The sequence below is a fragment of the Muntiacus reevesi genome, chromosome 4, assembly GCF_963930625.1.
Source record: "Muntiacus reevesi chromosome 4, mMunRee1.1, whole genome shotgun sequence".
NCBI lineage: Eukaryota > Metazoa > Chordata > Mammalia > Artiodactyla > Cervidae > Muntiacus > Muntiacus reevesi.
This window is the reverse complement of record NC_089252.1, coordinates 59,829,288-59,973,466: the sequence shown is the minus strand read 5'-3', so window position 1 is coordinate 59,973,466 and position 144,179 is coordinate 59,829,288. Positions and strand designations below refer to the sequence as shown.

Genomic DNA, 144,179 nt, shown 5'->3' with positions numbered 1-144,179 from the left:
CATACTGTTAATAACAATAATAATCAAATTACACATACAGCTGAATCAATAGGTAAGAAATCATAAAATTCACCTCCCAATATCTCTGCAGGATAAAAATTACCATGACAACTATCATGCAAAAAAATTACATTTTTTTCAATAGCTCAGACCCAGGTGTATCAATGTTATACTGGCTCTTATTAATAAATACAGTATTAAAAGATGGTCACTGGTCACATTGTAAGGCACATGGTAAATTAACCACTCCTGCTTTCTTGCACACTTGCATTAGCTCATTCTGCTTTTAAGAATTTTAGACATACTGAGTAGGGTAGTAAAGGGCAAGACAAGCCATGTAAATCAATGAAATCATAATTATTTAAGTTCATAAAATTATAGCAAGTGTCATAATAAAGAAACCATTATTTTGGTTCTGGGATTGTATCTAGTGCCTCTATTTATGGCCATTCATCAAAAACCAAAATAATATATCCAATCTTTTTTATTTTTTTGTGGAAATGAGACAGTGCAAGAAATGAACATTCCAGATAGTTTAACCGATACTGATACTTTATGGCAATAATCTTCTTTTACAAAAATAGAACACAACATCCTACATGGTTGAGCTGGGAAACTCAGAGAGAAGTATTTGCAAGTGGACAGAAGTAACTCTGGGACAAGTAAATTTTGTACTCTTGACACTCAACCTCACCACTGAGGCTGTCTCATTGTGGCCTCTGATATAGTTTTTTTCCATTATTATGTTACTCTACTCTACATTTATAAATAGTTATATCCCTGGGTTGGGAAGATCCCCTGGGATCTGGAAATACCACCTACTCCAGTATTTTGGCCTGGAGAATTCCATGGACTGTATGATCCATAGTGACTTTCACATACTCTTAAAAGAAGAGCAGATTTAAATCACGACATTTGTTAATTCATCAGAGTATGTTTCGGTCATAATTTTATTTTAGTTATTAAAATGTTTGTTTGTAAATTACAAAATATATTTTAACAATACCTAATCTTACCTGTGAAAGAAGGGTGATCTTTCAGAGACATGAGCATGGATGTGAGGAACCTTGGGACTTCATAACAGGATTGTGCTAGCGGGATCAACTCCCTAGAGTTCAATTATTTCTAGCTCTAGTCATTCAGACTATTAACAACCACAACAACTCTCTTCTTTTTAAAGAATAAACTGACAAGGCGGCTGGCAAATACCTTTCTTTTTTTTTTTAAATTGGTTAAAATTTAAAAATTCAATTGATTCCTCAAAAAAAAAAAAAAAAAAAAACAAACCCTAAAATCTAAGTAGAGACCTATTCTTGAACTTACCGCTAAAGAGATAGAGGCTCCTCTCACCCTGTACCACATAGTACTAACTGACCCTGTGCCACATGGCTAGTGTGTGACAGTAGGATTTCAATTCCTGATGTCACTTACCCAGCTGACTACATTTTCAATGGCAGGTAGCCGCCATGTTGAAAACTGAAGTCACACTTTGCCCTCTTTCTTTCATCACTCAGTCAATTTTTGTCTTACTCTCTTTCCAGTCAGTGCTTTCATTGCTCTCATCTGGTTCAAGTTGATTCTGACTCTATGAAAAGGTTTAAATTGAGTTCTTCTCAAGTGCTGTTTTTTGCTTCCACAGAACTGAATGTAACCTCCACCAGTTCAGTCCAGTTGAGTTCAGCCACTCAGTCGTGTTTGACTCTTTGTGACCCCATTGACTGCAGCACACCAGGCTTCCCTGTCCATCACCAACTCCTGGAGCTTGTTCAAACTCATGTTCATCGAGGTGGTGATGCCATCCAACCATCTTATCCTCTGTCGCCCCCTTTTCCTCCTTCCTTCAGTCTTTCCCAGCATCAACATCTTTTACAATGAGTCAGTTCTTCATATCACATGGTCAAAGTATTAGAGCTTCAGCTTCAGTATCAGTCCTTCCAATGAATATTCAGGACTGATTTTCATTAGGATTGACTGATTGATCTCCTTGCTGTCCAGGGGACTCTCAAGAGTTTTCTTCAACATCTCAGTTCAAAAACATCAATTCTTTGGTGTTCACCTTTCCTTATGGTCCAACTCTCACATCCATACATGACTTCTGGAAAAACCAGAGCTTTGACTAGACAGACCTTTGTTTTCAAAGTAATGTTTCTGCTTTTTAATATGCTGTCTAGGTTGGTCATGGGCTTCCTTTGTGGCTCAGCTGGTAAAGAATCTGCCTGCAGTGTGGGAGACCTGAGTTTGATACCTGGTTGGGAAGATCCCCTGGAGAAGGGAAGGGCTACCCACTCCAGTATTCTGGCCTGGAGAATTCCATGAACTGTATAACCCATGGGGTAGAAAAGAGTTGGACACAACTGAGTGACTTTCACTTTCACTTTTCTTTCAGGTTGGTCATAGCTTCTCTTCCTAGTAGCAAGTATCTTTTAATTTCATGGCTGCAATCACCATCTGCAGTGAAGAATCAGAACATGACTGAGCAACTGAACTGAACTGAGTGGGATTAGATGCCATGATCTTAGGTTTTTGAATGTTGAGTTTTAAGCCAGGTTTTTCACACTCCTCTTTCACTTTCATCAAGTGGCTCTTTGGTTCTTCTTCACTTTCTGCCATAAGGGTGGTGTCATCTGCATATCTGAGGTTATTGATATTTCCCCCTGAATTCTTGATTCCAGCTTGTGTTTCACCCAATCCAGGATTTCACATGATGTACTCTGCATATAAATTAAATATACATCATATAGCCTTGATGTACTCCTTTCCCAATTTGGAACCAGTTCATTGTTCCATGTCTGGTCCTAACTGTTGCTTCTTGACCTGCATACAGGTTTCTCAGGAGGCAGGTAAGGTGATCTGGTATTCTCATCTCCTAAGACTTTCCCACAATTTGTTGTGATCCACACAATCAAAGGATTTAGCATCATCAATGAAGCAGAAGTATATGTTTTTCTGGAATTGCCTTGCTTTTTTATGATCCGATAGATGTTGCAATTTGATATCTGGTTCCTCTGCCTTTTCTAAATCCAGCTTGAACATCTGGAAGTTCTTACTTCACATACTGTTGAAGCCTAGGTTGGAGAATTTTGAACATTTCTTTGCTATCATGTGAGATGAGTGCAATTGTGCAGTAGTTTGAACATTCTTGGCATTGCATTTATTTGGGAATAGAATGAAAACTGACATTTTCCAGTCCTGTGGGCACTGTTGAATTTTCCAAATTTGGTGGCATATTGAATGCAGCACTTCAAGAGAATCATCTTTTAGGATTTAAAATAGCTCAGCTGGGATTCCATTACGTCCACTAGCTTTGTTCATAGTGATGATAGTGATACTTCCTGAGGTCTACTTGACTTCACATTCCAGGATATCTGGCTCTAAGTGAGTGACCATACCATCATGGTTATCTGGGTCATGAGGATCCTTTTTGTATAGGTCTTTTGTGTATTCTTGCCACCTCTTCTTAATATCTTCTGCTTTTGTTAGGTGCATGCAATTTTTGTCCTTTATTGTGGCATGATATGTTCCCTTGGAATCTCTAATTTTCTTGAAGAGATTTCTAACCTTTCCCATTCTATTGTTTTCCTCTATCTCTTTGCACTGATCACTTAGGGATGCTTTATTATCTCTCCTTGTTATTCTTCAGAACTCTGTATTCAGATGGATATATCTTTCCTTTTCTATTTTGCCTTTCACTTCTCTTCTTTCCTCAGCTATTTGTAAGGCCTCTTCAGACAATCATTTTGCCTTTTTGCTTTTCTCCTTGGGTATGGTTTTGATCACCACCTCCAGTACAATGTTGTGAACCCTGGACCATACTTCTCCAGGCACTCTATCAGATCTAATCTCTTGAATCTGTTAACCTCCATACTGCACGTGATATTACCACTCTGCCTTATCCTTATCTTATATACTGCTTCCATTACCTACTAATATTTCTGTTGCCACCACTAGCCTGGAAATACATTTAACAAGGATGTGATACCCACAACTAGTAAGGTCCCTGAAGATAATAATTTAAGAGCAAATATAAGCTGAATAATTTAAGGAGAGTGCAGTGTGCATTTAATTCAGTGACTGTACAACAAATCATGGCTTTTTTCTCTCAGGTAATTTTGAATTCGTTGAAGACATCCTTATCCCTTGAAACTGAAACTCTGTAGGAAGATGATATAAGTGATTCTCTTCTGTAAATATTATAGGAAAGAAAATGGAATTGGAGTAATTACTTATATAGATCATAGACACTGAATACTTAGTATGTGCCACCTTTAGGCTTATAACTTTACATGTATTAGCGTAATTAATCCTCACAAATCCATGGGCCATTAGTACTATTGTCTTCATTTTTTTAGACTAGAAACTGAGGTTAGTAGAGTTTAATTAACTTTCTCTGGGAGAGATAACTAATGAATTGTGAGACTGGGATTCAAACAGGCTAATAGATAGCTTTTTTATATCAAGTGATTTAGGAAAGAAATGTGAAAAGTTTACATAATATTACACATCCTCTGGGTATTGTGGCATTCATTTATCCATCAATTCATTCATTCCTTCATCCACATAACTAACAAATATCCAGGGAGAGCATCCTATTTGTCACCATATGCTTAATGAAGTGTCTAAGAGAAAGTCAAAAGATATGCTTGTCCTTAAAGCATGTCTTCTTTATGGTGGGAGGGATGAAGCATTACAGTTGTACAATAGATAGTTTTAAATTATTAAGAATTAGAGGACTTCCTTTGTGACTCATTTGGTAAAGAATCTGCCCGTAGTGCAGGAAACTGGGTTCAATTCATGGGTCACGAAGATTCCCTAGAGAAGGAAATGACAACCCACTCCAGTACTCTTTCTTGGAGAATTCCATGAAAAGAGGAGCCCAGCAGGATACACTCCATGGGATCACAAAAAAATAGGACACGACTGTGTAACTAACTTTCACTTTCAGTGAAAATCATGTTTGGAAGTTGAAGAGAGTAAAACTTGAATTACTCAATTATAATGCAAAAGGCATAGTGACAGTTTATTAAATCAAGTGATATTTACTGAGTCACCTGTATTCTAGGTTTTGGGATATATACCGACTTTAAATTAGTGAGCAAAGCCAAACATGGACCTAGTCAGCTTGAAGGTGATGATCCTGGGGGTAAAATATATGAAATCAATCAAAAAATATCATTAAAATTGCAATTGTGAAAAGTTCTATCATCTAAAGTTATATGATATTTTAAGAGCAGATACTAAGAGGATATGACTTGGAAAGATCAGCCAAGGAGGCAATGAAAATATTAGAAAAATATAACTAAATCCCAACAAAAATAAATGCTAAAACTGAAAATTAGCAAATTATAAAAATACAATATTTAAATACAGAGAAATACAAATTATCTGATAGTGCAACCATCTGTATTACTAAAACTAATGGAACACAGATAATGGAATATTTTTAAGTACTAAAAAAGTATTTGTGTATCTACATTTATATCCAAATAAATTCTTTGAGAAGTAAAATTAAAACAAGAAATTTTCAGAAAAATAACAAAGGAGAATTAGTGTCACACAAATTCTCACTGAAATAACTGAATATAAAGGTATATATTACACAGAAGAAAACTAAACCTAAAGTGTGGGGGGAAAGAGAACAGTGAAAGATTCACTGATAAAGTTCACTAAAGTTAAAGGAATATTGATATTAAATAAACATTCAATATAACCATAATTACATTCATATATAATAATAATATTTAAAGTTCATTTTAAAATAAAAGCTATTGTCAATAATTAAATATATACTTCCAAATGATGCCACATAAGTTAGAAGCAGAATGTAACTAGAGTTAAAATATTCTAAGATCCTTGTGTTTTTTCATTACAAACTAGACTTACTGATTAATGGAGATTTCTGCCAAACGTTTTATGAATGAGGATTTCACTGTGTGGTTAGTCACTTAGTCATGTCCAACTCTTTGTGACCCTGTAGCCCACCAGGTTCCTCTGTCCAAGGGGATTCTCCAGGCAAGAATTCTAGAGTGGGTTGCCATGACCCCCTCCAGGGGAACTTCCCAACTCAAAGACTGAACCCAGGTCCCCTGCTTTGCAGACAGATTCTTTACCATCTGTGCCACCGGGAGGCCTAAATAGACCAATATGTGTGTGTTTTAGTCACTCATCCATGCCCGACTTTTTGTGACCCCATGGACCAGGGCTCACCAGGCTCTTTGGCTATGGGATACTCCAGGCAAGAATACTGGAGTGGGTTGCCATTTCCTTCTCCAGAAATAGGTCAGTACTAATGCCTAAATATAGTTTTTAGAGAAACAACTTAAGATACTCAAATATTTTGACTGATATATAATGTACATAAAGGAAAAATCAAACAAACAAACAAAAAACTTTTCCTCCTGATATGGTTGACAAGTTTTGAAAAATAGTTTGGAAATTATTAAGCCTCCCATATCTAACAAATTGTCATTGCCTTAGCAACATTTGGAAATGCTGACTTTTATAACTTTTTACTGTTTTGAGTATTGTGGTTAGAATTATCTGGCCTTTATTAATTTTAGAGAGCAACAACAATGCTGTCTGGTTTTGTCATTGAATTTCTATGTGATATTCATTTTAAATACAGTGAAATATCACAAGGTAATGACCTGACACATTCTTTCAAGTCTCATAAGTGAATTACAAAAGGGAAAAAAATGACAAAAAAGGGACTTATTAATTTAATATTCTCTCTAATTTGTCAGAGAATACAAAATATTACATACCACTGACCAAATGTGTACCCTATTTGACAAAAAATTTCTCTTGAATCACTTTTTTCATTACTCTTTTAACATCTTTGTTCCGAAGGCTGTAGATCAAAGGGTTTAGCATAGGACTCAGAAAAATATAAAAAACAGCTACAATTTTGCCCTGTTCCACAGATGTCTCGGAAGGGGGCCTCAGAAACATGCAGAAGCGTGTCCCATAAAATACAGTGACAGCTGTCAAGTGAGACCCACAGGTGGAAAAGGCTTTGCTCCTCCCTTCTGCAGAGTGGATATGTAGAATGACTCTAAAGATGAAAATGTAGGAGATGAGGATGATGGTGAGAGAACACGTGAGGTTGAAACCAGCTCCCACGAACATGGCAGTCTCTTTGACATAAGTATCAGAGCAGGCCAGGACTAAGAGTGGTGGGTCCACACAGTAAAAGTGGTTGATTTCGTTGGGTCCACAGAAGGAGAGATGGAGCATGAGGATGGTCTGGGTAAGACCATTTGCAAAGCCATAAATATAAAATGTAGCAATGAAAGAGAGGCAGACACCTCGGGACATTTTGATGCCATATAACAAGGGTTTGCAGATGGCCATGTAGCGGTCATAGGCCATCACTGTGAGCATATAGCATAGGCCATCACTGTGACCCCAAGAAAATGGAAAAGTCAAACTGTATAAAGCAACCAAGGAAGGAAATAGTTTTTCTCTCAGACGAGAGACTGACCAGCATCTGAGGAGTGACAGTGGTGGCATAACAGAGATCTACAAAAGAGAGGTGGCTGAGGAAGAAGTACATTGGAGTCTGAAGCTTTGAGTCACTTCTGATTAACAAAATCATGTTCATATTGCCGATGACTGTGATCAGGTAGATGACTAAGAAGACCACAAAAAGGACAGGCTGCAAGTCAGCTCTATCTGTCAGTCCCAGGAGGATAAACTCAGTCACCTCTGTGTAGTTTTTCTTTAACATCGTGTTTGCTCAGCTTCCAATGATGTCTAAAGTAAAGGAAATTAAAATGAATTGGTCCCTTGTCATTTTTCCATTACTCACATCATGTCACCTGAGCCCAATTCCTTTCAAACTCGTAAATACATGTGGTATAAAGACATAATATAGCGGACTTCCCTGGCACTCCAGTAGTTAAAACATCACCTTCTAGTGCAATGCATGAGTGTTTAATTCCCAGTTATACAGCTAAGATCCACGATGCCTCAAGGCCAAAAAACCAAAACATAAAACTATACTAATAATGTAACAAATTCAGTAAAGATTTTATAAATGGGCCACATCAGAAAGTACTTTAAAGACCAAAATAAGCTAGTAAGCATGAGCTACATATTTTCGATATCTAACTTAACACAGTTTCTTTGCATAAAGGCAATCATATTTTCAAATGCTTCTCTGCTATTCTTTTCATAGTTGAAAAGTTTTTATCTTTTCTAGAAAACATTAGCATGAATTGACCACTGATATTGACCAACTTTAAATATTGTTTCTCTTTGAAATTATGTTCCTTTGTTTTTACTATAATTTTGATGTGGTATCTAAATCATCAGTAATTGAAACTCACTTTTTCACAGGTGATTGGGCTTAAGTAAGAGGAATAGATACATCTTTATAGAAGCAGTGTCTGTCTACCTCCTACTCTAACCTCAAGGTCATTTTAAAGATAGCCCATCACCTTGTGATGTGTGTTCCTTTTATCCACTCTTGCCTATCTCTGGTGGCTCTCACCAAGTCTTACTTAACTTTTAAGACATTTCAAGATATCCTTGTCTTTCTATATTACAGTCAATTATTGAGGGAAAAAGTTGATTCCTGGGGTACAAAATAAACCAAATTTTTTTTTTCAAAAACAGGTAAGCAATTAGTACATAAGTAATATGTGTATATTTTTATACATACACATGTTAACTATTAAATGAAGGAGCAATAATGTATTAAACATATTGTTTAGGGAGCAAAAATTTATTAAATATATTTAACACATTGTTGGAGAAGTAACTGAGATACAGGAAGAATAACAGAAAAGCAGGACTTGGCAAGGGCCACAAAATAAATTTATAATTATTGATAAACTGGATGCTATAAGGCATGAGACTCTTGGAAAAAATCCAGAGGAAACAATTCATAATCTTGAAAATAAGATATGATCCTGGGGTGGGAAAACTGACCCCAGACTGTTTCTCAACTGGCATCTCAGAGTCACATGTTTTATGTATCTGGTAGAAAATCTATAGATAAGAATATTAGCCTATTAGTCTTAGTTACTGATTTGTTATTGATTACTGTTTCCTGATTACTCAGTGGTTAATGATCATTTTGATCTTTGGCCCTGAAGTCCACATGAGTTATAGTTTAACTCCCTGCATATTCTTTCATTCACGGCTGAAAGTATAATAAAGCTGGCTTGGATTCTGTTTTGGCACCTTCACTTTGGAGCAGTGTTGGTCCCCTGATCCTCGCTTTTCTCTGAATTCTTGTGTCTCGTTTTTCATTCTCTTGCCGCATTGCGCTTTTGGAAACCCTGCTTGTTGAGCTGGTCTCCACAAGTGGCGCCCGAACAGGGACCCGAAAGTGAATCCAGCCTTCAAGGCTAGCTCCTAAATGGCAGAGAAGGCAGGGAAATCCGGCCAACTCGGTGGACAAGAAAAGTACTTGGTAAGTACACCCCTGTGGATTTGTCAGTCAGGGTAACAATGGGGAAAAATCCTTCTGAGCATAGTGACTATATGCAAGTATTAAGAACTTTGTTTAAAAGTTCGGGGGTTGAGATTTCTCACTCCTCTTTTAAAAATTGTTTTGTGCCATTGAAAAATATTATCACTGGCTAGATCCAGATAAAGGGACTCTGAGACATGAATAATGACAAGAAATTATGCATTGCCTGAGCCGTGCCTACCAACGCGGTGAAAAGAGTCCTTTGTCTGTATGGTCAGTAGGGAGTCTTATTAACACAGCTTTAAGACCACTATAATCCGAAACCTCGGATTCAGGAGATTCTGTAAAACAAATACAAGAACAAATGGAGAAAATGAATTTATATGATAATGTAGGTGATGAGAAAGAAAAACAATCAATATAAATGAAAAATAAGAGACAAAAAAAAAAAAAATGATAGAAGTCAAGAACAGCTCTTTCTCGCTCGACCAACTGCACTTTTGGTCGAGCCCCCTCCATTCAATCCTGAAACCCCTGAGATAATAGATTTGCTTTTAAACCACAGATAACTGCCTAATAAAATGACACCTTTACAAAAGGGAGTTCGTATGACACAGTTGCAGGGAGATGAAGTTGCTTTAGTTCTCCCTGTTGCTATAACTCAAATCCCACCAGATCCTCAATTTCTACAAGGAAAAATGCATTATGATTATAATGCCATACCATTTAAAATCGTAAAGGAGATAAAACAGACATGTACCCAATATGAAACTAATTCTCCTTATACCATGGGACTAATTCAGGGACTTTCACAAGCTAAATGGTTAATTCCTTATGATTGAAAAATGATAGCTAGAACTTGCCTTTCCACCTCAAAATTTTTACAATTTAGGACCTGGTGTCAAGATGAGACAAATCAACAAACTCGCAATAATGAGACAGCCAATCCTCCAGTTAATATAACACTTGCTCAATTAATGGGTAGTGGGACACATTTTGACATTCAAGCTTAGTTACAATTTGATGATCAATAAACTTGCTCAAGTGAAAATGATATGTTTAAAAGCCTGGGGGAAAATAAATCCACCTGGACAAGCCTTGATTTCATTTACCCAAATTAAACAATCAAATGGGGAACTTTATGTAGATTTTATTGCCAGGCTATGTCAAAATTTAAATAAAACAGTCTCACAACCTGGTTTGAGAGATATGCTGATGCAAGTTCTTGCTTATGACAATGCTAACTCAAACTTTAAGAAGGTGATGCAGCCTCTCAAAGCACAGGGTGCCCCTCTGAAAAATATCTTGAAGTTTGCCAGGATATTGGATCAGAACCACATAAAACTTCTGGCTCAAACATTGTCTAAGGCTACTAAAAGACAGATATAAAATGTCATCAATATGGAAAATTAAGACACATTAAAAAGGTTTGTAAAGGAGAAAATTCAAAACAGACAAAAAAATGATGTCAAAATTCCAGGATTATGCCCAAAATGTCAAAAAAAAAAAAAAAATCACTCGACAAATCAATGTTAAGTCAAAATGTCATAAAGATGGAACTCCCTTGTCAGGAAACAGGGATTGGGGCCTAACCTGGGGCTCCAGAAACAATGTGGACATTTGGAATGCAGTTCCCTATACCTACTCAGCTGAACCAGGAGAAAGCAATCAGTTCATGACTTACTCCCAACAACATCAGAGAGTGCAGGAGGAGCCAAGATGGCGGAGGAGTAGGACGGGGAGACCACTTTCTCTCCTAGAAATTCATCAAAAGAATAACTGAACGCAGAGCAAACTTCACAAAACAACTTCTGATCGCTAGCTGAGGTCACCAGGCGCCCAGAAAAGCAGTCCATTGTCTTTGAAAGGAGGTAGGACAAAATATAAAAGATAAAAAGTGAGACAAAAGAGCTAAGGACGGAGATCCATCCCGGGAAGGGTCTTAATAGAGGACGTTTCCAGACACCGGGAAACCCTCGCACTGGCGGGCCTGGGGGAAGTGTTTGAGTCTCGGATTTGAATCTGGCTGGGAGGGATAGAATAAATAAAACCCACAGATTACGAGCCTAAAAGCAACTCCCAGCAGAAAAGTACCCCAGACGCCCGCATCTGCCACCAGCAAGTGGGGGCGGAACGGAGAGGAGCGGGCGGCATTGCTTGGGGCAGGGTCCGGGCCTGAGTGCCCTGAGGACAATCGGAGGGAGCTTTTGTGAGTTCCCAGCTTGAACTGTGGAAGAACAAGAGAGAGAGAAAATTAACTGGCCGGAACACACTGCCGGCCGTTCACAGAACAAAGGGACCGAGAAAGTCCTGAGAAGAGCTCGCAGGCTGCGGACCGGCCCAGCCCCGCCGGAGGCAGGAGGCAGGGGGGAGGGGAAGGGGGCAGGCTCGGCCCCAAGGACCGCATCCCCTGCCACACTGCAAACGGGCCTCCGCCCTCTAATCAAAGACCTCCGGAGATTCTGGATGGTCGACATCCGCCGGGAGGGTCGTGGCCAGACACAGTACACGCACCCGGCCAGTGCGGGCGGGATTGGGGCTGGGGACGCAGGGCAGAAGGCGCACGCACCCGACTGGCACGGCAGAAACTGAGGCTGGGATCGCGTAGGACAGAAGACGCGCCGCACCCCGGGAGAGAGCGCCCGTCAAGCGCCTGGCTACCTGAGCCATTCGGATGGCGTAGGCACAAAACGCAGGCGCAGCTTTGTGTTTCGCGCTTTTGTGAATCACCCGAGGGCTGGAACCGCCTGGAGCCTGAGCAGCCCAGACAGAGAAAATAGCGCCAGCCCCTCCCTGCAGCGCCAGCTCCACCCCGGAGCGCGACGGAACTAGCTACCTGAATAAGAATCCACCTCCGCCCACCTGTGTCAGGGCGGAAATTAGGCGTGGAAGAAACCGGCAACAGAAGCCAAATAAACAAAGGGAACCGCTTCAGAAGGGACCGGTGCAACAGATTAAAATCCCTGAAGAAAACACCGATTTCACCGGAAGGACCTATAGATATCGAGAAGTATAAGCTGGAACGAGGAGATATCTGAAACTGAGCCGATCCCACACTGACTGAAACAGCTCCAGAGAAATTCCTAGATATATTTTTTTCTTTTTTCTTTTCTTTTTTTTTTTAAGTAAGAAAAAAAAAATTTTTTTTCTTTTTTCTCTTTTATTTTCCTTTAAAATTCCCTATTACTCCCCCATTACTCCTTAACTTTCATTTTCATAAGATTTTTATGATTTTTTTTATTAGGTAAAACAATTTTTTTCTCTCTTTTTTTTTTCTTTTTCTTCTTTTTTTTTCCTTTTCTTTTTTCTTCTTCTCTTCTATTTTCTATTTTTCTTTTTCTCATTTCTTTTAAAGTCATCTAGTACTCCTCTTACTACTCCTTAATTTTCATTTTCAATACACTGTAACCTTACAGGGAAAAAAAAAAAGAAGAAGAAGACAAGCCCTATTTTTAAACCAAACTTCATATATATTTCTAAATTTTTTTTTTTTAATGTTTTGGTTTTTGTTTTTAATATAGTATTTTTAAGAGTCTAACCTCTACTCTAGATTTTTAATTTTTGTTTTTCAGTATATGATATAAATTGTGAACATTTAAGAATCCAATATTCAGCTCCCATTTTTATTCAGGAGTGTGTTGATTATTCTCTCCCAATCTTGACTCTCTGTTTTCTACCTCAGAACACCTCTATTTCCTCCTTTCCCCTTCTCTTCCCAATCCAATTCTGTGAATCTTTGTGGGTGTCTGGGCTACGGAGAACACTCTGGGATCAGACAACTTCGTAGATCTGTCTCTCTCCTCTTGAGTCCCCCTTTTTCTCCTTCTGCTCATCTCTACCTCCCTCTTCCCTCTCCCCTTCCTCATGTAACTCTGTGAACCTCTCTGGGTGTCCCTAACAGAGGAGAAACTTTTCACCATTAACCTAGAAGTTTTATTATCAGTGCTGTATGGTTGGAGAAGTCCTGAGACTACAGGAAGAATAAAACTGAAATCCAGAGGCAGGAGACTTAAGCCCAAAACCTGAGAACACCAGAAAACTCCTGACTACAAGGATCTTTAAGTAATAAGTGACCGTCCAAAAGCCTCCAAACCTACACTGAAACCAACCACCACCCAAGAGCCAATAAATTTTAGAGCAAGACATACCATGCAAATTCTCCAGCAACGCAGGAACATAGCCCTGAACGTCAACATACAGACTACCCAAGGTCACACCTAACACATAAACCCATCTCAAAACTCATTACTGGGCACTCCATTGCTATCCAAAGAGAAGAAATCAAGATTCACGCACCAGAACACTGACTCAAGCTTCGCTAATCAGGAAACCTTGACAAGTCAATCGTCTAACCCCATCCACTGGGTAAAACCTCCACAATAAAAAGGAACCACAGACCTTCAGAATACAGAAAGCCCACTCCAGACACAGCAATCTAAACAAGATGAAAAGGCAAAGAAATACCCAACAGGTAAAGGAACATGAAAAAAGTCCACCAAGTCAAACAAAAGAGGAGGAGATAGGGAATCTACCTGAAAAAGAATTTAGAATAATGATAATAAAAATGATCCAAAATCTTGAAAGCAAAATGGAGTTACAGATAAATAGCCTGGAGACAAAGATTGAAAAGATGCAAGAAATGTTTAATAAAGACCTAGAAGAAATAAAAAAGAGTCAATTAAAAATGAATAATGCAATGAATGAGATCAAAAACACTCTGGAGGGAACCAAGAGTAGAATAACGGAGACAGAAGATAGGATAAGTGAGGTAGAAGATAGAATGGTGGAAATAAATGAAGCAGAGAGGAAAAAAGAAAAAAGGATCAAAAGAAATGAGGACAACCTTAGGGACCTCTGGGACAATGTGAAACGCCCCAATATTCGAATCATAGGAGTCCCAGAAGAAGAAGACAAAAAGAAAGGCCATGAGAAAATACTCGAGGAGATAATAGCTGAAAACTTCCCTAAAATGGGGAAGGAAATAGCCACCCAAGTCCAAGAAACCCAGAGAGTCCCAAATAGGATAAACCCAAGGCGAAACACCCCAAGACACATATTAATCAAATTAACAAAATCAAACACAAAGAACAAATACTAAAAGCAGCAAGGGAGAAGCAACAAATAACACACAAAGGGATTCCCATAAAGATTACAGCTGATCTATCAATAGAAACCCTCCAGGCCAGAAGGGAATGGCAGGACATACTGAAAGTAATGAAAGAGAATAACCTACAACCTAGATTACTGTACCCAGCAAGGATCTCATTCAGATACGAAGGAGAATTCAAAAGCTTTACAGACAAGCAAAAGCTGAGAGAATTCAGCACCACCAAACCAGCTCTTCAACAAATGCTAAAGGATCTTCTCTAGACAGGAAATGCAGAAAGGTTGAATAAACGTGAACCCAAAACAACAAAGTAAATGGCAACGGGACCACACCTATCAATAATTACCTTAAATGTAAATGGGTTGAATGCCCCAACCAAAAGACAAAGATTGGCTGAATGGATACAAAAACAAGACCCCTATATATGCTGTCTACAAGAGACCCACCTCAAAACCAGAGACACATACAGACTAAAAGTGAATGGCTGGAAAAAAATATTTCACGCAAACGGAGACCAAAAGAAAGCAGGAGTTGCAATACTCATATCAGATAAAATAGACTTTCAAATAAAGGATGTGAAAAGAGACAAAGAAGGACACTACATAATGATCAAAGGATCAATCCAAGAAGAAGATATAACAATTATAAATATATATGCACCCAACATAGGAGCACCGCAATATGTACGGCAAACATTAACGAGTATGAAAGAGGAAATTAATAGTAACACAATAATAGTGGGATACTTTAATACCCCACTCACAACTATGGATAGATCAACTAAACAGAAAATCAATAAGGAAACACAAACCTTAAATGATACAATGGACCAGCTAGACCTAGTTGATATCTATAGGACATTTCACCCCAAAACAATCAACTTCACCTTTTTCTCAAGCGCACACGGAACCTTCTCCAGAATAGATCACATCCTGGGCCATAAATCTGGTCTTGGAAAATTCAAAAAAATTGAAATCATTCCAGTCATCTTTTCTGACCACAGTGCAGTAAGATTAGATCTCAATTACAGGAAAAAATTGTTAAAAATTCAAACATATGGAGGCTAAATAACACGCTCCTGAATAACCAACAAATCATAGAAGAAATCAAAAAAGAAATCAAAATATGTATAGAAACGAATAAAAATGAAAGCACAACAACCCAAAACCTATGGGACACTGTAAAAGCAGTGCTAAGGGGAAGGTTCATAGCATTACAGGCCCAAATCAAGAAACAAGAAAAAAGCCAAATAAATAACCTAACTCTGCACCTAAAGCAATTAGAGAAGGAAGAAATGAAGAACCCCAGGGTTAGCAGAAGGAAAGAAATCTTAAAAATTAGGGCAGAAATAAATGCAAAAAAACTAAAGAGATCATAGCAAAAATCAACAAAGCTAAAAGCTGGTTTTTTGAAAAAATAAACAAAATTGACAAACCATTAGCAAGACTCATTAAGAAACAAAGAGAGAAGAACCAAATTAACAAAATAAGAAATGAAAAGGGTAAGATCACAACAGACAACACTGAAATCCAAAGGATCATAAGAGACTACTACCAGCAGCTCTATGCCAATAAAATGGACAACTTGGATGAAATGGACAAATTCTTAGAAAAGTATAACTTTCCAAAACTGAACCAGGAAGAAATAGAAGATCTTAACAGAACCATCACAAGCAACGAAATCGAAACTGTAATCAAAAATCTTCCAGCAAACAAAAGCCCAGGACCAGATGGCTTCACAGCTGAATTCTACCAAAAATTTAGAGAAGAGCTAACACCTATCTTACTCAAACTCCTCCAGAAATTTGCAGATGAAGGTAAACTTCCAAACTCATTCTATGAGGCCACCATCACCCTAATTCCAAAACCAGACAAAGATGCCACAAAAAAAGAAAACTACAGGCCAATATCACTGATGAAGATAGATGCAAAAATCCTTAACAAAATTCTAGCAAACAGAATTCAACAACATATTAAAAAAATCATACACCATGACCAAGTGGGCTTTATCCCAGGAATGCAAGGATTCTTTAATATCCGCAAATCGATCAACGTAATACACCACATTAACAAATTGGAAGATAAAAACCATATGATTATCTCAATAGATGCAGAGAAAGTCTTTGACAAAATTCAACACTCATTTATGATTAAAACTCTCCAGAAAGCAGGAATAGAGGGAACATACCTCAACATAATAAAAGCTATATATGACAAACCCACAGGAAGCATCACCCTCAATGGTGAAAAATTGAAGGCATTTCCTCTGAAATCAGGAACAAGACAAGGATGCCCACTCTCATCATTACTATTCAACATAGTGTTGGAAGTTGTGGCCACAGCAATCAGAGCAGAAAAAGACGTAAAAGGAATCCAGATAGGAAAAGAAGAAGTGAAACTCTCGCTGTTTGCAGATGACATGATCCTCTACATAGAAAACCCTAAAGACTCTTCCAGAAAATTACTAGAGCTAATCAATGAATATAGTAAAATTGCAGGATATAAAATTAACACACAGAAATCCCTTGCATTCCTATATACTAACAATGAAAAAACAGAAAGAGAAATTAAGGAAACAATACCATTCACCATTGCAACAAAAAGAATAAAATACTTAGGAGTATATCTACCTAAAGAAACAAAAGACCTATACACAGAAAACTATAAAACACTGATGAAAGAAACCAAAGAGGACACAAACAGATGGAGAAACATACCGTGTTCATGGATTGGAAGAATCAATATTGTCAAAATGGCTATTCTACCCAAAGCAATCTATAGATTCAATGCAATCCCTATCAAGCTACCAACGGTATTTTTCACAGAACTAGAACAAATAATTTCACAATTTGTATGGAAATACAAAAAACCTCGAATAGCCAAAGTAATCTTGAGAAAGAAGAATGGAACTGGAGGAATCAACCTGCCTGACTTCAGACTCTACTACAAAGCCACAGTCATCAAGACAGTATGGTCCTGGCACAAAGACAGAAATATAGATCAATGGAACAGAATAGAAAGCCCAGAGATAAATCCACGAACCTATGGACACCTTATCTTTGACAAAGGAGGCAAGGATATACAATGGAAAAAAGACAATCTCTTTAACAAGTGGTGCTGGGAAAACTGGTCAACCACTTGTAAAAGAATGAAACTAGAACACTTTCTAACACCATACACAAAAATAAACTCAAAATGGATTAAAGATCTAAATGTAAGACCAGAAACTATAAAACTCCTAGAGGAGAACATAGGCAAAACACTCTCTGACATAAATCACAGCAAGATCTTCTATGACCCACCTCCCAGAATATTGGAAATAAAAGCAAAGATAAACAAATGGGACCTAATGAAACTTAAAAGCTTTTGCACAACAAAGGAAACTATAAGTAAGGTGAAAAGACAGCCCTCAGATTGGGAGAAAATAATAGCAAATGAGGAAACAGACAAAGGATTAATCTCAAAAATATACAAGCAACTCCTGAAGCTCAATTCCAGAAAAATAAATGAGCCAATCAAAAAATGGGCCAAAGAACTAAATAGACATTTCTCCAAAGAAGGCATACAGATGGCTAACAAACACATGAAAAGATGCTCCACATCACTCATTATCAGAGAAATGCAAATCAAAACCACAATGAGGTACCATTACACGCCAGTCAGGATGGCTGCTATCCAAAAGTCTACAAGCAATAAATCCTGGAGAGGGTGTGGAGAAAAGGGAACCCTCTTACACTGTTGGTGGGAATGCAAACTAGTACAGCCACTATGGAAAACAGTGTGGAGATTTCTTAGAAAACTGGAAATAGAACTACCATATGACCCAGCAATACCACTTCTGGGCATACACACCGAGGAAACCAGATCTGAAAGAGACACGTGCACCCCAATGTTCATCGCAGCACTGTTTATAATAGCCAGGACATGGAAGCAACCTAGATGCCCATCAGCAGATGAATGGATAAGGAAGCTGTGGTACATATACACCATGGAATATTACTCAGCCATTAGAAAGAATTCATTTGAATCAGTTCTAATGAGATGGATGAAACTGGAGCCCATTATACAGAGTGAGGTGAGCCAGAAAGATAAAGAACATTACAGTATACTAACACATATATACGGAATTTAGAAAGATGGTAGCGATGGCCCTATATGCAGGGCAGAAGAAGAGACGCAGAAGTACAGAACAGACTTTTGAACTCTGTGGGAGAAGGGGAGGGTGGGATGTTTCGAAAGAACAACATGTATATTATCTGTGGTGAAACAGACCTCCAGCCCAGGTGGGAGGCATGAGTCAAGTGCTCGGGCCTGTTGGGCTGGGAAGATCTAGAGGAATCGGGTGGAGAGGGAGGTGGGATGGGAGACCGGGATGGGGAATTCGTGTAACTCTATGGCTGATTCACATCAATGTATGACAAAACCCACTGGGGAAAAAAAAAAAATTGGTTGATACTTTGAAACTCCACTGGAGAAGATGTACAGATGGTAAAGAAGCTTCTGAAAAGATCCTCCATATCATATGTCATCAGGGAAATGCAAATTGAAACAAGGTGATGTCATTACACACACCTATTAGAATGGCAAAAATGCAGAACATCAACAATATTAAATGTTGGTGAATCTATAAAACTATGGTAAGTCTCAAGGACTTCCCTGACAGTCCAGTGATTAAGACTTCTTCCAATGCACGGGGCACAGATTCGATCACTGGCCAGGGAGCTAAGATTCCACGTGCCTTGCATCCAAAATCCAAAATATTAAACAGAAGTCATATTATAACAAATTCAATAAAGACTTTGAAAAAGTTCCACATCAAAAAAAAAACAAAAAAACAAAACACAAATAAATAAGAAAAAAAGCAAAAAACAAAAACAAAAACAAAAACAAAAACAAAAACAAAACCATCAGAGAGTGCAACATTAGACATATCAGCCATAGAATATTTATTAGTAATGACCTCTATGAAAATATATAAGATATCAACTGACATCTATGAACCCCTACCAAAAATACTGTTGGTTTAATAATAGAAAAAAGCAGTCTTATTTTAAAGGGGGTTAAAGTTCAAATGGAAATAATAGATGAAGATTTTGAAGGAGAAATACTTATAATGCTAAAAACCAATGTTCCCTATCAAATATCTATGAGAGATCAAATTGTTCAATTATTATTATTACCTTATCTAAAATTACATTCTTCTCCTGAAAAGAAAATAGGGAGATTTGAAAGTACTGGAAAAGAAGTATTTTGACAAATTTTTGTTACAGACAAAAGACCATTAGAAATAAAGATTATGGAAAGGCAATTCCCTGGACTTACAGACGTAGAGGCAGATGTGTCTATCATTGCCTCTAAGCATTGGCCTCAATCTTAGCCATTACAACAAGTTCCTACAATTGTTACTGGAATAGAAACAATGAACAATATAACTCAGAATACACACTCTATGCGATGCCAGAGGCCTGATCAGCAAACTGCTATGTTTCAACCATTGGTCACTGATATTCCTATTAACTTATGGGGCCGTGATTTACTTATACAATGGGAACTTATATTACAATACCTTCCATAATGTCTCAGACAAAACAAATTATGACTAATATGGGACTTCACCCCAGTACTCCTCCAAATTTAGCCTAGGGGCCACTGTTCTGGAGGCTGTATTAAAAATAAAATGGCTTTCAAATAAACCTATATGGGTGGAACAGTGGCCCTTATCAAAAGAAAAAAAATTGAAGCCTTACAAACTCTAGTAGAAGAACAATTGAAACTAGGACATATAGTAGAAACTACTAGCCTTTGGAATTCACCAGTCTTTATGATTAAAAAGAAATCAGGAAAATGGAGAATGCTTACAGATTTAAGAAAAGTCAATGCTGTTATGAAACCCATGAGAGCATTACAACCTGGACTCCCTTCTCCTGCTGTGATTACAAAAGGACGGAAAATTATTATCATTGATTTAAAAGAGTTTTTTTTCACTATCCCTTTAGATCCTAAAGATGCTCCAAAATTTGCTTTTACTATTCCCAATATTAATAACAAAGGCCTTAATCAGCGATATCAATAGACTGTCTTGCCACAAAAAATGATGGACAGCTGCACCTTATGTCAACACTTGGTAAATCAGCCCTTACGTTTAATTAGAAAAAAATATTCACAAGCCTATATTATTCATTATATAGATGAAATTTTATTAGCATGCTTTGATAAGAAATTTCTTCAACAAATATTTTTAGAAACCCAAAAGATTTTAAAATTATATGGATTAGTTATTACAACAGATAAAATTCAAAATGAAGCTCCTTATCAATATTTAGGACATATATTAAGTAGAAACTTAATAGCTCCACAAAAAACAGATTTGAAGTGATCAATTTAAAACTTTAAATGATTTTCAAAAATTATTTGGTGATATTAACTGACTTTGTCCAACATTAGAGATTCCTAATTATGCCTTAAAAAATCTATTTAATATATTACAAGGAGATAATGAGTTAAACAATCCTCTCTCTTTAACCCCTGAAGCCAAAAAAGAAATACAATGAATTAATCAGGCAATTCAAAATCAACAATTGACTAGGGTAAAATTAAATCAGCCCATAACAGCTTTGATTATATCTACCCCATATTCTCCTACAGAAATAATTTGACAAACAGAGGCTATAATTGGATGGATCTTTTTGCCTCATAGACAAACTAAGTTATTGACTACTTATGTGGATATGGTTAACAAGTTAATATTTAAGATGAGAACTCATATTCAACAATTGTCTGGTTACAATCCAAAGACTATAATGGTACCATTTTCTAAAATACAAATTGAACATTTGTATATTCAAAATATTGAAAGGCAGATAGCCCTTTCTGATTTTATTGGTAACATTGATTGCCATTACCCTTCTTCTAAGTTGATCAAAACTTCTTCTAAGTTTTTCTTAAAAAACATTCTTTGATTCTCCCTAAAATAACAAAAATAGAGCCTATCCACAATGCTGTCACCTATTTTACTGATGCAAACCAGGACCTCAAAACAGGTTACTCTGGTCCTACTGAAAAGATTTGACAATCTAAATACTCTTCTGTACAACAAGCTGAATTAAAAACAATTTACACAGTATTATTGGATATTAAAAAACCTGTCAACATTGTTCCTGATTCACAATATGCTGCAGTCAAGGTTACTTCTTTATTTGAGACTGTAACAATACCTAACACTAACCTGCCTATTATTCAACTGTTTAATCAATTACAAAATGCTATTCTTCATGAAAATAGTCCTTTTTATATTACTCATATTTGACCACATTCACAACTTCCAAGACCTTTAACAGAAGAAACCAATACTATGGCACTAAACTCATTTCATTTCTTTCTCCATCACAATTTCATGAACTTACACACTTAAATATTAGAAGATTACAGCATAAGTTCCAATTGACTCATCAACAAACTAAAGATATCGCATCTCAATGTCCTTCCTGCCAACAAGTTAATTATACTCTGACATTGCCTAAAGGTGTTAACCCACAGAGACTATCTCCCAATGATATTTGGCAAACTGATGTAACACATATCCCAATATTTGACAATGCTGGACTAGTCCATGTGCCCATTGACACTTATTCTGGAATGATATTTGCATCACATCACACAGGAGAAACTGCAAATAACTGTGTTTCTCACTTCAAGCAAGCTTTTACTTACATGGGACCCCCTAAACATATAAAAATTGATAATGGATCAGCTTATACTAGTCACACATTAAAATTATTTTTTAAAGACTGGTTTATCAAACACATCACTGAAATTCCATATAACCCACAAGGACAAGCTATAGTTGAATGAGCCAATGAAACATTAAAAAACACTTTACAAAAACAAAAGGGGGAGAAAGGTATGGTATAGGACCTAATTCTCCAAAAGATAAATTAGCAATAGCTCTTTTTACTCTAATTTTTTTTTTTTTTTTAATATTAGAGGGGACAATACAGAACCAGCAACTACAACACATTGGACAAATAATCAAGCTGCTAATTATTTGCTTTCTAAAAAATAAACCTTATAACAAACTCAACAGCAAGTCTTATGGAAAGACAATAAGAGTTGGAAAAAGGGAATTTTACTTAAACAATGACGAGGTTATGCTCTTATTTTAACAGAAGAAAATGAACATAGGTGTATCTCAAAATGAAAAATCTGGCTCTGGAAAGAAAAGGGCCTACTCTGATATAGACCCACCGTCTATTTCTGCTTTATTGACTATGCCAAAGCTTTTGACTCTGTGGATCACAATAAACTGTGGAAAATTCTGAAAGGATTGGGAATACCAGACCACCTGACCTGCCTCTTGAGAGATCTGTATGCAGGTCAGGAAGCAACAGTTAGAACTGGACATGGAAAAACAGACTGGTTCCAACTAGGAAAAGGAGTACATCAAGGCTGTATATTGTCACCCTGCTTATTTAACTTCTATGCAGAATACATCATGAGAAACGCTGGGCTGGAAGAAGCACAAGCTGGAATCAAGATTGCCCGGAGAAATATCAATAACCATAGATATGCAGATGACACCACCCTTATGGCAGAAAGTGAAGAGGAACTAAAGAGCCTCTTGATGAAAGTGAAAGAGGAGAGTGAAAAAGTTGGCTTAAAGCTCAACATTCAGAAAACTAAGATCATGGCATCTGGTCCCATCACTTCATGGCAAATAGATGGGGAAACAGTGGAAACTTTGGCTGACTTAATTTTTTTGGGCTCCAAAATCACTGCAGATGGTGACTGCAGCCATGAAATTACAAGACGCTTACTCCTTGGAAGGAAAGTTATGACCAACATAATAGCATATTTAAAAGCAGAGACATTACTTTGCCAACAAAGGTCAAGGCTATGGTTTTTCCAGTAGTCATGTATGGATGTGAGATTTGGACTATAAAGAAAGCTGAGAGTTGAAGAATTGATGCTTTTGAACTGTGGTGTTGGAGAAGACTCTTGAGAGTCCCTCGGACTGCAAGGAGATCCAACCAGTCCATCCTAAAGGAGATCAGTCCTGGGTGTCCATTGGAAGGACTGATGCTGAAGCTGAAACTCCAATACTTTGGCCACCTCATGCAAAGAGCTGACTCGTTGGAAAAGACCGTGATGCTGGGATGGATTGGGGGCAGAAGGAGAAGGGGACGACAGAGGATGAGATGGCTGGATGGCATCACCGACTCGATGGACATGGGTTTGAGTAAACTCCGGGAGTTGGTGATGGACAGGGAGACCTGGCATGCTGTGATTCATGGGTCGCAAAGAGTCAGACACGACTGAGCGACTGAACTGACTGTTTCCTAATTACTCAATGATTAATTATCATTTTTTTCTTTGGCCCTGAAGGCCACATGAGTTATAGTTTAACTCCCCGCATATTCTTTCATTCATGGCTGAAAGTGTAATAAAGCTGGCTTGGTTTCAGTTTTGGCACCTTCACCTTGGAGCGGTGTTGGTCCCCTGATCCTTGCTTTTCTTTGAATTCTTGTGTCTCGTTTCTCATTCTCTCACTGTATCGCACTTTCAGAAACCCTGCTTGTCGAGCTGGTCTCTACAGTAATAATGCATTAAATGTGATTTGGGGAAAGTAGTGTATGAAAACTTTCCTCTTAGGAGGAGAGACAATTATTTTAAGATGACTGATAGACACATCCCTAAACTGTAATGATTTTATTGTAACCCTACCTCATTTTAACTCTTGCAGCAAATAGGGATATACTCTACAATAAGAATTCTAAGTTATTTAAAGCATGTAAAAGGTAACACTGATAATAATAATTATATTGCCCATAATGTTGAGAAAGTGTGTAAAAAATCATAAAGTGCATTTCTCAACATTTGTGCATGATAAGGGAGACCATGAAGGCCTTGCTAGAAAAATCTACACTTTCTTTCAAAAGCACATAACCAGATATATCATTGTTATAATGACACTTATTAATAGGTAGAGTGCCAAGAATGGACATGGGTCACATTTAAATCACTTTGTAAATGAACCACTCCTGCTTTTTTGCGATTTACACTACTTCATTATCCTTTTGAGTTATGTGAACTTATTGACCAGGGTCATAAAATGAAAGAGAAGTCATCTAAATCAATTAAGACCAGAATCATTTGATTTTCCTTTTATAAGTTCCTAAGATTATAGCTATCCATTGGAAGGAATGATGCTGAAACTGAAGCTCCAATACTTTAGCCACCTGATGTGAAGAACTGACTCATTTGAAAAGACCCTGATTCTGGAAAAGGTTGAAAGCAGGAGGTGAAGGGGATGACAGAGATGAGATGGTTTGATGGCATCACTGACCTGATGGCCATGAGTTTGAGTCATCTCTGGGAGTTGGTGATAGACAGGGAGGTCTGGTGTTTGCAGTCCATGGGGTTGCAAAGTGTCGGACATGACTGAGCAATGGAACTGAACTGAAGATTATAGTTCTTCTTGGAATAAGTAAACATACTTTAGGGTAAGGATTGTGTCTTTAATGTGTATTTATTGAATCCTCAACCTAAACTCCAAATAATTAACATCTCCATTCGATTGTCACTGTGCCAAAATGAGACAGTGCAAGCAATGAACATTCCAGATAATTGGCCTGAGTTCTTTATGATCATGACCTTTCTTTTCAAAAACAGAACATAATATCTTACAAGATTGGGCAAGAAAAACTCAGAGAGAAGTGGAAGAAATGGCCAGTATTTAGAAACGATATCTGAATTTGAGTTACATTATAGCATTTCACCGACTGAAATGGCACCGATGGAGATGGCATCACCTACTCAATGGACATGAGTTTGAGTAAACTCTGGGAATCGGTGATGGACAGGGAGGCCTGGCATGCTGCAGTCCATGGGGTCACAAAGAGTCGGACATGACTGAGCAACTGAACTGAACTGAACTGATAGCATTTCACAGACTGTACTGTGTCTTATATTTGATGCATCTGTTTATGATATCCTTTTCTTTTTTTTCGGTGGGGGCACATCACCTTCGTCAGGTGAAAGTTAGCAATTAGAAGGGCAGGATAGCAGTAAGGGGGCTTCCCTGTTTGTTCAGATGGCAAAGAATTTGCCTGCAATGTAGGAGACATGGCTTTAATCCCTGAGTTGGGAAGATCCTCTGGAGAAAGTGTCTACCCACTCCAGTTTTCTTGCCTGGAGAATTCCATAGACAGAGGAGTCCAGTGGGTTACAGTCCATGGGGTAGCAAAGGATTAAACATGACTGAAGGGCTAACCCTTTCACTTTTTTTTCATTTTCTTAGCAGAAAGTACTCAATAAGCAATAATTACTTAGCTGATGATCTAGGCGCAGCTAATTCTTCTTTTACATCCATTATAGAGAAAAAGAAGAAAAACAACTTTTAAAAGAACTTTGCCTAGCTTATAAAATAATAATGATTTCCATGCAACATTCAGTGAAGAATTTTTCTTCCATTGCATTTATTCTAAATATGTACTGTTCTTTCCTTCATTAATGCAGAAATTTTATTAAAATTCATTTAAGAATTGTTAAAAAAAAGTATTTGCTTTTTTATGAGAATAGGCTTCAGACCATGACTTTATTCTTTTGATTAAAATATTTATTTCTAGATTCCAAAATATTTTAATAATAACTAGTCCTACCTGTGAAAGAAGTGATTTCCCAGTGACAGCATGGAAGTGAAAAACCTAAGGAGTTTATACCATTATTGTCACAGAAGAACCAACTCTCCAGGGTTCAATTATTTCTTACATAAAATCATTTAGACTATAAACAAATTTTTTACTCTTTTTATAATCTTAAGTCCATTGAGGACATAACTTCTTACCACTCTCCAGTATCATCAGGGAATAAAATCTCCTGAAAGCGTGAAGCAATGGGATCCATTATTTGTTTTAACTTATGCCTAAATGTCTTGATATTTTGAGACTTAACTTGGGGAACACATTAAGTTCTCCTGTTTACAAGAAACAAGATGGAAGAGTTCATGATATAGGTAAACCATCGGATGATCAGACAATTTTGTTGCATTTGGACTACTTATTTCCTGATTCTGAACCTTGTTTTTTATATTTTAGGTAGTTATGATAATAAACACATAGCAATGGGAACACTGTGGGTAGACATAATGTAAATGTGCTGCTGATTCTTCCTTTATCAACCTAGCCCGTCTAGATCTATTGTCTTTTTTGTCTACAATTTTTTTGTTGTTCACTTGTAGTTTAATCCTTAGATTGCATCAATAGAGCCCCTAGGGTAACTAGTTTTGAGTTTGGCCAATGGGAGAAATCAAGAGCAGAACACAGGTTAGAGTAAGAAAAAAGTATCCAAATTTCTTTTCCATTTTTCTCCCAGTTTAATAATAAAGTGCTAGGGTGGCTGAATCTTTCCAAAGAAAATTCCTGCTGAGGTTTGGGTTGAGAAGGTGGGCTGGAACATTCTTCCTGGATATAGTTACACTGGACTCCTGACAGTAGTTCTTGTGTTGGCCTCTTCAGGTCTGGTAATCAAATTGTGTTCTAGACTTAGCCCCAGATACTTCAAATTCTTGGACTGATTTCTTTAACTCTGACTGCAATTCTCTTTATAAATTTGTTCCATTAAATTCTCTTTAGTTAAAACATCTGAGTAGAATTTTGTCTCTCATCCTTTACTCACACCAGGGTGTCACATGATAGTTATTCAATAAATGCTGCCGCAGAATATGCATTTTTGGCTTCAGTATTGCTGGATGCTAAAAGGGTCATTGAATCACCATCCTTATGGATCATGGATCACTTGCAGACTAAACACAGGAATCAGAGATTAACATTCCTGGGATTATCACAGATAAAATTGGATTTGAGACTGTGTCTTAGATGTGTTTTTCTGTCCCCTTTTTTTGACAGCTGGAATCACCCAGACACGGCAGAGCAGTGAGATAACTATTGCTCCCTTCTGCCCTTTCTGGAGCCAAGACCACGCAGTGTGTCTGACAGAGATGGGACACTGTTACCAATCACCTGTAAGTAAGTAGGCACAAGTGGAGAGTATCCGAAGTGTACTTCATGTCAGTGTGTTTATAGTTGCTTCCAGACGTGCTTGACTTGAAATAAAGATATTGTACCAGTGCACTCTCTGCAGTACGGTATAGCAGAGTACACAGAAAAGTCAGCTGTAGAGGATGTGCACACATAATGTAGGCCAGCCATGTGAACTAACTTATGTGATTGGACATGTGAACACACATTCACATCTTTGAAAGTTCACAACTTGAAAGTTCATATGTAAAGGACCTATTGTATGTGAATGTGGTTTTGCTGTTTGTGGCAGCATGGATGTACTTGGAGGGCATTAAATTACTAAAATAATGCAGAAAGAGACAAAAAGAAATGCTCTATGATATCACATATAGGTGGAATATCAAAAAATACAACAATATTGTGAAGCAAACAAAAGAGAACCAAAGTCACAGATATAGACCAAACTAGTGGTTACCAGTGGGAGAGGGAAGCAGGGGAATGCAATACAGCATTAGGGAAAAAAGGAGTTGTTATGAGAATATATAAAATCATGTGTATGACTCTTTAGAAAATTTCAAAATACAAATTTTAAAGAATGGTTCAGCAAATAAAAATAATAGAATAACATAACATAAAATTTATACATATATAAATATTTGTTGTTGTTCAGTCACTCATTCATGCCTGACTCTGTGACCCCATGGACTGCAGCATGCCAGACTTCCCTGTCCTTCACTATCTCCCTGAGTTTGCTCAAACTCGTGTCCATTGAGTCCATGATGTCATCCTCTGTCACCCCCTCTCTTCCTGACCTCAGTCTTTCCCAGCATCAGGCTGTTCATATCAGGTGACCAAAGTTTTGAACCTTCGGCTTCAACATCAGTCCTTCCAATGAATATCCAAGATTGATTTCTTTTAGGATTGACTGGTTTGATCTCCTGGCTGTCCAAGAGACTCTTCAAAACTGTTCTCTAGCACCACAATTCAAAAGCATCAGTTATTCAGCACTCAGTCTTCTTTATGGTCTAGCTCAAACATCCATAAATGACTTCTACAAAAACCATAGCACTGTCAATATGGATCTTTGTTGACAAAGTGATGTTGCTGCTTTTTAATACGTTGTCTAGGTTTGTCAAACCTTTTCTTGCAAAGAGCAAGGATCTTTTAATTTCATGGCTACAGTCACTATCAGCAGTGGTTTTAGAGCCCAAGAAAATAAAATCTGTCATCGTTTCTATTTTTTCCCCATATATTTGCTATGAAGTGATGGGACCCAATGACATGATCTTAACTTTTGCAATAGGAGTTTTAAGCCAGTTTTTTCACTCTTCTCTTTAATCTTCATCAAGAAGGTCTTCAGTTTTTCTTTGCCTTCTGCCATTAGGGTGGCATCACCTGCATATCTGAGGGTATTTTTACTTCTCTGGGCAATCTTGATTTCAGCTTGTGTTTTCATCTAGTCCAGCATTTGGCATGATGTACTCTACATATAAGTTAAATAAACAGGGTGACGCTATATAGCTTTATCATACTCCTTTCCAAATTTTGAACCTATTTGCTGTTCCATGTCAGTTCTCACTGTTGTTTCTTTACCTGCATACAGATTTCTTAGGAGGCAGGTAAGGTGTTCTGATGTTCTTATCTGTTTAAAAGTTTTCTATAAGTTGTTGTGACTACACAGTCAAAAGCTTTGGCATAGTCAGTGAAGCAGAAGTATATGTTTTTCTGGAATTGCCTTGCTTTTTCTATGATCTGATGAATGTTGACAATTTCATCCCTGGTTTCTCTGCTTTTTCTAAATTCAGCTTGTGCATGTGGAAGTTCTCAGTCCCCATATTCTTGAAATTTAGCTTGAAGGATTTTTAACATTAACTTGCTAGCATGTGAAATGAGTGTAATTGTGTGGCAGTTTGAACATTTCTTGGCATTGCCCATCTTTGGGATTGGAATGAAAACTGACCTTTTCCAGTCCTGTGACCACTGTTGAGTTTTCCAAATTTCCTGGCCTTTTAAGTGCAGCATTTTAACAACATCATCTTTTAGGATTTGAAACAGCTCAGCTGGAATTTCTTCATCTCCACTAGCTTTGTTCATAGTAATGCTTCCTAAGGCCCATTTGGCTTCATACTCCAGGATGTCTAACTATAGGTGAATGATCACACCATGATGGCTATCTGAGTTATTAAGACCTTTTTGTAGAGTTCTTCTGTGTATTTTTGCCACCTCTTCTTAATATCTTCTGATTCTGTTAGATCCTTACCATTTCTGTCCTTTATTGTGCTCATCTTTGCATAAAATGTTTCCTTGGTATCTCTAATTTTCTTGAAGATATATCTAGTCTTTCCCAATCTATTGGTTTCCTCTATTTCTTTGCATTGTTCACTTAGGAAGACTTTCTTATCTCTCCTTGCTATTCTTTGGAATTCTGCATTCACATGGGTAAATCTTTCCTTTTCTCCTTTGTCTTTCACTTCTCTTCTGACCTATTTGTAAAGCCTCCTAAAACTTTTGCCTTGTTGCATTTATTTTTCTTGGGGAAAAATAGAAAATAACTGCCTCCTGTACTATGGAACCTCTGTCCATAATTCTTCAGACACTCTGCTTATTAGATCTTGCCCTTGAATCTATTTGCCACTTCCACTGTATACTTAGAAATTTACAAATTGTTAAACTTAGAACTTGGATACTGTATACAATAGACAAGATCTAGTACAAAGGAAAATGTTCTCAATCATTGTTCAAAAACTAGCAAGCATTTCAAGACAATGAGAGTAGAGCATGAAATGGGCTTCTGAAAACAGAAGCATGCCAACTGCACAAGTTGGTCTGTATGAAACTTGCCATTTCTGCAACACAGTTTGTAAGCAGCGCTGCCAATAGAGTATGGAGGGAAAAAGGAAAGTATCCTAAAACCTACAAATATTTTAAAAATGGAAAAGAGAAAGGAAAATTGTGCCCCAAATCAAGTGTTAAATGCTTGTGTAGTGTATGTGCTCAGTCACTGAATTGATTCTCACTCTTTGCAACCCCATGGATGTAGCCAGTGAGCTTCTCTGTCCATGGGAATTTCACTGGCAAGAATATTGAAATGGGTAGCCATTTCCTCCTCCAGTTAAGTGTTTGTGAGACTGTTCAAAAAGAGAATCCACTCATCAAGATGAATTTCACAGGACATTCTATTACAAGTGAAAGGGAAACTATTTTTTTTCCATAAAAAAGCAGCAAAAATAAACCCTTTGCAAGAATTCACTGTAAGAATATTTCTCAAGTTTCCCAAGTGCTTTCTTTTGTTTTAAATCTCTTGAGAAAATGATTACAGGCTGTTAAAATCATGGATCCTCAATAAAAACAATGCTCCCACACAAAATCTTTTCCAGTGAGTCAGTTTTTTGCATCAGGTGGCCAAAGTATTGGAGCTTCAGCTTCATCATCAGTCCTTCCAATGAATATTCAGGACTGGTTTCCCTCATGCTGAGAAAGATTGATAATGGGGAAGAAGAAGATGACAGAGGACAAGATGATTGGATAGCATCACCTACTTGCTGGACATGTGTTTGAGTAAGCTCCAGAAGTTGGTGATGGACAGGGAAGCCTGGTGTGCTGTAGTCCATAGGGTAGCAAAGAGTTGGACACAACTGAGATGACTGAATGACTGACACAAAATATTCCAAAGAAATAAACAAATCCACATTCAAGTGGTTCTTAGATTGTCTGCCTCTAATGATAAGATCTCTTGTACTAAAATCGGTCCCATTCGACATCTGAGGACATGTTCGTGGGGAATGGAACGTTTGCCCATTTTGATTCTTCTGCAACAGTGAAAGCTGTGTAAAATATTGTTCATAAAGATCAATAGATATTTCAATAACTCTGTTGTCCAGGAAATTAGTTGAATTTGAAACTGACTCTGCAAACAGAAAGGATTGCAAGTACATATTTTGAGAAAACAAAGTGCAAATTGTGGGCATAAGATTAAGATCTTAATAAAATGTCCTTTCAACTAAACACAGAAAGTAGAAACACGGAGGCTTAATATTGGTTTGGGTATGCACCTTTTTCTCTACCTATGATTAAGAAAGTTCACTGATCCACTCTAAACTGAGAAATGTAACCATATTTCTAGCAGAATATAGGAGGTAGAGGCCTGCTCTTAAAGCAAATCTCAGAAGGACTTAGGAGCAGTAGACATGAAAGTGATATTGGGAATAAACCCACATGAGATTCACTAGAACATGTGGTTTCAGAAAGTCAATCATATGCCTCAGTCTTATTCTAAATAATTTCAAATTTCTAATTGCCCTAAAATCTCTATGCAGGCACACAAAATATTTCAACTTGAAATTTCATGAGCATTCAATTTGAAATGTTTTCCTTTTCTTTATTACTGAAACTGTCTCCTAAATCCAGAGCTCTAACCAACGTCCTCCTGATGAACATGTATGTCTTGGGCAGGTCAGGCATGAACAGGATTCTGAAAATGACAAGGTGATTGGCAAACACCATTTATGTAGGTAATTTGATTGATTCCTCTAAACAAAGAGGCAGTGATTTATTCTTGAAATTTCAGCTAAAGAGATAGAGCTTCCTCTAAAGGAACAGTGAATCACTAACTCACCTGTGTCACATGGCTAGTATGTCTCAGGGTAGGACTTGAATTTCTGCCTTCAAAAATGCTGTTGACTATTTTTTCAGTCAAAGATAGTTTCAATTCCTCAACCTAAAAGACATAGTTTGTCCTTTTTTCCTTCACAATTTTTTTAAACATTGCTTTAGCTTTCTCTGAGTCACTGCTTCCCCATTCTCATAAGACTTAGGTTAGTCATAGAACTAACTGAAAGGTGAAAACTGAAAATTTTCAAAAGACTCCTTTTCTGCTTCCTTCAAGTTTGAGCTCCATTCACCATGCTGTTTTCCTCTCTGCCCTATTTATGACTGATACATTGTTTTCATTACTTACTAATATTTCTGTTTCACCACTAGATTTCAAATCTTTTTGAGCAGTGGTCTGATTTCCACAGCTAGCACAGTCCCCTGAGATAATATTTATGAGCTACTATGTGCTAAGTATGCCAGCAAATTTGGAAAACTCAGCAGTGGCCACAGGACTGGAAAAGGTCAGTTTTCATTCCAATCTTTAAGAAAGGCAATGTCAAAGAATGCTCGAACTACTGCACAATTGCACTCATCTCACACGCTAGTAAAGTAATGCTGAAAATTCTCCAAGCCAGGCTTCAGCAATACGTGAAACGTGAACTTCCAGATGTTCAAGCTGGATTTAGAAAAGGCAGAGGGACCAGAGATTAATTGCCAACATCCGCTGGATCATCAAAAAAGCAAGAGAGTTCCAGAAAACCATCTATTTCTGCTTTATTGACTACGCCAAAACCTTTGACTGTGTGGATCACAATAAACTATAGAAAATTCTGAAAGGGATGGGAATACCAGACCACCTGACCTGCCTCTTGAGAGACCTGTATGCAGGTCAGGAAGCAACAGTTAGACCTGGACATGAAAAATAGACTGGTTCCAAATAGGAAAAGGAGTACGTCAAGGCTGTATATTGTCACCCTGCTTATTTAACTTATATGCAGAATGCATCATGAGAAATGCTGGGCTGGAAGAAGCACAAGCTGGAATCAAGATTGCCAGGAAAAATATCAATAACCTCAGATATGCAGATGACACCACCCTTATGGCAGAGAGTGAAGAGGAACTAAAAAGCCTCTTGATGAAAGTGAAGGAGGAGCGTGAAAAAGTTGGCTTAAAGCTCAACATTCAGAAAACTAAGATCATGGCATCTGGTCCCATCACTTCATGGCAAATAGATGGGGAAACAGTAGAGAAACAATGCCAGACTTTATTTTTGGGGGCTCCAAAATCACTTCAGATGGTGATTGCAGTCATGAAATAAAAAGACGCTTACTCCTTGGAAGGAAAGTTTTGACCAACCTAGATAGCATATTAAAAAGCAGAGACAGTACTTTGTCAACAAAGGTCCATCTAGTCAAGGCTATGGTTTATCTAGTGGTCATGTATGGATGTGAGAGTTAGACAGTGAAGAAAGCTGAGCGCTGAAGAATTGATGCTTTTGAACTGTGGTGTTGGAGAAGACTCTTGCGAGTCCCTTGGGCTGCAAGGAGATCCAACCAGTCCATCCTAAAGGAGATCAGTCCTGGGTGTTCACTGGAAGGACTGATGCTGAAGCTGAAACTCCAATACTTTGGTCACTTGACGCGAAGAGCTGACTCATTGGAAAAGACCCTGATGCTGGGAAGGATTAGGGGTGGGAGGAAGAGGGGACGACAGAAGATGAGATGTCTGGATGTCATCACTGACTCGATGGCATGGGTTTGGGTAGACTTAGGGACTTGGTGATGGACAGGGAGGCCTGGCGTGCTGTGATTCATGGGGTCGCAAAGAGTCGGACACAACTGAGCGACTGGACTGATGTGCTAAATAATGCAAGGAGTATGAGTGAGTGTTTAATTTAGGACTGTACCACAAGTCTTGTTTGTCCTATTTCATGGGACCCTGCCTTTCATTGAAAGCATAAACTCATCCCTCAAAACTGAAAGTCTACACAGAGAGGATATGAGATGAGTGATGAACTTATTTAAAAACCACAGGAAAGAAAGTAGAGTGGGTGTAACTACTTATAGGTAACAAGCATTGAGTGCTTAATATGTGTCAGCAATAGGCTTGGCATTAGACACGAATCAGCTCAGTTAATCCTCAAACTCTCTGAGTGCTTAGTGTTAGTACCTTCATTTACAGATGGGAAACAGAAGCAAGTAGAGGTTTACTACCTTTCCCTGCTACCTATAGTTTATATATTGTAAGACTTGGATCAAACAGAATATTAGACACTCTTTGATATCATACTGCTTAGGAAAGAAACATGGCAAGTTGACCCAAAAGTACTGACAGCACACAGTGAACGATGTCAGATTCATGATCTCTGAAGGAGAAGATTTAGCTTTGGGACCAGGGATGAGGCTTGATCACTCAGAGCTTTTGTGTAGCAGAGTTTTATTATAGACTATAAAAAGGACAGAGAAAGCTTCTGACATAGGCATCCGAAGGGGGCAGAGAGTGCCCCACTCTAGGCTTATTAAGACCTTACATACTTTTACCAGACCCACTCCCACAACATGCATCTTAAATTGGCAAGATTAGAACTAACAATAGAAAGGTCTTACCAGACCCATTCCCATCACACACATCTTAAGATAACAAGCTTAGTCAGAAGGTTGTTGTCAAGAAGGAGAAACATGTCCTCAGGCAAGATGCGTTGTTGTTACATAATCATTAGCACAGAGCTTAAGGAAAAACACACCCTTGAACAAGATGAGTTGCTTTGTTCTGTAATCATTAGCTCTGGGCTTAAAAAAAGTCAGTCATAAAGATTATTGTCATAACAACTCAGAATTTAGGGAAAAAAGTCTTATGGAAAGTCTTTTTTCTTAGGAAAAAAAAGACATTTTTCCAGGTCTAATATGTGAATTACAAAAAGAAAAGCAATAGTTTATAGCCAAAATGATTTAATTTAAAGTGCTCACTAATTGACAAGAGGATATGGATATGTGATATACAAGTGACCAAAATATCTATCCTATTTGGCAAATAATTTCTCTTGAGTCAATCTCTTTATTGCTTTTTTAACAATTCCTCCCCCAAGACATATTCCTGACTAGATTGAGCTCAAATTGGAGTCTTCTGAGTGGCCTGCGCTGCAGGCATTCTTTATTATTGAGCTAATGGGGAAGCCTCCTATCAATTCTAAGAATTGTGAAACCCTGTGTCATACACTTGAAACTTACAAATTATAAATCAATTATAAATTAATTTAAAAAGTGTAAATATATAAATAAGCATCAATTGAAAACAGTAAAAAGTGCTGCTGAAGATTTATGATTATCAGAAGCAACTTTCAGATTTTAAGTATCAGAGATGGGATAGAAACTATAAATGATATGAGGAATAATACTAGTTTATTACTTGACATAATATAATAATATAAATTCAATATTTAAATAATTATGAAAAGAAAGAGAAAAATTCACAAACTTCTCTCTCGTGTTTTATGTATGAAATAATAAACATGTGTGAGGATACTGAAGATCTGAATAAAGCAGAAAAATCAACTAACTTGGCCAAATAGAACCATGTTCTGCTCAACTGCCATCTCTTCTGAGTGTTTTCCAGCACCATAAGACCCAACTTGTATGCCTCAGGAGGAGATGCCAAGGTGAGCAGTGGGGTCCATGACATGGAGATGTGTGAAAATCCTAAACAAAAGTGTCGTTGTGTGAATGCTTACTGATGATTAGTTACACATAGTCAACTGCTCTTTGCATTATTTTCTACTTCTGGCTGTGAGCTGTTAACAGTTCATAATAAAAAAAATACTAAATTAAAACACAGTATCATTTTAAAGTGGAAAGCATATTGGTAAAAGAAACAAGAATAAAAATAAATAAGTTTTAAAAAATCTAAAGTAGATTTGGCATTTCTCTCAAAAGTTTTATGAATGAGGATTCCATTACACCAGTACTAATATCTACATATATTTCTTAGAATAATAACTTAAGATACCCAATGATCTTCACTGATATATAAGGTGAACAAAGGAAAAACCAACCAAAAGAAGCAAAGAAAGAAAACCTTTCTTCCTGATATGGTTGACAGGTTTTTGTAAATAGTTTGCAAATTATTAAGCCCTCCAAATCAAACATATTGTCATTGCCTTAGCATCATTTGGTAAATATGTCTTTCATAAATTTCTACCATTATGAATACGATGGGTAGAATTATCTGATGTTTACTAATTTTACAGAACAATAGCAGTGCTTTATTGATTTCAGCATGGCGGGTGGTGGTGGTTTATTCACTAAGTCCTGGCAAACTCTTGAGACCCCATGGACTGTAGCCTGCCAGGCTCCTCTGTCCATGCGATTCTCTGTGCAACAATATTGGAGTGGGCTGCCATTTCCTTCTCCATTCAAGGTGGTAATCATATTAAATACAGTAAAGCAACACAAGCTAATGACTGGAAAAATTCTTTCAAGTCTCATAGGTGAATTACAAAAGAAAAAGACAAGTCACTGAGAAAAAGTGACCTATTAATTGAACATTTTCTCTAATTGGTCAGAGAAAACAATTATACTACATACCTCTGACTAAATGTGTACCCGATTTGAGAATTTCTCTTGAAACACTTTCCTTATTGTTCTTTTAACATCTTTGTTCCAAAGGCTGTAGGTCAAAGGGTTTAGCATAGGACTCACAAAGACATAAAAAACAGCTGCAATTTTGTTCTGCTCTACAGATGCCTCAGAAGATGACCTTAGACAAATCCAGAATAGTGTCCCATAAAACATAGTGACAATTGTCAGATGAGACCCACAAGTGGAGAAGGACTTGCACCTCCCTTCTGGAGAACGCACTTGCAGAAGAACTGTAAAGGTGATAATGTAAGAGATAAGGATGATGGTGAGAGAAAACATGAGGTTGGAACCAGCCACCACAAAGATGGCAGTTTCATTGGCATAAGTATCTGAGCAGGCTGGGACTAGGAGAGATGGGTCCGCACAGTAAAAGTGGTTGATTTCATTGGGTCCACAGGAGAGCTGGAGCATCAGAATGGTCTGGGTAAGACCATTTGCAAAGCCATAAGTATAAGGAGCAGCAACGAGAGAGAGGCAGACACCTCGGGACATTTTGATGCCATATAACAAGGGTTTGCAGATGGCCGTGTAACAGTCATAAGCCATTGCTTTGAGCGTATATCTATCTGTGAGCCCCAAGGAAATGAAAAAATCAAACTGTATAAAGCAACCAAGGAAGGAAATGGCTTTTTTTCTTAGATGAGAGACTGACCAGCATCTGAGGAGTGACAGTGGTGGCATAACAGAGATCTACAAAGGAGAGGTGGCTGAGGAAGAAGTACATTGGAGTCTGAAGCTTTGAGTCAGTTCTGATGAACAAAATCATGCTCATGTTGCAAATGACTGTGATCAGGTAGATAACTAGGAAGACCACAAAAAGGACAGGCTGCAACTCAGCTCGATCTGTCAGTCCCAGGAGGATAAACTCAGTCACATCTCTGTAGTTTTCCTTTAACATTGTGTTTGCTCAGCTTCCATTGATTTCTAAAATAAAGGAAATAAAAATTAATTGATCCTTTGTCTTTTTTCCATTACTCACATGGTGTCATCTGATACCTACCTCTCTCAAACTTCTAAATACATGTCGTATAAATGGCTGATTCATGTCAGTGTATGGCAAAAACCAGTACAATGTTGTAAAGTAATTAGCCTCCAATTAAAATAAGTAAATTAATTTAAAAAAAAAGTAACCTAAGAGACTTCCCTGGGAATCCAGTGGCCCTACAATGCAAAGGGCGAGAGTTTGATCCCCAGATAGGAAGCTAAGATCCCACATGCCTCATTGACATAAACAAAACAAAACAAAACAAAATATAAACTGAAGCCATATTATAAGAAATTCAGTAAATATTTTAAAAATTGTCTACATTGAAAAATTCTTTTAAAAAGCACAGAAATATCCTAGTAAGTATGTATTTGATGTTTTCAATAGTTAACTTAATGTAAAGTTCCTTTACATAAAAGTCATATTTTCCAATGCTTTTCTGCAAGTCTTTTCCTATATGAAAATCTTTTATCTTTTCTGCAATTCATTCTCATGAATTGGTCACTGACATTTCCTCTTAAACATTGCTTTTCTTTGAAATTATAATCCTTTGTTTTCAGTGTAATTTTGGTGCATTGTCTAAACAATCAGTCAATAAAGCTCATGCATTTTCTTAGCTGAATGGACTTAAGGAAGTAGAGCAGATAGATACTTACAGGACCAGTGTCTGTCTACCTGCCACTCTAACCTCAGGGACATTTTAAGTTAATCCCTCCCATCACAACATAAAGTGATGCCTGTTCACTTCATCCACTCTTGCCTGCCTCAGGTGGCCCTCACATCACCAAAGCTTGTTTCACTTTTAAGACATCTCAGGCTATCCTTAGCTTTGTATATTGTAGCCAATTATTGAGGGCATAAATTGGTTCATGGGACACAAAAGTAAGTCATTTCTTCTTTCTATAAAAACAGATAAGCATACATTACACAAAAAATGTGCATTTTATACAAACACACAAATGTATATCATTGATATTAAATATTAAAGGAGGGACTAATTAGGGGAAAATAATATATTAAAAGTTTTCTCTTGGGGGAGGAGACAATTATTTTAAAATGATTGTCAGACACATCCCCAAACCGTAATGATTTTGCTGAAACTATCCCTCATTTTAACTCTTACAGAGTTACCCTTTTACAGAGGGTAAGAATAAACTCTAAGATACAGATCTGATTCAAGTTCTTTAAAGCATGTAAATGGTCACACTGATATTAATAATTATATTACCTATAAAACTGTGATATTATGTGAAAAATCTTAAGGTACACTTCTCAACTTTTGTGAATGATAAAGGAGACCATAAAGGCAATGCTGGAAAAGTCTATACTTTTGTTCAATAGTAGGAAATGACCAGGTATGTCATTGTTATAACGACCCTTATTAAAAGCTACAATACAGGGATGGACACAGATGACGTTTAAAGCACTTTGTAAATGAAGAACCACCCTTGCTTTCTCACCCATTTACACTACTTCCTTATCCTACTGAGATATTTGAATTTATTGACCAGGGTGGTAAAATGCAAGTGAAAGTCACTCAGTCATGTCCAACTCTTCGTGACCCAATGAACTATACAGTCCATGGAATTCTCCTGGCCAGAGTTCTGGAGAAGGTAGCTTTTCCCTTCTCCAGGGGATTTTCCCAACCCAGGGATCAAACCCAGGTCTCCCGCATTGCAGGCAGATTATTTACCAGTTGAGCCACAAGGGAAGCCCATGCTGAAGTCATCTCAATCAATGAAATCACAATCATTTGGTTTCCTTTAATAAGCTCCTAGGCTTATTGTCATAACAAGCAAACATTATTTTGTTTCTGGATTGTTTCTTTAATCTCAATATTTATTAAATCATCAATCAAGACCCCCAAATAATTAACATCTTCATTCTGTTTTTACTGTGTGGAAATGAGGCAATGCAAGCAGTCAACATGTTAGATCATTTACCTGAATTCTTCATGGTTATGACATTTCTTCACAAAAACAGAGCACCACCACATCCTACATGATGGGGCAAGGAAAACTCAGAGAGAAGTGGGCAGAAATTGCTCTGGAGTCTAACCAGCTTTGTTCTCTGGACAATCACCCTCATGCTGAGGCTCTGTCATGTGGTCTTTGATCTATATTTTTTTCCCATTATTTCACTCCAAGGTACATTTATAAATATTTGTACTATGAGAATAATAGAAGAGTTTAAACCTGTTTATTTTTTTCATCTATGTTAATGAAGGTGGTAATTTTCACTTAATGACGTCTCACACTTACCTGTCTGAAGTAAGTGTCCAAAACAATTAGTCCAATACTTAGAAATGACTGCTGAATCTGAGAGTCACATTTTAGCATTTGTCAAGCTGAACTGTATCTTACATTTGATGTGTGCTTATGGCATCCTCTTTTGTGGGGTAAACGTAGCATATCACTTGCACCAGGTGAAAGTTGGTGGCAATTAGAGGGGCAATATGGGAGAAAGTGGGCTTCACTGGTCACCCAGACAGTTAAGAAATGCCTCCAATGCAGGAGACATGGGTTCAATCCCTGGTTCGGGAAGACTCCTGAGTAGGGAATGGCTACCCACTCCAGGATTCTTACCTCGGGAAGTCCGTGGACAGAGGAGCCTGGTGAGCTATGGTCCATGCAAAATATTTGCACATGACTGAGTGACGAGCACATTCACTAGTTTTTTCACTTTCATAGTAGAAAGTACTCAATAACAGTACTTACTTAGCTGATGGCCTAGGTAGCACTAATACTTTTTTACCCACATTACAGAGGAAGAGAAGAAAACTAACTTAAAAAACAACTTTGCCTAAATTATAACATAATAATGATTTTCATACAACTTTCAATGAAGAATGTTTCTCACATTGTACTTATTCTAAATATGTACTGTTACTTTTTATGCAAACTCAGGTTTTTTTATTGAATCACTTTAGAATTGTTTATAAAATCATTTGCTAATTTATAAGAATAGATTTCAGGCCATAATTTTATTTTTACTGATTAAAGTATCTATTTCTAATTTCCAAAATATATTTTAACAATACCAAGTCCTACCTGTGAGAGGAGAGTGATTTCCTAGGGACATCACTGATGTGAAGAGCCTGAGAGTTTTATACCAGAATGTCACAGATGGACCAGCTCCTTAAGGTTCAATTATTTTTCATAGAAAACCATTTAGGCTACAAACAAACATGAGCGTTTCACTTTTTTAAAAATCTTAAGTTCATTGAAGACATGACTTCTTGCCACACCCCAAGATCATCAGGGAATCAAATCTCCTGAAATGGTAAAGCAATGGGACTCGTTGTTTGTTTTAACTTAAGCCTAAATGTCTTGATATTTTGAGCTGATTGGGGGATATATTAAGTTCTCCATGTTTTGTAGATATTAAGTTATACTAAATTAGATATGCATACTGGTCCAATAAACATTGACTTTATATTATTAAATTATGTCAAGCAATAAGCAAGTTTTATTCCTAACATCATTTCTAGTTTCTATCCCATCTCTAATATTTAAAATCTAAAAGTTGTTTCTGACATTCACAGATCTTCAGCAGTTCATTTTATTGTGCTTAAATTTTCAACATGCAAGATAGAAGAGTGCATGATGTAGGAAAACCACTGAACAATCAGTCAACTTTAGTTAGTTGGACTACTTATATCCTGATTCTAAACCTTGTTCTTTGTATTATAAAATAATAAATATTTAGCAAAGAGAATATGGTGGCTATACCGATAACATAAATGCATGGTGATTCTTCTTTTGTCAGCCTAGCCCATCTAGACCTAATGTCTTTTTTCTCTACATTTTTTTTTTTGCCCACCTGAAGTTTAATCCTTAGATTCCATCATTAGAGCTCCTTTGGTTTCGAACTTCTGAGTTTGGCCAGTGGGAGAAACCAGGAGCATGACAGAGGTGAGAGCATAATCAAAAAGTATACAAATTTCTTTCTCATTTCCCCCCAGTTTCACAATGAAGTGCTAAGGTGGCTGCATTCTGCCAAGGAAAATTCCTGCTGAGGAGTGTGTTGAGATGAGGCCTGGGATGTTCTTCCTGGATCTAGTTTCACCGGACTCCTGACAGTGGCCTTTGTGTTGGCTGTTTCAGGTCTGGGATTTATTTACCTTCTGAACTTAGCCTCGAGGTATTTCAGCTACCTGAACTGATTTTTTTTAACACTGCCTGTGTTCTCTTTATTAAGTTAAATTCTTTCCATTAAATTCTCTTCTGTTAATGAGTATAATTTTGTTTTACCTCCATGGAGTTTGACCTCCATTCACCAGGCTGTCTACCTCTCTACTCTACCCTTGACTAACACACTCTGCTTTCATTACTTATTTATATTTCTAGTGTCATTGCTAGCAGAGGTGTCATTTCCATAGCTAGCACAGTCTCTGGAGATAACAGTTATGAACCAATATGTCCTAAATACTTCAAGGAGTGTGCAATGTGTATTTATTGAGGACTGTAAAACAGCTCTTAGTTTTCCCTCTCTCAGGTAAACCTGCATTTCTTTGAATGCATAATCTCAGCCCTCAAACTGAAAGTCTACAGAGAGAGGATTTGGGATAATGACAAACTTGTTTAAAGGTCACAGGAAAGAAAACACGATGGGAGTAATTAGTTATAGATAACAGGCACTGAGTAATCTATATGTGCCAGCCTTAGGCTTAACAGCTACACAAGCATTAGCTCAATTAAACCTACAAACTGTGTAGGTTCTTAGTATTAGTACCTTCATTTTACAGATAAGAGACTGAAACAAGTAGAGGTTAATTAACTTTCCCTAGAACCTACAGTTAATACATTGTGAGGCTGGGATCAAACAGATTATTAGTCTACGATAACGTATTGCTTAGAAAAGAATGTGGCACGTTCACACAATGCTGCACATTCTCTGGGTATAAAGGCATTCACTTATCGATTAATCTGTTCATTCATCCATCCACATAGTTGTCAAATATTCAGAGAAAATCTTCTGTTTGCCACTGTGCGATCAATGGAGAAAGTGTAAGTAAAAGATAAAGATGGTTTTTGTCCTTCAATAGTTTCGCTTTCATGGTAGGAGGCATGAGGCATAGAAATTCTACAGTCAGATTCTAAATAATTTAGATTGAATAAAAATTATGTTGGAAAGTGGAAGGGAGTAGATCTTTCACTACTCAAAGAACTATAATGCAAAGGTCATAGTGATAGTTTATTAACTCAAGTGATATTTATTCAGAATATCTCTATTCTGAATTTAAATTAGTGAGCAAAGCTAGATAAGGACCTAAGACCTGGCCCTCATGACACTGAGAATACTGGGGATAATATAATCATGAGTCAGTCACAGTGATAATATTAAAAATGTAGTTTTAAAATTTCTATGAATTAAAGTTATATGATATTGTGAGAATATATCCTAAAAGGATATGGCTTCAAGAGATCAGCAAAGAGACACTGAAAATACAAAAGCATAAATATAACTAAATCCCAACAAACACTGAAACTGAATATTAGAAAATGAAAAAGTATCTTACCCACAGAGAAATAACAAATAATATTATAATATATCCATCTGCATAGCCAAACAAGAAGAAGCCAGAATATAAGATATTTTAAATATTGAAAGTAAGTATCTGTTTTTCTACATTGATACCCAAATAAATTCTCCTTTGAGAATGGGCAAGTGATATCAGGTAAGTGGATAGAAAGGGACTCTCACTGAAAGAAGTGCTTAAGGATATATATCACACAGGAGAAAACTAAACCAGAAATGAAGAGTGGGTGCCATACAACAGTGAGAGAAAAATCGATAAATGTCATGAAAATTAAAGGAACACAACATTGAATCACCATTTAATATAACTGTAATCATATACAATATAGATAATATTTAAAGTTCATTAATATTTATTAATTTACTGTTAATGATTTATTCTATACCTGCAAATGACAGTTTATAAGTTAGAAGCAGGATGAATTCATAATTAAAATATTTTATGTTCCTTTTATTATTTAATAGCAAAGTAGATGTACTGATTAATGAAGACTAAGTTAAGACAAGTATGCATATGCAATTTAAGGGAACTTATTAATAATAAAAAATAAAATGTGTCATAGTCAAACAAGGATTAAAAAGGAAGGAAAGTTGCAAAATATGATTTAATTCACAGTAAGTAAAGAGGAGAAAAAGCATAAAGAAGTTTGTGAAAAGCACAAACTAAGTTGTCAGAAATATTCAAAAGTGTCAATATCCACAATAAAATAAGAAATAGTGATCACAAAGACTCCAAGCCTGAAAATAAAAAAGGCAAAATAAACATACTAGACATAACCAACTAAAAACAAGCAAATGAAACAGCCAAGTATATGTGAATATCAGACAAGTCACACTTTTAGACTTTATACGTCATAGAAGGGATAGAAAGTATAAATGATAAAAGAATAATACTAGTTCAGTACTTGATAAGACCTAATAATATAGTCTCAATAGTTTTAAAAACTACAAAAGAAAACAGGCAAATCTACATCATCTTTCTCCATTTCCATGTATGAAGATGCAAACATCTGTAAGGACACTGAAGATCTGATAAAAGAAAATTCACTAGACAGATTTGATAGGACCCTGCTCTGCTCAGTTCCCATCTCTTCTAGCTAAGCATGTTTCAGTGTCATGGTCTTTCCCCCAGATATGACTCAGGAGGGGAGGCCAGAGATGAGCACTAGTGTCCATGACGTGCAGAGATGCAGGATCTGAGTTTCTAAAACAGTGAAATAAGACAACCTGCTCTTATAGCACAGGGAAGGCTGTTCAATATTCTATAATAATCTAAGTGGGAAAACAATTTGAAAAATATAGATGCATGTGGAGGTATGACTAAGTCACTTTTTTGTACACCTGACACTAACACAATGTTCCTAATCAACTACACTCCAAGATAAAATAAACATTTTAAAAATGAAAAATGTGGCATTGTGTGTTATATTAATTGCAGTTATCCTGACACTGGTAGCCTTTGTGTTGGCTTATATTTTGGATGTGTACTGAAAATAATTCATAGCAACAATAACAAAATGAAACCTCAGAACTTGTTTTATAATAGGGATGTAAATAGCTTAAAACACTTAAAAGAAATAATAAAAATATTCTCTAGGATATTTAGGATTTACATCAACAATCTTATGAATGGGGATTCTATTGGACCAGTACTAATATCTAAAGATATATCTTGGAGCAATAACCTGAGATTCTTAAAGATCTTCATTTCTATATAATTTCAATAACAAATACAAAATAAACAATCCAAGAAACAAGTTCACATGTTTGGTGACTATGTGTAATGTAGATAAAATACTCTGTCTTTTGCTAAGTTTATAGAGCAGTGACACTGCTGTTTGGTCTTGTGTCTTAATATATGTGTGGTGCTATTTTAATATACTGACAAAACTAACAATTTGATAACATTCTTCTTTTTTTTTTTCTTTTTGATAACATTCTTCTAAGTCTCATAGGTGATTTATGAAAGGAAAAGAATAGTCAATAGCCAAAATGATTTGTTAATTTAAAGTGCTCACTGATTGATCAGCGAATACAGATATGTTACATACCTGTGACCAAAATGTCTATGCTATTTGGCAAATAATTTATCTTGACTTGATCTTCTTACTGCTTTTTAAACATTTCCTCTGCCAGTGGATCTTCCCAATCCAGTTCTGAAACCTGTATTTTGTGAGTCGCCTGCACTGCAAGCAGATCCTTTACCGTTGAGCCAATGGAGAAGCCTCTTTAACAGTTCTAAAAATTGTAAATCACTATGCTGAACACCAGGCTTCCCTAAAGAATCTACTCACAATGCAAGAGACCTGGGTTCGATCCCTGAGTTTGGAAGATCCCCTAGAAAAGGGCATGTGAACCACTTGAGTATTCTTGCCTGGAGAATCTCCATGGACAGAGGAGCCTGGCAGGCTACAGTTCATTGGATCACAAAGAGTCAGACACGACTGAGTGACTTTCAAATGTTGTATACCTGAAACTTAAAATTACAAATCAGTTCTAAATCAGTTAACAACAACAACAACAACTCGATTGACCTAACAGAACCAAGTTCTGCTCAACTCTCCTCTCTTCTGAAGAGTTTTCCAGCATCGTGAGCTTCCCCAACCTGTATGTCCCAGGGGGAGACGCCAAAGGTTGAGCAGTCAGGTCTATGACACGGAGATTTGTGCAAATTTGAAACAAAGTGTCCTTGTGTGAAAACTTAATGATGATTAGGTATACTTTGAAAAGTGCTCTTTATATTACTCACTATTTTTGTCTGTGAGCTGTTAACAGTGCATACAAAAAAAAGTGAAAGCTAATATAAGTTAATGCTGGAAGTATACTGGTAAAAAAAAATGGAAAGAAATAAAAAAAAAAAATAAAGGAAATTTGGCATTTCTCTCAAACATTTAATCAATGAAGATTCCATTAGACCAGTACTAATATCTAAATATAGTTCTTAGAGTAATAATTTAAGATACCCAAAAATCTTCTTGGATATATAATGTGAACAAAGGAAACAACCAACCAAATAAGCAAAAAACTTTCTTCCTTACATGATTGACAAGTTTTGGAAAATAATTTGGAAAATTTTAAACCCCTCAAATCAAATAAGTTGGCATTGTCTTAGCATCATTGGTAATTCTGTCTTTTATAACTTTCTACCTTTATCTGTCCTTTACTAATACAAAAAAAAAAAATGCTGTTTGGTCTTGTCATTGAATTTCCATGTGGTAAACATTTTAAATACACTGAAATGACACAAGCTAATGATCTGACAGATTCTTCCACATTTCATAAGTGAATTGCAAAGGGAGAAAAATAAGTCAATGACAAAAAGTCACTCATTAATTTAATATTCTCTCTAATTGGTCAGAGAATACAAATATATTACAGACCTCTGACCAAATGTGTACCTAATTTGACAGAAAATTTCTCTTGAATAACTCTTCCTATTGCTCTTTTAACATCTTTGTTCCAAAGGCTGTAGATCAAAGGGTTTAGCATAGGACTCAGAAAGATATAAAAAACAGCTGCAATTTTGCCCTGTTCTACAGATGCCTCAGAAGGTGGTCTCAGATACATCCAGAACAGTGTCCCATAAAACATAGCGACAACTGTCAGATGAGACCCACAGGTAGAGAAGGCCTTGTGCCTCCCTTCTGGAGAACGCACTTGCAGAATGGCTGTAAAGATGACAATGTAGGAGATGAAGATGATGGTGAGAGAAAACATGAGGTTGGAACCAGCCACCACAAACATGGCAGTTTCATTGACATAAGTATCTGAGCAGGCCAGGACTAGGAGAGGTGGGTCTGCACAGTAAAAGTGGTTGATTTCGTTGGGTCCACAGAAGGTTAGGCGGAGCATCAGGATGGTCTGTGCAAGACCACTTGCAAAGCCATAAATATAAGATGTAGCAACGAGAGAGAGGCAGACACCTCGGGACATTTTGATGCCATATAACAAGGGTTTGCAGATGGCCATGTAGCGGTCATAAGCCATTGCTGTGAGCATATAGCTATCTGTGAGCCCCAAGGAAATGAAAAAGTCAAACTGTGTAAAACAACCAAGGAAGGATATGGTTTTTCTCTTGGATAGGAGATTGACCAGCATCTGAGGAGTGACATTGGTAGCATAACAGAGATCTACAAAGGAGAGGTGGCTGAGGAAGAAGTACATTGGAGTCTGAAGCTTTGAGTCAGTTCTGATTAATAAAATCATGCTCATATTGCCAATGACTGTGATTAGGTAGATGACTAAGAAGACCACAAAAAGGACAGGCTGCAAGTCAGCTCGATTTGTCAGTCCCAGGAGAATAAACTCAGTCACTTCTGTGTAGTTTTCCTTTAACATCATGTTTGCTCAGCTTCTAATGAAGTCTAAAGTAAATGAAATAAAAATGCATTTGTTTTTTTATCATTTTCCATTAGTAACATCATTTCATCAATGCCTACTTCTTTTAAACTTCTAAATACATGTGGCATAAAGAAGTTATATAGGGGACTTTCCAGGTGATCCAGTGGTTAAAACTTCATTTTGCAAGGCAGGGAACAAAGATTTGATCCTCTTTTAGGGAGCTATGATCCCACATGTCTAGTGGCCAAAAAGAAAAAAAGAAATAAATCAGAAGCAATACTATAAGAAATTCAGTAGTCTTTAAAAATGTTCTTCGTCAAATTTGTCTTTTAATATCCAGAAATAATCTAGGAATCATATACTAGATGCTTCAATGTTTAATTTAAAATAGAGCACATTTACATAGTTTCAAATGTTTTTCTGCAAGTCTTTTCATAGTTGAGAAACTTAGATCTTTTCTACAAATCATTACCATGAATTGGTCACTTACAATTCCTTTAAATATTGCTTTTCTTTAAAACTATGATTCTTTTTTTCAGAATAATTTTGATGTAGTGTCTAAAGTGTCAGCAATTGAAATTCATTGTTTTTTCCCCACAAGTGGATGATTTAGGGAAATGGAACAGATAGATCTTTATAGAGCCAGTGTCTGTCTACCTGCCACTCTAATCTGAAGGTTATTTTCTAGGTAGTCCCTCATCCTGTGTTGCATGTTCATTTTATCCACCCTTGCCTACCTCAGGTGACCATCAGGTGACCCTCACGTGACCAAATCTTACTTTAGTAAGATATCCCAGGCTATCCTTAGCTTTGTATATTTCAGCAAATTATTTAGGGCAATAATTGGCTTATGGGACTCAAAATTAAACCAGTGTTTTTGTATAAATAACAGGGAAAAATACAGTACCTAAACAATATGTGATTATTTTTATATATATCCACATTTATCAGTGGTGTTAAATATTAAGAGAACGAATAAATTGGGTAAAATTATGTGTTAAAAATGTCCCTTTGAGGAGAAGACAGTCTTTTAAAAAGTGATTGACAGATCCATCCCCAACCGTAATAATTTTGTTGTAATTTTACCTTATTTTAACTCTTTCAGAAAATAAGAATAAACTGTATGATAGAGGTTCAATTTGAGTTCTGTAAAGGTCACACTGTTAATAATAGTCATATTATCTATAAAACTGAGACAGTATGTAAAAAATCATAAAGTGTTTTTCTCAACTTTCATACATGATAAAGGAGACCATCTCCTTGGAAGAAAATCTATGACGATCCTAGATTGCATATTGAGAAACAGAGACATTACTTTGCTGACAAAGGTCTGTCTAGTCCAAGCTGTGGTTTTTCCAGTAGTCATGTATGGATGTAAGAATTGGACCATAAAGAAAGCTGAGCACCTATGAATTGATGCTTTTGAACTATGGTGTTGGAGAGACTCTTCAGAGTCCCTTGGACTGCAAGGAGATCCAACCAGTCCATCCTAAAGCAGATCAGTCCTGGGTGCTCATTGGAAGGACTGATGCTGAAGCTGAAACTCCAATACGATGGCCACCTGATGTGAATAACTGACTTAGCAAGCAAAACTTAGAGAGAAGTGGGCAGAAGTGGCTCTGGGCAATATAAAGCTTGATATTCTTGACAGACACTCTCAACCTGAGGCTCTGTCTTGTGGCCTTTGATCTATTTCTTTTTCCATTGTGAAACCACTCTGTGGTATATTTTTAAATATTTGTACTATAAGAAAAATAGAATTTAGCTCAGCTGGTAAAGAATCTTCCTGCAATGCAGGAGGCCCCATTCTGATTGCAGGGTCCAGAAGATCCCCTGGAGAAGGGATAGGCTACCCACTGCAGTATTCGTGGGCTTCCCTGGTGGCTCAGATGGTAAAGAATCTGCCTACAATGCAGAAGACCTGGGTTTGATCCCTGGATTGGGAAGATCCTTGGAGGAGGCCATGGCAACCCACTCCAGTATTCCTGCCTGTAGAATCCCATGATCAGAGAAGTCTGGCGAGCTACCATTGATGGAGTTCCAAAAAGTCAAACAAGACCGAGTGACTAAGCACGCAGCACAACAAATGTTCAATACCTAGTCCTACCTGTGAAAGAAGAGTGATTTCCCAGTGACAGCACGGATATGAAGAAGCTGAGGAATTTATACCTAAATTGTCACAGAGGGATCAGCATCCTAGGGTTCAATTATTTCTCACAGAAAATCATCTAGACTATAAACCACCATGAGTGATTTACTCTTTTTAAATCTTAAGCCCATTGAGGACATGATTCTTGGCTCTCCCCAGTATCTTCAGGGAATCAAATCTGAAATAGTATACTAATGGGACTCATTGTTTTTTTTTTTTTTTTTTTTTTTTTTTAACTTATGCCTAAATGTCTTGATATTTTGAGACTTCACTTGGGGAAGTTAAGTTTTCATGCAGATAGAAGACTGAATGATATAGGAAAACCATCAGATGGTCAGATAACTTTTGCTGCATTTGAACTACTTATTTACTGATTCTGAAGTTTGCTCTTTATATTTTAAATTGTTATAGTAATAAATACCTAGCAAAGGGAACACCATGGATATACAGATAATATAAATGTGTTGATGCTTCCTTTGTCAGTCTAGACCATCTATACAGTTTGTCTTTTTATTTTCTTTCTTTCTTTCTTTCTTTCTTTTTTTTTTTTTTTTGCCTATCTGGAGCTTAATCCTTAAATTCCATCAATAGAGCTCTTCAAGTGTCTAGTTTCCATCTGAGTTAGGCCAGCAAGAGAAACCAGGAGCATAGTAGAGATGAGAGGAAGAGAAAAGTACCCAAATTTCATTTTCATTTTCTCCCAGTTTCACAATGAAGTGTTAAGGTGGCTGCATCTTTTCAAGGAAAATTCCTGCTGAGGTGTGTGTTGAAAAGGTGGCCTGGCACATTCTTCCTGGATCTCGTGACACTAGAACCCTGACAGAGGCCCTTGTGTTGACTACTTCAGGACTTGTATGAAAATCGCCTTATGAACTTAGCCTCCAGATGCTTCAAATTCTTGGACTGATTTATTTAACACTGCCAGTATTCTCCTCATTAAATTAAATTCTTTCCATTAAATTCTCTTCATTAAAACATGTGAGTAGGATTTTGTTTTGTCTCACATCCCTGAGCTCAGACCAGAGTGTTACACAACAATTTCTCAATAAACGTTGTGACTGAAGTGAAATTTCTGGTTTTACCATTGCTGGATACTAAAGGGGCCATTGGATCACCATCCTTCTGGGTCCTGGATCACTTGCAGACTCCACACAGGAGTCAGAGATTAAAATTACTAGCATTGTGCTGTGCTTATTCACTCAACAGATCTGACTCTTTGTGACATCATGGACTGTAGCCTGCCAGGCGCCTCTGTCCATGGCGATTCTCCAGGCAAGAATGCTGGAGTGGGTTGCCATGGCCTCCTTCAGGGGATCTTCCCAACCCAGGGATTGTATCCAGGCCTTTGCATTGCAGGCAGATTCTTTACTGTCTGAGTCACCAGGGAAAACCAAGAACACTGGAGTGGGTAGCCTATCACTTCCGCAGGGGAACTTCCTGACCCAGGAATTGAACCAGGATCCCCTGCATTGCAGGTGGATTTTTCACCAGCTAAAATACCAGCATTGTTGCAGATAAAACTGGATATGAGAATGTGGCTTAGACTTGCTTCTCTACCCGTTTTTTGAGAATTAGAGTCACCCAGGCACAGCAGAATAGTGAGAGAACTGTTGCCCCCTCCTCCCCTTTGACATGACCAAGCAGCATGTCTGATTGAGATGGACATGGGTATTAACCACACAGAGCAGAAAAGGACATTTCTATCGATGATGAGGCACCTGCAGTGATCTTTTTCATCATGTCATGTATTTCCATTCACCAAACCAGGGTAGGCAAGTGCGAATCTATAGAGAGGATCTGAAGTGTCCTTCAAAATCAGCACTGCTTTTACACTTGCCTCTGGATATCTTTGAAATAAAGATACTTCTCAGTAGAATACCAAAAGCACAACCACTTGTAGAGGATGCATACACATAATGTACACCAGTCATGAGAACTAACATGTAATTCGACATGTGAACAACACATTCACATCTTTGAGAATTCACAGCTTGAAGGTTCATATGTAAAGGACTTATTGTATATGAATACAGTTTTGCTGTTTGTGATGACATGGATTCACTTGGAGGGCATTAAACTACTGAAATAATGCAGAAAAAGAAAACATACAAATGTTGTATGATATAATATGTATGTGGAATATCAAAATTATAACAAACTTGTGAATTAAACAAAAAAGAAGCAAACTCACAGATATAGAAACCAAGCTATGGCTGCCAGTGGGGAGAGGGAAGTGGGGAAAGGCAGTATAGGGTTAGGGGAAAATCGAGTTATTATGAGAATATGTAAAATCATGTGTATGAAACTCTTAAAAATTTTAAAGCACTGCAGAATTTAAAAAATCTTTCACTAAATAAAAAAGTGTAATATAATACACATAACAAAAAATGTATATATATACATACATATTTGTATGTATGTATGTGATCCAAAGACACCATATCACCATATATGATCTTACTTTGGAAACTGTAGGCATGTGTGTGTGCACATAGTTAATGCAGAGCACTGCAGAAAACCATGTGTGAGTTGCTCCCTCAAACACAAAGGTTTTACTTCATTGAGGCTATGACTCATTTCTGTCTATGAGTTTCCAGTCAAGATGCCACAACCTTTGCTGGAAAACAGGAGTTAGCACCGAGTTACAGGTGCTCTGAAAGGAGTGTGTAGGGGGAAACGCTCTGGAACAGCATATTCATTTGTATGACAGAATCAAGATGGCTTAGGAAATTTTTCATGATCTTTAACACACAAGCAACTCAAGAAAGAAAATAAGTGGTGATTACTAAAACAGAAAAATGGAAGGAAAATGATCAAGACTTGGGAATTTCAAATGTATAAAGATGTGGCAGGAAACTGAACTAGAGAAGATCATTTGAAGAAGGATTCGTTTATCACGTATCACTTGATATTTGCCTGTGGGACCAAAAGTGGTCTTGACTCATAAGCTCAATGACTTATGTGAGATCCAGACGTAACACCTGCTGAAGTAGAATAGAGCTACTGATAAATGGAAATTCAAAAAAAAAAAAAAGTCCGTTGAGAGAATTTGGGTACACAGAAAGAAAATAACAGTTGACCTGGCTGCCTGGTAAGGCTGGAGTGAAGATGAGAATCTTCTGAACAAGGTACTTATGGGTTTACTAGTTCATAGCCAAGAAGAGCCTCTATCTGTTGGAAAAAATATACACCAAAGGATTACCTCAAGGACAGTTCAGTTCAGTTCAGACGCTCAGTCGTGTCCGACTCTTTGCGACCCCATGAATCGCAGCACGCCAGGTCTCCCTGTCCATCACCAGCTCCTGGAGTTTACTCAAACTCACGTCCAATGAGTCGGTGATGCCATCCAGCCATCTCATCCTCTGTCGTCCCCTTCTCCTCCTGCCCCCAATCCCTCCCCCTCCTGCCCCCAATCCCTCCCAGCGTCAGGGTCTTTTCCAATGAGTCAACTCTTCGCATGAGGTGGCCAAAGTACTGGAGTCTCAGCCTCAGCATCAGTCCTTCCAATGAACACCCAGGACTGATCTCCTTGAGGATGGACTGGCTGGATCTCCTTACAGTCCAAGGAACTCTCAAGAGTCTTCTCCAACACCACAGTTCAAAAGCATCAATTTTTCAGCACTCAACTTTCTTCACAGTCCAACTCTCACATCCATACATGACCACTAGAAAAACCATAGCCCTGACCAGATGGACCTTTGTTATCAAAGGAATGTCTCTGCTTTTTAATATGCTATCTATGTTGGTCATAACTTTCCTTCCAAGGAGTAAGCATCTTTTAATTTCATGACTGCAGTCACCATCTGCAGTGATTTTGGAGCCCCCCAAAATTAAGTCAGTCAATGTTTCCACTGTCTCCCCATCTATTTCCCAGGAAGTGATGGGACCAGATGCCATGATCTTAGTTTTCTGAATGTTGAGCTTTAAGCCAACTTTTTCACTCTCCTCTTTCACTTTCATCAAGAGGCTCTTTAGTTCCTCTTCACTTTTGCCATAAGGGTGGTGTCATCTGCATATCTGAGGTTATTGATATTTCTCCTGGCAATCTTGATTCCAGCTTGTGCTTCTTCCAGTCCAGAGTTTCTCATGATGTACTCTGCATATGAGTTAAATAAGCAGGGTGACAATATACAGCCTTGACGTACTCCTTTTCCTATTTGGAACCAATCTGTTGTTCCATGTCCAGTTCTAACTGTTGCTTCCTGACCTGCATATAGGTTTCACAAGAGGCAGGTCAGGTGGTCTGGTATTCCCATCTCTTTCAGAATTTTCCACAGTTTATTGTGATCCACACAGTCAAAGGCTTTGGCATAGTCAATAAAGCAGAAATAGATGTTTTTCTGGAACTCTCTTGCTTTTTTGATTATCAAGGACAGTAGAAAGCTACAAATTGTTAAACCTGGAAGTAGGACTTTGTACACTATAGATAAGATCCAGTACAATAGCAAATATACTGTATCCTTGTCAAAAATGATCAAGCATTGCAAGACAATGAGATGGGAGCATTGCATCTAATATAAGGGTTTCTGAGACCAGAACACTGTTAACATACTAGTTGCATATATACAAACATGCCATTCCTGCAAGACAGAGGGCAATCTACTTGTATAGATGAATTTTGTAGGATATTTAATTACAAGTCAATGAGAAAATATTTTGTTTCAGAAAAAATAGTAAAGGTAAAATTTTAGCATGAATTCACTGACAAAAAGGAATGTCTGTACATAACTTGATAAAACAATGTGTAAATTGTAGGCATTAGATTGAGACTTTATTAAAGTTTCTTTTGACTAAAAAGAGAAAGTGGAAGCACAGAGACTTACTTCTGGTTTGGATATGCACTTGTTTTCTTAACTGTGATTAAGATAGTTCATTGATCCTCTCTAAGCCGAGAAATGTAACCATATTTCTAGCAGGATGTGGGAGGTAGGGACCCACTTTTAAAGCAAATCTCAGAAGAACTTAGCGATAGCCAGGAGTGTGACATTGGGAATCAGCCCCCTCGAAATTCATTGGAACACCTGAGATCAGAGAGAAAATCACATGTCTTAGTTTTATTCCCCATAATTTCAAATCACTGTTTGCCTTAAAAACTGTGTGTGGGCACACAAGAAATATCAAATTGAAAGTTTGATGACTGCTTGTTTTATATTTTCCCTTTCTTTTATAATGAAACGACTTCCTCTCCAAAATTCAGAGCTCTTATCAATATCCTTCATGATGAAGGTGGATGTCTTGAACAGGTCAGGCATTAACAGGAGTTTGAAACTGGCAAAGTGATTGGCAGACATCATTTATATAGGTAGGTTGACTCCTCAAAACAACCCAAAGAGGCAGTTGCCTCACACTTGAAGGTTCAGCTAAACAGATAGAGGTTCTTTTAAAGGAAAATTGAGTCACTAATTCACCTTGTGCTACGTGGCTAGTGTGTGTTAGGGTAGGGTTTGAGTTCCTGCCTTCACAAACCGAGTTGCCTACAGTTTCAGTCACAGGTAGTTTCCACACCTCAACCTGAAGACTGGTTTCCACAGCTAGCACAACACTAAAGCTGAAAAGAAGAAAACTAATGATGATGATATTTTACCCACAGAGAAAAACAATCCGAGAGTGTATCTATCTCTATAATCAAACTGAAAGAAGCCGGAAAATTAAATATTTTTTAAATACTGAAAACAAGTATTTGTCTTGGTATATTCATATCCAAATGAATGCTCCATTCCAAATGGATAAGCGATATTCTTAGATAAGTGGATTAAAGGGAGTCTTACTAACAGAACTAATTAAGGGTTTATAACACTCAGAAGAAAACTAAATTCTAAACGAAGAGTGACAGCAAAGAGAATTGTTACAGAAACATGGATAAATGTCACTAAAGTTAAAGGAACATGGATATTGAATCAATATTTAATATAAATATACTTGAAATCATATGCTACATAGATAATGTATAAACTTCATTATTAAATAATTTATTATTAGTGATGAATTCTATGCCTGTAGATGACAGTTTGTTAGTTAGAAGCAGGGTATATTTGTAATTAAAATATTCTAAACTCCTTTTATTATTTAACAGTAAAGTAGATGTACTGATTAATGACTAAGTTAAGACAAGTATGAATATAAAATTTAAGGAAATTTATTGAAAATAGATAATAGAATGTGGAGTAAAAAGAAAAGAAATTTAGAAAATATGATTTAATTCACAGTGGGTAAAATAAAAAAGCTTTGAACAATCTAGACAGCATATTAAAAAGCATAGATATTACTTTTCCAACAAAGGTCCTTCTAGTCAAAGCTATGGTTTTTCCAGTAGTATGGATGTGAGAGTTGGACTATAAGGAAAGCTGAGCACTGAAGAATTGATGCTTTTGAACTGCGGTGTTGGAGAAGATTCTCAAGAGTCCCTTGGACTGCAAGGAGATCCAACCAGTCTATCCTAGAAGAAATCAGTCCTGAATATTCATTGGGAGGATTGATGCTAAAGCTGAAACTCCAATAACTTGATCACCTGATGTGAAGAATTGACTCAATGGAAAAGACCCTGACGCTGGGAAAGATTGAATGTGGGAGGAGAAGGGGATGACAGATGATGAGATGGTTGGATGGCATCACTGATTCAATGGACACAAGTTTGAGCAAGCTCTAGGTGTTGGTAATGAACAGGGAAGCCTGGCATGCTGCAGTCCATGAGGTCACAGAGAGCTGGACATGACTGAGCGACTAAACTGAACTGAACTGACTGAACTGGAAACAATAAACATACTGCTGAAGAGCTATGATTATCAGAAACAACTTTTAGTTTTTAAGTATCAGAGATGGGATAGAAACTATATATGATATGTGGAATAATACTAACTTATTACTTGACATAGTTTAATAATATAAACTCCATGTTTAGAGAACTATGAAAAGAAAAAAAATCTACAAAAATCTCTCTCATGTCTTATGTGTGAAACAATAAAACTTGTGTGAGGATACTGAAGATCTGAAAAAAGCAGAGAAATCAACTAACTTGGCCGAATAGAGCCATATTCTGTTCAACTGCCATCTCTTCTGATAGTTTTCCAGAACCCATAAGATTCCCCCACTTGTATGCCTCAGGAGGAGATGCCAAAGGTTGAGCAGTAGTGTCCATGACATGGAGATGTGTGAAAATCCTAAACAAAAGTGTCATTGTGTGAATACTTAGTGATGATTTCTTATGCCTTGACAAGTGCTCTTTATATTATTTTGGGTTTATGGTTGTGAGCTGGTAAAAGATCATAATAAAAAATAATGAATGAAAGTAAAATATCAGTTTTAAAAGCAGAACACATATTGGTAAAACAAATCAAAAGATTTTTTTTTTCAAAATCTAAAGGCAATTTGTCATTTCTGCCAAATGATTTAATAATGAGGATTACAATGGACCAGTACTAACATCTAAACAAGTTTCTTAGAGTAATAACAAGATACCCAATGATCTTCACTGACACATAATGTGAACAAAGGAAAAAAAAATCAAGCAAACAAAGAAAAAAACCTTTCTTCCTGATATGGCTGACAAGTTTTTGAAAATATTTCAGAAACTATGAACCCTCCAAATCAAACAAATTTTATTGTCTTAGCACCACTTGGTAAATCTGTCTTCTATAACTTTGCGTACTGTGAATAGAATTTTCTGTCCTTAGTAGTTTCACAGAGCAATAACAAAGCTGTCTGGTCTTGTCATTAAATTCCTATGTGACATTTATTATAAATACACTAAAATAACACAAGCTAATGATCTGACACATTCCTCCAAGTCTCATAAGTGAATACAAAAGAGAAAAAAGCCCAGTAGGAAGAGTGATTTATTAATTGAAAACTATCTCTGATTAGCTAGAGAATATCAATATATTATATACCTCTGGTGAAATGTGCATCTGATTTGACAAACAATTTCTCTTGAAACACTTGCTTATTGCTCTTTTTACATCTTTGTTTGGAAGGCTGTAGGTTTGTATATTAAGACTTATATTAAAACTCTGTACACTTATGAGTAAAGTGGATAGAATAAACTGTCCTTTATTAATTTTATACAGCAATAACAGTGCTGTTTGGTCTTGTGTTTTAATTTATATGCGGTATTTCTTTTAATACACCGAGTCACACTAATAATAGGCTAACATTCCTCCAAGTTTTATAGGTGAATTTAAAAAAAATTCATAGTCAAAATGATTTTTTAATTTAAATAACTCACTAATTGATCAGACAATATGGATATTTACATACCTGTGATCAAAATGCACACTCTATTTGGCAAAAAATTTCCTTTGTATCATTCTCCTTACTGCGTTTTTAACATCTTTGTTCCGAAGGCTATAGATCAAAGGATTTAGCATAGGACTCACAAAGATATAAAAAACAGATACAATTTTGCCCTGTTCTACAGATGTCTCAGAAGGAGGCCTCAGGTACATGCAGAACAGTGTCCCATAAAAGACAGTGACAGCTGTCAGATGGGACCCACAGGTAGAGAAGGCTTTTCGTCTCCCTTCTGCAGAGCGGATACGCAGAATAGCCGTGAAGATGAAAATGTAGGAGATGAGGATGATGGTGAGAGAACATGTGAGGTTGAAACCAGCTCCCACGAACATGGCAGTCTCATTGAAATTAGTATCTGAGCAAGCCAGGACTAAGAGAGGTGGGTCCGCACAGTAAAAGTGGTTGATTTCATTGGGTCCACAGAAGGTGAGACGGAGCATCAGGATGGTCTGGGTAAGACCATTTGCAAAGCCATAAATGTAAGGAGCAGCAACAAGAGAGATGCAGACACCTCGGGACATTTTACTGCCATATAACAAGGGTTTGCAGATGGCCACATAGCGATCATAAGCCATCACTGTGAGCATATAATAATCTGCAATCACCAGAGCAATGAAAAAGTGGAACTGTATAAAGCAGCCAAGGAAGGAAATGGTTTTTCTCTTGGATAAGAAGTGAACCAGCATCTGAGGAGTGACAGTGGTGGCATAACAGAGATCTACAAAGGAGAGGTGGCTGAGGAAGAAGTACATTGGAGTGTGAAGATTTGTGTCAGTTCTGATTAACAAAATCATGCCCACATTTCCGATGACTGTGATTAGGTAGATGACTAGGAAGACCACAAAGAGGCCAGACTGCAAGTCAGCTAAATCTGTCAGTCCCAGGAGAATAAACTCAGTCACTTCTGTGTAGTTTTCCTTTAACATTGTGTTTGCTTAGCTTTCAATGAAGTCTAAAGTAAAGGAAATAAAAATGAATTTATCCTTTTTCTTTTTTCCATTACCCACATCATCACCTTATGCCTACTCCTCTCAAACTTGCAAACACATGTGGCATAAAGTAGTAACCTAGGGGATTTCCCTGGAGACCCAGAAGTTAAAACTTCACCTTCCAGTGCAGTGGGCAAGGATTTAATCTCCAGTTAGGGAGCTAAAATCTAACATGCCTCATGGTCAAATTACCAAAACATAAAACAGAAGAAATATTGTAAGATTTTCAGTAAAGACTTTAAAGATGGTAATTTGCGAGGGAGTGATTTGGGGAAAATAATGTATGTCAGACTTTATTTTTGGGGACTCCAAAATCACTGCAGATGGTGACTGCAGCCATGAAATTAGAAGACGCTTACTCCTTGGAAGGAAAGTTATGACCAATATAGATAGCATATTAAAAAGCAGAGACATTACTTTGCCAACAAACGTCCGTCTGGTCAAGGCTATTGTTTTTCCAGTGGTCATGTATGGATGTGAGAGTTGGACTGTGAAGAAAGCTGAGTGCTGAAAAATTGATGCTTTTGAACTGTGGTGTTGGAGAAGACTCTTGAGAGTCCCTTGGACTGCAAGGAGATCCAACCAGTCCATCCTCAAGGAGATCAGTCCTGGGTGTTCATTGGAAGGACTGATGCTGAAGCTGAAACTCCAATACTTTGGCCACCTCATGTGAAGAGTTGACTCATTGGAAAAGACCCTGATACTGGGAGGGATTGGGGGCAGGAGGAGAAGGGGACCACAGAGGATGAGATGGCTGGATGGCATCAGTGACTTGATGGACATGAGTTTGAGTAAACCCCGGAAGTTGGTGATGGACAGGTAGGCCTGGTGTGCTGCGATTCATGGGGTCGCAAAGAGTCGGACACAACTGAGCGACTGAACTGAACTGAACTGAACTGAATATATTAAAAATTTCCTCTTGGGGAGGAGATAATTTTTTCAAAATGATTAACAAAATCATCCCCAAATCATATGCCCTTTCTTGTAACTCTAGTTCATTTTCACTATTGCAGAAAGAAAGAATAAACCTATGACAGGAATTCAATTTAAGTTCTTTAAAACATTTAAAAGGTCCCATTGGTAATAGTAATCATATTACCTGTAAAACTGAAACAGCGGATGGGGAATACGTGTAACTATATGGCTGATTCATGTCAATATATGACAAAACCCACTGAAATGTTGTGAAGTGATTGGCCTCCAACTAATAAAATAATATTAAAAAAAAAAGAAGAATTGTTATAATGCAATAAATGTAACACAAGGAAAGAAAAAGAATTAAATAAAATGGAAAAGAAAAAAAAAAAACTGAAACAGCATGCAAGAAGTGATAAAGTGCATTTCTCAACTTTTGTGTATTATGAGACTATGAAGGCCATGCTGGGAAAATCTACACTTTCCTTTAGTAGCACATAACTAGGTATGTCATTGTCATAATGACTCTTATTAATACCTACAAAGCCAGGGATGGATATGGATCATATTTAAAGCACTTTGTAAATGAAGCACTCCTGCTTTATTGCCCATTTGCACTATTTCATTGCTCTTGATATATTTGAACTGTTTGACCAGGATGATAAAATACAAGTTGTTATCTAAATCAATGAAATAGCAATCATTTGATATTTCTTCTATAATTTCCTAAGATTATAGTTATTCTCATAATAAGGAAACATTCCTTTGGTTCTGGATTGTGTCTTCAAAGTGTGTATTTAATAGATCATCCCCCAAATAATTAACACATCCATTCCATTTTTACTGTGGGAAAATGAGACAGTAAAAGCAATGAATAATCCAGATCATTTACCTGAATACTTTTAACAGAGACAAATCACAACATCCTATGCGATTGGGCAAGGAAAACTCAGAGAGAAGTGGGCAGAAATGGCTCTTGAGGCCAACAAGCTCTGTACTCTCGACAATCACCCTCAATTTGAGGGTCTGTCCTCTGGCCTTTGACCCATTTCTTTTTTCATTTTGATACTATTCCACAGTATATTTATAAATATTTGTACTATGAGAAAAATAGCACAATTTAAACCTGCTCAGTTTCTTCACCTAATGTTAATGAGGGTAGCAATTTTCACCAAATGAGAACATGCACTTACCTCCCCATGAGGTATGTGTCCAAAACAACTAGTCTGCTACTGAGAAATGACTCTTGAATCTGAGAGTCACATTTTCATACTGAATTGTGTTTTATATTTGATGTGTGTATTTATGACATCATTTTTTGGGGAAATATTATGTCAGCTTCATCAGGTGAAAGCTGGTGACAGTTAGAAGGTCAATATAGCAGAAAGCCAGGTTTGCTGGTGCCTCAGACTGTTAAGAAACACCCACAATGCAGGAGACATAGATTCAATGTCTGGGTCGAAGATCTTCTGGAGAAGGAAGTGACTACCACTCTAGTATTCTTGCTTGGAAAATCCCATGGACAGAGGAGCCTGGTGGGTTACAGTCCATGGGGTAGCAAGTAGTTGTATATGACTGAGTGACTTTCACTTTCATTGCAGAAAGTACTCAATAAACTAGCTACTTAGCTGATGATCTAGATAATACTGCTATTCTTTTACCCCCAATATAGAGAAAAATAAGAAAAAGAGCTTTGCCCAATTTATAAAATAATAATGATTTCGTGAAACTTTTAATGAAGACTACTTCTCTCATTGTATTTATTCTTAAATATGTACTGTTCTTTTCTATGTAAACTCAGAAATTTTATTAAAATGCATTTAAAAGGTATTAAAAGAAGACATTTGCTAATTTATGAGAATAGCTTTCAAGCCAAATATTTTTATTTTTATTGATTAAAATATGTATTTCTAGATTTCAAAATATATGTCAACAATGCCTAGTCCTACCTGTGAAAGAAGAGTGATTCCCCAGTGACAGCATGGTTGTGAAGATCCGGAGGGGTTTATACCAGAATCATCCAGGAGGTGCCACTCCCCAGGGCTCAATTATTGCTCACAGAAAGTTTTTTAGCCTGTAACTAACCACAAGTGTTTTACTCTTTCTAAAATAGTAAGACCATTGAGGACAAGGCTTCTTGCCACTCTCCAATATCATCAGGGAATCAAATCTCCTGAAATTATAAAGCAATGGGACTCATTCTTTGTTTTAACTTATGCCTAAATGTCTTGATATTTTAAGACTTCACTTGGAGGACATAAAAGTTCTCCTGATTACAACATGCAATATAGAAGAGTGTGTGATATATGAAAGCCATTGGAAGATCAGACAACCTTGTTGCATTTGGAATACTTATTTCCTGATTAGGAACATTGTTCTTTACATTTTAAATAGTTATAATAATACTTAGAAAAGGCAATGCTGTGGGTATACAGGTAATATAAATGTGCCAGTGATTCTTCATTTGTCAGCCTACCCCATCTAGACCTATTGTCTTTTTTCTCTACATTTTTGTCCCATGGAGTTTAACCCTTAGGTTCCATCAATAGAGCTCCTCTAGTGTCTTGTTTCCATCTGAGTTTGGCCAATGGGATAAACCAGGAACATAACAGAGGTGAGAGGAAAAGCTTCCACATTTCTCTTTCAATTTCTCCCAGTTTCACAATGAAGTGCTAAGGTGGCTGCATCCTTCCAAGGAAATTGCTTTTGCTGAGATGTGTTTTGAGAAGGTGGCCTGGCATGCCCATCCTAGTTCTCGTTTCACTGGACTACCCAGTAGTAGTCTGCTGCTGTGTTGGCTGCTTTAGGACGGTATGAAAACTGCCTTCTGAAAATAGCCTCCAGTTGCTTCAACTTCTTGGGTTGATTTCTTTAATATTGCCAGTGTTCTCTTCATTATTTGAATTCTTCCCATTAAATTCTCTTCGGTTAAACCATCTGAATAGAAATGCTCTTTGTTTCATGTCTCTGACTCTGACCAGAGTTCACACAATATTTACTCAATATATGCTGCAATGGAAGATATATTTTAGTTGCACCATTGTTGGATGCTAAAAGGGCCTTTGAATCACCATCCTTCTGGGTCATGGATCACTTGACAATTACACACAGGAGCCAGAGATTAACATTACTAGCATTATTGAAGATAAAACTGAATTTGATATGTGACTTAGATATGCTATTCTTCCCCTTTCTTGAGAACTGAAATCACTCAGACACAACAGAGCAATGAGATAAACATTGCTTCCTCCTCCCCTTTCCAGAACCATAACCAAGCAGTCTGTCTGATTGAGATGGGGCATTGGTATCAATTACAAAAAGAAAAGGATGCTTCCTATTGATGATGAGGTACCTGTAATGATCTTTAAAGTCATGTATGCCATCAGGGTAAGTACATAGCAGTATATGGAAAGGATCTGAACTGTCCCTCAAAATCACCACTGCTACACTTACTTCAAGACATCTTTGGCATGAGGTAAAGATATTGTACCACTGTACTCTATACAGTACTATTCATGGGAGTACAAAAAAGTGCAACCAGTTGTAGAGGATTCACGCACATAATATATGCCAGGTGTGAACTAACTTACATGATTTGACATAGGAACACACGTTCACATCTTTGAAAGTTTTCAACTTGATGGTTCATATTTAAAGGACTTACTGTACGTGAATGCAGTTTTGTTGTTTGCAGGAACATAAATGGACTTGGAGGATGTTATGCTACTGAAATAAGGTAGATAGAGGGAAAAAAAGACAAATATTGCATCACATACAGAGGGGGGATCGGGATGGGGAATACGTGTAACTCTATGGCTGATTCATGTCAATGTATGACAAAACCCACTGAAATGTTGTGAAGTAATTGGCCTCCAACTAATAAAATAAAATTTAAAAAAATAAAAAATAAAAATAAATAAATAAATAAATAAAAAATAAAAAAAATAGAAAAGTAAAACAAACTTGTGAATTAAAAAAAAAGAAGCAAACTCACAGATATAGAGACCAAACCAGTGGTTACCAACGGGGACAAGAAAGCAGGAGAAGGCTATATACATTAGAGGAAATAGTAGTTATTATGGGAATATATAAAATCATGTGTATGAATCTTTTGCAAATGTTGAAGCTCTACTGAATTTAAAGAATCTTTCACTCAATATAAAATTTAATATAATACATGCCTGTGTATGCCAAAAATGAGCACAGAGGTGGGCACTTGGATTATGAGATTTATGATGTACATTAAAGTGGAAATGCCTTTGAACCCTGTTTCCAGTCTCCAATCTTAAATTTTGTTTTTAATCATTAGAACTTTAAAAAACAATTACAAAGAAAAATCTAAAATACTGAGATTCATTATTTTGTCAACTGTGTGTAAAGTATCTTGTGAGTTTTATAGATATTTTGAATGTCTTGTGTTTCCTGAATACCAATGTCTTTATAGAGAAAATCAGTTCTCTGTGAAGACTAGGAAGTGTGTTGTATGCTGAATTAGTTCTTTGTGTTGTTTTGGTATTTAAATAAAGCTCTTTGGTCCTAATTAAAAAAAGAAATACATGCCTGTGTAATAAGTCACTTCAGTTGTGTTCGACTCTTTGTGACCCTATGAACTATAGCCTACCAGGCCCCACTGTCCATGGGGATTATGCAGGCAAGAATACTGGAGTGGGTTGACATTCCCTCCTCCAAGGAGAGATATATGTGTGTACATGATGCAAAGACACCATATGTGATCTTCCTATGGAATTTGTAGGCGTGTGTGTGTGTGAAGAAAGTAGTGATAAATGAAGAAACAAAAATTCAAAAAAGAATCTAAGAATGGAATTTTTGTTTCACAAAGAAAGAAAATCACAGGTGTACTTGCGGTCTGGTCAGGCCAGAGTGAAGATGCATCTCTTCTGAACAAGGTACTTTTGTACTTATGGGTACTTATGGGTACAGCAAAGAAGAGCCTGCCTGTGTCTGGTGGAGGAAGAATACACCAAAGGAGGAATGCAAGGACAGCAGAAAGTTATAAATTCTTAAACTTGGAATCAGGACATTGTATACTATACACAGCATCCAGCACAAGAGATAATGTGCTCTATCATTGTTCAAAAGCTATCAAACAATGAGAACAGAACTAACTTAAAGGGCTTCTGAGAACAGAACCATGCTAACTGCACAAGTTGTATGTTCCTAAAGCCTGCAATTAAACAACACAGATGTCAGCAGAGCTGGCAATGGGGGTAGGGAGGGAAATGAAATCTTCCTAAATCCTACAAAAGAAAATGGAAAAAAAGGAAGGAAAAACCAGTCCTAAAGCAAGGGTTAAGCCGTGTGCAGTGTGCAGTGTATGCTCAGTCGCTCAAGTGTGCCCAACTCTTTGCAACCTCATAGACTGTAGCCCACCAGGCTCTTCTTTTCATGGGAATTTTCCTGGCAAGAACACTGGAGTAGGTTGCCATTTTCTCCTCCAGGTAATTGCTTATGAGATTGCCCTAAAGGGGAATCCACCTGTCTAGATAAATTTTGTAGGACTTTCATTTACAAGTGAATGAGAAAATATTTTGTTCCAGAAAAAAAGTAGTAAAGGTAAACTTTTAGCAAGGATTCACTATAAGAATGGTATTCAAGTTTCCTATTTTTTTTTTTTTATATCTCATGGAAATATTTGAAAGGCTAATAATAACATGGATCCTCAATAAAAATAATACACCCACACAAATCTTAAGTAGCTATCAACAAATCCATATGCAAGTGGTTCTCAGAATGCCTGGCTCTAATGATAATATCTCTTGTATATGGGTCAGCTTCATTCTACACCTGAGACATGTCCTTGTATTTGTGTGTGAGGAATAGAATGCTTGCTTTTCTTGGTTCTTCTGTACCAGTTATATCTCCATCAGATATTGTTCAGAAGATCAAAGAAATTTTAATAACTCTGTTGTCCAGGAAATTAGTTGAATTTGAAATTGACATTGAAAACAGAAAAGATTGCATGTACATATTTTGAGCAAAGTACAAATTGTCAGCATCAGATTCAGGCTCTACTAAAATTTACTCTTCACTAAAAATAAAGAAAAGCTATGACAAACCCAGACAGCATATCACTTTGCCGACAAAGGTCCATCTAGTCAAAGCTATGGTTTTCCCAGTAGGCATGTATGGATGTGAGAATGGACTATAAAAAGGCTGAGCACCAAAGAATGAATGCTTTTGAACTGTGGTGTTGCATGAACTGAACTGAAAAATAAAGAAAGTAGAATCACAGAGGCATCCTTCTGGTTTGAGTATGCCTCGTATTCTGTACCTCTGATTAAGAAAGTTCATTGCTTCTCTCTAAGCTGAGAAAGATAACCACATTTCTAGCAGAATATGAAAAGCAGAGACCTGCTCTTAAAGCAAATCTCAGAAGGACTTAGGAGCTGTAGCCATGAATGTGACATTGGGAGTCAGCCCTCTCGAGATTCACTGGAACACCTGCGATCAAAGCAAATCATATGTCTCAGTCTTACTCTCCATAATTTCAAACCTCTATTTGTCCTAAAACTTTATGAAGACACACAAAAAATATCAACTTGAAATTTTGATGAGAGATTGAGTTTATGTTTTCCTTTTCTTTTGCACTGAAACTGTCTCCTCTCCAAAATCCAGAGCTCTTCTCAGTGTCCTTCTCAATTAATGTAGATATCTTGGGTAGTTCAGCTGTGAACAAGATTCTGAAACTGAAAAGTGATTGCAAACACCTTTTGTGCAGGTAATTTAATTGAGTCCTAAAAAAAAAAAAAAAAAAGAAAAGAATCAGCGACTAATGAAGTTTCAGCTAGAGATAGAGGTTCCTCTAAAGGAACAGTGAATCTTGTCTTTTGCCATTTGGCTAATATGCCTCAGGGTAAGGTTTGAACTCCTGCCTTCACAAACCCTGTTGACTGCTGTTTCAGTTGTAAATAGCTGCTATTCCTCAAACTGAAGACACAGCTTGTCTTTCCTTCCTTCACTATTTTGTTAAACATTCTCTTAGCTTTCCCTGAGTCAGTGCTTTGCCTGTTCTCATCAGATTTTGGTTAGTCATGGAGCTAACTGAAAGGTGGAAATTGAAAAATTTACAAAGACACTTTCTGTGCCTCCACGGTTTGACCTCCATCCTCCATGCTGTCTTGCCTCTCTGCCCCATCCTTGGCTGACACACTCTACTTTCATTACTTACTAACATCGCTATTGTGACAAGATTTCAAACCCTTGTGAGCAGAGGTGTGATTTCCACAGCTAGCAGAGTCCCTGGAGATGAGAGTTGAGAATAAATGTATGCTACATAATTTAAGGAGGGTGTTATGTGTATTTAATTTAGTGACTGTACAACAAATCTTAGTTTTCCTCAGCATTTCATTGAACACATAATCTCATCCTTCAAAACTGGAAGTCTATAGGGAGAGGATATGGAATGAGAGACTAACTTGTTTAAAAACCACAGGAAAGAAAACAGAATGAGAGTAATTATTTACAGGAAATAGCACTGAGAACTTAATATGTGACAGCATTAGGCTTAGCCTTCAACAAGCATTAACTCTGTTAATCCTCACAAACTCTGTGGGTTCTTAGTATTAATACCTTCCTTTTGCAAATGGGAAACTGAACAAGTAGAGATTAAATAGCTTTTCCTGGTCCTATAGTTTATAAACTGTGGGGCTGGGATCAAACAGATTACTAGACAGTCCTGCTTAGGAAAGAAATGTGAAGTCCACACATTGCTGCCTATTCTCTTCATATAATGATATTCATTCATGCATTAATCCATTCATTCCTCCATCCATATAGTTATCAAATATTCATAGAAAATATTTTTGCCACTCTGTGGTCAATGGAGAAAGTGTAAGAAAAAGATAAAAGATGGTTTTTGTCCTTCAAATATTTCTGTTTCTTGGTGAGAAGAATGAGGCTTAGAAGTTGTAAAATCAGATTTTAAATAATTTAAAATGAATGAAAATGATGTTGAAAACTGGAAGGGAGTAGAGCTTTCACTACTCAAAAAACTATAATACAAAGGACACAGTGGTAGTTTATGAACTGAACAGATATTTATAGAAAACGTCTATATTCCAGGTTTTTTGATACATTCTGACATTAAATTAATGAACCAAGTCATATATGGACCGTAGACCTGGCCCTCATGACATTGAGAATACTGGGGATAATATAATCATGAGTCAATAAAAGTGATAGTATTAAAATGACGATTGCAAAATTTCTATGAACTAAAGTTATATGGCATTATGAGAACATACGCTAAGAGGATGTGACTTTAAGAGATTAGCCATGGAGGCGCTGAAAATGCAAAAGGATATATATATAACTAAGTCCTAAAATACTCTGAGACTGAAAAGTACCAGATTAAAACAGGTTATATCTTACTCACAGAGAAATAGCAAATAATTTGGTAAAGCATCCACCTGCACTAACAAACTGAAAGAAGCCAAACAAAATATTTTAAGTGCTGAAAGCAAGTGTCTGTCTTTCTACATTCATACTCAAATGAGTTTTTCTTTGAGAATGGACAAGTGATGCTCTCAGATAACTGGAAAGAGAGGTAGAACTGATGAAGGGTTTGTATCATACAGAAGAAGACTGAACCATAAATGAAGAGTGGGAGCAAAGAGAATTGTGAGAGAAGCATTGATAAACCTCACTATAGTTAAAGGAATATGGATATGAAATCATGGTTAATATAGTTACAATTATAATGACACATGATATTGATAATATTTAAACTTCATTATTAAAAATTTATTGTTAATGATGCATTCTCTACCTGTAAGTGACAACTTATAATTTAGAAGCAGAATGTATTCATAATTAATATATCCTAAGTTCCTTTAATTATTTAATAGCAAAATAGATACATTGATTAACAAAGACTAAGAATGCATATATGATGTAAGTGAATTTATTAAATATAGATAATAGAATGTGTCATAATCAGATAAGGAGTAAAAAGAAAATAAATATAAAATATGCTTTAATTCACACTAGATGGGGAAAGAACACACAAAGAATATTTGTGAAAAGCACAAACTAAGTTGTTAGAAAATATTCAAAAGTGTCAATATCCACAATAAAATAAAGAGCACAGAGATTAAAAGGACTCAGGACCTGAAAATGAAATAGTCAAAATATATATAATAAGCATAACAAAATAAAAACAACAAAATACTGCTGAATATATGTGAATATCAGACAAATTAGACTTTTAGACTTTATACATGATAGAAGGGATGGAAACTATAAATGATAAAAGGAATAATACTAGCTCAGTACTTGATATGATCTGGCAACCCACTCCAGTATTCTTGCCTGGAAAATCCCATTGACTGAGGCTCATGGTAGGCTACAGTCCATGGGGTTGCAAAGAGTCGGACATGGCTGAGCAACTTCACTTCAGTAATGAAACCTCAATATTTTAAAATATAGAAAAAATAGGCAAATCCACATTATGTTTTTCCATTTTTATATATGAAAATTCAAACAATTGTAAGGATACTGAATATCTGGGGAAAAGATTCACTATGTGGACATAATAGAACTCTATTCTGCTCAATTCTTATCTCTTATTAACACTTTTCAGCATCACAGGTGTTTCCCCAGGTATGCCTCAGGAGGAGATGCCAAAAATGAGCCATAGAGTCCATGATATGGAGAGGTGCAGTATCTGAGTTTCTAAAACATAAGAAACAAAGCTAAGATCATGGCATCCAGTCCCATTACCTCATAGCAAATAGATGGGGAAACAATGGAAACAGTGACATACTTTATTTTCTTAGGTTCCAAAGTCACTGCAAATGTTGACTGTAACCATGAAATTAAAAGACACTTGTTCCTTAGAAGAAAAGCTATGACAAACCTAGACAGCATATTAAAGAGCAGAGACATTACTTTGCTGACAAAGGTCCATCTAGTCAAATCTATGGTTTTTCCAGTGGTCATGTACAGATGTGAAAGTTAGACCATAAAGAAAGCAGAGCACCAAAGAAATGGTGCTTTTGAACTGTGGTGTTGGAGAAGACTTCTGAGAGTCACTTGGATTGCAAGGAGATCCAACCAGTCCATCCTAAAGAAAATCAGTCCAGAATATTCATTGAAAGAACTGATGCTGAAGCTCCAATATTTTGGCCACCTCATGCAAAGAACTGACTCATTGGAAAAGACCCTGATGCTGGGAAAGATGGAAGGCAGGAGGAGAAGAGGATAACGGAGGATGAGATGGTTGGATGGCAACACTGACTCGATGAATTTGAGTTTGAGCAAGCTCCAAAAGTTGGTGATAGACAGGGAAGCCTGGCGGACTGCAGTCCATGAGGTCACAAAGAATCAGACATGACAGAGTGACTGAACTGACTGACTGACTGATAAAACCAAATGACCTGTTCATTTAGCACAGGGAAGACTGTCAATATTCTGAAATAACTTAAATGGGAAAGCAATTTGAAAAATATAGGTACATCGGTTTGTATAACTGAGTCACTTTGCTGTGAAACTAACACAACATCATTAATCAACTATACTCCAATATAAACTTATAATTAAAAAGATGAAAAACATGGCATTGCATGAAGATATTTCTTGTTAGTTATACTGACACTGGTGGCTTTTATATTAATTTATATTTTGACTGTGCATTTGAAATAGTTCATAACAACAAAAGTGAAACCACAAGACTAGTTTTATGTTAGGGATGTAAATTGGTTTAGAACATAAAAAGAACAGTAAAATATTCAATAGGATATATGATATTTACATCAAAAGTCTTATGAGTGAGGAGTATATTGGATCAGTACTATCATGTAAAGATGTGACTTAGAGTAATAACCTGAGATTCCCCAACATATTCATCCTTATATAATTTGAATAAAAGAAAGCAAAAGAAACAAGCCAATAGATAAATACATGCATAGTTGACAAGTTCCTGGAAAAAATGATTGGAAAACATTAAGCTCTGGAAATCTAACAGATTGCCATTGCCTTAGCATCGTTTTGTAACTCTGTCTGTTAAAAATCTGTACTCTTATGGGAAATGTGGCTAGAATAATCTATCCCTAATTAGTTTTATAAAACAAAGCCAATGGTATTTGATCTTCTGTTTTAATTTATATGTGGTATTATTTTAGTACACTGATTCATAGCTAACAATTAAAAAAAAAAATTCTTCCAAGTCTCATAGGTGAATTACAAAAGAAAGAGAATAAATCCATAGACAAAGTGATTTGTTAATTTAAAGTGCTAACTAATTGATCAGAGAATACGGATATACTACATACCTGTGACCAAATGTCTACTCTATTTGGCAAATAGATTCTCTTGAATCACTCTCCTCATTGCTTTTTTAATATCTTTGTTCCAAAGGCTGTAGATCAAAAGGTTTAGCATAGGACTCAAAAAGATATAAAACACAGCAAGAATTTTACCCTCTTCAACAGATATCTCAGAAGGGGGCCTCAGATACATGCAGAACAGTGTCCCATGAAAGACACTGACAGCTGTCAGGTGGGACCCACGGGTAGAGAAGACCTTTCGTTTCCTTTCTGCAGAGCGAATACGAAGAATGGCTAGGAAGATGAAAATGTAGGAGATGAGGATGATGGTGAGAGAACACGTGAGGTTGGAACCAGCCCCCAAGAACATGGCAGTCTCTTTGACATGAGTATCAGAGCAGGCCAGGACTAAGAGCGGTGGGTCCGCACAGTAAAATTGGTTGATTTCATTGGGTCCACAGAAGGTGAGATGGAGCATCAAGATGGTTTGGGCAAGACCATTTGCAAAGCCATAAATATAAGGAGCAGCAACGAGAGAGATGCAGACACCTCGGGACATCTTGCTGGCATATAACTAGGGTTTGCAGATGGCCACATAGAGATCGTAAGCCATCACTGTGAGCGTATAATAATCTGCAATTACCAGGGCAATGAAAAAGTGGAACTGTATAAAGCAGCCAAGGAAGGAAATGGTTTTTCTCTTGGATGAGAAATAAGTCAGCATCTGAGGAGTGACAGTGGTGGCATAACAGAGATCTACAAAGGAGAGGTGGCTGAGGAAGAAGTACGTTGGAGTCTGAAGATTTGAGTCAGTTCTGACTAACTAAATCATGCCCGCATTACCGATGACTGTGATCAGGTAGATGACTAGGAAGATCACAAAAAGGACAGGCTGCAAGTCAGCTCAATCTGTCAGTCCCAGGAGGATAAACTCAGTCACCTCTGTGTAGTTTTCTTTCAACATTGCATTTGCTCAGCTTCCAACATGTTCTAAAGTAAATGAAATAAAATTCATTTTTCATTTTTCCATTACTCACATCATGTCATCTGATGCCCACTCCTCTCATAATGTAAATGCATGTGAAATGAATAGCCTAGTAAGCATGAAATTAATTCTTTGAATATCTAAATTAATACAGAGCTTCTTTACATAAAGACAATCATACATTGAAATGCTTTTCTCCAAGTCTTCTCATAGTTGAAAAATCTTTATCTTTTCTGAAAATTGTTTTCATGAATTACTTACAATTCTTTAAACTTTGCTTTTCATTGAAATTATGACACTTTGTTTTTCAATATAACTTATGATGTGGTATCTAAAGCATCAGTCATCAAAACTCATGTGTTTTCACAACTTAGTGGACTTAAGTTCATGGAATTGATAGGTCTTTATAGAACCAGATTCTGTCTACCTGCCTCTTCAAACTCAAGATCACTTTCAGACTGGTCCCTCACTCTTCAATGCATATCCTCTTTCCCCACTCTTGTCTATCTCAGGGGGTCCTAAAATAATCAAATACTACTCACCTTTTAAGACAGCTTAAAATATCTTTTCTTTGTATTTTATAGCCAATTATTGGGGGCACAATTGTTTCATGAGATACAAAATTAAATCCCAATTTTTCAAATAATAACAGAGAAGCATATAATACATAAATAATGTGTATGTTTGTGTTGGTGGATGAGTATAACACCATATATCAGTGTTATTAAATATTCAAGTATAGAGTGATTGGGGTACAGAGATATTGTATTAAAATCTTCCTGGTGTGAGATATGTGGAATCTAGATAAGTGGTTCTGATGAACCTATTTGCAGGGCAGGAATAGAAATGCAGACATAGAGAACTGGCTTCAGACACAGCAGAGGAAGGAGACGGTGGGATGAATTGAAAGAGCAGCACTGAAACATACACATAAGCGTATGTAAAACAGAGAGCAATGGAGAGTTGTCGTGCAACACACCTGGAGCTCTGGGACAACTGAAAAGGGGGCTGATGTGCAAGGTAGGAGGGGGTTCAGGAGGGAGGGTGCGTATGTATATGTATGGCTGATTCACATTGTCCTATGGCAGAAGCCAACACAATTTTGCAAAACAATTATCCTATTAAATATAAATTTAAAATGCAATCAAAAAAGATTGTCAACAATATCCTTGGATCATAATGATTTTGTTATAACTTTACCACATTTTAACTCTTACAAAGAGTAAGTATAAATTCTAAAACTGGAATTTTCAATATAAAGTTCATTAAAGCATGCAAAAAATCATACTGAAAATAATCATATGATCCATATAACTGAGACAGTATGTAAGAAATCATAAAGTGCATCTCCAAACTTTTGTGCATGATGAAGGTGACCATGAAGATTATGATGGAAAAATCTACACTTTACTTTCATAGCACATAAAGCCGTGTCATTGTTATAACAACTCTTATTAATAGCTACCATTTCAGTGATGGACAGAGGTCACCTTGTAATGTACTTAGTAAATGAAACACTCCTGCTTTCTTACCCATGTGCATTATTTCATTATGCACCTGAGAAATTTAGACTTATTGACCAGCATAATAAAATACAAGTCACCTAAATCAATGAAATCATAATCATTCTGTATATGTCATAATAAAGCATTTTTGGTTCTGGGATTGTATTTTAGTGTCTCTATTTATTAAATTATTAATCAAAAGCCAAAATAACTAATACAGTAAACCCCCTACATACAGATATTCAAGTTGCAAACTTTCAAAGATGTGAACATAGGTGTCAGCTCCTGTTTGCCAGCCATTGCACAGTACTATTGAACTTTTAAAGGTACTCTACTGTAAGATTGAAAGTGTCGTCTTTATTTTCGTGTTTGTTCTTTGTGTGTGTATTATTTGTTTGTATTATAAACATATTACTGCACTTGTTATTAACGTATATTGCCGATTGTGTTAATTGGGCACTTAAGTTAACTTAGTTGGACTTACAAATTGTGATTAAAAGTGCACTCTCAGGAACTGCATCGAAACATGTGTGAAACAGATCGCCAGTCCAGGTTGGATGCATGAGACAAATGCTCGGGGCTGGTGCACTGGGATGACCCAGAGTGATGGGATGGGGAGGGGGGTGGGAGGAGGGGTTCAGGATGGTGAACATATGTAAATCCATGGCTGATTCATGTCAATGTATGGCAAATAATAATAAAATAGAAATAAAAATAAGAAAGAAATATTTAAAAAAAGCACACTCAGAACTGAGCTCATTCATATGTCTTTTTGTCTTTCCATTTATTTTTACTATGGAGTAATGAGGGATTGCAAGCAATGAGCATTCCAGATCATTTGAGTATTTGATGGTAATGACCTTCTTTTACAAAAATAGAACATGACATCTTATGTGATAGGGCAAAGAAAACTCAGGAACAAGTATTTGCAAGTGGACAGAATTGTCTTTGGAGATGAGCAAATTTGTAGTCTTGACACTCACTTGAGTTTCTGTCATTGGTCTGGTTCTTTTTCTATTATGATACCACTCCACTGTACAGTTATAAATATTTGTACTCTAACAAAAATAACAATTTAAATCAAGACATTTGCTAATTCATCAAAATATGTTTCAGGCCATCTTTTTTTTTTTTTTTTTTTTTAAATCTTATGCTCATGAAGACACGGCAATTTGACACTTCTTAATATCATCAGGGAATCAAATCTCCTGAAATGACAAAGCAATGTGATTCACTGTTCATTTCAGCATGTATGCTGGTGGGTCTACATAATTCGAGACTTGACTTGGGGAGTGGGGTAATATTAAGTTTCATTATTTTCATCATGCAAGATAGAATAGTGCCTGGTATATGGAGTTTTGGAGTCTAGGAAACCATTGGAAGATCAATTAAATTTTGTTACATTTGAACTAGTTATTTTCCGATTTTGAGTCTTTTCATTAAAAAAAAAATAGATATAAAAACACAATAGCTAAGAGAATTTCATTGTTGTTCAGTCACTCAGTGGTGTCTGACTTTTTGTGACCCCATGGACTACAGCATGCCAGGTTTCCCTGTCCATCACCATCTCCTGGAGTTTGCCCAAACTCGTGTCCACTGAGTTGGTGATGTCATCCAATCATCTCATCCTCTGCATCCCCTTCTTCTGCCTTCTATCTTTCACAGCATCAAGGTCTTTTCCAAAGAGTGGCTCTTCTCATCAGGTGGCCAAGGTATTGAAACTTCAGCTTCAGCATCATTCCTTCCAATGAATATTCAGGACTGATTTCCCTTAGAATTCACTTGTTTGATCTCCTTGTAGTCCAGGGGACTCTCAAGAGTCTTCTCCAACACCACAGTTCAAAAGCATCAATTCTTTGGTGCTCAGCTTTCTTTATGGTCCAACACATACATACATACATTTACTACTGGAAAAACCATAGCTTTGACTATATGGACCTTTATTGACAAAGTAATGTCTCTGCTTTTTAATATGCTGTTCTAGGTTTGTCATAGCTTTTATTCCAAGGAGCAAGTGTCTTTTAATTTCATGGCTGCAGTTGCCCTCCACAGTGATTTTAGAGCCCAAGAAAATAAGTCTGTCACTGTGTACATTGATTCCCCATTTATTCGCCATGAAATGATTGGGAACAAGAGTATATTGTAAATATCCAGATAATGTAAATTGCTGGCAATTCTTCCTTTGTCAGCCTGTCCCACCCAGATCTGTTGTCTTTTTCCATCTGAGATTGAATTCTTAGATTCCATCAATAGAACTACTTTAGTGTCTGGTTTCCATCTAGTTTTTCCAGTGAGAAAACCAGGAACACAACAGAGGTGGCAGAAAGAGAGTGGAATCCCAATTTCATTTTTATATTCTCTCAATTTCATAATGAAATGGTAGGGTGGCTACAGCCCTTCCAAGGAAAATTCTGCCTGAGGAGTGTGTTGAGTATGTGGCCTGGGATACTCTTCTTAGTCTTAGTTTCACTGGACTCCTGACACTAGTCCTTGTGTTGACCACTTCAGTACTGGAATGGAAATTGCCTTCTGCAATTAGCCTCCAGGAACTTCATATTCTTTGTTGTCTTTAACATTTCCTGTGTTCTCTTTATTAAATTAAATTAATTTTTTAATTAAATTAATTTTATTAAATTCTCTTCAGTTAAATCATTTGAGTAGACTTTGGTCTTGTTTCAGGTCTCTGACTCAGACCAGAAGTTGTGCAATAGTTACTCAATAAATGTTGCAGTGGAAGAGAGATTTCTGTCTTCACCCCTGAAGCCTCGCTTGGAGAAAGTTGAGCATTAATTTGCTAGTGTGTGAAATGAGTGCAATTGTGTGATAGTTTGAACATTCTTTGGCATTGCCTTTCTTTGGGATTGGAATGAAACCTGACCTTTCCAGTCCTGTGGCCAATGTTGCATTTTCCAAATTTGCTGGCATATTGAGTGCAGCACTTTAACAGCATCATTTCTTAGAATTTGAAATAGTTCAACTGGAATTACATCACTGTCACTAGCTTTGTTCATAGTGATGCTTCCTAAGGCCAACTTGACTTCACACTCCAGGATGTCTGGCTCTAGGTGAGTGATCACACCATCATGGTTATCTGGGTCATTAAGATCTTTCTTGTGTAGTTCTTCTGTGTATTCTTCCCACCTCTTCTTAATATCTTCTGCTTCTGTTAGGTTCATACCATTTCTGTCCTTTATTGTGTCCATCTTTGCATGGAATGTTCTCTTGGTATCTCTAATTTTCTTGAAGAGATCTCTAACTTATTCTTATTCAACTTATTTCCCATTCTATTGTTTTCCTCTATTTCTTTTCACTGATCATGTAGAAAGGCTTTCTTATCTATCCTTGGAGAAGATTCCTGAGAGTCCCTTGGAATGCAAGTTCAAACCAGGCAGTCCTAAAGGAATTCAGTCCTGAATATTCATTGGAAGTGCTAATGCTGAAGCTGAATCTCCAATATTTTGACCACATGATGTGAAGAACTGACTCATTGGAAAAGACCCTGATGTTGGGAAAGATTGAAGGAAGGAGGAGAAGGGGATGGCAGAGAATGAGATGATTGAATGGCATCACCAACTCGATGGGCATGAATTTGAGCAAGCTCTGGCAGTTGGTGATGGACAGGAAAGCCTGGCATGCTACAGTCCATGGAGTCAAAAAGAGTTGGACATGACTGAAATGAACATATATGCATATATATATGTATATACATTTCTCCAATATTCAGGATCTTCATCTGTTAGAAAGAAATCATAATTTTCTATCACAGGGATATTGTAAGTGTTAAAGAAACAGTTGCTCCTTACTAAAGGACATGTGTATTCATTTTGAAATGCTTAGCACAGAAATGTCTGATATCTAATAAGTACTCAGCAGATGATATTAGCTGTCTTACTAAAAAAGTTGTAAATATATGAGCTCTACAACCTGGTAATGTAAATAAATTCTGGAAATACAGCTATTTAACTTATCCATAACTGCCTCAATCTACCATATATGTCCCATTCAACTGAACAGGAATATAGGAAAAATAGGATTTTGAAATATATTTTATGCTGAATTTAATATAAAGCCAACAATTCTATTTGTTCAACCTGAAGTTAGGAAAATCTCAAAATATTTGCAACTATTCAAAGGATGTATTCACAGTTTATAAGGCTGAAGTCAATTGGAAAAACATTTGCAAGCTCATTGCAACTTATCAAGCATTATAGAATTAGTCAGCCAATTCAAATTTATACAATGAAGCCTATGGATCACCTTAATGAAGAAACAGTTTTTTAACTCCACATTAAATTATAATGTCTCCCAACCAAAATATTTAATATAATAACAGGTGTATAAGTTAAGTGATATAAAATATGAGGTAATTATCAATATAATTTTATAGGTGAGCTTTTACCCATATCCACAAACCAACTGGACTGAAGAACATTTTCAGAATGACACAGTAGTTTATATGAATTTTGTTTTTCTACAAAGCAGGGTCCTTGTCCACTTCACAAAGACAGTGCATTAATTATTCTTTGCATGTTTGTGATAACTGATATGCAAATATTTTGCATATTTCTCTCATCTTTCGAGATAAGTATCTTAATGACCCAACATCTTTAATTATTGTATTACCTGAGTTCTTACATCAACATATAATTATATAAAAGGACTTGTGAAGTATGCCTTTCTTTGAAAGAGTAGTTTTAGACTTAGAAGGGTCTATTGTTTAAATAAACTCTTTTAGTTGATCTTTCTCTTTAGGCAAATGCCTAGCCCTTCATATTTTAGTCTTTTTTCCCCTCATATGAATTGAGAGAACTTCCAGCCCTGGAAAGGGAGTCTGTAATCTACTTCTGTGATCTTTGTGCTTCTTTCTGATCTTTCTTGGCCTCTAACCTGCAAAGTTAATGTTTGTTCTGATGTTGTCCACCAGGGTGTGGGCATCTTGTGGGCATTACTCTTTCCTGATTGGACACAGCCTGCTAGTCTTGCCTGCTGACCCAGCTGCATCTTGACTCTTAGGGGAATTGCAGACTTAAATCTGTTCTTTGTATTTCCTTGGACCTCTCCTGGAAAGTTTGTTGTGTAGGAATCAACTTCACTGGCTACATATTCCAGACTTCAAATGGTAGCTATCTTCATATTCCTCTATTTGGAAGATACTAAGAATTTGGAAATCTGGCTACTGTTCATGTCCCATAGAGACTGAAGTAACTGTGGGAGTATTAAGTCAAGTCCAAGTGTAAACTGTTTAAGTAAGCAGGGCACAAACTTCAGATTGCTTTGGCTGACCAAAAAATTGACTCAGTACTGAAGCCTCTAGCAAGGAAGTTGGGACAACCAGTCTCAGAGAGATCTGCTAAGGCTTTGAATCATCTTTTGCTTTTTCTATCAATTATTAGTATTTCTTTCCCCAAAGGTATGATTCAGGGGTCTTTATTTTTCCCTATCATAATCATAGTCCCTGCTTTTTAATGTGAAACATGAATGGAAGATAGAGATTGGAGAGGAAGATTGGCTTAGTCATATGCAAGATATAAAACTACTATATTATTTTTGTTTTTCATAAGAGTATTATAAGGAAATTGGGTCAGAAATACTAGAAGTTGACTCTGCTTTCAAATATTAATGTAGATATGATCTTAAAGATTAAATATTATATGTTATCAGGAATCATAAATTAAACACATCTGTGCTGATAAGTCTAATTTCATTGAAATTATCTCCAATTAGATCTGAATGTCTAAAAATAGATTCCTTGCAAATTGCATTTTAATCTGTGAGGTGAAATTATCTTCAATTACTAGTGAAAATGAGGTAAAGTACAGTTTACATGAAATGCCAGTAATTCAAACCCTCTCTCTAACATCATTGTTCAGTTATTTATTCAATGTTAGTGTTAGTTTCTCAATTGTGTCTGACTCTTTGTGACCCCATGGACTTAGTCCACCAGGTTTCTCTTTCCATGGAATTCTCCAGGCACAAATACTGGAGTGAGTTGCTGTCCCCCTTTTCAGGGATCTTCCTGACCCAGGGTTCGAAACCGGGTCTCCTGTGTTACTGGCAGACTCTTTACCATCTTAGCCACCAGGGAAGCCCATGGTGGCTTACAGCCTTACAAAAAAAAAAAAAAAAAAAAAAAGGTATTTATTCAATACCTCTTTATTAAACATTAACTATGCACTCAAAATGTTTGTAGACTGCCCCAGATTGCTACTCAGGATATTAGGGCTTCCCAGGTGATTCAGTGGTAAAGAATCCTCCTGCCAATACAGGAGATGGAGACCTGGGTTTGATCCTTGGGTCAAGAAGATACCCTGGAGAAGGAAATAGCAACCTACTCCAGTATTCTTGAGGGAAATCCCATAGAAAGAGGAGCCTGGTGGGGCTACAGCCCATGGGATTACAAAAAAAAGAGTCGTATACAACTTAGTGAATAAACAACAAAGGGAGCTCAGGATATGGAATTGACATTAATTTTATCTTCAGATTCTTACTATCCTTAAAAGAAATAGAATAGTTATGAAAGGAGGCATGTACCACAGAGGAGGCAGGGAAACAACAATGTGAATTCAGAAGAAGGAAACACTATTCTAGCTGAAGATAAACAGAGACCATTCATCATTAAAATATATATATACATCTGCCTGAGAACTATTCCTAGTATCAAAATCAGTACTATGTGTTTTTGTACTTACTAAAAGACAATTTGTGCATCTAATGATTAATCCATAAATAATGATCCTGTTAATTAAGAAGTGACTTTTGTTGATGCCTCCAGAGGGAGCACTGATAATGTCCCTTAGGTGATTTTGTGATGAAATCTTCTGGCATGAATCTCCCAAAGTTAGCCTTTCTTGTATAAATCCTCCTATTTGAGGGACCTTCATGGAGCTAAGAAATCACAGTCCCTTTGTAGGTAAGTCTGACAGTTCTGAAAATCAAGAACTCTTAAGAAATATTATTTGATATTTCTTCTTTGGAGCATAAAACAGAGTTAGTAGTGAGTGTTAAGAATTGCCACATGAAGACCAAACAGTAGGCAGATCAACCTCAGTTTTTTGGATGAAGGCAATAAGTGACTTGTGATGTACTGGGAGGTCAAGCAAGTCTTGCAACCATCATTGACCTTAGTTACAGACCCATTTCACAATCTATGTGAATTTCTAAATCCAATTTCTAAATCACAGGTAGGTTTAGAGTAGGCTTACCTGTGGAGCTTTAGCAAATTCTAGGTATTCAAGAAGTTCATACATCATACTTCCCTTATAACTTTTTTTTTCCTTCAAACTTAGAGCCTTAGAATTTGGCACAAGAAAATGTACTCCCAATTTATATGATAATTTTGTACATTATTTTTAAGGGATGAATTTAAAGGAATTTGGGTACATGAGTGTAAGATTAAAGGTGAGAGGGAAAAACAATGTGAACACGTCTCCTTTTTCACCTGTGAGGTCTTGCATTAGGTTTTCTGCATTGAAATGTGGTAGCTTTGGTGTATCCAGAACTTCCAAAGCGGGTGCACATTGCTTTACTCAAGAGGAATATGCTTCGCTCTGCTGTGCTGTGTCCCTTTCAAACACTGCTATGGGTTTTATTGAACTTCCAGCTGAATCATCCCATTTGGCCAACATTCTTAGAAACAAATTATGCAGGATTTATGGTTTTTGGATTTCATCCCCCTGCGTTGTGTATAGACCTTTAATTCATACCTACCCTAAGCATAAGTGTGGTTGTTTTCCATACTTCTACTCTCTGAACTGTAATGGTGTTATACCTTTAACTGTTATCTTTTGGAAGAATATTCTTATTCCTCCCATTTTCTCACTCACCTTGCTCTTTGAATGAAGAAGAAGATTTCAACAATTAACACAAGCATTCTGCACAGGCATTTTCACTACCCTGAATATTTTGTGCTAAGTCACTTCAGTCATGTCCGGCTCTGTACTCCATGGACTGTAGCCCGTCAGGCCCCTCTGTCCATGGAATTCTCCAGGCAGGAATACTGGAGTGGGTTGTCAGGCTCTCCTCCAGGGGATCTTCCAGACCTGGAGATCGAACACACATCTCTATGTCTCCTCCATGGCAAGCGGGTTCTTTACCACTCAGCCAACAGTTTAGTGAGAATGATAAAAATGAATCCTTCTCCTTCACTCCCTTACTTCTGCTAGTAACTTGGAAAATAACTATATTAACTCTACTTTAACAATGGGTGTTTCCCATGTGGATCCCAGAAACTAAGCCCTGAATTGCATGTAACAAATAATAGAATGGTGTGATCCTTAATCAGGTTTTCTCTTCTTTTCTTTCTATTTCTTGAGTGCAAGACAAAATTGTGGAGTCTCTCAGAAACATATTTTCTTTACAAGCTTTGTGAAACCAACAGAATATTATACAGACTGAAGTCAGAGGCTGGGATTTTGCCTTAATCAGAATAATGGAAAAAGAACTTTGTGTACTGTTGATGACAGCAGGTTCCATAATTGGGAAGAATTTGTGGCAATATCTCAGAAATCACTGAATGGGGAAAGTATAAGTTTTCAGATGGTAAATCTATGTGTTAAAAACTTACTTAATTCAAGCATATCATTTCAGTTGTCTCATGCAGCACTTCAGCCCTGGCCATGCATTAAAACCCTGTAGAAAGCTTGTTAAATATGCCAATGTGTGTTCTGACCTCAGCTGAGCTACTGCTCAAGGATTAGTGTTATTAGAAATGCCACATCTGATTCCAGTATGAAGCCAGAGTTGATAACCCCCCCTGAATATTATATTTATGAAAACATGAATTTAATAAAGCAATAGAGTTGTCTTTTAAAAAATGTGACCATTCTATGTTCTTCTGGACTTGTAAAGTTTACTGTAGTGGTTAAAGATAACTCATTTTTCAATCAGCTTTAACCTGTTTCCAAGGATTCAACCAACAAGTTTTAGCTGTTAATTATTGAGGTTTAAAACATGTACAACTATCACTAGATTGTGTTATTAAAATCACCACTTATTTGTGCTCCCTCTAGAGAATTTTGTAGTTACTCAGTCACCATTGGCAACATTTTGGAGGCAAGAAATATACATATCATGGAAAATAAGCTGATGTGATTGGCAAGATTACCTCACCAGTTCATCCTTTCTACAACTAGTGAATACTGTTTTCTTGACCATGATTCAGGCATTCACCCAAATTCTGGGGATATAGCACAAATAAAGTCCATTTCCTCCTGTGACTAGTATTCCAAGGGTGGAAGGGGTTATAAAAAAATAATACTTTTAGAAGTGATAAATGATATAAGAAAAATAGATCATAATGCTTGATTAGAGAGCTATTTGGTATTGACTAACTTAGAGAAGAGGCCTAGGTAAGCTTTCCAGAGTAGGTGTCATGAGAAGAGAGATTTAAATGAAGTGATAAAGTGAACATTCTAGGCATCTAGAACAGTATGTGCAAAGACCCTCAGGTAGTAACATATTAATCATGTTTAAGGCACATCAAGACAGTCAATGCGGCAGGAAAAAAGGGCCAAAGAGAAACTGATGGAAGAATTTGGAGAAATGTATGAGAAGACATCACACAACCCCTTGCAGACCCTGATAAGAAGTTAAATTTTAAGCCCAAGTGTGATGGAAAGTGTAGTGCCATTTTACCAGGTCACCAACATGATGTGATTTGTGTTTATAAAAGATCAGTGGCAATCTTATATTCCTGGATATGTTCCAGTGTCTTCTCATTTATACTCTATGGAAACTTGAATAGAATTTGTATACCACTGTTATGTTAAAATCATACAAATCTTAATTACATTGAATTAGTTCACAGTGCTTTTCAGTTTAATATATCCTTCTACTTCTTTGTATATTCATTCAATTAATTTTTGAGAGTTTGATATTAAAACATCAGCTAAATATCTTAATTTACCTATTTAAAAATTCCAATATATAGTGGAAATATATATAACTTTGATATGTATTTTCCAACTCTCCTGCAAATGTGTTAGCATCTCTTCATAATTTAAAAATTAAAAGAAAAAGTAAATATGCAAAAAAAAAAGATAATTGGCTTATGTTGGAGGATAGAAGACTTCAAATGTGGAAGAAGGAAAATCATTATAGTAGCTTAGACATTAGAGTAGCTTAGATTTGACTGGTAGCAGAGAAAATGCTGACAAGCTGCTGTAATATTCAATAAGTAATGTGTTAAAGGTAGAGCAGACAAGACTTTCAGATAGTTGAGATATAAGGTATGAAGTCAAAGATATGAAATTAATTGAAATGTGAATCTGAAATACACACCCCCCCCCACACACACATGCACATATATATGTAATATAAAATAAACTGAGATGTGTGAATTAATAAGAAATTAGTGAGGGACTTCCCTGGCAGTCCAAGGGTGAAAACTTCTCTTTCCAGTGCAAGGACACCAGTCCAACCTCTGGATGGGGAGCCAAGATCCCATGCCTTGTGACCAGAAAACCAAAGCATAGAACAGAAACAGTATTGCAGCAAACAATGAAGATGCTAAACACAGTGCACATTAAGATAAAGAGTCAGAGATCAGTGAGATCATAGTGGGGACCAGACAAAGAAATAATCCTGGACTATCTAGTGTTGATTTTAAACAAAGGAAATGGGAGGGACAGAATATCAAGGAACCGGAAGAGGTTTATTGATGCTGGGAAATAAGTAAGAAATAAGGAAGAAACTGAATCTGAATAAATGTACACAGGCTCTCAAGAAGAGTATACTACTCTGATTATGGAATGTTCACCTTTACTGACAAAAATAGAACCAATGTACAGAAAACCAACCATTTTCTCTATTCCCTGATCCAGCATTATGTCATGATCAAACAAAGGCAGTAGTTTGTTTAAGCATCAGTGCTTCTTAGTCCATAGCCTAATGAGGGACTCCAAAGAGTTAAGTCAGATTCTATACATTTTAGTAGAGATAAGTGGAGATTGCGGAGCAGCCTGCATTGATGCTGCATGGACTTCAAAACTTGCTCCTGAAATAGATTATCCAGTTTACTCAGCACCACCAACCATCTGAGGCATCTACTGAAATTCTTCCTTCTCTCAGGGTAGTCACAACTTAGATCTCTCTTTTGAAAACCAGTTTGTCTTAGTGCTGATTTATTTTGTCTATTTTTGAATTTCATACAACCTATTTCTTTTTATATCTGAAAACATTTCTTCTCTTATTAGAGAATATGAAAATGGATACATTTCCCTCACACAATGGCACAGAGGAGACTGAGTTTATTCTACTGGGACTTACCAGTCAACAAGAGCTGCAGCCCATCCTCTTTACGGTGTTTCTCCTGATTTATCTCATCACCCTGACTGGGAACATTGGGATGATTTTATTAATCAGATTCACTCCCCGGTGCAAGCCCCATGTACTTTTTCCTCACCCATTTAGCATGTGCAGACATTTTTCACTCTACAAATGTCTCTCCTCAGATGCTTACTAACTTCTTATCAGAGAAAAAAACCATTTCCTAGATGGGGTGCCTAGCACAATGTTTTGTTTTTGTGACTCTGCTTCTTACTGAGTATTACATGCTTGGTGCTATGGCCTATGACAGATACATGGCAATCTGCAACCCCCTGCATTACAGCGGAAGGCTGTCCAGGTCACTGTGCATCTGCCTGGTCACTTTCCCGTCCCTCTGGGGGTCTGTGTGGGCACAATGCGGGTAATATTGACTTCCCGCTTGTCCTTTTGTGGATCCAACACCATCAATCATTTCTACTGTACTGACCTGCCCCTCTTAATGTTGACATGTTCTGAAACTTACATAAAGCAAGCTGCCTTGTTTATGTCCACAGGGATTAACCTCACAGTTCCCTACTCATTATCCTCATCTCCTGCATTTTCATTTTTGTCACCATTATGAGGATCCATTCCAGTGAAGGGCAGTGCAAAGCCTTCTCCACCTGTGGCTCCCACTTGACAGCTGTCATTGTGTTCTACGGGTCCCTGACTTGCATGTATCTGAGACCCGCAAACAAGCAACCTGTGGAACAAGGGAAAATTGTGTCAGTGATTTGCATTTTTGTGAATCCCATGCTGAATCCATTTACCTATAGCCTCAGGAACAATGATGTAAAACAGGCTTTAAGAAGAATATTTATGAGAAACCTTGGTACAATGAAGAAGAGTTCTTTTTTGACAGTTTCCCAGTTTAAAAAAAAAGAAAGAAAGAAAGAAAAAAGTGTCTCAAAAGCAACCCCAGAATATTCCATCTTGCCTGGAGAATTCAGTCCACTCCAGTATTCTTGCCTGGAGAATCCATGGACAGAGGAGCCTGGAAGGCTACAGTCCATGGAGTCGCAAAGAGTCAGACCTGACTCAGCACACATGCACACTCACATACATATTTGCAAGAGCTTGGGATCGAGTCTAATGGAAACAAAGAATGGAAGTGTAGTTTGGAAGAAAAGGCAACAACAGAAGTCAGTTTCTTATGATTAAGCAGGTTTAAGCTTTTAGTCTCACTCAAGGACTCATTTTCACTTGCTTGGCATATATTTCTTCCTTTTTCTTCCTAAGTCTTCAATATTGAGCAACACTGAGGTACTCTTAGCAGCAAAGCAATGTGCATTATGGTATATTTCCTCAATAAGAAGCTAATTTACTTCCCTGTGATATATGACATATTCCCTTAATGAAAGCTGATTATCCTCTCAAAAATCTCATTTCTCTAGTCTTCAATGTGTGTTCTGAATAAACTTTTGATGAATGCTTGTCTATATCATATGAATGTAAAACATATATGTTTTATCATTGTTGTTCACTCAGTCATGTCAACTCTTTGTGACCCCATGGACTACAGAACACCAAACTTCCCTGTCCTTCACTATCTCCCAATTATTATTTGAAACAAAGCCCTGATATTGTAATTTTAATAATCTAATAATTTGTTTCATTAGCTTCCTTTAATCAAAGCAAACATCCTAATGAATGGGAGCTACACTTTCCTGACTTGGAGTTTTCATTTCTTATATAAGAGATTTATATCCCTTTTTCCTACAATATTAAAAATTATTGTGCCATAATTTTACATATTACCTTTCAGTTCTTGTCTATCCACAAGCAATTTTAAAATAACAGCTATTCTAATATGCATGGAAACTTGGTTTTAGTGTTTTGAAACTAAGTTGTATTTTCCAGACTGCTTGAGAATCTTTGGAATTGATCTTTATTTAAAAGCATAATGTAAATTAACATTGATATGGCACACATATTTCACCACTTCCTTTTAGTATTTAACGAGTTTTTGTTTTTCCTAACTTTAGGAAAATAAGCATATAAGTTATGGCTTCTAGTGTAACTATTATATTATGGTAGACTTCCACCATTTTATTCTTAGTTACCTTTATATTATTATTTTCTTTCTGGATTTAGTCATGTGTGACATCAACCCCAGCAAATGAGTACCATAATTTTCTCACACCCTTAATAACACTGGGAATATCATTTTATTGTGTGAAGATAGTAGACACAAATGCAACAAAGAAAACATCCATGTATCAAAAACAACTTATGGGAATTCAACTTTTATTTATTTTGCTATTTCTCAGTTTTATAGTATAGTATCATAGCTACTGTGATATTTAATCTCAAGAAGAAAAAATCCTTTACTTGGATAAATTCTCTCTTGAGAAGTAAAATAAAAAGAAAAGGTTCCAGATTAAAAAATAATAGAAATATTGATACTTGTCTTTGTCACTCACTCTTAACAAACAAATAAAGATGGCTTGTTTACCCTTGAACATCTCAACCTATTCACAAGCACCATATTTTTAAAAGGCAAAGGGACAAACAGTAGGAGCTTGAATTACAAGGACCTTGGATCACCAACCAGTTGAATACTTTTAGAGAACAGATTTTGAACCCCTGCTTTTTTCTATTTTCATATTCCAATATTACTATTAATAAATAAAGATCCTTTAATTTTATATTTTGGGGTTGGATGAGTTTGGAAATATTCATTTTCCATTTTCTTGCTTATTTAAATACAATAATTGATTATCATGGAAAATTGGTACACAGAAAGAACTAATTTTAATTTTCCTTAAGCCTAGTATTTTACAAGGTCATCATCATGTACATATCAATGTGACCTTATCCTTCATAATGTAACATAAAATACTTTGACATTTTCTTAATTGGAAACTTCTTTAATGTCTGTGTAACATTCTAATGCAAGATCTGTCACGTGATAGTCAAATTCCTCTTTATGATCACAACCAACGCACCCTTCCAGGTGTTCTAGTTACGTACAGCCTCTGGTCTGTCTGGTGTCTGCCTGCGCCTAACCCAGTACTGAATGCAGGTAGTCCTCACTTTGCCCAGTGCCGAGGTCGCTGAAATCCACACGAAGTGAGGACACATTTCCAGGTTCTATGGTTTCAGTTAGGTGAGGTCATGCAATACGAGGGCTGTCTATTTTAATATATCACTTTTTTTCTTTTTCTCAGATATGAAACAAATATTATAATGAAAATCTTCACTTAGTTTTCTCATTATGCTTCAGCACATGCTTAAAACTGGACTTATTGAAAGTGTACATTTTTAAGACTCTTGAAACATGTTAAATAAATTTCTAGGAAAAATGTGCATTATTATTTTTCTTGATATAATCAGGGTATAAAAGTGCCGGTCTTTTTAAACTCTCTTAAAATACAGATACACAAAGCAGCATCTTAATTCATATTTTTATTAACAATAATTTTATTCACTAATTTTAACATTTGTTAATTTTTATCAATTCAATATGCATAGCCTTCAATATGTCATTGTTCATATGATTTCTATGAAATTAATAACATCATATTTTTGTACTATTTCACTTTTTCTTATTTGCAATAAAATCTTTTGTCAACTTGGGTGGTGCTTAGTTTTAAATTATTTTATGATAAAATCCAAGAGACTCACAGACTTAGAGAACAAACCAATGGTTGCCAAGGGGGAAGGCTGGGGCAGAGAGAGAGATTGGGAGTTTGGGACTGACATGTGCACATTGTTATATTTAAAATAGGTAAACAACAAGGATCCTGTGTGTTAGCCCAGAGAACTCTGACACATGTACATATATAACTGGAAAAAATATTATATAGCTAAAGCATCTGATTTATATTCTTCTGGGATAAATTTGAAAGTGAAAAATATTGAAGATGAATTTTCTCTGTGCCTGCATCCTCAGTTGCTTCAGTCATGTCTGACTGTTTGCGTGACCCTATGGACTGTAGCCACCAGGCTTCTCTGTCCGTGGGATCCTCTAGGCATGAATTCTGGAGTGAGTTGTCATTTTCTCCTCCAGGGGATTTTCCCCACCCAGGAGTCTCTTGTGGTCCCCACATTGCAGTGGGTTCTTTACCACTGAGCTACAAGGGAAGCCCAGATTTTCTCTATAAGAAATTAAAACACCAATCTATAGCAAGTTTAGGAATTTTGTTTAAAATGCAAAATACACAATATAATATATTGGCTTAATCAACATATTGGTTAAAGAAGAAATAACAATGAATGTATTTAGTGTACAATGAAGATAACATCACAAATTAGTGAGAGATAAAGGACAGCTTGATAAATTGTAGGAAGAAATGGATAAAATGTGAGAGAAAAGTTATATGCAATCTTACAACATACAATAAAATTGTATCTAGAATGAAAGTGGAAGTGAGAGTGTTACTTGCTTAGTTGTGTCCCACTCTTTGGGACCCCATGGACCGCAGCCCACCAGGCCCCCTGCCCATGGAATTCTCCAGGCCAGAATACTGGAGATGGTTGCCATTTCCTTTTCCAGAGGGTCTTCTCAACCCAGGATCAAATCTGGATCTCCTGAATTGCAGGCAGATTATGTACCATCTGAGCCACCAACGAAGTCATATATAGAATAATTTGAGATATCGCTATAAAATATGGCAATGAAAAATAAAGAACATAATATAATAACTTGTTTTACTACAAAAATTGTGTATTGTGGAGAAAAGTCATAGAACTAAAAATAGAAAAAAAAAGCTATATACATATATATATATATATATATATATATATATATATATATATATATATATATTCTCAGGGGAGGAATCATCAGAAATAAGATCGATAGCAAAATCAATCAACATAATGTATATCATTTATTTGTTAAACATTTCTTCTTTTGTTTTAATTAAAACATATTCCTTCCCTAAGAACTTCAGTTGAGAAAACAAAGAAACAAATCACTTTAACTGATATTTTCTAATGTTTTTAAGGTACATTTATATGATTACTCTCAAATATTAATTAATAGTCATAAGTATAAATGTTCAATGCTTTCTGGAGAAAACTTTACCTGTATAAAAACTTAGGCAGGTCTTTTAAAAAATTCAAAATCTTTAATTCAAAAATTATACATTTTTAATATCCTCAAGAAACAGAGGGATCTGTACATACAAATGTGAGTCAATTATCAATATAAAAAAATGGGATATATTGACATAGTGAAATAATGGTTTGCAATATAAACTAAATGAAAATATACATATACCAAATGCTCAGAGCACTTTTCTTTAACAGGAGATTACAAGTAAATTGTGCTTTCATTCCAAAATTGAAATTTAATTTTATCTAGAATAATTCAGGGATTCCCTGATAGCTCAGTTCGTAAAGAATCTGTCAAGATTTCAGTATTTTTCAATTTATGTATCTTTAAATGAATTGCAATGTTTTTGTAATTAAGTTCAATTCTTTAATTCTGTGTATTATGCTACATTAAAAACAATGTTCACTAAAAATACATAGTCTATAGAAAGTTATAAGCACAATACTATCAAGTAAAAATTAATCTTCAAACTTATACATGGAAAATGCTTCCAATTTTGTCATATTAATTGTAAGAATAGCTAAATGTTTTAACTTATTGAGAAAATAGAACAACTAAATACAGAAGCTATCGTTTGATTTGGGACATACTACTGATGATTGTTACTCCCTCACTTCTGTCTGCTTTTTTATTTATTTATAAATAATATTTTTGATAGAATTAGCCTCAATCAACTGAGACTTAAGAATGAAGTCCTGGTTTCTAAAACTTTGGGTTATTTGGATGATTTTCTGGAAAATGATTTGAACACATTACAGTAAATATAGCAGTTCCTTTCACATGACCACTTATTATTGTGGTCTTAGTTAAACCTGGAATGCATAATATTGGAATACTTATGTATGCACATAATGTGAGAGTTGGACTATAAAGAAAGCTGAGTGCAGAAGAATTGATGCTTTTGAACTGTGGTGTTGGAGAAGACTCTTGAGAGTCCCTTGGGCTACAAGGAGATCCAACCAGTCCATCTTAAAGGAGATCAGTCCTGGGTGTTCATTGGAAGGACTGATGCTGAAACTGAAACTCCAGTGCTTTGACCACCTAATGTGAAGAACTGCCTCATTTGAAAAGACCCTGATGCTGGGAAAGATTGAAGGAAGGAGGAGAAGGGGACGACAGAGGATGAGATGGTTGGATGGCATCACTGACTCAATGGACATGAGTTTGAGTGAATTCCAGGAGTTGGTGATGGACAGGGAGGCTTGGCATGCTGCGGTCCATGGGGTTGCAAAGAGTCGGACATGACTGAGCAACTGAACTAAACTGAATTGAAGCATTCAAGGCCATTTAAAATTCAATATATGTTTCAGTATATTACAATATAGCTCACTAATAATGCAAGGATCAGTGTGGATGAATTATGTATCTTTTTATATAACTTTCTTTGCTACTAATTTTCTCAAAAGACAGCTTCCCGTGTATCTCAACTGGAAAAGAATCTGACTGCAATTCAGGAGACCACAGTTCCATTCCTGGGTTGGGAAGATCCACTGGGGAAAGGATAGACTATCCACTCCAGTATTCTCAGGATTCCCTGGTGACCCAGCTGGTAAAGAATCAGCCTGCACTGCGGGAGGTCTGGTTTGGATCCATGGGTTGGGAAGATCTCCAGGAGAAGAGAAAGGCTACCCACTCCAGTATTCTGGTCAGGAGAATTTCATGGACTGTATAATCCATGGGGTCCCAAAGAGTTGGACATGACTAAGGGACTTTCCTCTCAAAAGATATTTTGGAAACTATTGTAACATACTTGACTAGAAAATAATGAACAACCACTTTTGTATTTTTTTTAATTGTTAGAAAATTGCTTTGCAGTGTTGAGCTGATTTCTGCCATAGTTATGAACCAAATAAAACATCACTGTTTACTTTCAGAAAGATATCTACATACCTCTTCATTTGTATATTGTTTTAGAGCATTCTTGTGTCTATAGAAGCCAATTGCTAGGCTATGTTTACTCAATAAATTTATTCTAATTTAGAGAAAAAACATGAAAAAATATATCTAGACTTCCATTATACTATAATAATGACTGAATTGGATCCCTATTCCTGGAAGCTCATAAGCAGGTGTTGAGACTTCATTTTCAAAATTGCAAACCACAACCAATATTTATAATTGGGTAAAAAGTTTCTCAGGATATCTATAATATTGGTTGGGGGGAAATTTATAAAAATTTTAAAGCTATGGGTGATCCGAGTACTTCAGATTTCCCTGAAGTGATTCCAGTGACTAGTCAGGCACTGGAGTGATTGCTCTATATCACATATTGAAGAAGAAAGTTTTTCATAAAATTTTAAAAGAAGCTAAAAAGCAATCATCCTATTTTGAGCCTCACTATGGCTCTGTAGACCATTTAATTCAAAGAAGATGGATTGGCAATGTTCACATCAGAGTGAATTAATATTAATATATTACTTATCCCCAAGTGAATAAATTTAGTAAAATATTAAATGAGCTTATTGAAAACATTTGTCTTTAAAGTATAAATTTTGAGGAGAAATTATGCAATATCAGTGAGAACTCATGAAGATAAACTAATCATGATGATAGACTAGTAGGCTTTTCCTTTGAAGGAACCTCTGTGTTATTACAGACACCTTAAATATGAATAAGCACCTAAACTGTAATTCTATGAAAAAAAGTTACCTTAATCATATGCCTCATGGCATGGATCACATGCTTGTTCCTTACACTGTAGATCAATGGGTTCAACATTGGGCTCAAAAATGTATAAAAGACTGCAATTATTTTGGACTCCTCTACAGAGTTCTTAGATGGAGGCCTTAAGTACATGCAGAAGAGGGTTCCATAAAATAGAGTGACTGTTGTCAGGTGGGAACCACAAGTAGAAAAGGCTTTGTACCTGCCTTTTGCAGAATGCATCCTCAAGACGGATGCAATGATGAAAATGTAGGACAGAAGAATGATGAAGAGAGAGCTTGAGAGAGTGAAACCAGCAACCACAAACATCGCCATCTTTTTGATATAGGTGTCAGAGCAGGCCAACATTATCAGAGGAGGATCAGCACAGTAGAAATGGTTGATCTCAAGGGAGTCACAGAAGGACAAATGAAAGGTCAGCAGAGCCTGAGAGAGGCCATTGAGGAGACCACAAGTATAAGGGACTGTGACTAGAAAGATGCAAACGTCCTTGGACATCCTGGTGCTGTAATGTAGAGGGCTGCAAATGGCTACATAGCGATCCAAGGCCATTGAAGCAAGGAGATAAAGTTCAGTGATCACCAGGGCAATGAAGAGAAAACACTGTGTGAAGCATCCAGCATAGGAGATGGTCTTCTGGTCTGAGAGGAAATTGTGCAGCATATTTGGAGTAACATTGGAGGAATAGCAAAGATCTACAAAGGAGAGGTGGCTGAGAAAGAAATACATGGGGGTCTGGAGGTGGGGATTGGCCCTGATGAGCACGACCATGCTCAGATTTCCCACCAGTGTGATTAGGTAGATCACCAGGAACACCCCAAACAGGGCTTTCTGTAGTGCCGGGTCATCTGTGAGTCCCAGGAGAATGAATTCAGTCACTATTGTGTGATTTGGGGAAAACATATTCTTATTCCTTGAGAATTGAAAGTGACAAAGAAAGTGAAGAATTCTGTGTGGCACAGGCTCTGCATTCATTCCATACCTTTAGCATTTACTCATTTATCAATTTATCTATGAATAAATTTCTATTTGGTTTTTCAACAAATTCATCAGGATTTCTGCACAAATATTTAATCCTATATCTCAGTACTATTCTGGCTTTTCTCACTATATCTCAAGCTCTCTCTTGTTTGTATATATAGATATATCATTAATCAAATATTAGTATATAATATTATATATTACATATCATAATTTTATATCACTTATTTATTAATATATTAACTACATATGTTATAATATTATTTAATATTATATATTGATTATTACAATTTATATATGATTATATATTAAATTTTATATATAATATATTAATTATAATATTAACTATTCTATGTTGAGTATTAACAATATATATTAATAAATGCTATGATCTAATAATATTGCATATTATATATATGCATACATTTATATCTTTTAAGGGGACTATACTTTGATTTTTTTTTCAAACTTTGTGGGAACAAAAAGTCAAAGATATGAAAATCAGGTATGAAAAGCAACAAGGCATCATCAACATCTTTCAAATAAACAAATGAAGAAAACTGTATTTCAAGAGCCCCACCAGTTCTTACAGCCTATTGTTTCAGATCCCTCCAAGCAGCATTGGACTATAAAGTGAGAACTGTGCTATGAAGAAAGCTGAACGCCAGAGAATTAATGCTTTTGAACTGTGGTGTTGGAGAAGACTCTTGAGAGTCCCTTGGACTGCAAGGAGATCAAACCAGTCAATCCTAAAGGAAATCAGTCCTGACTATTCATTAGAAGGACTGATTCTGAAGCTGAAACTCTAATGCTTTGTCCACCTGATGCAAAGAACTGACTCATTGGAAAAGCCCCTAATGCTGGGATAGATTGAAGGCAGGAGGAGAAGGGGATGACAGAGGATGAGATGGTTGGATGGCATCACCAACCTGATGGACATGGGTTTGAGCAAGCTCCTAGAGTGGGTGATGAACAGGCAAGTCTGGCGTGCTGCAATCCACAGGATCACAAAAAGTTGGACACGACTGAGCGACTAAACTGCATTGAACTGATTGTTTCAGAAATAGAATACAAATGTTCAGTACTGCATTTTCAACTGAAACCCATAGTTGTATGTCTTTATTTCATTCAAAGGACATTAAATTACTGAAATTTATCTCGATATGACTAAGAATAAACAGAATGAAGAATTCATACATGCACTCATTTATTCTTTTACACTGTAAATATTGATTTTTTTCCCCCTTGTTCTAGGTTCAGTGCTACAACAATGAAAAAAATCTCCAGCCTCACGAAGTATATATTGTAGGAGAAGGAATAAGTACTAAACCCAGAGATAAAGATATATCATGTACTGTTTGGAAACCACAGCAGTACTTGTCTCCTCTGAATTGGAGTTGATTTGTTAAACTCTGATTTATCCTTTGAGGCAGCACAGTGGTTTTTTCAAGTACAGAAGTGGTCCTTGTATTTAACTGTGCTGCCTGGAACACATTTCTCATCTGTTTTCTGTAGTTTACATAAAGCATTAGTTCATTTCCAGGAGTTGGAAAATTTGAATTCTAAAAGGTTAAATTCACACACACACACACACAGAGACATGGAAGCCCACCGGCATTAGAATTCCTATTTTAGGCAATGCGTGTCTTTTTGTATTGTGAACCTGATGGCTCTCTCTGCACTGTCTGGCTGCAGAGCCATCACGCTGGCACTTTTTGTCCCTGTATACTTGCCATCTTCTTTCTGATGTGATCTCAGGACTAAGAATGAAGACATCTGAGCTTATGATTAAGCCAAATATTTGAACCTAGGAATTCTGTGTATCATTTTCTTTCCTGGTCCCTTTACAATTTCTAGACTTGCTGAAATCTTCACCATTAAAAAAGACTCATTTGGTTGGGGGAAGATATATGACATAATCTCAGTTAGAAGCAAGTACTGTGAAGAAAAATGAATGTGGGATCCTTTTAAATGCATTTTTTTTTTTTTTTTTGCCTATGGTGAATACTAATCTCCACAAAAAAAGAACAAAGCTTATACTTAGTGAACAAGTATATCAAATGACCTACCTGTAAAACTGAAATTAAGACATTTTGAAAAAAATAAGAGGGGACAATTTATAATATATTTCCTAAGTATAGTCCCTTGAGTATTAAAAAACAAACAAACAAAAAAAAACAACTAAAAGTCAATTAAAATTGCCTTTGTTTCTCAAAAGTGTAGCATTAATTTGATGCTTTGGGAACTAGAGTCTCCTCTGAGGCTGATATTGCTACATAGCATTATATACAGGATTGATACTGTGTGTGAAATCTTTAACAGAGAGACATTAGTCATCACTTTTAATACCATGGAAGTAGGGAATAGATTAGATCAATTTAGTACTTACATTACAGTAAGGAAGAATGAATACCAATTATTTTTTTAAATGTCATTTTCTCTATAAACGCTAAGGTGAGCCCACATACTGATAGTGAGAAATAGGAAAAAAGTGAACTAAGGGAGAGTTTTGAGGAGTACAAAGACTAGGAAAGCCACAGAGTAGGAAAAATATTCATACTGAGTAATGTTGACAAGGATTTCTACTCAGAATGCATAGGGATCCTCCACTATTCACTGATCAAAATACAACCAGACAATTTTTTAAAAATCTAATTTTAAAAAAATCTAGATTTTTAAAATATCTAATCTAATCTTAATACATTTCATTTACAAAAATATATGAGTTGCCAAAAACCATATGAAAAGAATTTCAATATGCATAATTGTTAAGGAAATATGAATTGTAAATCCCTTGAGATACCACTGCACATCCTCACTAATAACAAGAATTGGGAGAGTGGTGTTGAGACATATACACTGTTGATATAAAATAGTTAACTAAACCGTCCCAGGTGGCACTAGTTGTAAGAACTCACCTGCCAATGAAGGAGGCATAAAACATGCAGGTTCGATCCCTGGGTTGGGAACATCCCCTGAAGGAGGAAATGGCAAACCCACTCCAGCATTCTTGCCCGGAAAATCCCAAGGACTGAGGAGTCTGGCAGAGTACAGTCCATGAGGTTGGGAAGAGTAGGACAGGTTGAGCAGCTGAGCATGCGTGCAATGAGAACACCTTGTATAGCACAGAGAGCTCTCCTTAAGGCAGTGTGGTGACGTAATGAGAAGGAAGCCCAAAAAGGCGGGGATATACTTATATGTAAGGCTGACTCAGTTTGATGTACAGTAGAACCTAACACAGCGTTGTATAGCAAATATACTCCAATAAATATTGATTAAAAAAAAAGATTGACAGAAAAAGATGGATAAAGATGATGCGAATCAACTGTAACTCTCATATCACGTGAAGAAGTGTAAAATGATTCAGCTACTTTGGAAAACTAGTTTTTTCTTCTGAAATGCCTTATGATGTCTTAATTTTCCTTTAAAACTATGGCTCAGTAAGTATTAAGATTTTATCCAAGAATATAAGAAGGCATACACTCACAAAGAAATTCAAACATATAGAAGCAGATACGTAGATAAACAAATTGTGATATATCCACATAATGGGACACTACATGGAAATAAAAACTGAACAAAGTACTAATAAAACCTAAATGAATCTCCAAAACATTGTAACAGAGGTATATCAACTTCTGAATGGCAGAGTAATGGCTTCCTCAAACCTCCTTCTCCACAAAAGCAACAGAAACAGGGCAAAGTGGTCAAAATTGCTCTTTCAGAATTCTGCATATTAACAAAGGCTTTGACAATCCCACGAGTGTTTTCATTCAAGTAAAAATGTCAGAATATTTCTTTTTAAAATTAATTTTTTTTTACTTTAAAATATTGTATTGGTTTTGCCATACATTTACATGAATCTGCCATGGGTGTACATGTGTTCCCCATCCTGAACACCCCTCCCACCTCCCTCCCCATCCCATCCCTCTGGGTCATTCCAGTGCACCAGCTCCAAGCACCCTGTATCATGCATTGAACCTGGACTGGAGATTCATTTCACATGTGATAATTTACATGTTTCAATGCCATTTTCCCATATCATCCCACCCTCACCCTCTCGCACAGAGTCCAAAAGACTGTTGTATACATATGTGTCTCTTTTTCTGTCTTGCATATAGGGTCATCATTATCATCTTTCTAAATTCTATATATATGTGTCAGTATACTGTATTAGTGTTTTTCTTTCTGGCTTACTTCACTCTGTATAATAGGCTCCAGTTTCATCCACCTCATTAAAACTGATTCAAATGTATTCTTTTTAATTGCTGAGTAATATTCCATTGTATATATGTACCACAGCTTTCTTATCCATTCATCTGCTGATGGACATCTAGGTTGCTTCCGTGTCCTGGCTATTATAAACAGTGCTGTGATGAACACTGGGGTACATGTGTCTCTTTCAGTTCTGGTTTCCTCAGCGTGTATGTCCAGCAGTGAGATTGCTGGGTCATATGGCAGCTCTATTTCCATTTTTTAAAGGAATCTCCACACTGTTCTCCATAGTGGCTGTACTAGTCTGCATTCCCACCAACAGTGTAAGAGGGTTCCCTTTTCTCCACACCCTCTCCAGCATTTATTGCTTGTAGACTTTTGGGTAGCACCCATTCTGACTGGCGTGAAATGCTGGCCCATTGTGGTTTTGATTTGCATTTTTCTGATGATGAGTGATGTTGAGCATCTTTTCATGTGTGTGTTAGCCATCTGTATGTCTTCTTTGGAGAAATGTCTGTTTAGTTCTTTGGCCCATTTTTTGATTGGGTCGTTTATTTTTCTGGAATTGAGCTGCAGGAGTTTCTTGTATATTTTTGAGATTAATTCTTTGTCTGTTACTTCATTTGCTATTATTTTCTCCCACTCTGAAGGCTGTCTTTTCACCTTACTTATAGTTTCCTTCATTGTGCAAAAGCTTTTAATTTTAATTAGGTCCCATTTGTTTATTTTTGCTTTTATTTCCATTACTCAAGGAGCTGGGTCATAGAGGATCCTGCTGTGGTTTATGTTGGAGAGTGTTTTGCCTATGTTTTCCTCAAGGAGTTTCATGGTTTCTGGTCTTACATTTAGCTCTTTAATCCATTTTGAGTTTGTTTTTGTGTAGGTGTTAGAAAGTGATCTACATTCATTCTTATACAAGTGGTTGATCAGTTTTCCCAGCACCACTTGTTAAGGAGCTTGTCTTTTCTCCATTGTATATTCTTGCCTCCTTTGTCAAAGATAAGATGTCCATAGGTGTGTGGATTTATCTCTGGGCTTTATACTTTGTTCCATTTATCTATAATCCTGTCTTTGTACCATACTGTCTTGATGACGGTGGCTTTGTAGTAGAGCCTGAAGACAGGCAGGTTGATTCCTCCAGTTCCATTGTTCATTCTCAAGATTGTTTTGGCTATTCGAGGGTTTTTGTATTTCCATACAAATTGTGAAATTATTTATTCTAGTTCTGTGAAAAATACCACTGGTAGCTTGATAGGGATTGCATTGAATCTATAGATTGCTTTGGGTAGTATACTCATTTTCACTATATCGATTCTTCTGATCCGTGAACACGGTATCTTTCTCCATCTATTTATTTTTGTGTCCTCTTTGATTTCTTTCACCAGTGTTTTATAGTTTCCTATATATAGGTCTTTTGTTTCTCTAGGTAGATGTATTCCTATGTATTTCATTCCTTTTGTTGCAATGGTGAATGGAATATTATCCTTAATTTATTTTCCTGTTTTCTCATTGTTAGTGTATAGGAATGCAAGGAATTTCTGTGTGTTGATTTTATATCCTGCAACTTTGCTATATTCATTGATTAGCTCTAGTAATTTTCTGGTAGAGTCTTTAGGGTTTTCTGTGTAGAGGATCATGTCATCTGCAAACAGCAAGAGGTTTACTTCTTCTTTTCCAATCTGGATTACTTTTATTTCTTTTCTGCTCTGATTGCTATGGCCAAAACTTCCAAAACTATATTGAATAGTAGTGGTGAGAGTGGGTACCCTTGTCTTCTTCCTGACTTTAAGAGAAATGCTTTCAATTTTTCACCATTGAGGATAATGTTTGCTGTGGGTTTGTCATATATAGCTTTTATTATGTTGATTTACATTCCTTCTATTCCTGCTTTCTGGAGGGTTTTTATCATAAATGGATGTTGAATTTTGTCGAAGGCTTTCTCTGCATCTATTGAGATAATCATATGACTTTCATTTTTCTATTTGTTAATGTGGTGTATTACATTGATTGATTTGCAGATATTGAAGAATCAATACATCCCTGGGATAAAGCCCACTTGGTCATGATGTATGATCTTTTCAATATGTTGTTGGATTCTGTTTGCTAGAATTTTGTTAAGGTTTTTTGCATCTATGTTCATCAGTAATATTGGCCTGTAGTTTTCTTTTTTTGTGGCATCTTTGTCAGGTTTTGGTATTCGGGTGATGGTGACCTCATAGAATGAGTTTGGAGGTTTACCTTCCTCTGCACTTTTCTGGAAGAGTTTGAGTAAGATAGATGTTAGCTCTTCTCTAAATTTTTGATAGAATTCAGCTCTGAAGCCATCTGGTCCTGGGCTTTTGTTTGCTGGAAGATTTCTGATTATCATTTTGATTTATGTGCTTGTGATGGGTCTGTTAAGATTTTCTATTTCTTCCTGGTTCGGTTTTTGAAAGTTATACTTTTCTAAGAATATGTCCATTTTTCCCCCCAAGTTGTGCATTTTGTTGGCATATAGTTGCTGATATTAATCTCTTATGATCCTTTGTATTTCTGTGTTGTCTGTTGTGATTTATCCATTTTCATTTCTAATTTTGTTGATTTGATTCTTCTCCCTTTGTTTCTTGATGAGTCTGGCTAATGGTTTGTCTATCTTATTTATCCTCTTGAAGAACCAGCTTTTAGCTTTGTTGACTTTTGCTATTGTCTCTTTTGTTTCTTTTGCATTTATTTCTGCCCTAATTTTTGTGATTTCTTTCCTTCTACTAACCCTGGGGTTATTAATTTCTTCCTTTTCTAGTTGCTTTAGGTGTAGAGTTAGGTTATTTATTTGATTTCTCTCCTGCTTATTGAGGTAGGCTTGTATTGCTATGAGCCTTCCCCTTACACTGCTTTTACTGAATCCCATCGGTTTTGTGTTGTTGTGTTTCCATTTTCATTTATTTCTATGCATATTTTGATTTCATTTTTTATTTCTTCTGTGATTTGTTGGTTATTCAGAAGTGTGTTGTTTAGCCTCCATATGTTTGTATTCTTATAGTTTTCCTTTTAACCAGAATTTGTCCCTTGATCATTGGCTTTCAGTGGTGAGAATCTGAACCTCAGTTGGTAACAGAAATAGGTATTCTGTACCCAGTCTTTTATTTTTATTTCCTCCCCCTCATTGAAAAGTTAATTGAGTTAGTTTATACAGTTTCATTACCTGGAGCAGAAAGCAAGATGGCAAATAATGGTACACCAGCCTGAAGGAGAAGTGGAAGCTATCTGAGCAACCCACAGGCATAGATACCTATCTGTATATTAATATTCAAATGTACATAATGGATATATTTGCTGTATATATTTTTGGATTCAGCAAAAATCAATACAGAGGTAACAGAAAATTATGGTTGAATATGTCTGTCCCTGAGGAATCACAGTCTCTAAACAAAACCTTTCTGTCTTATTTAATAAGACTGGCCTGACTTAGTCAATGCATAGTTATGATTAACTACCTAGTTTGCCTTTCCCCCAAGCTACAAAACCAAGAAAATTCCCCTGGGATCTGCTGTTATCAACGAATCTGGATTCTCTATAAGGTCACACTACAGATGTTTGTATGTTGTGTGATGCAGACTTTCTCCTGGCGTAGAAATACTGTTTAATTTCCACAACAACTCAGTAACCATTTATGTTCTGTTACAATGGGAACTATAAACCAGTAATTTCTTATACCTCATCATTGTCCTATGGCAGTCTCTGAAACTGCTGAGAGTAAAAGTGGGAGACATGACTTTCCCTACTATTTGTGGTGACAAAGGGCAATTTATATTAAAGAAAGGAAGGAAAAATAAAATGGTATAATCGACACAAAAATGCAACAATAACAAAAAAGCATTTGAGAGTCGTTTACACTGGGATAAACTTGTAGCTACTCCAAGAGCCCTAGGGTACAGAAGACTAAAAAATGCTATCTATACCCAGGCTCAAAATAAATCACAAAATGTTTATTTTTTTAAATTTGTCTTTGTGCCAGGGAATAGAAGGACAAAATTTACATTTTAAAAGAATGTTAGAAAATAGCTGCTCATTCCTCTCAGGTTGTCATAACCTCTGAATTAGATTGCCAGAAAAGAATTATTTTTTAAAGTAAAATCTTTAACCCATGACAAGGTTTAAACTTAAAGGGAAACGCAGTGGAAATGTGTGCACTATTTTGTTTGTGTGTTTCTTTATGTTGAAAATTTGAGCATTTTCAATTGAGAAGATCCACAGAGCTATCAGTGACCCCCCAAAAGTCCATAATTGGAGCATGAGATAGAGAAATGCAGTCAACAGAAGATGGAATGAGGCACCACCAGGCGATTTTGACTCATCAAAAGAGCTCTGGGGTAAAGGAGAATATGCTTGTCTAGCCGAGGAAAAGGGAAAAGGTACAAAAGGGCTGTATCACCACCAATTTTAGTAGCTTTGCTCTTTTGCATAATAATAATTCTACCACTTAAGAATTATATGACATTAATAACCAACATAACATCAAATAATTAATATGTCATATTATTATTAGATGCCAAACATTCTTATCACTTCAAATACATTGTCTCTATTAACTTTCCTCGCAGTTGTAAGAAATGTATTATTACAGATGAGAAGTGCATTAAATTATAGATCAGTATATCACCTCAGATTCTCCAAAATAAAGTTAACACACTGTTTCCTTAATTGCCATTTAGAGACTTTCAAAGCTATGAATCCATGAAGTACTTAGCAAGTCAGATACACTGGAGACCTTGAGCAAGTATAATTTATCTGGACTTACGGTATGATCCTGTGTTGGCTGTGACTCTGAGAGCTACAGGTAAGTGTCATGATCCTGAGTGAGGTAAGTGGAATATCTCTGTTCTCATAATCAGTATTGGCTGCCTGTGAAGAGACACAGGACTCTTCCAGAAGATAACTTGGGAGCTACTTGGAAGCATTCATGTGATACCAACTCTATGAAGTACTCACCTGGATAGCCTCTGAATCTCTCAGCATTATTCTATTGTATTTGAGTTAAGGTCTTATAACTAAAAAAGAGGGACCCATGGAATGCATAAGCAGCTGTTAACCTAGTATCAAGTATTAAAGGAAGTGGTTTAGTAGTTAAGTACCAGCTCTCTAGAGAAAGACAGCATGATTATTTACTAACTCTGAAATTACTAGATACTTATGAAACCTTGAGCTGGTCATCTATAAAACCACTGCTATTAATCTTTAAACATACCTATGATAGATGTTATGAGAATAAATAGAACAATTCATGTGATACACTTAGCATAGCACTTGAGTCAAAGTAAAGTATCCAAAATACTTATCTAATATTTTTATATATGACAAACTTCTGGAATAATATGAGAATAATAGAACATAGAGAAACATAGAGAAACCACATCTAGTTTTCATGAATCCACATTTTCAAAGATTTTGCCCAGCCATCAAATGTTCTCAGTATATGTTTTTTTGTGTTCATTTAGAATAAACAACACAAAAACTTCGTAGTAAACCTAGATGGTAATGATAGCTCTATATGCAAGACAGGAAAAGAGACACATATGTATAGAAAAGACTTTTGGACTCTGTGGGAGAAGGTGAGGGTGGGTATTCTGAGAGAATAGCATTGAAACATGTATATTATCAATTGTGAAAAAGATTGCCAGTCCAAGTTTGATGCATGAGACAAGTGCTCAGGGCTGGTGCACTAGGATGACCCAGAGGGATGGGCTGGGGAGGGAGAAGGGAGGGGGGTTCAGGATGGGAAACACATGTAAATCCATGGCTGATTCATATCAATGTATGGCAAAAACCACTACAATATTGTAAAGTAATTATCCTCCAACTAATATAAATAAATGAAAAAAAAAAGAAAATAAAAGTTGAACTTATATACATTTTCCATCAAAAGCAAATGTGAAATATTATATTTATTAATAATAAAAGGAAAAGAGGATAAATTAAACTAATGGGATATATGTAATGTTAGGAAATAAGCAATTCTAGTGATAATCATACAGAAGAAAAGGGATATAAGAATATCAGGGAGCAGAATGAGTACAGTGATCAGGGAACCCTTGAAAAGGGGTGATCTTAGTGGCAATCAACATCTGAAAAAAGACAGGAAAATATCTTCTCTGTAAAGATATTGAGGCAGGGCATTTTAACCACAGGAATGAATAACTACCAAGGCTCTGAGTGAATCCAGTTTATTTGGGAACTGAAAGGAGGGTGGCAGAGCTGTCCTGGAGTGAACAGTCAAAGGGAGAACAGTAGAGCCAGAACAGAAATGGCATAAGCTTTGCACAACTTCGTAAGGATTTGGGCCTTTACTTTGGAAAAGTTCTGAAGTTATTGGAGTGTTTGAAGATGAGGAGTAACATGAGTTAACTAGCACCCTAACAGTATCACTCTGGCTTCCTTGCTGAGACACTCAAATGAGGTAAGGATGGAAGTAGAGAGGAAGTAGGGAGGCCATTAGGAAATTGCAATAATACAAAAGTTAAATTAGTGTGGGTTAGTGTAGGGTGGAATCACTGAAACTGGGAGCAGTGGGTTAAGTTCTGGATATACTTTGAAGGTAGAATGAAGATGTTGTCAATTAGCTACAGTTTAAAAGACAAAAAGAAGTCTGATAATTTCCCCTAAATTAAGATAATGCCTTCACTGCAGCGAAGAAGATTGAGAGAAAATCAGGCTTAGGAAGGATTGTTAGGAAGACAGTTTTTTCTAAACTTCCCAATAGACATCCTATAAGATACGTTAAGTAGGCATTTATATCCATGAATCTGAACTTCAGGGAAGAAAAATGGTCAGGGGATAATAGGTAGGTAGATAGATAGACACATAGATAAGACTACAGAGAGAATTTGTAGTCATTAGACTGTATGGTCCACCAGGATTGTGGATGGAAAAGAGAAGAAATTTGAGGGTTGATTCTAGGGTTCTCCAAAATTTCAACCTGGGGGCAATACACTGAGACCATACAGCTTTAGAAGTAGAAGAAAATCCATGCAAGTGTGATGACCTGGAAATCTGATGAAGAGACTGCTTCAAGCAAGAAGGACTGATAAACTATTTCAAATGTTACTTATACATTAGGGGTTTCCTTGGTAGCTCAGGTGGTAAGGAATTCATCTGCAATGCAGGAGACCCCAATTCAATTCCTGGGTCTAGAAGATCCCCTGGAGAAGGGATAGGCTACCCACTGCAATATTCTTGGGCTTTCCCGGTGGCTCAGATGGTAAAGAATCCACCTGCAATGTGGGAGACCTGAGTTCCATCCCTGGGTTGGGAAGATTCCCTGAAGGAGGGTCTTGGAGGCATGGCAACCCACTCCAGTATTCTTGCCTGGAGAATCCCCATAGATAGAGGAACCTGGATGTCTACAGTCCATGGGGCTGCAGAGAGTCAGACATGCTGAGCAACTAGGCATAGCACGGTCTAAGAGATAACCTTTCAGAGGACTCTGAGAAATTTCTCCAGGAGGAAAGGGAAGGAGCTAGGATGTGTAGTGATTTTTGCAACAAAGGGCAGGTAGTCTGAACATAAAAAAAAAAAAAAAAAATTGTAAATGAAATCAAACTAGATATCTCAAGTTAAAGAATTGAGCACTTTTCTATGCATGGGAAGATACAAGCATCTGGGGTCTCTGAAATCTTGCCTTTGATATGTGCCTCAGTTATCTGGGGCCAGTATCATGTGTTTTCACATCCTAAGTTTCTTCAGAGTTCACCATAGGGTGTGACTGCAGTCTGATGGCTGCTAGTTGTCAGGTATTCTTCTCTTTCCTGAGTTCCCTCAGGGTTCAATAGTTAACCATCCTGGTGGCTGCAATTGCTAGTGACTGTGATATCCTTTATTTACTGAGATGACAGGAAACATTCCATTTTTTCACCTCTAAATAAATTGACAAACTTTTTGGTTAATTGCCTTTTAGAGACTTTCAAAAGACAATTAACCAAAAAGTTTGTAAGTCCTGAAGTACTTCAGGAATCATATGCACAGGGAAACCTAAGCCAGTATAAGTTATCTGGATCCACTGTACGGTCTTTTGTTGGCTGTGACTGTGAGTTATAGGTAAGTGACCTGGCCGTGGGTGAGGTGAGTATAATGTTTCTGTACTCACAGTCAAGGTTTGCTGAAAGTATAAGAGACATAGGACCTTGCAGAAATGATTTGGACACCGCTTAGAAGCATTTATCTGAAACTACATCATGAGGTACTCCTGCTGACAGCATCTGATTCTCTCAGCATCATATTACTGGTGTTGAGTTCAGGTGTTATAACCAGAAGAACAGGGGCCCATAAACTCACAAGGAACTCTTAGCCTAAAATCAGGTATTAAAGGAGGTGACTCAGTGGTTAAGTACCAGGTCTCTGGAGTAAGATCATACTCTTTACTAATAGTGTAATTATTTTCTACTTATTAAAACTCAGTTTGGTCTTCTGTAAAATTCTAATTTTCAGTACTTTTGTTCTTTAAACATGCTATAATTGATGTTGCAGAAATAAATTTCAAAATGCTGTGAAACAATAAGCACAGTGCTTGATTCACAGTAAAGCATTCAAAATTAACTATCACTTTACAAATAATAAAATTGTAATATAATCTTGAGAACCAGAGAATAAAAAGAGAATATTAAATTTAAGATTGAGTTCAGGTATTTTCCCCAAAGAAATAGGGACCACTTTTATTATTCATGTATCCATGCTTTCAGAGATTTTCCCCAGCCAATAGAACAATATAGTTCTAAATTTCTATTGTGGTTCATGTAAAATAAGCAACCCATAAAGCCTCTTAACAAACTTTTGAATTAAGATGAGATAAACATGGAACCGATATGAGTTTTCCATTAAAAGCATACAGGAAATAATATATTCTAATGATGGGAAAACAGAAAAAGTTAAGATAATGAGTTTATATGTGTGTGTTAGTTGCTCAATTGTATCTGACTCTGAGACCTCATGGACTGTAGCCCACCAGGTCATCTGTCCAAGAGAATTTCCAGGCAAGAATATTGGAATGCGTTGCCATTCCTTTCTCCAGGGGATCTTCCTGATCCAGGGATCAAACCAAGGTCTCCAATGTTGCAGGCAGATTAGTTACCATCTGAGACACCAGGGAAGCCCCAGTGATATGTACATAATAATAGATAATAAGCAGCTCTAAGGAGAATAATAAAGTTTAAAAAAGACATAAGACATGTCAAGGAAGTGGATTACAGTACTTTGATCTGGAAACACCTGAAAAGTAGTGATATTGCTAGTAATTGACACCTGTAAAAAGGAAGGGTGTTTGTTACAAAGATATCTGAGTAAGGATGTTCTAACTATAGGAGGGAGCACTCCATGGTTCTTTAGCAAACTCAGTTTATTCCAGGAACTGAAAGGAGGGTGACAGGGATGGAGTGGAGTGATTAGTGAAGGGGAGGACAGAAGGAGCCAGAGGCAGGAGAGGAATAAGCTTGTGCAACTTTATAAAGATTTGGGCTTTACTTTGAATAAGTTCTGAAGTCACTGGAGTGTTTGAAGGTAAAAAGTAACATAATATGTCTGTATTTTAACAGGATAACTCTGGCTGCCTTAATGAAAGACTCAAGTGAGGTAGGGATGAAGTGGAGAGGATGCAGGAAGTCCATTAAGAAGCTGTGCAATAAGGCAAACGTGAAATGAGAGTGGTCAGTGTAGGGGGGAATCGCTGAAACTGGGAACAACTAGCCAGGTTCTAAATGTATTTTGTAGATAAAATCAAGATGCTGCTGATTAGTCACCTACAGGATAAAGGACAAAAAGGAATTCAAAACATCCAGTGATTATTTTTAAATGGATATAATGTATTTATTGCAGTGTATGTCTGAGACAAAAGTAACCTTAGGGAAGATATTAGAAACAGTCTTTTCTAATGTTAAGTAGGTATTTAGATTCATGAGTCTGAAGTTTAGAGAATAAAAATGGTCAAGAGATGATATCGGTAGATAGGGAGATAGGGTCTCATATATAGAGATAACTCAAAGTCATTAAACTGTATGGTCCAACAAGAGGTAACGATGGGTGGAAAAGAGAAGGGATTCAAGGGTTGTTTCTGGGACTTGCCAAAATTCAAAACGGCAGTTGGAGGGGAGGTGGATAGCACTGAGTATATGCAGCTTTAGAAACAGAAGAAAATCAAATCAGATCTGATGACCTGCAAACAAAGTGAAGAGAATGTTTGCAGCAGGAAGGCCTGATAAACTATTTCAAATGCTTTTTAAAGATCAAATCAGGTGAGGATTAGAACAGTCATTGGATTTAGGTTTTCTTGGTGTTTCAGCCTCGATGAAGAAATCTTTAGAGTGTATGAGTGACAAAAATCTAGGAGGAACAATCTTATACATTTTGATATTTTACTCAGAAGTAAGTTTCATTAATATATTAATAGTCTAGTGCAAATGGAGTGTTTTTATAAGTTCTAAGACAAAGGAGAACAACATTCTATTCACCAGAATTTTTGTTTATTTAGACATATAGTGACAGGTTGGTGGGAAGTTAATGTGACTGGAGCTGTCTCTTAAGTGTAATACAAATGCATAATAGCTAGATATATTCCCGCCTATCCATTTCAATAAAACACCTATAATCTATGTTCAGGGCATCTTGAAAAGAGTGGCAAATATCTATATCATCAGATGGAATACATGTTCTCACAATTATATTCTAAGATATGTAGCTTTGCCTAATGGTTCCTGAGGGGGGAAAAAAATCCTTAAAAATAAAAAATTATAAAAGCAGCAAAAATTTAATTAATGCATGTTTCTAGTACTACATTAATTATGCAGTAGGTATAAATTCCATGTAAACTGTCTTTAGATTATTGCTAATATATTTTTTACTGTTAGTATATGTAGAAAATAGTTAACCCTGTATATTTTATAATCTTGTCATTTTATATCATCCTTCAGTATATATTTTCCCCCAAATTTTGTAAATATTCCCTTTTTAAAATCTGGATACTTTCTTATCCACATAGATATTATTACGGCATATGAATTTGATTTGGTGAACAGTGTTCAAGTATACAAAAGCACTGAAAGAAAAAATAGTTATTCTTTTGAGAATAGAATGAAAATACATGGAATTCAGCATTTCAAATGCAAAAAAGGTTACAATTTAAGCTAAAAAGTCAAGCACTTAGTAAAAAGTAAATTGACATTGTAAAGAATGCTAAATTACAGTAAATAGAGATGATGAGTTCATCCATCTTTTAACTGAATGGTCATCTTAAGAGGTAAAATAAATTAACCAACTTCAGAAATTTGAAATCAAATATAAAGCCATTAAACAAGGAAGCCAAAACAGCAAAGTGTGTCTCATTTATACCTTCATAACCACTGTAAACAACTCAGGCACTAAACCACAGTCACTCCACTTGATCCCACAGAATGAAGTTGAGGACAACAACCAGAAACAGTCAGCCAGGGTTTTTGCTTATTATTGGTTTCCAAAATAAGCAACCAATTAATCTAGAGCCAACCAAATGACTTCCTCATTCTGCTCTGTATTTTCTCTGTGAAAACATCTTTAGGTCCTATCCATGGAGTGCTCTTAACTACTTTGGCAGTTAACTGATTCAAAGATATATTTTATCAAATAAACTATTGAAATATTTAATATACTTAAGTGTATGGAAAGAGTAACATGGAAACTTACATTACCATATGTAAAATAGATAGCCAACTGGGATTTGCTATATGGCTCAGGAAACTCAAACAGGGGGTCTGTATCAACCTAGAGGGGTGGGATGGGAGGGAGATGGGTGGGAGGTTCAAAAGGGAGGGGATATATGTATACCAATGGCTGATTCATGTTGAGGTTTGACAGAAAACAACAAAATTCTGTAAAATAATTATCCTTCAATAAAAAATAAAATTAATTTTAAAAAAAGAAAGAAAAATATATATAACTGTAAACAGTGGTTTGTTACAAAATGAAAATTCTTTCCAAAGTGGACATTTTTGGATTACAGATTTCTAGGTATGACACTTTTATTTCACACTTTTCATATGTATTCAGTGCAGTGATGCAAGCTGAACTTATTTTTTCTCTTCCTAGGTAAGATTCCCTGAAGCCATGGAGAGAAGCAATTACACAGTAAAGGACTTCATCCTGGTGGGCTTCACGGCAGACCCCAGGATGCAGCTGGTCCTGTTTGTGGTGTTGCTTGGCGTCGACTAGATGACTGTGCTAGCAAACACCGCCCTCATAGGGCTGACCTGTAGTGACTCCCGACTGCACACACCCATGTGTTTTTTCACTGGGAATCTGTCTTTTCTGGATCTCTGGTATCCCTCTGTCTACACTCCAAAGATCCTACTGACCTGCATCTCTAAAGATAAGAGAATCTCATTTGCTGGCTATGTAGCCCAGTTCTTCTTCTCTGGTGGGCTGGCATACAGTGAATGCTACCTGCTGGCCACCATGGCTTATGACTGCTATATGGCCATCTAGTTAAATAAATAAATTTAATAATAATTTAATAATTTAATGTAATAATAACTTTAAATAAATAAATAAATTTAAATAAATAAAGCCACGTATTTATTCTCAGGTCATGCCCATAAAGCTATGTGCATTCTTGGTAGCTGCCTCACACCTTGGCGGCTTTATTAACTGTTCTGTCATGATCAAAAGAACATTTACCATGAACTTCTGTAATGACAATGTCATTGATGACTTTTTTTGTGATTTGCTTCCCCTGGTGAAGTTAGCTTATGGGAAGAAGGATGGCTACCAGGCTCTGCTGTATTTCCTCCTGGCCTCTAATGTCATTGCCCATGCTGTGTTCATATTTGCTTCCTACCTCTTCATCATCGCCAACATGTTGAGGATCTGCTCCACCCAGGGCCGCCTCAAAGCCATCTCCACCTGCTCCTCCCACCTGATCTCTGTCACCTTGTACTATGGCTTCATTCTCTACATCTACTCACATCCATGCTCTAACTATTCTTTTGATGGTGATAAAATAGTTTCTACATTTTACACCATGGTGTTTCCTATGTTGAACCCCATGATCTACAGCTTGAGGAATAAGGGTTTGAAAGAGACCATGAATAAATTCTTCAAATAAATAAAGTTTCTCTTCTTTTAAGCAGATGTAGAGACAATTTTTGAGCAGGTTATTGTATTTCAAGAAGAGCTGCCATTGTGTTCCTTTAGGGTCAAGAGTCCTTACGATGCCAGTTCATGAATCTGCACCCTTGGTACAAGGCCAGTCAAGAGGCCAAACATGAAAATAAGTTCAATTTAAAAGAGATACAATTTAAATACAAAATATAATCATTTGTTTTGAATTTTATATTACTTTAGGTTGAAAACAACCAAAAAGCTTAAAAACTAAAACCTATCTTCTATCTCATGAAGTGACAGAATAGCCTACTCTAGAATGATATATTTTTGATTGATATGTATAGAATAATATCCAATAATTATTTCTTTAAAATAGGAAATATATTGAATTAAATTTTAATATTTTAATACCACTCAACTACTTAGAATCATAACTTTTATTCCTAGAGCAGAATTTCTAAAGCATTTTTATATGTCCCTTATTCTCCGCAGAAATGTTAACACAAAGGCACAGTGGTACCCAACAAATAACTCAGTACAACCATAATTCAGGAAGTGTGACCTCTCCAAGCTACATGTCTGTTTGCATGTTCCTCAATAAAGAAAACTTGGTCACCTTGTCATAAGTATCATATATGTGAATCACTTTATATCTCCCTGGGCTTCTATTTCAATTATATGGGTGAACCTATAAGGCTATCTACCTCCAAATTATGATATTTTGAGCATCAAGACACAACAACAACAATAATAAAAATACTAATAACTATAGTGAGGTGAAACAACTTAAGAATTATCTCCATGAGTAAGCATTACCCAAAAGAAAAAGTTATAGAAGGAATATATACAAGTAGTGATCAAACAAAAGATGAAATATGATCAGACACATATAATTTTGACTTTAAAAAGTGAGATCATATTAGTGCAATTTTAATCAGTTAAAAAGTGAATAATGCCCTTGTTTCTATTGTTTTAAGCGTTAACAACAACAACAACAAATATGTAAAAAATGTGACATTTAAGCAAGCATTCTCCAAGATCCCAGGAAGTCTTCTAAGAGTAGGAAACACTGATCAACACTGAAGTAATGCATACTAAGCTAAATATTAAACCTAAGGAATACAATCCCAGCTAGTTGTAACCCATAGTAATGCAATAGAAGCATGGACCCATAGTGCAATTTCAAGATTCTTGTTTAGACAGTGTTACGAAAAGGAAATCTATTAATGCCCATCCAGAATCTCATTTCCTAAAAGATGTCTCCATTTCTCACTATTAATCATAAAATTCCTACAAACCTTATTTTTAACTAGTTGAAAGATTTAGTTGATATATTATAGTGGCAGAAAATCAATTATTTAACGTTGGCTAATTGAAAATAGAAAATTTACTATCCTAGAAGGACACATCAGTTACAAAATGTAAAATTGGTATAGTAAACCTATTCTTAAATCTCCTAGTATTATAAATTCCAACATTTAAGTATAGAAAAATATATTTAACTACTGGTGAAAATTTCCTTTTCTGAGATAATTTCATCCATTTAGGAAGAACAACCAAGTCCTGTCCTCCAAGTAATTATCAGTATATAACAGATACTGTACCTTTCACCAGTCTAAGCATATATTCAAAATATTTTGTGTATGGAAGTGTGAACTCAACTCCAAAATCAACTCTAAATAACATTACCAAGACCCTGGTAAGAAGATAAACTACAGCTAGTAATAATCCTAGGAAGACATAAAAATATCTAAAAATACAATAACACTGTAATTAAACACATGGAAGTGATATTTTAGAAAATGCTTTGGAATAATGTAATATTGACATTAAGTTTTAAGCACTGTTGAGAGCATTTCATATGCAGTTGATGGTCATAAAGTATTTGAAAGAATCTCCATATCAATTTGAATTAAAGAGTGCTTCCCTGATAGCTCAGTTGGTAAAAAATCTGCCTGCAACGAGGGAGACCTGTGTTTGATCACTGGGTTGGGAAGATCCCCTGGGGAAGGAAAAGCTACCCACTCCCGTATTCTGACCTGGAGAATTCCATGAACTTGTTTTATTTTAAAAAATTATCTCTATGGTCTTTCAATGCATAGACGATAGGCAGTGGACTCTTCTGTTAGCAGGACTTGTAACATTCCCCAAAATGATACTATTTGGCTTTTCTATTCACATTCAGAAAAGAATAAGAAAAAGGAAGTGAAATAACAGTGAATAACATCTATATTGCTGAAATTTATCAAACTCTCTAATACTATAACTTCCTATGGCTGTAATTACAAAGCAAACCTCTTTTAACCTCAGTTCCTCCATGAGTCTGGTCCATCTAGTCTTTCTCAGCACCTCAGTTGAATGAGAGTTACCTAGTATATTGTCCAATTTTTATTAGAACTGAGTCTTCTTATTATCTTTTTTTTTTTTTCTGTAATACTTTTCCTTTGAAAGAGGAGGCTAACGAGATGCTAAGAAATATACCGCTAAACCCTCTGGGTTTCAAACATAATTCTTTTTGATCTCATTTTATAGCATCAACTAATTTCTCTCTGCACATTCTCCCTGCCCAGAAGAATGATTCCCATCAGTTCAGTGCAAGAGGAGCTGAAATCCAGGGTGCTTCCTGAATTCCAAATATTCAGAATACCTGAGGGTGTTTCCCTGGGAAAGCATCTCATCCTTGTGCACATAGACTTCCAAGTATACTGAGTATATGGTTATAGGTAAGAAAATTAAATTCTTATTGGGGTACTCCATGTAATAATAAAAGAAACTCTATTAGCCATGACCTTCCAAATGTGCATGTCAGTTGCTCAACTGTGTCTGACTCTTTGTGACCCAATGGGTTGTAGCTTGCCAGGATCCTCATTCCATGGAATTCTCGATGCAGGAATATTGGAGTGGGTAGCCATTTCCTTCTCCAAAGGATCCTCCTGACCCAGAGCAATCACCAAAGGGGAATTAAATATGCACCTATGCTACTAGGGGAAGTAAATCTTCCTCTGTTAGAGAAAATGGAGAAGGAGTCAGAAAAAAAGAAGGAAAGAAAGGAATGTCACAGACATGGTGCAAGTTTTGACCATGATGGAAGTATGTGAGGTGAATAAGAAATGAATGGAAGGATGAACAAAGCATCCTAGAGCATTGCTCAGGGTAGAGTTAGTTCAGCAAGATCACCATAAGGTCCTAGTAATCAAGAGAGTTCAGTGTCTAACAGAGATGGCCCTGCATTCATACCTTTACTGTGTTAAGTCCTTAGTTCAGAGCACCCTGTGAGAGGCATGACCCTGAACCAAATGAGGAAATATGTTTTAGAGATCAGCAGCTAGGACCTTTGGACAATTATAATGTCTGCACTTGAATCTTTGCAAGGTTATTTTCTGGTCACAATGTGGGTCATGCCCACCTCTTCTTCTTGGTTCATAAAGATATACATAACTGCTAAGGGAAAATAAGCCATATATATGCTGCTCTTTTAAAGTTGTAGCATAATTAGAAGACACCTCAACAACCATGACTGAGTTTTCATGAACATAAAATCATGGGGTGAACCCAGGGCATTAGCAGTATCTTTCATTATTTTATCAGGACAGCTGATTCTAAATAATTATACAAATAGTAATATGAGTTATTTCTGTGGATTGGAAGAGATGGTTACTATTCCTCTGCCATTCAATGTGTTTCTTGGTAGAAGTAATTTTTGGTGGAGAATCATGAAGATGACATTATGTAAATCTACATCTATAGGTACTGGTGGGGAAGAAATAAACTAATAGTAAAACTTATATGTAAAGGAAATAAATCCCCCAATATGCAGCTATTTATAGAAGGAAAGTCATAACCTCTGCAATTGTTAATTTATAAGTTGTCTACTTTAATCATCCTGCTACCCTCCCAGAAATTGATAGTATTTCAGAGGCATAATGGGGGATCTCTGTAATTTGCATTTTGGACATTTAACTGCAGTATTAGCCATATAACGCTAGTAATAGGAGATTATCTGGTTGAGACCTTTCCAACTTCAATGGCCACTTCATACAAGGGTGCCATGAACATGAGCTGGGGTATGTGGAGGAGACTGTCTAACACTCACAGAGCAGATCACATCATTCACCTGATTAGTTTGAGCCTCCAGTGTAAGCATGTGCAGCTAGAGTGTGTACATATGTGTGAGCATAAAGGGCTTAGGACATCTTCTGAACTGTCTATTACTTTGAAGATGCAATAAAATATGCCAGTCTCTCAAGCTCCTCTGCAAACTAAGAACGAATACAAACAATGCAAAATGAATTGTTTATCCCTCAAATGTTAATGCTAGTGTGAACCTGTTAAATTGTAATGTTAAGGGATATAAATCTGTTTTTACTCCAAACTGACCCCTTCATTTTATTTCTTAAGACTAGTCTTGCACCGTTTCTTCAACTTATCTACCTATAAGCCTTGTTCAGTCATGACCTGGACTTTGAAGATCTCAGTCCTTTCCCTTCAAAGACAGCAGTTAAAGATGATAAATTAGGATCCTCACCCTTGTATTTTTAAGGTTTGATGAAACACTAATCATTGTATTTTTCTCCATGGATGAGATATTGCATTTCATTTCTTCTCTGAGTAGAGAGGGTCTAGTGGGAGTAGTTAAAAGGACTTCTTCTCAAACCTTTCAACAATGACGGCACTAATTCCAATGGCCAGGGGCAGGGAAGTAAAGTGAGGGTTCTGTTTTATTCTATGTATTCATACACAATATCACTCACACAAAGCCAGACATCCTGGAATGCGAAGTCAAGTGGGCCTTTGGAAGTATCACTATGAACAAAGTTAGTGGAGGTGATGGAATTCCAGTTGAGCTATTTCAAATTATAAAAGATGATACTGTTAAAGAGCTGCACTCAATATGTCAGCAAATTTGGAAAACTCAGCAGTGGCCACAGGACTGGAAAAGGTCAGTTTTCATTCCAATCCCAAAGAAAGGCAATGCCAAAAAATGTTCAAACTACTGCACAATTGCATTCATCTCACACGCTAGTAAAGTAATGCACAAAATTCTCCAAGCCAGGCTTCAGCAATACATGAACCATGAACTTCCAGATGTTCCAGCTGGTTTTAGAAAAGGCAGAGGAACCATAGATCAAATTGCCAATATCTGCTGGATCATCGGAAATTCAAGAGAGTTCCAGAGAAACATCTATTTCTGCTTTATTGACTATGCCAGAGCCTTTGACTGTGTGGATGACAATAAACTCTGGAAAATTCTGAAAGAGATGGGAATACCAGACCACCTGACCTGCCTCTTGAGAAACCTGTATGCAGGTCAGGAAGCAACAGTTAGAACTGGACATGGAACAACAGACTGGTTCCAAATAGGAAAAGGAGTATGTCAAGGTTGTATATTGTCACCCTGCTTATTTAACTTATATGCAGAGTACATCATGAGAAACGCTGGGCTGGAGGAAGCACAAGCTGGAATGAAGATTGCCGGGAGAAATATCAATAACCTCAGATATGCAGATGACACCACCCTTATGGCAGAAAGTGAAGAAGAACTAAGGACCCTCTTGATGAAAGTGAAAGAGGAGAGTGAAAAAGTTGGCTTAAAGCTCAACATCCAGAAAACACTAAAATCATGGCATCTGGTCCCATCACTTCATGGCAAATATATGGGGAAACAGTAGAAACAGTGGCTGACTTTACTTTTCTGGACTCCAAAATCACTGCAGATGGTGATCGCAGCTATGAAATTAAAAGATGCTTACTCCTTGAAAGGAAAGTTATGACCAACCTAGACAGCATATTTAAAAGCAGAGACGTTACTTTGTCAACAAAGGTCCATCCAGTCAAGGCTTTGGTCTTTTATGTAGTCATGTATGGATGTGAGAGTTGGACTATAACGAAAGCTGAGCACCAAAGAATTGATGCTTTTGAACTGTGGTGTTGGAGAGGACTCTTGCATGTCCAAGACATGCAACCAGTCCATGCTAAAGGAGATTGGTCCTGGATGTTCATTGGAAGGACTGATGTTGAAGTTGAAACTCCAATACTTTGGTTACCTGATGGGAAGAGCTGACTCATTTAAAAAGACCCTGATGTTGGGAAAGATTGAAAGTAGGAGGAGAAGGGGACGACAGAGGATGAAAAGGTTAGATGGCATCACTGACTCAATGGACATGGGTTTGGGTAGACTCCGGGAGTTGGTAATGGACAGGGAGGCCTGGCTTTCTGAGGTTCATGGGGTCACAGAGTCAGACACGACTGAACCACTGAACTGAACTGAATATGATTTTTGGGTATAGATAAATAAAATCAGCTATGTGACTGGTCCCATTGGACCTACTGAGAGATATGTACCAACCAAAACTATCTTTCATGTTGTTTCCATTAGAACCACTGACAATAGTGTACCTTTGATGTATTTCCATCTCTGAAGCTTATTATCAGTTCAGAGTCAAGAACCAATAACCCACAGGTCATCTGTGTATTTCCCCTTTCTCAAAGTAAGATTCCCATAATAAATGACTATAAGCCAGCCACAAGAAGATTTTGGGGAAATACATTGTCCCCATTGGCTGAGTTTCAAGATCCTTTGTAAATGGGAATTTTGAGTTCTCGGTGCTACTACTTTGCAAGATGGTGGAGTAGAAGAAAATGCGCTCATCTGTGAGAACACCAAAATCACAACTATCTGCTGAACAACCATAGACAGAAGAACGTTGTAACCCACCAAAAGAAGATATGCAGATAGAAGGTCAAAGAAGCCAGAACAAGATGGTATGAGGGGCATAATATCATTTAAAATCAAACCTCATATCTGCCAGAGGTGCTTGGAGGGCACCAACAAAACCTTGTGTGAACCAGGACCCAGGGAAAGGAGCAGTGATTCCCACAAGAGACTGAGACAGACATGCCTGTGAGTGTTTCAGGGTCTCCTGCAGAGGCATGGGTCAGTAGTGGCCGACCGTGGAGACAGGGGCTCTGGCAGCAGCGTTCCTGGAAGGCACGGCATATGGCATAAGTCTTCTTGGTCACCATTAGCCCCAATATAGAGCCACAGAGCAGGTGATCCACAAACTAGAGAAAAAAATATACCAAAGAAGTTCTTGCACTGTTGTGAAAGTTTTAGGTCCCATAACAGATTTCCCAACCTGGGCATCTGGCAAAGGGCCTGAGAATTCCCATGCAATCTGACTTTGAAGGTCAGTGGGATTTGATTATAGAACTCTCACAGGACCGGGGAAACAGACTCTTGGAGGGCACTCATAAAACCCTGTGTGCACCAGAGCCCAGAAGAAAGGAGCAGTGACCCCACAAGACTGAGTCAGACTTGCCTGTGAGTGTTCAGGAGTCCCCAGTAGAGGTGTGGGTGGACAGTGGCCTGCCACCGCGTCAGGGTCACTGACAGCAGCAGTCCTGGGCGGCGCGGCCTGCTGGCATAAGTCCTTTTAGAGAAGGTCGCCATTACCCTACCATTGTTTGGCCTCAGGTCAAACTACAGGGAGGGAACACAGCCCCATCCATCAGCAGAAAATTGAATTAAAGATTCACTGAACATGGCTCTGAGCACCAGAGTAAGACCCAGTTTCCCCCAAAGCCAGTCCCTCCCATCAAGTCTTCCCTGGTGGTTCAGATGGTAAGGAGGTTGCCTAAAATGCAGGATACTGAGGTTCAATCCCTGGGTTGGGAAGATGCCCTAGAGAGGGGAATGGCTACCCACTATAGTATTCTTGCCTGAAAAATCCCATGGATGGAGGAGTCTGGCAGGCTATAGTCCATGGGGTTGCAGAGAGTCAGACAGGACGGAGCAACTAACACTTTGACTCCCACTTTCAAGTCCCTCCCATCAGGAAGCTTGCACAAGCTTCTTACCCTCATTCATCAAAGGGCAGAGAATTGTTAATTCACATAAAGATAACTTTTTTCTTAGAAGAAAAAATATCACCTCGGTTGTTTCGTCATCTACTTCATTCCTCAGAAACCACCTAACACATCAAACATTTCCACAAATGTATGAACAACAGAATACTTCATTACCATTGAGAGTTTGTGGTACTTAGATAATTGATCCCACCTTGTTTCTGAGAGTTATGGACTGCAATCTGGCTTTATTTCAACCTGTTTATTCAGGTGAATAACTCAGGTTTAAATTCCAGCAGGAGACAACTCACTACTTGTTATGAGTAATCTTTATTTATATGTATCTTTTCCAAAAAAATTGACCTCTCAATGTCTTGACCTTCACCTGTCCTTCATTTCATGATGACCTTAGCGATCATTTAAGTAAATTTCATGCCACTGGCTGCCATAGGTTACCATTGTCCTATTTATTAAAATAATTGGATGCATTTAGAGTTCTAATCTTCAAATACATGATTAATTCAATTTCACTTGAAAGCTTATCTCCTGGTACTACTTCTAAGACCAGTATCAGTTATGAACCTAGCAGGTAGCAGAAGACCACTTAAACTAGTTAATTTGGAAAAGACTTAATAAAAGGATTACTACAAAGGAATAAGTGTGGTTTAGGAGTTACCAAGGAATAGTGTGATTACTCTAGAACTAATAACTTCTGAGAGCTGATATCTCCTCTCTTGTGCAGGAAGAGTGAATGGTTACGTGCACTGGAGGGAGAGTTTTCAAATGGGCAACTTGACAGGTTCTATGGTCTGGGTCCATAGATGTGGCACTTTGCAGGAAAGGAGTGTGGGAAAAGCTACTGTTCCCTCACTCTTTTCCCTGCCAGTGGCAACCACTGGTTAAGTAACACACTCAGTAGACAGAAAGGAGCCCAAGATGCAGTTAATAAGATTGGGCATCCCAGAGCAAAGAGAAGGATAAAAAGGTGGAAAATGGGTTTGGAAGACAAATGAAGGTAATCAGCATATAACAAAAATATCAATATCAGTGAACATTTGTGCTTATATATATATATATATATATATATATATATATGAATATATATGGTATTCACAAAATGTGTGCACCTTTTTATGTATATATGGTATACATAAATTTATGCTTTGTCTAGGTTCCACATAATTCAAGACAGAATGAGAATGAAAATTTTGCTGATTAATTTTCAGTAGGGAACTGTAATCTCAAAGGAAATTTAAAAAAAGACTGTATTACTAAATAATATCCAATTGTCAACATACCTTATTTAATTGACTTGTTAGTTGTTTTCCAAGGTTATGAAATCCTGAGAGGTTGCAGGGCTTTATAATGCTGGGGATCCAGAAACTGACATAAAAGATTCTGAAACTGATAGATTGGAATCCTGTTCAATTCAAATGTGGATGGTGTTGCTGAGAACCTCAGGTAAGTTGTCTAATTTGTATGTAGGGGAAATTTTTATTTGATCCTTACAACCAGTCCAATGGTCATTTAAATACTCAGATAGGATAAGTGCTAGCGAAAGGCCCTCTTTTGAAATATATTCACTAATTTCTCATCACAGTTTCTGAAATTATAGAGGCTCACAAGGGAAAATAACATTTTCATTATTAAAAACAACAAAAAAGAGCAATTAATACACACTATTGATACTATGTATAAAATAGAAAACCTACTGTTAAGCTCAGGGAGCTCTACTCAATGCTCTGTGGTGAACTAAATGGAAAGAAAATTTAAAAAAAAGAGATATGTATGCATACGGCTGATTCCCTTTGTTGTACAGTAGAAGGCAATACAATATTATAAACAAATATACTCTGATAAAAATTATTTTTTACAAAATATTACAAAGTCAAAGGAGAAAAAATAAATGCACAAACTAACAAGCAAACATCTAACAGGAACCACTTACAGAAGAAATGGCTTTGTTAATATCTCAAAAACAATTTAGGCAAAACCAAGAAATAGCACAAATTATTAGAATTTTTTAAACTTCAAAAGACATAAAAACTGTTAAATTTCTTTCAGTTTGATATTCTTTAAATAAACATAAAGGCATATGTTACTTCTGAGATGAATTCCAAACAAAATAAATATGTCTGTAAATATAAGAAAGTGATTACATTAATGTTGGGAAAAGTTGCATTATTAAGTTTATAGCACAAAATTGTATCCTTATTTAGGAAGAATAATACCTTAGCTAGCTGGCAACCACCAGTGTTCTGGGAAAGTTAATTGATAGCCCTGAATCTCTTTTCCTATCTTTCATGGGAACTACAATCCATGTTCGACACTTGTTTGACAATTAGGTAAAATTCCCAGAAAGGTGTTTTGCAAAGAGTGGTTTCTCAAAATATAGTAAGTGGTATCATTACTTTTGGGGCTTTCCAGGTGACACAGTGTTAAAGAACTGCCTGCCAATGCATGAGACACAGGAGATGCAAGAGACATGAGTTCAATCCCTGGGTCAGGAAGATCCCCTATAGTAGGAAATGGCAACCCACTCTACTATTCTTGCCTGCAAAATTCCATGGACAAAGGAGCCTGGCAGGCTCTAGTCCATGGAGCTGTAAAGAGTAGGACACAACTGAGTGACTGAGCACACACACATCCATTTCAAGAGAAAATTTATAGTTCTACCTGCAGAGAATCCTGAAGAGAGTGAGATGTTCAAGTTATCATATTCAATATTGAGTTTCATGATCATATTCTAAGACATATTTTTAGCCAAATTGTTCCTACAATGGAAAAAACTCTTTAATAGTAAAAACTTAGAAAAGAATAAAAATCTAAAATAATGCAATAATTTCTAGTACTGTATTATTTATGCAGTATGTATGAATTGCATTCAAAATTGGCCCTTTAGATTATTGTTGTTCACTAATTTTTACTGCAGAACATGTATACAGATCTGATCCTATACATACTTTTCCCCCCAAAATTTTGCATATATTCTCTTTTTTTACTTATAATCTTGTTTTTTTTCTACCTGTAGGAAGCATTAAGATATACAAATTTTAACAGCTATAGGTTGTCCCAGGCTTCCCTGGTGGCTCAGTGGTAAAGAATCTGCCTGCAATACTGGAGATCTGGGTTCGATCCCTGGGTCAGGAAGTCCCCTGGAGGAGGGCATAGCAACCCACTCAAGTACTCCTGCCTAGGGAATCCCATGGACAGAGGTTCCTGGTAGGCTGCAGTCCATAGGGTTGCACAGAGTCAGAAATGACCGAAGCAAATAAGCAGTATCAGCATAGGTTGTCCCAACATATGAAAGCACTAAAAGAAAAATACTAGAATATATATATATATATATTTAAAATAGCTAAATTCAGTATTTCAGATACAAACAGGTAACAGATTAAGCTACAAAACCCACATGTAGCACAAAAGCAAACTGTCATTGCAAAAAGGACTAAATAAGAATAGAATAAAAACTATAAGTCCATACTTCCTTTAGTTGATCAATCATTCTTAAGAGGGAAAAATAATTAACCAGCTACAGAAATTTGGAACTGAATATTTTAAAGTCATTCAACAAGGAAACCATCAGACTTAGATGTCTATTATACCTTGGCAGCCTATGTGAGCAAATAAAAACCAAAGGCAGATTTAATTCACTTGAAACTGAGAAGATGAAACTTAAGAGCAACTCAACATAGCCAATTGTTACTAGGTTTCCCTAATATGGCAGCCTCTTGAGTTATGACCAATCAGTTAATTTTCTTGCTTTGTTTCCACATTATCTCTACAAAAACCTCTCCCATTGTCCCTGTCTATAAACAACCCTTGATTATATTTGGTTTAGAGCTGCCTGATTCAAACTGATGTTTGCCCAAAAAACACTAAAAGATTATAATGTGCCTAAGTCAACTTTTAGCAATATATAGCTGTAAAGTCTGAGTGATTTTGTTGCAAAATGATAGCTCTTTCTAAAATGAGCACTTACATTACAAGATCCTAGGCTTCAAGGTTTGGCAATTATTCAATGTCCTTTATTTATCATATTTTCTTTGTATTTGACAGAGGGATTTAAGCTGAACACATTTTCTCTCCTCTTGGGTGAGATTCCTCTAGCCATGGGGAAGAGCAATCACACAGTGACTGACTTCATTCTGGTGGGCTTCACAACAGATCCTGTGGTGCAGCTGGTCCTGTTTGTGGTGTTCCTTGGTGTCTACTCTATGACACTGCTAGGAAATACCACGCTCATAGTGTTGATCAGTAACGACTCCCGACTTCACACACCCATGTATTTTTTCATTGGGAATCTGTCTTTCCTGGATCTCTGGTACTCCTCTGTGTACACCCCAAAGATCCTGGTGACATGCGTCTCTGAAGACAAAAGCATCTCCTTTGCTGGCTGTGTAGCCCAGTTCTTCTTCTCTGCGGGACTGGCCTACAGTGAGTGCTACTTGCTGGCTGCCATGGCTTATGACCGCTATATGGCCATCTCAAAGCCACTGCTTTACTCTCAGGTCATGCCCAGCAGGCTGTGTGCATGTCTAATAGCATCCTCATACCTTGGTGGATTTATTAACTCTTTCATTGTTACCAAAGGAACTTTTGCTTTGAACTTCTGTAGTAACAATGTCATTGATGACTTCTTCTGTGATATCCCACCTCTTGTGAAGTTGGCTTGTGGAAGAAAAGATACCTACCAGGCTGTGTTGTTCTTTGTCCTCGCCTCCAACGTCATCACCCCCACTGTGCTCATCCTGGCCTCCTACCTCTTCATCATCACCACCATCCTGAAGATCCGCTCCACCCAGGGCCGCCTCAAAGCCTTCTCCACCTGTTCCTCACACCTCGTCTCTGTCACCCTGTTCTATGGATCCATTCTCTACATTTACTCTCGTCCACAGTCAAGCTATTCATTGGACAGGGATAAAATAGTTTCTACGTTTTACACTGTAGTGTTCCCAATGTTGAACCCTATGATCTACAGTCTGAGGAATAAGGATGTGAAAGAGGCTCTGAATAAACTCCTCAAATAAATCAAGAGTCTCTCCTTCTAAGGAGATGTGGAGATAGTTTTTGATAAGGTTACTCTATTTCAAGAAGAGCTGCCATCGTGCTGTGTTTATTACAACTAAGAATTTGTACAAAGCAAGCTAAAGAATTTGCATTCTTGCTACCTGACAATTCAAGAGGCCTAAAATGAGAAAATTAGGGGAATCTAGGAGATAAAGACTTGAATTAAATTTCAGTTACTCTAGAATAAAAGCAAATAACTTAAAACATAAAACACTTCTTCTACATTCATAAAGAGACAGAACTGTCCACTCCTTTAGCATGTGAATATTTTGACTGACTGATATTCATTGAATAGTATCTGTGTGGTTTTCCCTAGAAATAGAAACAAAAATGCTAAATTAGTTTTTAATAATTTTCTACAAATATTAACTAGTTGAAATCATTGCCCTCCATTCTCATAACAGAATTTCTTAAGCATTTTTATGTGCTTTTCCCCAGAATAACTAAAAACAGGCCCAGAGTCACCCATAAAATAGTACAACTAGGCTCAGCAAGCATATTCTTTCAATCTTTGTCTCACATTTATTACTCAATGAAGAAAAGTTGAGCTGAATTCCCATATATATGATTTTTGTGAATCACTATATATCTCCCTGAGCTCCTCTTTCATTTTATCATAGTCAATATACACAGACTCCTATTTCCAATTGTGACATTTTGAGCATCAAAACACAGTTACTATAAATAATAATAATAATAATAATTATAGTAAGAAGAAACAGCTTGAGAAGTAAACATCTATGAGTATACATTATTCTGAAGTGAAATTTTTATTTAAAGAATATATAAAGGTAGTGATCAAACAAGAACTCAAAAATCATGAGATGAACATAATTTTGATTTTTTAAAGTGAGACCAATATTAATGTAATCTATGTCAATAAAATCTGAATACATCCTTCTTTCTATAGCTAAAAGCAGTAAAAAAAAAAAATAAAATGCAAGAAAGCAAAATGTAAGTGATCACCAAAATGTAGCAACTTCACTCAGAGAAGAAAAAGCTAATCACAGGCAGCGATGCATATTAACCTAGAAATGTAATCCAACCTATATAATCACTACCAGTTGTTACACAAAGTAAATCAACAGAGACTGGGTTCAACAGTATACTTTCAAGAAGCTTGATCTAGAAAATGCTCTAAAACCAAAAGCTATTTATGCCAACTTAGACTCATTTTTTAAATGATATCTATTACCCACTAATAATTTTTAATTGCAAAAAATATATTCTTTTTAAGTAATGTTAACAGATCAAATTGGTGTATTAGAATGGCAACAATTTAGTCAATAGAAGTTAAAGTGAAACTGGAAAATATATCATCCTATAGGGAAATATCAGTTACAAAATTTAAGCAGTTGCAATAAACTTATCCTTAAAACATCTTAGTATCACACATTCTTATATTTCACTGCAGAAAAAGATCTGGACAGGAACTCCTATTATAATCTTTTCAGAATAAGCAACCAAGGTCAATTCTCCAAATAGCTATCAATGTATATTAAGATGCTGTAGCCTTCACTGGCCTAAGTGTATAGTTATATTTTGTGTATGGAAAAGTGAACTCAACTCAACTGCAAATCAAGTCTAAATAATATTATCAAGTCATTATAAGAAGGTAAAGTACAGCTAATAATGATCTTAGAAAGACAAAATATGTAGGAACATAATAAAACTTTAAAGAAATACATGGCACTGGTGTTTAAAAAATGTTTTAGAATAGGTTAAAGTGTAAGTTTGGCAGTAAGACTTTCTACTCATTTTAGAAATATTCCATCTGCACCCTATGATTGTGAAGCATTCAGAAGTATCTTCAACATTAATTTGAAATTATAGCATACATTTCTAAGGAAATTTTATTTCACAAATCACAAATGAAGTTTGAAGTCTTAAAAGAAAGCAGTTTCTAAAATGTGTCTTTTAGTTTCATGAGTTTTAATAAAAACTTTCATAAGTACAATTGCTTGTGAATGTTCTCCTCCATGCAAAAATATCTTGGATTTATTTTTTTTAATTGTATTTATTTTTCTTTTATAATTAAAAAATTAATTTTTAAAATTAATTTGTACTTACATTAAGAAAAAAAAAAACTCATGTTCTTTGAAAACATAGGATGAAGACTAACCACTTCTAGACTTCTAGATAGCAGTACTTGTGATAACCACAAACTCATACTCTATGAGTTTCGAATTCATATTGTCTCATATCTAGTTTAAAAAAAAAAGAAAGAAAAAGAAAGTGAGCGACAGGATCTAATATTTGTAAAATTATCTACTACAATACTGTAAGTTTCTACTTCTGTAATTACAAAGCAAACCTCTATCTCCATTCTTGCATGAGACTGGCCCATTCAATCTTTCTCAACATCTCAGCTGAATAAGAGTTATCTTGTAAATTGTCTAGACTTTCTTATTGTTAGATCTGAGTCTTCAATCATCTTGGGTTTTTGTTTGTTTTGTTCATTTGTTTGTTGGCAGTACTTTTCTTTGAAAGAGAGGGCTACATTGATGCTAAGAAATACATTGCTAAATCCCCTTGCTTCAAAACATAATTCTTCTTGACACATTTTGTATCACTGCTAATTTCTCTCTGATGATTGGGATCAATTGCCTTTCCCAATAGAGACACCCCAGTCTGATCAAGCATGAGGAGTCAACCATGGCCAAGGTGCAGACCCAAATTGCAATTCATCAGAGCACTGAGGTGTTTCCCTGGGGAAGCATTTCATCCTTGTCCCTGCAGACCTCCAAATGAACTGAGTACAGGATTATGAGTAGGGAAATTAAATTCAAGTTAGTTAGTTCATCTTGTAGTAGTAAATAAAATAGGCTATAAAAGTGCAAAGATTTTATTAAGGGAAATACTCTGCTTGTATCAGAGAAAATGGAGAAGGAGCCAGAAAAAAACAACAACAACAAAAAAAAGGATTATCATCATCTGATGTAAGTATGACCACACGTGAAGAAGAAATGGATGGAAAGATGAACAAAATCATCTGAGAGCATTGCTTAGTCTTTGGTTAGGTCCTTGATCACTCCTTAGTAATCAAAGGAGTCTAGTGTCTAAGAATGCATTGGTATCCTTGTCTGGCTTAGTCATTAGCTCAGAGCACCTTGTGGGAGGAATGACCTTTGATACAGATAGTTCAAAGATCAGCAGCTAGTATCTTTGGACAATTATACTATCTGCATTGGGATTTTTGAAAGGCTTATTTTCCTGGCCACCACAGGGTCCATGCCCACCTCATCTCCTTGGTTCACTTTCTTAATAAGGGGAAGATGAGGTCATATATTCACTGCTGTCTTAAAGCACGGATATACCTCAACAACCATGATTGAGTTTTCATATAACCACGACGTGATTTTCTCAGGCTAATTGCTTCTGAATAATGGTATAAATAGTAAAATCAATTATTCCCGTGGATTGGAAGAGGTTGCTATGGAATGTACCTCTTAGAAGTGGAAATGTTTGATGCATACCATGGTCATAAAAAAGGCAGTATTTTTGTCTACATCTATAGATGCTAACAAGAAAAAGCGAGTAAGAAATATATAAAGCAAATAATTCCCCCAGTATGTGATAATTTATGAGAGGAAAATCATTACCTTTGCAACTGTGAACTAGTAGGAAGCTGTCTAATCTAATCATCCTGTTACCCAGTGGTTTACCAATCCTCTCAGAAAAGTTTTTTTTTTTTTTTTTTTTTGTTTTTTGCCTTGTTGACACCTCATGCATGCATGCTAACTCACTTCAGTTGTGTCCAATTCTTTGTGACTCCACGGACCATAGCCGTCTGCCAGGCCCCTCTGCCCATTTTGACACCTCACAATAATGTTAACCAAATTAGCCTTAGTGAGAAGATGGCCATGTTGAACTCATTTCAACTGCTATGGCCACTTTGTACAAGGGCCCTGTGAACATGTAGCCTGGTGTGGGGAGAAGGAGGTTGACTAGGACTCAGGAAGAAGGTCACTTCATCCACCTCATTCGTGGAGCCTCCAGTTTATGTATGTATGGGTAGAGTTCTGTGCATATGGGTGAGCATTCTGTTCAGTCACTCAGTCGTGTCTGACTCTTTGTGACCCAAGGGACTGCAGTATGCCAGGCCTCCCTGTCCATCACCAATACCCGGAGTTTACTCAAACTCATGTCCATTGAATCAGTGATGCCATCCAACCGTCTCATCTTTGTTGTCCCCTTCTCCTCCTACATTCAATCTTTCCCAGCATCAGTTCTTTTCAAATGAGTTGGTTCTTTGCATCAGGTGGCCAAAGTATTGGAGTTTCAGCTTCTGATTAGTCTATAACTTTGAAGATTCAATGAAATGTGACAGTCTCTCAGCCTCCTTGGCAAGTTTAATGACCTCACAATGTATTGGCTATCCCTCAAAGGCTACAACCACTGAATTCTAGTGTGATGTTGTTGAATTGTACTGTTTCAAGAGATATTATGTTGGCTAAGTTTCAAGTTCCTTTATCAAAGGTTCCATACTTCCCCATAAGTCTAAGGTTTCAGTGGCTGTAAACTAGCTTAGGTCAAAGAATTATATGAGATGGTATTTGCCTACTAGAATATTTTGTGCTGATTTTTATCCAAGTAAAAATGAAATATTACTGCAGTTGTTTTCTAGTCTACTTCATTCCATAAGAATCTCCTGACCCATGATACACTGCCATGAGTGTATGAAAAACAGAATACTTGGTTAAGATCTAGAGTTTATGATGTATTGGGAAATTGCATCCATCTTGTCTCTGAGTTACACACTAAGATATGGCTTTCTGGTTTCTTGTTTTTGTTGTTGTTGTTGTTGTTGAACAGTCCAGATTTAATTTTCAACAAAAGTCAACTTACCATACTACAGTAATAATTTCTAACTGCATCCCAAGACACTGTAATAACTTTAGAACTCATAGCTTCTGAGAGTGGTTATCTCTTCTATTCCTGAAGGTGCAAGACAAACAACAGCTTATGAGTTGAAGGGAGTTCTGGGAAATGGGTCACCTGGCAGGTTCCATGGTCTAGGTCCAGGGGTGCAGCCAGCTGTGGCATCTTTGCAAAAAACAGGAAAGAGAAAACCACTCTGACCTCACTTCCTGTCCTGCTATTTACAGCCACTGGCTAAACCCATTAAGTAAACAGAGAGCAAAGGGACTCATGGATACAATTTATGCAACTGAGCATCCTGAAAAGAAGATGAGTTTAAAAGTATAGAGAAAGGAATGGGAAGAACAAAGGAAAGGTATTCAACAGACAATAAAGATATCAGTATCATTGAACATGTGTTTAATATCCAAATATATGCATATGAATATACAGTAAACTTAATAAATGTCACATATGTCTATTTTGGCTTCTACACAACTGGAGAGAATGAGAATGAAAATTCTGATTGATTATATTTCAGCTAAGAACTGTAGTCTTAAAAAAAAAAATCTTCATCATTGAATAATGCCTGATTTGTCAACACACAATTTTATTTAATTGTCTTGTTAGTCATTTTCCATGACCATGAAAACCTAAGGGATCGCAGAATCTATAATCCTGGGGATTCAGAAACTAATATAGAGGATTCTGAAACAGTTAGATTTGAACTCTGTTGAGGTGATGATGGGCTGAGTGATGGGACCAGATGCCAAGATCTTAGTTTTCTGAATGTTGAGATTTAGGCCAAAGTTTTCAGTCTCCTCTTTCACATTCTTTTTTTTTTTTTAATGCAAATTTATTTATTTTAATTGGAGGCTAAATGTTTTATGATATTGTAGTGGTTTTGCTATACATTCATCAAGAGGCTGTTTAGTTCTTCCCTTTCTGCCATAAGTGTGGTGTCATATGCATATCTGAGGTTACTGATATTTCTCCCAGCAATCTTCATTCCAGATTGTGTTTCATCCGGTCCAGCGTTTTTCATGATGTACTCTGCATATAAGTTAAATAAGCAGGGTGACAATATACAGCCTTGATGTACCCCTTTCCCCATTTGGAAACAGTCTGTTGTTTCATGTCCAGTTCTAACTGTTGCTTCTTGCCCTGCATACAGATTTCTCAGGAGACAGGTCAGGTGATCTTGTATTCCCATCTCTTTAACAATTGTCCATAGTTTGCTGTGATCCACACAGTTAAATATTTTGGCATAGTCAATAAAGCAGAAATAGATGTTTTTCTGGAACTCTCTTGTTTTTTTGATGATCCAGCAGATGTTGGCAATTTGATCTCTGGTTCCTCTGCCTTTTCTAAAACCAGCTTGAACTTGTGGAAGTTCATGATTCATGTACTGTTGAAAGCTGGCTTGGAGAATTTTGAGCATTACTTTGCTAGTGTGTGAGATGAGTGCAATTATGAAATACTTTGAGCATTCTTTGGGATTGCCTTTCTTAGGGATTGGAATGAAACTGACCTTTTCCAGTTCTGTGGCCACTGCTGAGTTTTCCAAATTTGCTGGCATATTGAGTGCAGCACTTTCACAGCATCATCATCTAGGATTTGAAATAGCTCAACTGGAATTCCATTACCTCCACTAACTTTCTTTGTAGTGATGTTTCCTGAGGCCCACTTGACTTCGTATTCCAGAATGTGTGGCTCTAGGTGAGTTATCACACCATCATGATTATCTGGATCATGAAGACCTTTTATGGAACAGTTCTTCTGTGTATTCCTAATATCTTCTGCTCCTGTTAGGAACATTTCTGTCCTTTATTAAGCCCATCTTTTCATGAAATATTCCCTTGGTATCTCTGATTTTCTTGAAGGGATCTTTAGTCTTTCCCATTCTATTGTTTCCCTCTATTTCTTTTCACTGATCACTGAGGAAGGCTTTCTTATCTCTCCTTGCTATTCTTTGGAACTCTGCATTCAAATGGGATTATCTTTCCTTTTTTCTTTGCCTTTTGCTTCCCTTCTTTTCCGAGATATTTTTATGGTCTCCTCTTACAACCATTTTGCCTTTTTGCATTTCTTTTTCTTTGGGATGGTCTTGATCCCTGACTCCTGTATAATGTCATGAACCTCTCTCCATAGTTCTTCAGGCACTCTGTCTATCAAATCTGATTCCTTGAGTCTATTTGTCACTTCCACTGTATAATCGTAAGGGATTTGATTTATGTCATATATGAACAGTCTAGTGATTTCCCCTACTTTCCAAGGGCAAAGGTGAAGCCCCAGCAAGATGGTAGAAGGGGCAAAATTGTGTTTAGAATCAAACACCATACCTGCCAGAGATGCTCAATGGGCTCAAACATACCTTGTGCACACTGGGACCCAGAGACTCCATAGATACTGAGACAGAGCTGTGTTTGAGTGTCTCCTCTGGAGGTACAGGTCAGCAATGGACTGCAGCAGTGGCAGGGATTCTGGGTGCAGTGGACCTGGGTATAGCATAAGCCTTCTTGGAGGAGGTTGCCATTAACGACACCATAGAGCCTCCAGAATTTACACAGAACTGGGAAACAGACTCTGGGAGAGCAAAAACAGAACCTTGTGCACCAGGACCCAGGAGAGAGGATCAGTGAACCCACAAAAGACTGACCCAGACTTGCCAGTGAGTGTCCAGGAGTCTCTGGTGGAGGCGTGGGTCGGTGGTGGTGCTGCAGGGTTGAGGCACTGAGTGTAACAGTTCGTGCATGGGACCTTTTGAAGGAGGTTGCAATTATCTTCATTATTTCCACCATAGTTTGGCCTCAGGTCAAATAATAGGGAGGGAACACAGCCCCTCCCTTCAACAGAAAATCAGATTAAAGATTTACTGAGCATGGACAAGATGGGAACAAGACCCAATGTCCCCCTCAGTCAGTCTCTCCCATCAGGAAGCTTCCATAAACCTCTTATCCTTCTCCATCAGAGACAGACAGACTGAACACCACAATAACAGAAAACTAACCAATCTGATCACATGGACCACAGCCTTGTCTAACTCAATAAAACTGAGCCATGCCATGTAGGGCCACCCAAGACGGATGGATCATGGTGGAGAGTTCTGACAAAATGTGATCCACTGGAGAAAGTAAAGGCAAAGCACTTCAGTATTCTTGGCTTGAGAACCCCATGAGATAGTATAGTCTATCTTTACCTTTTGCCAAACCATCTGTTGGTGATGGTGACCTCAAAAGCAGAAAAGGAAAAGACCTGAGAGGCACTGATTATTGGGAAGATGATGCTTCCTAAGAACTTGAACTGCAATGTAGTCTAGCCTACCCCCAACTCCAAAGGTTTTGGTCATTTACTTAAAAATCAAACAAATACCTATGGAAACCCCAACAACTAAGTAGGCAGTGCCATTGCTTACAATTAAAAATGAACAAACACGCAATTCCTGCTTTTAAGAAAGAATTTAATCATGGAAAATGTAATTCCAAGCAAGTTATTAGAATACAATATCTCTTCCACAGAAATATAATATCAAACAAGCAAGCAAAAACTGCTAAAGAATTTTATCATGTGTACTTTTGTCAAATGAAAAAGAAGAAAGAAAAATTAACCAGGTTTGATATCTTTATGCAAAGGAAAACAATCCATGCATGGGGGACTACAGTGCCTCACAGACAGTGCAAACTCTTTCTTAGGGATTTTGGATAACAGCAACTTTTATAGAGTATTAAAAGCAGCAAGCTCCAGTAGTTGGTGATGACCTGGGAAGCCTGGTGTGCTGCTGTCCATGGGGTCTCAAAGAGCCAGACACAGCTGAGCAACTGAACTGACTGAGAAGCAGCAATGCAGAAAGAGGGTATGATTGGTGGGGTTTGCATATTTGACCTTGATGGGTCTAAGGGCAGGTTTCTCCAAGATGTGGCCCTCTGGGATGTAGATTATTTTGAGCTGTGAAGTATCAGGACTTAAAAAGTCAGAATGATGAATATATGATTTGGTCTTTTTATATAATGTTTTAAAGTTTTCACCAAATTTATTTATTCACTCTTTCAAAGATTTTGTAGTTTCTTATGTAAAACTACAGAAGAGATACTTTCATTACCAACTAATACTTTAAAGGATCTTGTCTTTAAGACTTTCCTAGTCTTTTGAGGTAAAATTACTATATAAATACACATTCCTGGTTAGAAGAGAAATTGAAACTGAGAGTCTTTGGGTCTTGTTTATTGAATAAGTTCACAGTTTATACAATTCCTAGTAATTTCTCCAAGACTTTTAAATACCTCTTTCCTGCCTTTATCAGAGGATTGGCCACAACAGGGAATAGAGGACTAAGGATTTCAGAAAAATTCAAGTTAAGAGGAAATTTTTCCTTCATTTCAATCCATTCTCTGATCAACTTCCAGAGTAAACTTGAAAATGTAAGTCTGATCATGTTACATCCTCATGATGGTATTGTTTCCATTTCTATTGTTTTCAAGTCCAAACATCTCATATGGCTTCCAGTAAGCTTGGTGAGCTGATAAAACTTATGGTTCTTTTCCGGTTGCTCTCTCCAAACCATCTTACGTTAACCCCTCTCAGCTTCTGTGCTCATCAGGCTCTCTCTTATGTTAGAGCTCAGAGTTGAGTTGACCCTTGGGGACTGGTAGATTAGATATATAAAGCTTCTAGTCATGTGGAACATTTACCTGAACATAAAAGTTCAGTTTTACTGACAGGCACCCGAGGCAAAAGAGATTCCATCTTGGGACTAATAATTTATTTCAAGTCTTTTCATTCAATTTTGCTGGGAAACAAAAATTATTAAAAAATAAAAAAGTCCATTTAAAAAGTTAAGAGGCAAGATTATTATCTCATGAGAAGAAAGTTGGATTTGAAGATTATGAAGTAAAAGGTTAAAGGGTTTTTTTTTTGTCATTTTTCATCTTTATATTTCAGCATGACAACTCCTTTTAGTAGCAAGCAGGCATGAATTAATAGATTACCTATGTCAATGAAAAATTAGTCAATCTGAGAAATAAGTGGAAAATTTTATTCAAACCAAATTGACAATTATAACATCTCAGAAAACTCTGAGAACCCTTCTGCACATTAGAAGTCATTGTTGTTTATTATTCAGTTGCTAAGTCGTGGTAGACTCTTTGCAACCCCATTAACTGCAGCAAGAAGTCAAGGCACAGTTATAAAAGTTTTTTTTTTTTTTTTTTTTCTAGAGAGATGTACATTAAATCATGGATCATTAACAGGCTGAAAAAAGTGAAAGTCTCTCAGCTATGTCAAACTCTTTGTGACCCCATGGACTTCGGATTCTCCAGGTCAGAATACTGAAGTGGGTAGCCTTTCCCTTCTCCAGGGGATCTTCCCAACCCAAGGACTGAGCCTAGGTCTCCTGTGTCGCAGGCAGATTCTGTACCATCTGAGCAATCAGGGAAGCCATTGACAGATTACACAATCCAAATCTAAATATGCTCATGGCTCCTTACAAGATCAAGAAGCAAGGTTTTCTTTTAAGGAGCTGATGATGCTGGAGGAGGGTTGGTCTTTACGGCTGAGCACGCGTTTCTATTGATGGGTTGATGCATAATGCTGATACACAATGCACAGCACAGAGGAGAGAGGAGACCAAAGGACATCAAAACTCTTTTTTTAATCTCTAATTTTTTCTTGTGTCATCAAAAAATATGAATTTTATTTCACATCTATGTAATAGAAATTTAAAAAGAATTAACGTGGCTTTGCCAGTGATTATAAATATATTGTATATACATACTGACATTTTTAGAATAATATACTTAAAACTTTTGCGTTTTTATATTACCATTTATCCATATGTGGACAGCCAAAGAATATATTCCAAACTGAGTTTAGTAGAGAAAGTTACCTTTCTTGAAGAATGTTTACCAAATGTGTGTGAAAGGAACACCGTCTGTTTATAGAGGTATGTGGCTCAGCAAGAAGCACCTTCCAGGTACTTCCTTGATTGCTCAGTGTTTAAGACTTCATCTTCCAATGCAGGGGGTGTGGGTTCAATCCCTGGTGAGAGAGCTAAAACCCCACATACCTCATGGCCAAAAAACCAAAACATAAAATGGAAGCAATATTGCAACAAGTTCAATAAAGACTTTAAAAACAGTCCACATCAAAAGAAAACAAGCTCTTTAAAAAAGAAAGAAAAGAGAACAAAATAAAGGTAAAGGAGACCAAGTGTCATTATTTCCCTGATTGCTCAAAACTATTTCCTTCCCTTTAAAGCTTCATCAGAAAGTATCAGAAAACACTGACTCTCTTTAAAAATAAACAAATAAAGGGTAAAATTCATATGCTACTTTATTGTGATTTCTAAAATCCCACAAAAATACAATTATCTTTTTTCTTTAATGGAAGGTCTTTGGGTAAGGGTCATAAGTTAATGGATTATTAAAATGTTTAATATTCCCTTACAGTGTGATAACTATTGGAGCTTTGCCTCCTCCATTTCTCCCTTCGGTCTTTCTTTTTTTCCTTTTTCTATGAACAGATATCATGGTACCCTAGAATCTATCAGGAGGACCAGGTTCTTGACAAAGTTGTGCTTTTACCTATGTGACATTGAGCACATCAATTTTCCACTCTATTTGCTACTTCCTTCAACTGACAAGGAACTCAGTCCATTCACCTCTAAGGTAGTTTTTATATATAACATTTCTGTAACTAAACAAATATGTGTATACGTGTATCTTGACCCTCAGCAGTCAGTAGTTAATTCTTCAGAGAAACTGTGACAGAAAAACATCCACTTAAGTCATTCTTTTAAGTGTGAGGCTGACAGCTATGCACTGCAACCTGGTTTCTAAGGTTTTGGAGTCCAATCCCACGGCAGCTTGTCTTGCCATCACCCATAGCATACTGATGGTTGCTCCTGCCGAGCTTTACAAGGGTGCTGATGGTTCCCTAAACAATGTGTTTCGTTAGTCCAGTTCAGTTCAGTTTAGTTGCTCAGTCATGTCTGACTTTTTGCGACCCCATGGACTGTAGCACACCAGGCCTTCCTGTCCATTGCCAACTCCCAGAATTTACTCAATCTCACATCCATTGAGTCAGTGATGCCATCCAACCATCTCATCCTCTGTCGTCCCCTTCTCCTCCTGCCCTCAATCTTTCCCAGCATCAGGGTCTTTTCAAATGAGTTAGTTGTTCGCATTAGGTGGCCAAAGTATTGGTGTTTCAGCTTCAGCATCAGACCTTCCAATGAATACCTTGGGAAAGTGTATGTTCTTGAAACCCTTTGAGAAGCCAGGTGAGAGGTGAGGAGGGTGAATGTTTAGGCAGCAGTGGAGTAGATCACACCTAAGAGGTTATTTACAATATTTCTGCTGTCCATCTTCAATATCATGCCAGGTTGGTCTGACATTCTGATTTCAAATCCCAAATCCTTGCTTAGTGTTCCTGTGTCAATACAGTTAGCCATACTAAACTTAAAGTTTTGTTGTCCTTGGTCTCATGCTTTCAGAACCCATTCCTATAGATATTCTCCAGACTCTTGCAAACCTTGGTTGGTGATGTCCTGAAATTCTTAGCAGGTCAGATTTGGCATTTCACTGTCTGGGCTATGGGGGTTTTGAAGTTTCACACCAAACACAGAGGAACGGGAGGATGATGGGGTTGAGTGTAAGGGAGGCTTGTTTCTGTATGTGCTCAACCCTCCCAGGTACAGTCAATAATGAGGCAATGCTGTGAAAATTCTTATTCCCTCGATTAAGGGAGAAATTATTGGTTTTAGAAATGAGACTTAAGGATTAGAGATGAAAAATTCTCAGATTTTTACTTCTCTGCCCAAATGCCCCTACCCTATGCATCAGAACCTCACTCCCTTCTGGTAATATTCTTATCTTTCCTTAAATACAAAACAAGTATATTTGGGGAGGTAACTCTGCACTGCTACAATCAATATGGTCATAGCATCATTCCTCAAATATAGTTTCCCAAGGACCAGAGGAAGTGAGAGACTTCTTCAAAGATATAGTTTAAGCTTGTTGCTGCCTGTTTGTTTTATCAACTGGATAGTCTCAGGTTTAAACTGCAGCAGAAGCCAACTCCCCCCATGATGTTTATAATCTCCATCTGCATGTTTCTCTGCTACAGGAAGTGATCCCCCAGTGCTTTGTTTTCACCTAGCTTTCATTCCATGATGCCACTGGTGATCATTAAGTAAGTCTGATGCTACTGGAGGGGCTTCTCAGGTGGTGCTAGTGGTAAAGAACCCACCTGCCGCTGCAGGAAACATAAGAGACATGGGTTCGATCCCTGGGTCAGGAAGATCCCCTGGAGAAGGGCACAGTAAACCACTCCAAGATGCTAAATGTTACTACTGTGCCATTTCCCACCAGGATGAGTTTATATGTCTAATCTTCAAATATGTGAACAATTCAATTATATTTGAATGTTTATCTCCTGAGACTTCTCTAACACCAATATCAGTTATGAACCTGGAAGGTAGCAGAAGGTCACACAAACTGGTTAATTTGGTGAGGGTTTAATAAAGGTATTAATACAAAGGGATGTCTAAGGCTTGCAGAATTTCCAGACTAGTGTGATAAATCTAGACCTAATAACTTCTGAACTGAATAACTTCTGAGAGCTGTTTCATCCTCTGTTCCTGGAGGAATGAATATAAGAAAAGAAAGAGGTTATGAGCACTGGAGGGGAAACTTTGAAATGGGTCATTCAGCAGGATCTATGATTTAGGTCCAGGGATGAAGCCAGCTATAACATTTTTGCAAGAAAGGAGGCTGGGAAAAAACACTCTGACCCTACTCTCTCCCCTTCTAGTCGCAATCACTAGCTAAACACACTAAGTATGCAGAGAACAAATGAGCCCACTGATACGGTTAGTATAACTGAGCATCCTGGAGCAGAGATGAGATTAAAAGGATGGAGCATGGATTTGGAAGAACAAAGGAAAGGTATTCAACATGTAACAAAGGCAGCAATGGAGACAAAGACTTGGAGGACAGACTTGTGGATATAAGGTGTGGAAGGAGACCATGGAAAAAATGCAAAGAGTATCAAGGGAACATGTACATTACCATATGTAAAACAGCCAGTGGGAATTTGCTATATGACTCAGGGAGCTCAAACTGGGGTTTTGTGACAAACCTAGAGATGTGGGATGGGGTGGGAAGTGGAAGGGAAGTTCAGGAGAGTGAGACACACACACACACACACACACACACACACACACACACATATATATATATATATATACCTATGGCTGATTCATGTTGATGTATGACAGAAACCAGCACAATACTGGAAAGAAACTCTCCCTCAATTAAAAATAAATAAATTAAAATGTTTAAAATAATATTAGTGAACATGTGATTTTAATATGCACATGATTTTAATAACATATGTGTGAATGTGAACATATGTATATATGGTATGCATATGTATACACATAAGTTTAATTTGGCTTCTACATAGCTAAAGAAAAATGAGAATGAAAATTCTCACTAAGAAAACTTAGTCTCAAAAAAAAATTCTCTATCTTCAGCTCAGCCACTCAGTCATGTCCAACTCTTTGTGACCCCGTGGACTGCAGCACACCAGGGTTTTTTATCCATCACCAACTCTTGGAGCTTGCTAAGACTAGATGTGAGACTCTTCGAGTTGGTGATGTCATCCAACCATCTCATCCTCTGCCATCCCCTTCTCCATCTTACTAATTCCCAATTTCTCAAAACACAGTTTTATTTAATTGCCATCAAATCCTAAGGGTTTGCAGGAATCTACAATCCTGGCGGGTGCAGAAACTGATTTAAATGATTCTGAGACAGGCATTCTAGTCTTTCCCATTCTATTGTTTTCTTCTATTTCTCTGCATTGATCACTGAGGAAGGCTTTCTTATCTCTCCTTGCTATTCTTTGGAACTCTGCATTCAAATGGGCCTATCTTTCCTTTTCTCCTTTGCCTTTGGCTTCTCTTCTTTTCTCAGCTCTTTGTGAGACAACTCATCAGACAACTCTTTTACTTTTTTGCATTTCTTTTTCTTGGGGATGGTCTTGATCACTGCCTCCTGCACAGTATCATGAACCTCCATCCATAGTCCTTCAGGCACTCTATCAGATCTAATCTCTTGAATCTATTTTGCACTTCGACTGTATAATCGTAAGGAGTTTGATTTAGGTCAGACCTGAATGGTCTAGTTATTTCCCCTACTTTCTTCAATTTAAGTCTGAATTTCACAATAAGGAGTTCATGATCTGAGTTGCAGTCGGCAGCTGCTCTTGTTTTTTGACTGTATAGAGCTTCTCCCTCTTTGGCTGCAAAGAATATAATCAATCTGATTTCAGTGCTGGCCATCTGGTGATGTCCATGTGTAAAGTCTTTTCTTGTGTTGTTGGAAGAGGGTGTTTTTTATGACCAGTGCGTTCTCTTGGCAAAAATCGATTAGCCTTTGCCCTGCTGCAATCTGTACTCCAAGGCCAAATTTGCTTGTTACTCTAGGTATTTCTTGACTTCCTACTTTTGCATTCCAGTCCTCTATAATGCAAAGGGCATTTTTTTGAGGGTGTTAGTTCAAGAATATCTACTAGGTCTTCATCAAACCATTCAACTTCAGCTTCTTGAGCATTACTAGTCAGGGTGTAGACTTGGATTACTGTGATATTGAATGGTTTGCCTTGGAAACAGAGATCATTCTGTCATTTTTGAGATTGAATCCAAGTACTGCATTTCAGGCTCTTTGTTGACTATGATGGCTACTCCATTTCTTCTAAGGGATTTTTGCCTGGTAGTAGATATAATGGTCATCTGAGTTAAATTCCCCCATTCCAGTCCATCTTAGTTCGCTGATTCCTAAAATGTCAATGTTCACTCTTACCATCTCCTATTTGACCACTTCCAATTTGCCTTGATTCATGGACCTAGCATTTCATCTACATCAATTTAATATTTTGCCAAATATTTGACCCTATATTAAATTAATGTAGAATAAATCAATTTTACAAAGACATAAATTTACAATAATATTTTCTATGTACTTGTTTAGAGCTCTTAAATAAATATGGTGGAATTACTTGCTAACAATAAACGTGTATAAAATCTTTAGTCAATTTCCAAAAATTTAGCCACTCCAAATATTTTCTCCACAGAATGAAGTTTGTGCACTGAGATTCAAAATCAAACTTTATACAAAAACACCATCAAATTCCTTTTTCTGTCTAAGACTTTCCAAAGATAATCAGGCAGATAAATGTTATGGAAAATTTAGTATCACTAAGAAGCATAATAAGTTTCCCATAGTGGCTTAGTGGTAAAGAAGCCACCTGTAGTTTAGGGGATGTGGGTCTGATGCTTGGGTCAAGAAGATCCCCTGCAGAAAGAAATGACAAACCACTCTAACATTCTTGTCTGGAGAAACCCAAGGACAGAGGAGCCTGGTGGGCTACAGTTCACAGAGTTGCAAGAATCCAGCATGACTAATCATCTAAACCACAACTACAAAATGAAGCATACTACAGTATCTTAAAGCATCAAATAAACTAATATCATGCATTTAAAATAGTGAAGTTGCTCAGTCGTGTCTGACTCTTTGCAACACCACGGACTGTAGCCTACCATTCTCCTCCATCCATGGGATTTTCCAGGCAAGAGTACTGGAGTGGGTTATCGCCTTCTCCAGGTTTAAAATAGTTTAATCATAAAAAAGGAGTAATAAAAAACAAAATGGTTTAATCAGTGTTTCTTCTTTTAAGTATAACATGCTCCATTTACTTGAAATATGGTAATGTTTAAAACACGTTAATAAGCCAATACCTTAGAAAACAAAATGAGAACATTCTGCAAAAAAAAGACCACCTTCATCTCTGAGGTCTTATGGTCTTTGTTGCTTTCCAGAAGGCCTCTTTGACATCTTTGTTTCTCAGGCTATAGATAAGAGGGTTGAGCAGTGGGTTGATCACAGTGTAGAACAGGGCAGCCATTTTGTCTCTCTTCAGGGAGTACGTGGAACTTGGCCTTGAGTACATGAAGAGCAAGGATCCATAGAAGAGCATGACCGAGATGAGGTGTGAAGCACAGGTGGAGAAGGCCTTGCGCCTTCCTGAAGCTGTGCGGATCCTCAGAATAGCCAGAGGATGTTGAAATAGGAAATTATGATGACAAGAATGCTTGAGAGGACCGTGAAACCCACGAGACCCAAGACGACCTCCTCATAGACCTTGGTGTCTGTACATGACATCTTCACTAGTGGTGGTGCATCACAGAAGAAGTGGTCAATGATATTTTTGCCACAGAAACTCAGGCGAAAAGTGTTGGCAGTATGGGCTATGGCATTCAAGAACCCTCCTATATAGGAGCCAGCAACAAGTCTGGTACAGAGAGAATGAGACATAGAACTTGAATAGAGTAGCGGGTTACAGATTGCCATGTGGCGGTCATATGCCATGACTGCTAGGAGAAAGCACTCAGTGTAGGCTACGACACAAGAAAAGAATAGCTGGGCGCCACATTCAGCTAAGGAAAAGCGCTTATCTTCTGAGATACAAGTAGCCAGGATTCTGGGAGTGTACACAGAGGTGTACCAGAAATCCAAGAAAGAGAGGCTGCCGATGAAAAAATACATGGGTGTGTGCAGATGGGAATCTACGAATTAAGATAACCAGGGTCATGTTCCCTGACAAGGTAGCCAAATAGACAGTCAGAAATACTCCAAATAGTATTTGTTGCCACTGGGGGTCTGTTGAGAGACCCAGTAAGATGAATTCAGTCAGGATGGTGCGATTTCCAATTTCCATGTCCACTAGGAGAAAGCTTGATAAGATAAGGAGAAAAAATTGCTGAATTTCTTTTAGAATAAAGAAATAGAGGTATCAATTAACTCAACAACTGCTAGGAGGCGTATTAATCCCTTACAATGTCAGTAAAATACTGTATCTTCAGTCTGTCACTAGAGAAGACAACTAGAATTGGAGAAAGTAACTGATTTTAGAATTAAGGCTTTCACTTGCTATTTGCTTAATGAGTGAGAATCTGAGCCTCATCAAATGAATGAACAAAATGACACTGAAAAGTTGTCTGACTGAGTTAAGCAGATATACAGGAAAATGTCAGCCAAATGCCTGGTACATGATGAGTGGTCAAAATTTTTGAATATTCTGCATGTATTATTGAGAATCTATGTGTCTAGCAAGGTGATGATAGTTCAACAAATATCAGTACACTGTGCTGCACCTGTCACTATTAGTACACATAGAAACACACACACACACACACACACACACACACATTTCACTTTGTATTTGGACAGTGCCCTAAATCCTATACTTAACCCACTTAGTACTTTCCACAGTTTTTAAGATATTATTATAATCCTCATGTAGTTTAAGAAATGTTTCCAAGGACCTAGAACTGATCAACAGTAGAGATAGTATTTGAAACTAGAATTTTCTGTATCAAGACCTCATGTTCTCAAGTGTTAAGCCGTTGACCTCTCTTATAAGTAAATATATTTTTCTCTTCTTCTTCCGGCTAAGGCAATCCTATAATTCTCTGATAACTTGAATTTCTTTACCTTCAAAGCGAGTTTTTATTCTGCACTTTTCTCTAGTTGATGAGATTTATATACATAGTTGAAGCATATTTGGATTCACTAGTGTTGAATATTACAAAGAACCAACTTTGTGGTGTCAAAGCTCCATTGAAAAATTATGAATCCTTCTAGGTTTATATCTTGAACTTCCAGAGCTCTCAAAGATTGAACTTGCATCTCTTACATCTCCTGCAGTGACAGGAAGATTCTTAACCACTAGCTCCATCTGCAAAGCCCCCATAGAGACAGTGAGATAAAGCTAAAACTAAGAGAACTGTGATTTACTTTAATGTTAAAATATTAATCTCTGAGGCAAACCAGAGACAATTCTATACCTATGATGCAAATCCAATTTTTCTACCTCAAGATATATTGGTTCCACTTGTTACTTAGTGAAGTATCTTAATCTTTCAATGACTTGTTATCCTAACCTTTCTAATGTAGCTGAGGGTTCATAGAGGATGTGACTTGACTGATGACATGATGGTAATAGCAACTTTGGAGTCTTGAAGGCCATTCCATTTCTTTTCAGCATAAAATGGATTTCTTCTTATTAATACCCAAAACACAGATGCTTTAGTCATATATCCTAGGTTCTGTAAACTTATTTTAACTTAAATTTTTATAATCCTCCCTCTTACCACTTGTCTTCATATATTAGAACTTCAACCAAAGTGTATTATTTACATGATTGATTCCCATACATCCTGGGAGCTTCACAGTTATAGTACCATTGTTATTCAGTTGTACAATAAAACTTTCTACATATACTCAAACTTAATAGAATTATCTTGGGTGGAGTTTTTGGTTATTATATTCAGTTCAGTGACTCAGTCGTATATGACTCTTTGCAACCCCATGGACTGCAGCATGCCAGGCCTCCCTGTCCATCACCAACTCCCGGAGTTTACTCAAACTCATGCCCATAGAGTTAGTGATGCCATCCAACCATCTCATCCTCTGTCGTCCCCTTCTCCTCCTGCCTTCAATCTCCCAGCATCACAGTCTTTTCAAATGAGTCAGTTCTTCAACATCAGGTGATCAAAGTACTGGAGTTTCAGCTTCAGCATCAATCCTTCCAATGAATATTCAGGAATGATTTCCTCTAGGATTGGCTGGCTGGATTTGCTTGCAGTCCAAGGGACTCTCAAGAGTCTTCTCCAACACCACAGTTCAAAAGAATCAGTTCTTCAGTGCTCAGCTTTCTTTATATTGTTAATGTATAAAAGGGGGCATTATAGGTTCTTCCTTTTAGGTACAATGGCTAAGACTCCACTCTCTCAATGCAAGAGGCCCAGGTTCAATCCCTGTTCAGGCAACTAGATCCCACGTGCTGCAACTAAGAGTTGGCATGCTGCAACTAATAGAGCCTGCATGCTACAACGAATATCAAAGATGTCTCGCAATGAAACTAAGACTTGATGCAGCCAAAACATTATTAAACTTAAATATTAAAAGAAGAAAAAGTAACACTTGGCAAAAAACAAATGAATAAGAAGGCTATAGACACTATTTCGATAGTTACTATAAATTTTCTCTGCTACATTCTGTTTTTATCAAAGTACAGTTCATTTACAATGTTGTGTTAGTTTCAGATGCACAGTAAAGAAAATTCAATATATATATTGAATATATAAATATAAATATAAATGTATATTTATACATTTATACATATATGTATATACATTATATATAAATGTGTGTATATATATATATATATATATATATATATATATCTCCACTCTTTCTTGGATTGCTTTCCCA

The 144,179-nt window shown here is 36.9% G+C and overlaps 6 protein-coding genes and 4 pseudogenes across 6 annotated transcripts; 3 read left to right on the top strand and 7 right to left on the bottom strand.

Annotated features, from left to right (window-relative positions):
- Positions 1 to 6,780: 6,780 nt before the first annotated feature.
- LOC136167442 (olfactory receptor 5M5-like) lies at positions 6,781 to 7,726 on the bottom strand. The gene is made up of 2 exons (XM_065935018.1): positions 7,426 to 7,726; positions 6,781 to 7,391 (listed from the first exon to the last, which is right to left on the bottom strand). Exons 1-2 carry the CDS (start codon positions 7,724 to 7,726, stop codon positions 6,781 to 6,783), a joined length of 912 nt encoding a protein of 303 aa, XP_065791090.1.
- Positions 7,727 to 36,719: 28,993 nt separating this feature from the next.
- Positions 36,720 to 37,665, bottom strand: LOC136167441 (olfactory receptor 5M5-like; annotated as a pseudogene).
- Positions 37,666 to 46,665: 9,000 nt separating this feature from the next.
- LOC136167440 (olfactory receptor 5M5-like) lies at positions 46,666 to 47,631 on the bottom strand. The gene has a single exon (XM_065935017.1). The coding sequence runs from the start codon at positions 47,629 to 47,631 to the stop codon at positions 46,666 to 46,668; it is 966 nt and encodes a 321-aa protein (XP_065791089.1).
- A 10,425-nt stretch (positions 47,632 to 58,056) lies between these two features.
- LOC136167712 (olfactory receptor 5M5-like) lies at positions 58,057 to 58,995 on the bottom strand. The gene has a single exon (XM_065935220.1). The coding sequence runs from the start codon at positions 58,993 to 58,995 to the stop codon at positions 58,057 to 58,059; it is 939 nt and encodes a 312-aa protein (XP_065791292.1).
- Positions 58,996 to 71,283: 12,288 nt separating this feature from the next.
- LOC136167856 (olfactory receptor 5M5-like) lies at positions 71,284 to 72,222 on the bottom strand (annotated as a pseudogene).
- Positions 72,223 to 84,951: 12,729 nt separating this feature from the next.
- LOC136167439 (olfactory receptor 5M11-like) lies at positions 84,952 to 87,045 on the top strand (annotated as a pseudogene).
- A 5,688-nt stretch (positions 87,046 to 92,733) lies between these two features.
- On the bottom strand, positions 92,734 to 93,681 carry LOC136167711 (olfactory receptor 5M1-like). Its single transcript, XM_065935219.1, has one exon. The coding sequence runs from the start codon at positions 93,679 to 93,681 to the stop codon at positions 92,734 to 92,736; it is 948 nt and encodes a 315-aa protein (XP_065791291.1).
- Positions 93,682 to 110,073: 16,392 nt separating this feature from the next.
- Positions 110,074 to 111,070, top strand: LOC136167710 (olfactory receptor 9G1-like; annotated as a pseudogene).
- Positions 111,071 to 123,026: 11,956 nt separating this feature from the next.
- LOC136167709 (olfactory receptor 9G19-like) lies at positions 123,027 to 123,944 on the top strand. Its single transcript, XM_065935218.1, has one exon. It carries the CDS (start codon positions 123,027 to 123,029, stop codon positions 123,942 to 123,944), a length of 918 nt encoding a protein of 305 aa, XP_065791290.1.
- A 16,741-nt stretch (positions 123,945 to 140,685) lies between these two features.
- Positions 140,686 to 141,621, bottom strand: LOC136167438 (olfactory receptor 9G4-like). The gene is given in 3 exon segments (XM_065935016.1): positions 140,686 to 140,960; positions 140,963 to 141,471; positions 141,473 to 141,621. Coding segments are annotated over 3 exon segments (933 nt in total).
- Between the last annotated feature and the right edge of the window lie 2,558 nt (positions 141,622 to 144,179).

What these genes read in the sequence shown, in the direction of transcription:
- LOC136167440 (XM_065935017.1), bottom strand. Translation starts at nt 47,631, where the DNA reads ATGTTAAAGGAAAACTACACAGAAGTGACTGAGTTTATTCTCCTGGGA.
- LOC136167712 (XM_065935220.1), bottom strand. Translation starts at nt 58,995, where the DNA reads ATGTTAAAGGAAAACTACACAGAAGTGACTGAGTTTATTCTCCTGGGA.
- LOC136167442 (XM_065935018.1), bottom strand. Translation starts at nt 7,726, where the DNA reads ATGTTAAAGAAAAACTACACAGAGGTGACTGAGTTTATCCTCCTGGGA. An exon ending in CCTTGGTTGCTTTATACAGT is followed by an intron (nt 7,392 to 7,425) that starts TTGACTTTTCCA and finishes GTCACAGTGATG; the next exon opens with GCCTATGCTATATGCTCACA.
- LOC136167709 (XM_065935218.1), top strand. Translation starts at nt 123,027, where the DNA reads ATGGGGAAGAGCAATCACACAGTGACTGACTTCATTCTGGTGGGCTTC.
- LOC136167711 (XM_065935219.1), bottom strand. Translation starts at nt 93,681, where the DNA reads ATGTTTTCCCCAAATCACACAATAGTGACTGAATTCATTCTCCTGGGA.